The sequence below is a fragment of the Schistocerca americana genome, chromosome 5, assembly GCF_021461395.2.
Source record: "Schistocerca americana isolate TAMUIC-IGC-003095 chromosome 5, iqSchAmer2.1, whole genome shotgun sequence".
NCBI classification, from domain to species: Eukaryota; Metazoa; Arthropoda; class Insecta; order Orthoptera; family Acrididae; genus Schistocerca; species Schistocerca americana.
The window spans coordinates 613,623,224-613,745,119 of NC_060123.1; the positions used below are offsets into that span (position 1 = coordinate 613,623,224).

A 121,896-nucleotide genomic window follows, 5' to 3' on the forward strand; every position below is an offset into this window, starting at 1 on the left:
TTTGTGTAGCTTTGCGCATGAGATCTTTGCAATTTAAGTCAGAACTGAGCAGAAGTCGGAAAGAGCTATATCTGCCACCTCCTGCAACCTGTGTAGAAACAGAATGACCTGACTTAGTGCGACAGGTCCGTGTTTTGAGCATTTGGTGGAAATGGGAACATGTTGTCATAGCTCCGCCAACAGTGCACAACGTGTAATGTCAGCGCCAAACGAAGCCTGCTCCTGCAACATGAGGTAGTACAAAAAGGCAGTGTAGGAACTGGGAGGAGGACGAGGATTTTGCTACCGCATTGTGGTGCGTCCCCAAACTACATACAGGTACTGCAGTCCGTTGCAGATACCGTCCCTCAGGGCCCATTCATGTGTATCACCCCAACATGCTATCATCGTTATTATGTACCACCCAACAAAGAAAAATTACGACCTATAAAAATTTCACTAACTTCATCCGATAGGGAACTTGATAAGATTTTTACCACACCTCTCTCCTCCCAAACATCGAAAACAAATGCTGTCTGCATGCCGGTATCAAGCGCATGTGACGACCCTATTGAATATTCTGGTATTGATCCAATGTACAGATCAGTGTAAAGTTGCATCGCCTGTACTGTAGGAGGGTGACCATATCCGACAAACTATAAGTCGCAAGAGACACCCACTGTCACCATCTGTTATTGTTTGAAACCCTATGTAGACTGCCATACGTTTTTTTTTCCCCCGCCACAACTTTGAGATTTGTGTCAGGTTCTAAAATGACAGTAACACATTCCGATCCATTGCTTCTCACAGAAAACTAAACGTCGCATAGTGTAAATCATGTTGTTGCTGCTGCTAACGTAACACACCACACAGACACTGGATGATTTTAAATAAAAGACAATAGCAACATAAGGAAACGGGAAGAGTTTGGCAGGGTTGTGGAGCGTTTCCAAACTGCTGTCCAAAGGTGATGACAACCTCTATATTTAAACTCATCTGTCACAGTGGCGGAATAGCTGATGGCTCTGCATTCTATTTTTACTGATTCCTCATATTGCAGTCATGTACGCGATCACTGTTTCAGTGCTAGCCATCCCCAGAACGTGTTGCCCCTCCACCAAAACTCTTACTCCATCTCAAACAAGCGATGTCAGTCAATCATTATGTGGTAACCAACAGCGTACCAGTGGACAGATGAGATGGAAAAAGACACCATCGATGTACTGCAATAATAAGCATCACAGTTGATAGCGTGAACAATTTTAGCAATTTTACAGTAGTTTCAACAGTGATCAATGATGCAACAGCATGTTTCCCAATTTCATTGTCACCGCTAAACCACCCGTTCTGTACTTTGCGAGTATCGTTGTGAATGTAGATAGATGACTGTGCAGTACGTCCATTCATTGTTAATTGTCGAACATATACATCATGAATGTATACCAGACAGCGCTCTACATATTTCTATCACCTCGAGGATAGTGCATAATTTATGATCTATCTCTATATGCATGGGAGTCACAGGGCATTCTCGCAGTCATAGAATAAAATTAGAGACTGAAAGATCCCCTCACACTATCCTTGACCAACCTGGCCTGCAGCGCCGTTACCAATTTCATCTGCAGCTGACCAGAAGTAGACCGCTACACTCCGTGTCTTGTGAATGAATGGAGCTTACCGGGTTCTCGCCTGTCTCAGTGCACAATATTTCTCCAGATGCGCCCATGTCGAGGAGGTCAGCCCCCCTTATCGGTGTGTAGTAGTAGACTTGAAAGAGTTGTGATGTAATAGTAGACAGTTAAGAAGAACAAGAAATGGGTGACTTTCATGCATGATGGAGCTCCAGAAAGATAGATTTCGAAGAATTTTATGTAAATCACCTACGTTATCAATTTTGAAGCATTGTTCTGGTATGTGGGATAGGTACCAGGAGGGTACTGGTAAGAGAGAACATAAAAACACACACGCCTAAGGCTACACGGTTCCGCACTTAAAACAGGCTATAATGTTACATTGCTTCAATTAGTGACGTATCAGCCTTGTGGAATGCAGCGCTGTCAATATTCCATTGTAAGAAATATATTTCCATCGCATGACATACATCCTTCATGCAGGTCTCTCTATGATAAACTGTTGTAACAGACTGTAAAATGAAAAAAAAACTACTTCCTTAAAATATCGATTCAGTGTGATACGTGCACAGTGTAGCATTCCAGAGATGTATAGCGTCCACTGTTCACATCCGATCGTAGTTCAGAAATTATACTATGCCCACATCAGTCCTACATAAAATGATCGTTAGTAACAGAGCTATCTTATAAGGCAACAGATAGTGGATAGCAGCAGCGTTCGACATGTGAAATTACACACCATGACGCCACTAACTCTGTAAACACCGATCGCTAACTTAGAATCTTCTTAGTTATGAAACTGAAGTGTCGATTTTATACCCAAGATGTAACAATGGAATGGAGTACATTGGATAAATCTTTGTTCATTTTGAGGAATGTGCCGAAACATGGACATTTCATCACACTTGAGATGGAAGTCCTCTGATGACCGAGAGTTTTGCTGTTAACAATCGCAGTAGACAGTGCTCTAAGTCTCATACAGAACACGTGATTGTATACAAGTCAAAGCCAGGTTATGTCACGTGGCTGATGCATCCTGACAGAACAGTGGAAAAAATGTTCAAATGACCTGCAACATCATCTCCCTCCCTCTCTAGAATGCATCACTCTGCCATTAAATCGTACCTCATTACAGCTCCATCTGAATCGATCACACTGTCCACTCTCTGTTATCCTTCAATGCATATGCATGTAAGTTTAAATGCAGATGGTTCTATGTTTTCCTGAAACAGGTCAAATTCAGTAGTCAGCTTGTATCACTGTTACAGCAATAGACACACAGCAGGATGCTACCTCAACAGAAAAAAAAGTTACTCCTTCCCTGGTTCCCTTCGCTTCCATGTTGACGTTTTCTCAGATTCCTCATGCTGTCGCATACTTGTTCCCATGCACAAATTGATTTGCGTCAACAAGAAGACACGCAAGTACTTCCTCAATTTCCTCACATTTTGGTGTATATTCTCTCAATTTATACTTATTTTCTCTCATTTTTCGCAATACTGTCGATTTTATGTCAGTTCTATCCATGCAATCCTGACATGACCTCTCGTTCCATGTTCTAAACTTGTAGTACAGCTGCCAACACCTAGCGCAAATGCACTATTTTTGTGATCAGGAGGCACAGTACAGCACTGTAGTCGATTGCATACATTCGCATCCACCCACATATTCCACATTTGCAGTGCATTTGCTCTGTTTTCTGTATGCTTGTGGGTGTGCATGTGTCACAGACACCTCATAGTACCAGGTTCTCCCACTGATGGACCCAGCGTCGAACATAGAACATGTCTTCGGACGTAACACATGGTTGGTCCACCTGCAAGTGCTATCCCAAATGTTACATGTGACAGATCCACCTCTGAACATCGGTCTGGATATATAGTGCACGGCAGATCCACATTTGAATACTAACACGTATGTGGTAAATTGTGGATCTGCATCCTAACATGCTCTGTACATTGTGCATCTAGAGATGAGCGTAAAAAACAAATAAGGATGCAGGTTAGGACCGGACACAGTAACATCTTTCTACCCAGAGGAAATGAGCTCGCCTCTGTACAACAGTTCAGACAGTGACTTTGGTCCGCTGAGGGCGCTCTGCACACACATCGGTAGTGGATGACTTGTGACTGTCAGCTGCGGTGGATGACTGCCTGACCTTGTGGGAAATATGTAGTGCTGTGAGGAGTATATACATTGCATGGGCTTATGCTGTCTGTCATTGCGTTATATGTACGAGTGTCTGGCGGTCAACAGCTATATGCATGATGCAAAAGGGGCGATTTTGTATGGCGCAGGATACGAATTGTATGTTTACTACATCGATGTGGTACGTGGAGATCGGTTTCACGCTGAGATATACAAGCTTCCGTCCTCAGTGGAAGAACAGCGTAATTGAGCAAGACTCTTTCAGTATTTGACGATCTCTAGGCCACTTTTGCAGGGTTTAACTGTCAGTGCAATGTGGCAATCTGTACAAAATAATTTTGCCACTGAAAGTCTCGTCTGCAGAAAGCAAAAGGCGGACAGTGCTTCCACACCAGCAGCATTAGCAATTTGGTGAGTAAATTCAGAAAGAGCCGATCAGAATGCTCCATTCATTTGCAAGACATTCTTTGTGCTGGGACATAAGAGCTTCTACATAGCAGTGAGAATGTTTGCATTTCGGAGATGTTTGTTGAAAGCGGGACTTAACGATTTCCAGGATGGACGGGGCGCCACGTTAGGACCACCAGGAGGGATGCACTCGGCGTTATTCTGGGCTATTTTCGTAAATAGGTCCTTTTAGACAAGAATTTCCATGGAGACAAGCTGAGACATCGTGAAAGCGCCTACAAAAGCGACTGTTAACTGTTTCTATGGCACATTACGATTTCCGAGAGGTAGAGTTTGCTCTTATTTAGACAGACATGTGACAGCAGTATAACACTGGCAATCATTTAGCTGCATCTGCAGGGGTGAGCCGCTATACAAACATCTCAAGCTGGATCCACAGCTCTGAAAGCTACATGTCAGCCAGAGTAAATACGCGCACAGTTAGATGCATCCTGCATGTCCCATTAGGATCGCTAGGAACAATGCACCCTGTACTATTCTGGGATGCATTGCAATAGATTTCTATACCGTGTTCAGTGAGAGCAACGTTGCTGTTATTTACATAGCCATGCGGGATTAGCCGAGCAGTCTGAGGCGCTGCAGTCATAGACTGTGCGGCTAGTCTCGGCGGAGGTTCGAGTCCTCCCTCGGGCATGGGTGTGTGTGTTTGTCTTTAGGATAACTTAGGATAAGTTGTGTGTAAGCTTAGGGACTGACGACCTTAGCAGGTAAGTCCCATAAGATTTCACACACTTTTTTTGGTTATTTACATAGACATGTGACATCAGTATAACAGTGAGAACCTTCTATCTGCACCTACGATGGTGAGTCGCTCTGCAATTAATTGTTTGCTGCACTACTGGTAGAAAGGCATCGCACCAGCAATGGAACACACAAGCGCGTGGCCCAGAGGCGTTTCAAATAAGGGACTGGCGAGAACGTACCATCTGACATGCGTGCATTGGGACCTTTGTACGGAAGAGTTCGCTGATATGTTGCAGTTGACGATAGTTCGAAAGCGTTTTTTACATGGAATGAGTGTTTGTGAATTGCATAATTTGTGGCTGTTTACGTGCTGTGAGCATGTTTGCATAGCGTTACACATGCATTATTTTTTGACAATTTACGAGTTGCTTTCATATCTGTTGCATTATTTTGTGAACAGGAGCGCAGGTTGCGCAGTGCATAATTTCGGCAGTTGACGATTAGCAAGCGTGTTTGCAGCTCGTTTTACATGCATTAGTTCGACAATTTACGTTTGCGTGTCTGTACTGCATTATTCCGGTGATTTACGAGTAGTATGCAGGTCTGTAGGCTATGTAATGTAATCCCAAGCACTTCAGACTGAGTGTTTTGTATCATCGTAATAAATGAACCATGTGAAGTTCATCGCTAAATAAATTGTTCCAAAATAAATAAAGTACAGTCCTTCCTATCCAGCAGCCAGAACAGACAGCGTCCTTTTCCCACCATTTTCCCCCATACAGCCAGGGACGACAGCGCCCTCTATTCGCAATACTGTGCACTTGGTCAGTTGGACTCAAGAACTCATAGTGAACACACTGGATGGAGCTACTGCCTATGACAACTCAAATTGCTTAAATAAACACTGCCTGCAAAGTAAAGACCTATGTCCATCCTATCCAACAGCTGAGCACAGGCTGAGCCCTTGCCCTACCAACTCCTAGGAAGAGGTGGTGGTCAGATGGCTTAGGTCAGTGGAGGTAGTGTAAGTGGCTTTTATTACCGCTATTTTCTTGGGGTAGTGGAGGTAGTCCCAAGTGCCCTTTTTCCACTAAAATTTTAACTTCCCGCCATTTTCTGGGGCAAGGTAGGGGTTAGGTTAGTGGAAGTAGCCCCATTGACCTATTTTCCTGTCAAAATTTGAACTTCTCTCCATGGCGTCATTGCGACATTGCCGTAAGTATCGCCGCCATCTTGGATCCTCCATCTTGAATACATTTGGCAACAATGCAATGTGAGGTGTTAAGACCTTTGTCCCACTTACTCCCCTCCCCTCAGATATACTCATGTACCCTCATGATATGGCATTCCTTGTCCCTCATTTTAAACCTTCCATTCTCCCAAAGAAATCTTCAACATCACCCTAACTATATTCTGTCATACAGCTATCTATCGCACCTGCCAAGAATACCAAGGCATTAACAGTAGGAAAATCACCTGCTGATTTCACCTTCCTGACTTCCACCACACCATACACAGCGTGACAACTGTTGAACTGTATGAAATAAAATGGTCATAGCGTTTGAACGGTTTGCGTTCGGACATTCAAACCGGATGGTTGGCCACAGGGCATGATGGGAATCAGTATGCGTATGCTCATGATTTAGGGACGATGCCTACTTTAGTGTGGATAGGTTCTTCAATAAGCAGAATTGGAGCATTTGGGGGACTGAGAATCCGTATGTCGCGATCGAGAAGTTTCTTCACCCTCAACAGGTAACTGTGTGGTGTGCATTGTCCAGTCACGGAATAATCGTGTGATACTCCTTGATAGCATGGTACATGAAGGTTCTGGAAGATGATTTCAACATAATTATCCAAAGTCACCCTGATTTCGTCAATATGCAAGACGGAGGTCGACTCGATCGAAACAGGAAAGTGTTTGATGTCCTGGAGGAACACTTCGTGAACCATATACTGGCTCTGAGGTACCCAGTGGCCACTGGCATGGGCCTCGATTGGTAACCATATTCTTTGGATCTGAACACATGCGGCTACTTTTTGTGGAGCTGTATTATAAACAATGTGTACATCAATAACCACAAGACCATTGTTGAGCTGGAAACAGCCGTTCAGGAGGCCATCGACAGCATCGAAGTTCCGACAATTCAGCAGGTCGTGCAGAATTTCGCTATTCGTCTGCGCCAGATCATCGCCAATGATGGCAGCCATATCGAAAATGTCAGAACCGAAATCTGAATATCTGTAGTGACGTTTACATGTTGAATGAAGTGTGTGCACGCCGTATTTTGTGACTAATTTACGTTTTTTTCATGTGGTTCAATAATTGTCTTCATGTGCAACTATCTCATGCAGCTTACTAGAACCCTAATACACTTGGAAATAATTTGCTACAGCATGATACCCTGGAAACTCAAAGTTCAACAAAAACAACTAACTCCAACTACTGACATGCCATACCTTGGGATCGCACCGTTTCACTAAACCTCGCACCTACAAATGCCTTATCTGACTCATTCGTATCTCTGCCAATGCTGCTTGTACTTGTGCGTCTTACATATTTTAAAACTCACTGAAGTTCTTGTGTATGATGTTCAACACATTTCATTCTGCAACCGCCTACACTCGTCTACGTGAATATTTTACTAGCAAATTTTAAGTCCTCAAACTTCAGATGTTTCGTAGAGGCATCTTTATAAACACGTATGAACTGCGTCAGGAAATCCCCACCGTCCTCACATTTATCACCTACACTCGGCCACTACCTGGACGAACCTCTTTCTCTTAACCTTCATACACCCCAAACCTTCTCTGAAGGTGTTTATGGCCGCTAGCACTACCTGATCCAAGAAATCCGTACATAAATCTATCCGTCGAGTCAGCCATGTGCTAATATTCCGTCTTTCGTCTCTTCTCCAAGAATACAAACTTTGTCGCATTCCCTTTCACCTCCTACGTATAGCGGCCAAACACTCACAAAGAACTATAGTTTCCTTCCACCCACAAAATCGGCACAGTACTCCTGCCACCTGCATTACCGCGTTATTACTGAACACGGCCGTTGTCACTTGTCCTTGCTGCTCAGGCCATTGCCTTTGTGTCATACAGTTACAGTTTATGAGTAGTCCACTTCTGACCATATTTTATGTAGTACTGGTAGCTGTTTTTCTCAAACCTATACACCATATCTCCAGACTGTAGGACTACTTTCTAATCATGGAGACTTTTCCGCACCGTTTGTGCACCTGAGCATATCTCCTCCCTCTTACCGCTCTGTTAGCTGAATCACTACACAGGACCAGAAAGTAACAATGGTAATACAACTAAATATTTTTATGTTGAATTTTAAACGATTTTCCAATAACCCATATTTTCTATTTCTGAAGATGAGGTTAGATTTGCTTATTACTTCATGATAGTATATGTGATATTGAGAAATTACAGCTGCATGGGATATGAAATCTGTTTGTTGGATAGGGTAATTTCTTATCATGCCTCATGTAAATCTCTACAAATAACTACTGATTAAAAACAGAGCTACTGCAAGATACTATAATTATTGTGGATGCAACGCGCTGTACAAATACAAGAACATATCTTAAATGACTCTATTTATTTCATATTGGTTCTTGACTAGTTTTTCAGTTCAGTCGGCACCACTTTTCTTTTTACATTCATTCTTTGCAATTTGAGCTGCTCAGGTTCCATATTCGCGTCAAAGTTGTATATAACTTGATAACTTTTTGAAGCAGCCATTTGACTGGGTGTTGTGTGATGTCCTTAGGTTAGTTAGGTTTAAGTAGTTCTAAGTTATATGGGACTGATGACCATAGATGTTAAGTCCCATAGTGCTCAGAGCCATTTGAACCATTTTTTGAAGCAGTCTTTAGAATTGGTTTCACTCTGGCTTATGTTCGTGGACAGTTTTATTTCTTTCATTTGTATACACCATTGTATGGCATATGTATGGCATAGAAGGTGACGCATGTGTTGCATGTTCGTAATAAGTAAGACATTTAATTGGAGCAAACTGTATGCTGGTATATTTTGAGATTTTGAACTGTCCATAATTTTCTTCCATTTTGGCTGCTGAATCTTAGTAATCTGTTGACAGGGGTATCAAAACATACTTTACCTTTTGCTATTCTTTTAATTTTTCATATTTCTGAATAAAAATGTCATTGCTTTAATATGTTTCTTTATACTCTCTGCAAGATAACAAGTAAGATTCTTAAAATTCACTATATTGTCAGGTGATGTTAAGCAGCTGAGAAAGTTTGCAGCTTGGTACACTATGTGATCAAAAGTATCCGGACACCCCCACAAACATACGTTTTTCATATTAGGTGCAGTGTACTGCCACCTACTGCCAGGTACTCCGTATCAGCGACCACAGTAGTCATTAGACATCGTGAGAGAGCAGAATGGGGCGCTCCACGGAACTCACGGATTTCGAACGCGGTCAGGTGACTCGGTGTCACTTGTGTCATACGTCTGTATGCGAGATTTCCACACTCCTCAACGTCCCTAGGTCCACTGTTTCCGATGTGATAGTGAAGTGGACACGTACAGTACAAAAGCGTACAGGCCGACCTCGTCTATTGACATTTGAGGAGGGTAGTAATGTGTAATAGACCGACATCTATCCAGAACATCACACAGGAATTCCAAACTGCATCTGTATCCACTGCAAGTACTATGACAGTTAGGCGGGAGGTGAGAAAACCTCGATTTCTTGGTCGAGCGGCTTCTCATAAGTCACACATCACGCTGGTAAATACCAAACGACGTCTCGTTTGGTGTAATGAGCGTAAACATTGGGCGATTGAACAGTGCAAAAGAGTTGTGTGGAGTGACGAATCACGGTACACATTATTGCCATCCGATGGCAGGGTATGGGTATGACGAATGCCCGGTGAACGTCATCTATTAGCCTGTGTAATGCCAGCAGTAAAATTCGGAGGCGGTGATTTTCATGAAGGGAGCTTGCACCGCTTCTTGTTTTGCCTGGCACTGTCGCAGTACAGGCCTACACCGATGTTTTGAGCACCTTCTTGCTTCCCAGTGTTGAGGAGCAATTCTGGGATGGCGACTGGATCTTTCAACACGATCAAGCACCTGTTCATAATGCACGGCCTGTGGCGGAGTGTTTTTTTTATTTTTTTATTTTGATCATTGATCTTCTGACTGGTTTGATGCGGCCCGCCATAAAGTCCCTTCCTGTGCTAAAATCTTCGTCTCAGAGTAGCACTCGCAGCCTACGTCCTCTGTTATTTGCTGAATGTATTCCAATCTCTGTCTTGCTTTACAATTTTTGCCCTCTACAACTCCCTCTAGTACCATGGAAGTCATTCTCCCATGTCTTAACAGATGTCCTATCATCCTGTCCCTTCTCCTTATCAGTGTTTTCCACATATACTTTTCCTCTCCGATTCTGCATAGAACCTCCTCATTCTTTACCTTATTAGTCCACCTAATTTTCAACATTCGTCTGCAGCGCCACATCTCAAATGCTTCCATTCTCTTCTCTTCCGGTTTTCCTACAGTTCATGTTTCACTATCATACAGTGCTGTACTCCAGATGTACATAATCAGAAATTTCTTCCTCAAATTAAGGCCGATATTTGATATTAGTAGACGTCTCTTGGCCAGGAATGCCCTTTTTGCCATAGCTTTTGATGTCCTAATTGCTCCGTCCGTCATTGTTTATTTTACTGCCTAGGTAGCAAAATTCTTTAACTTCATCTATTTCGTGACCGTCAACACTGATGTTAAGTTTCTTGCTGTTGTCGTTTTTACTACTTCTCGTTACCTTCGTGTTTCTTCGATCTACTCTCCGTCCATACTGTGTTCTCATTAGACGGCTCATTCAGTTCAGCAGATTATGGAATTCTTCTTCACTTTCACTCAGGACAGCAATGTCATCAGCGGATCGTATCATTGATATTCTTTCACCTTGAATTGTAATTCCACTCCCGAACCTTTCTTTTATTTCTATCATTGCTTCCTCGATATACAGATTGAATAGTACGGGCGAAAGGCTACATCCTTGTCTTACACATTTCTTAATACGAGCACTTCGTTCTTGGTCGTCCACTCTTATTATTCCCCCTTGGTTGTTGTAGGTATTGTATATGACCCGTCTATCCCTATAGCTTACTCCTATTTTCCTCAGAATTTCGAACCTCTTGCACCATTTTTCATTGTCTAACGCTTTTTCCAGATCGACAAATCCTATGAACTTGTCTTGATTTTTCTTTAGTCTTGCTTCCGTTATTAACAGCAACGTCAGAATTGCCTCTCTCGTGTCTCTACTTTTCCTAAAGCCAAACTGATCGTCGTCTAGCGCATCCTCAATTTTCTTTTCCAGTCTTTCATACATTATTCTTGTATGCAACTTGGATGCATGAGCTGTTAAGCTGATTGTGTGATAATTCTCACACTTGTCAGCTCTTGCCGTCTTCGGAACTGTGTAGATGATGCTTTTCCGAAAGTCTGATGGTATGTCGCCAGAGCCACACATTCTACACGCCAACGTAAATAGTCGTTTTGTTGTCAGTTCCCTCAATGATTTTAGGAATTCTGATGGAATGTTATCTGTCCCTTCTTCCTTATTTGACCATAGGTCCTCCAAAGCTCTTTTAAATTCTGATTCTAATACTGGATCTCCTGTCTCTTCTAAATCAACTACTGTTCCTTCTTCTATCACATCAGACAAATCTTCGCCCTAAAAGAGACTTTCAATGTATTCTTTCCTCCTATCCGCTCTCTCCTCTACATTTAACAGTGGAATTCCCGTTGCACTCTTAATGTTACCACTCTTGCTTTTAATGTCACCGAAGGTTGTTTGGACTGTCCTATCTGCTGAGTCTCTCCTTACGACAAAAATTACTTTTTCGACGTCTTCACATTTTTCCTGCAACCATTTCGTCTTACCTTACCCACACTTCCTATTTATTTCATTCCTTGGCGACTTGTATTTCTGTATTCCTAAGTTTTCCGACGCATTTTTGTACTTCCTTCTTTCATCAGTCAACTGGTTTCCCATGGTTTCTTCGCAGCCACCTTATTTGTACCTATGTTTTCTTGCCAACTTCTGTGATGGCCCTTTTTAGAGATGTCCATTCCTCTTCAACTGTACTGCCTACTGCTCTATTCCTTATTGCTGTATCTATAGCCTTAGAGAACATAAAGCGTATCTCGTCATTCCTTAGTACCTTCGTATCCCACTTCTTTGCATATTGATTCTTCCTGACTAACGTCTTAAACTTCAGCCTACTCTTAACCACTACTATATTGTGATCTCAGTCTATATCTGCTCGTGGGTACTCCTTACAACCCAGAATCTGATTTCGGAATCTCTGTCTGGCCATGATGTAATCTAACTGAAATGTTCTCGTATCCGGGAGGACGACGGTTCAATCCCGCGTCCGGCTATTCTGATTTAGGTTTTCCGTGATTTCCCTAAATCGCTTCAGGCAAATGCCGGGATGGTTCCTTAGAAAGGGCACGGCCGATTTTCTTCCCCATCCTTTCCTAATCCGAGCTTGTGCTCTGTCTCTAATGACCTCATTGTCGACGGGACGTTAAACAGTAATCTCCTCCTCCTCTTCCCGTATCTCCCGGCCTTTTCCAAGTATACCTCCTCCTCTTGTGATTCTTGAACAGGGTATTCGCTATTACTAACTGAAACTTGTTATAGAACTCAATTAGTCTTTCTCCTCTCTCATTCATTGTCGCAAGTCTACATTCTCCTGCAACCTTTTATTCTACTCCTTCCCCTTCAGTTACATTCCAGTCCCCCATGTCTATTATATTTTCATCCCCCTTTACATACTGTATTGCCCTTTTAGTATCCTCATACACTTTCTCTATCTCTTCATCTTCAGCTTCCGACGTCGGCATGTATACCTGAGCTATCGTCGTCGGCGTCGCTTTACTGTGGATTCTGATAATAACAACCCTGTTACGGAACTGTTCACAGTAACGCACTCCCTACCCTACCTTTCTACTCGTAACGAATCCAACTTCTGTTATACGATTTTCTGCTGCTGTTGATATTACTCTATACTCATCTGACCAGAAATCCTTGTCTTCTTTCCACTTCACTTCACTGACCCCTATTATATCTAGACTGAGCCTTCGCATTGCCTTTTCCGATTTTCTAGTTTCCCTACCACGTTCAAGCTTCTGATATTCCACGCCCCGCCTCACTGAACATTATCCATCCGTTGATTATTCAATCTTTTTCTCATGGTAACCTCCCCCTTGGCAGTCCCCTCCCGGATATCCGAATGGAGGACTATTCTGGAATCTTTTACCAATGCAGAGATCGTCATGACACTACTTCAATTACAGGCCACATGTCCTGTGGATACACGTTACGTGCCTTTAATGCAGTGGTTTCCATTGCCTTATGCATCCTTATGCCGTTTATCAGTGTTGATTCTTCCGCCTTTAGGGCGGTTTCCCACCCCTAGGACAAGAGAGTGCCCTGAACCTCTATCCGCTCCTCCACCCTCTTTGACAAGGGGGTTGGCAGAATGAGGCTGACTTCTTATGCCAGCAGTCTTCGGCCGCCAACGCTGATTATTAATCAAAATTTAAGCAGCAGCTGGATTCGTAGTCGGGACCGAAGACGTTTTGATTATGAATCAAAGTCGCTACCCCTTTTTTTTAATAAAGAAAGAAAATTACCTCTCCCATTTCATTCCACTTCAGGCGTTGGCCCCTATCACTCATACTACCCCCAAAAACCTATCTAGCCTAAAAACAAAAACAAAGCTAGTGCCACCGCCACTTTCATCCTAAAGCTAACTAGGACGGCCGTTCGCCACCACTCCAGGTTCCGCCAACGAACAAAAATTAAATATGCCTTGAACTTTGTATAAAAAAAATAAAAGTAAAAGGAGAAAGGAAAGGATATAATACTTTATTATATTTCATTTGTTGTTCATTTTGTTCTTATTTTGTTCTTGTGTATTTATTTGGATTCGAACGCAGGTCTCTTGCCCACTTTTTTTTTTAATCTTTTTTTTATTTATATAGATATCAATGTGCGAACAGTCATAATTAATCAAGCCTGGAAAACTAAAACAGAATGAAGACGCCATCGAAGATATGAAACATAAATAACATGAAAAGGAAGCTACAACGTCATAGTGAGGCTTCCCAGGGACTGCGCCCACTGATAAAGGTTGTTCAACATATGCTCGTTTGCAGTTCGTTCTGACCTCATCTGCCACTGCCTGGAACATTCCAGTTGCACAGCGGGCTGTGAAAGGCACGCCATAGGTAGTTTGCGAAGCACTGTCGATATCTGGTATGCCCGGAAATAGCATGATGTCTTTCTTACAAATGGAGCCATAAGTCAAGGAAATTCTTGTGTCCATCACGACAGAGGTAATGGACTGCATGTCCACGTATCCAGGTGACAGAGTTGGTTCGAGTCTTGGGGTAAAATGTCTCATCCGGAAACAATAACGTGCGTGCAGATATATGCTCCAGCCTAACTCGCAAGAGATAAGCCAGCATCTGCCGCACTAGGTGCCAAACCGGTTCCGCCTCTCCACAGCTGAGGCGGTGCTCGTCAGAATCTACTTTATTACAACCCACACAATTGGGAGATTCTGCCATGTGGATATTGTAGAGACGTTCCTGCGTCACCAGCTTCCCATTAACGACTACGTACCATTGGGAAACAACATCGGAATCAAGCATGGCATCGTGTACAGTCTTCCACACCACGCGCCACCGTACGTCAGGATATTTTAGTTCGACCACATTTATGGGGCGGCGTTGCAGCATGTCATGATATAGGCGTCGAGTTGTGGCCATTTGTGGTGTCGTGAGCGCGACACTCCAATAACTTTGTTCTAAATAGAAACGTCCTATATAAAAGAGGGGCGCTGGGATGTCCTGTAGTGGCACCGGCGCTTTTAGTGAAGCAGGTCGTAGCGCCGTCAGAAGCAGACTCGTGAGGCTCGTAGGACAACGGCGCAGCAGACATACATGTGAGCTAACATAGAGGGCAATGGCCCTATCATGGACGTTAACTAGGCCGAGACCACTTTTTTCCTTGGGGAGGGTAAGAGATACGTATCTGATCTTCAGTAACATACCAGTGGTGACGAAGTATCCCAGCGCTGCCATAATGCTTCAAGCCAAGGGCTTCGGAATGGGTAGCGTTTGGGCGACATGCGGTATGCGGGACGCAAGGTATACATTGGCATAATACGCCCGCTGAACGATGTTGAGGGATCGCAAGCGCTGATTTGCAACACCGGCCCTAATTTGGTTAAGAAGGCGTCAATAATTGAGCATCGTCGCGCGTCGCATGTCGTTCATGAAATCTAAGCCCAAGCAGCGTACAGTATCACTGAAGCGTAAGGGGGCAATGTGTTCCTGCGGTAGCCCAATCCCGATGCTCAAGGCGACGGACTTGTCAACGTTGATTTGGCTACCAGAAGCTGTACCGTAGGTTGCAATCCAGTCCAAAGCCGCCGCCATGTCGTCAGCTCCACGTATGACGATCATCAAATCATCCGCATATGCGGTGCAACGATAGATGGAGCCGCAGAACTGTATTCCAGTGAGCCTGTCTCGGAGACCACACAACAAAGGTTCTAAGGCCAATGCAAATAACAATGTTGATAACGGACATCCCTGTCGTACTGATCGGCGGATCGGCATGGGCGCCGTCAGTCTTCCATTAACAAGAACTCGAGAAGTTGCACCATGTAGTAGGCGTGTCAACACTGTGATAAAGGGGTCGGGGTATTCCATGCGCCGTAGAACGGCCGTGAGGAAAGTGTGGCCCACACGGTCAAAAGCCTGGCTAAAGTCGATAAACGCGAGGGCTGCCGGCAAACGTCTCACCCGTGCAAGGGAGATGAGATCTCTGTAACGACATAACGCAGTTCTGATGTTGTTGGGTCCCCCCAAGGACGTCTGATCGCCGGACAAGACGTGCAATAGTGTGCCGCCAATACGTTCTGATAGCAGCCTCGAAAAGATCTTGAAGTCGCTGTTCAATATCGTTAAGGGACGATAGTCGCGGACATGATTCCGTCCGTTCGGCTTATGGATGGGGATAATCAGACCTTCCAAGAATTGTGCAGGCAATGTTATACCCTGGGACATCAATTCCTGGCAAATTTCAATCAAACACGGTAGCAACAGTTGTTTAAAGGCTCGATAGAACTCTAATGGTAATCCATCGATTCCTGGTGATTTATGGGGAGCACCTTTACCAATGGCGTCGAGCACTTCCTCTTCTGTCACTTCTCCCAGTAAAGTCGGTACCATGTCTGGTGGAACTGTACCGTGGACATGTGCTGAAACGGTGTCTACCGTCGCCATATCAGGGAGCACTGCTGAATAAAGTTGAGCCTAATGCCCATAGAAGGCTTCTGCTGTATCTGCTTGTTCTGCCACGTGTCGACCGTCGTCGGTTATCATGTCGGTTACCAGTGCCCTACGGTGCCTCCTGCGTTCTAGGAGCACGTGGTGCATAGATGGCCTTTCTGATTGTATCATGTCTGGAGCACGCGACCGTATAACAGCGCCCTGTAAATGATGGCGTGCTAAGGAGACGAGCTGCGCTTTCGCGCGATTGACTATGATCTGCCTGTCAGGTGAGGGCTCCATAGCAAGACATTCCCGTAGGACGGCGTAATAAAAGTTTTCCGTGCTCCTCCTCCATGCCGCTGATTCCCGGCCGTAGGACATGAAGGTGCGCCTAAGAGCAGGCTTCGCACATTCAATCCACCAACTGAGGGTCGATCGGTAACGACCACGACGCTGTAAGGACGCGTTCCACGACTTTTCGACAGCACCTTTACATGCCGGCTCGTCCAGATGGGCGACGTTCAGTTTCCAGGGGGGCCTACTGCGCTACACACGTGCAGGTTGGAGGGCAATGGTGCAAATATAGGCTGTGTGGTCGGTGAAAGCAGTGGGCCAGAGCTCTGCTCCTCTCGTCGCCGTCGAAAGGGTGCTTGTGACGTAAATCCTGTCTAACCGACTTGATGAATGGCTTGTATAATGGGTGTAACCAGGAGCTGGGCCATGGATGTGGCGCCACGTGTCAATCAGGTGGAGGTCACGCACTAGCATTTCCAATTCCGCACACGGGACGTGATGTGGCTTCTGATCAGACGGAGATAATGTACAGTTAAAATCTCCTCCGATCACCATATCGTCTATGCGGCCCATAAATAGACGTGTAATATCTTCCGAAAAAAAGCGAGCCCGATCTCTCCGTCTCCCTGATCCTGAAGGGGCATATACATTGATGAGTCGTACACCGTTGACAGTTACTGCCATGGCTCTTGCACTCGGTAAGTACAGTACGTCCGTAGCCGCCAAACCGTCCCGTAGCAGAACAGCCACACCACAATCGGTAGAAGAGGCGTGGGAGATGTGGGCGGTATATCCGTAGAAGTCGGGGAAACTAGCGACACATACTTCCTGTAAGAGGGCCACGTCGATGTCCGCCGCGTCAAGCATGCGTTGTAGCATTGTCAGTTTGTGTGATGCCCTTATCGCGTTGATATTGATTGTGGCAAGGCGCCGGCCGAAGTGGCCGTGCGGTTAAAGGCGCTGCAGTCTGGAACCGCAAGACCGCTACGGTCGCAGGTTTGAATCCTGCCTTGGGCATGGATGTTTGTGATGTCCTTAGGTTAGTTAGGTTTAACTAGTTCTAAGTTCTAGGGGACTAATGACCTCAGCAGTTGAGTCCCATAGTGCTCAGAGCCATTTGTGGCAAGGCGAAAGGTGTACTGCCTAGCCTCTTCACCTAGGGTAGACGCCATGGCAATCAAAGCTAACCGCAAGAGATGCCGGTCCCACCAAACCCGTTACAAATTATGAGTCTTTCACGCTAGGAGTGGCATCCCCAATGCCGCCCCCTCCCCTGTCACCCGTGCCCTCTTCAGGAAGTTCCTCAACATCGTCCGACCACAGTGGGTGCAACACGATGCTGTGTGGCTGATCGGCACCTAAATCTCTCTCACGTACGTCGTATTTGGTAGAGGTAGACGGAGCGCCATCCATCGACGCGACCTGTCGCGTTTGTGGTGCAAGAAGTAACTGGGCACTCGTAGTATGGGCAAGTGAACTGTCTAAACCACTTAGATCCTCAGCAGGCGCAGCATCCATGCTGTCAGATGAGATGTCACCTTCTTGACCGGGCGTGTGTAGGAGGCAATCGTCAGAAGGGGTCCGCCGACGTCGCTTGCGTCGTCGAGGCGAACGTTGCTTTCGAACGTGGACATCCGTATCCGAATGTGGGAGGCAATCCAGCGTCGTATCACCTTCCGCTAGGAGAGCCGCGGTCGGGACAATGTTCGCGTCCACATCCATCGCGTTCTGAATGTTATGTTGCGTCTTGAGTCCGTGGGACTGTTGCTGCTGTTGTTGCTGTGAAGGGGGCGACATATGGGTTGGCACCGAGGGTCCTTCCTCTTCCTCCCTTGGTACTTCTGACGTCGATGGATGTGTCTGATCGCCCGTTTCGTCCTCAACTATGGTGCGCATCGTCGTCTGAGCGTACGCGAGGGGCAGGATTGACGTCCCTGTCGGGGAAACGGAGTCTCCCACTGGTATCTGCGTAATTCTACGTTGTAAGCAGCTCGATCGAACATGGCCTTCCTGCCCACATCCGGAACAGGTACGCGGTTGACCGTCGTACATGATGATTGCACGACAGCTACCAATGTTCAAATAGGACGGCACATGCTTCTTGAGCTCAAGTTTAATTTGGCGCACACCATTGTAGACCTTATACGTCGAGAAAGTTTGCCACTTTTCTGCAACGTGGCTGATAACATTGCCATATGGTCGCAAGGCGTCCTTGACAACTTCCTTTGGGACCTCGAAGGGGAGCTCAAAAACCCTTACAGTCCTTAGACCCGTGCCTGCATGATCCACCGTCACTGCACCGATATGCCCGTCAGATTGTTTGAATCTGAGAGAGTTCGAGTATTTAGAAACCACTGTCGCGCAGACCTCTGCACTGGTCATTTTAACATAAACCACGCTCGCCGTTATAGAAAAATGTATTCCGACGACAGTCGCCGGATCTAAACGTAGATCGTCGCGTATGAACTGTTCTATTTCATAGGCTCGAGGACGCGCGTGATCTGGTTGAAAAGTAATTTTGATCGTATCGTGGCGCCATGTATGTGCCTGAACTTGGAACAAATACAACTCGCGCCGCGAGAAGGTAAACACAAGCAAGCGCTCACGGTCGCGCACGGCGGGGTGCAGCGGACGCCCTCGCCCCACCGCAGCCGAAAGCAGACTGACCCCTGGACGAATGGTTGCATGACAGTAATATCCCTGTAATTGACTGGACTGCACGGGGTCCTGACCTGAATCCTATAGAACACTTTTGAGATGTTTTGGAACGTCGATTTCGTGCCAGGCCTCACCGACCGACATCGATACCTCTCCTCAGTGCAGCACGTCGTGAAGAATGGGCTACCATTCCCGAAGAAACCTTCCAGAACCTGATTGAACGTATGCCTGCGAGAGTGGAAGCCGTTATCAAGGCTAAGGTTGGGCCAACACCATACTGAATTCCAGCATTACCGATGGAGGGCGCCACGAACTTGTAAGTAATTTATAGGCAGGTGTCCGGATACTTTTGATCACATAGTGTATGTCTTGAACTTATGAGTGACCTTCCTGTAGAGGTTGTGAGTTTTAGGGTGAAATCGCTGAGATGTGTGGATTTACTGATCTGTTTATCACCTACAGAAATAAAAGATTTGATAAACAACTTCCGTATTCTCTCTTGAAATTTTGCTGATTTACCTGATTTATCTTTATTTATAAAATAAACATAATTTTCTAAGACGAAACTATTAACTTATACTAATCCTCGCCGCACATGATCATAGCTGACTTCCATTTGTCAGCTATTGATCGTAGCGCCACGCCAACAGTCGGAAATGATATCTCATCTGTTCTGCATTTAATGTCAACCTTGTTGTCTTGCTAGGGTTATTTTAATTCTTCCACTACTGTACTTTCCTCAAAGTGAAAGCTTAGCAATCGCTATTCTGCATTCTGCACCTCTTTACAGATTTCCCCTTGCTTCTCCGTTTGCCATATGTCAAGCAGGCTATTCATTTCATTCAACTATTCTTATGTATCTCGCTTTCTTTCAGCGGGGACCTTAGCCTTACCATCTGTCCCCACGCAACCTCATCTGAAGTAGGATGTCTGCTACAGTTTCTGATCCGCTGAAATTAATGTTAGCTACAAGCTCTTGACCAAATCAGCACAAAATTTTATTTCATTATCTTACGTACTGTTGCAATGTTGGAGGCGCTATAAAACCCTTGAAAAAAATTAATTTGATGTTTAGTCTAGGTTTCAAAGAAAGATCAGTAGTATTGCAAGGCCCATTATGTCATAGTCAGAAAACAGTCTTCAGTTAATTCTGATCTCTTACCGTAACAAGACAGAATGAGTGTTTAATCATCTGTCATTTATTTTAAAGTTAATGTAAAATCCTACCCTTCATCCTGCTTGTGTAGGTTAATGCAAGATGCACTAGCCTGAAGTACACAAAGTTAATTCAGACCAAGGTAGAATCTGTGCCGTGCATGGCACACAGTGCAATTTTTACGTCACTTCTACTGTCATCTTGGCAAATGGTGGACTTCGTGCATTTCCGAGGCAAACTGTGTCATTTTGTCAATACTGTTTATTTATTGTAATTTCATCCCTTAGGGCACTGCTGGTAATTGTGCCTCTTGCCACTCTCCAGTAAAATGAATTGTATAAGTAGTAACAGATTTTTTAAAACAAATTATAAGACATAAAATTACAGTATATTTTAACACTGTAGGGAAGCAGCTTACTCACCCCATATAGAATTCATATGCTTTCCATTGTGTGCCAGCCTAGTCCGCTGTAACTAGCTATGACGTCACAAATGTTGCGCAATACCTTAGAAGTAAAGTAAATGATCTGAAAAGTTAATAGCATGTCAGGAGTGATGCTAAAATAATAATGTGTTAAGTTCCCAGTTTAGTAACTTTAATAGTTTTCGAAATTTGGGCGTTTTACATAAAAATCATTGACGCAACAGGAAGGAGCTAGAAACTTCAAAATTTATATTCGGATTCCTTTTTCATTGTAATTTAATGGAAACAGCATGCTGGATGTCACAAAGTAAAAATTTCGTTGAAATTCATGATTTTCTGTTTTTGTATCCTGAGAGTAAGGAAGCAAGATAGATTAAGTAAGTGATTAGATGAAGCTACGATGTTTAGATTTAGGTAGAATGGAGATACGCTATAATAACAAAGGTATGAGAAGTTTCCAAAAGGTAGCTATAAAACTATAGCTGTAGCGTCTCTGCAAAGGGCAAGTTCAGAGCGCATCTACTGCATGCAGTGCAACTACAATAATTCTCTCGCCAAAAGAAATTAGCCTAGCCGCATCAGAATTTTATTACAGATACTTACCGGTGTGCTGATAGCACAATTAAATTGGGAACTTCATTGGCCTTCGGCGAATGAAGCCGTTAATTATTTAGTAACTTGAAGTGGTGCTTTACAGGCAGAGCGGCTAGTCAGGAAGGCAAATGCTGTCGGCTGTGCCTTGGGCGGTGCGCAGCGCGGCTATATAAATAAGGGCGTTGCGAGCTAGAGCCAGGCCCCAGTTCTCTTCCAGGTTCCTATCAGAGCGCACTCAGTGTTGGAAGCCTCGTCGCATTGCAAGGAACAGCCTTGGATGCCATATTACGTAACTCGGTATGCACGTAACAATGAGTTCATATTTGGGTAAAGTGTTAATTGCGGAACGACTCCAGTGATTTATTCTCAGTTTGCGTGTGTTGTATTTTCACATGTCGCTGCAGGATAGACCTTCTATCATTACTAGCGTGGCGTTTGATGAGTGTTAACATAAAATTTTGGCGAGCATTCACTTTGAACATTTACATCGATAAAGATTATTGAACAGTTTCGTAATCTAGTGATAATACCATTTGCGCAATAGACTCTGAACAGCTCTGATAGTACAATAGCTGATAGTAGCAGTGCTTGGTAAAACATTTATCTGGAATTTTACGCTTTACCATTTTCAGAATGTAGTGAAAAATGTTATAGTAAACTGCATATACTATGAATCCCAGACATCCTACATCCTCAGAGTAACGAACTTCAGTGATCAATAATATTATTTCTCCATCAGCGTGGGCACAGTGAAATTTAATTACAGGCATTACGTTTTTGCTAATCACTTTCTGGTTGCCAACATTGTAGTTAGAGAGCTTGTGTTGAGAACGGCAACAAATAATACAAAGAAATTAAATTTTTCCACCCGCCGCCCCACAGCTGGTAAAACAGAAGTTCAGCACACATGGTACCGAGAACATCATAAATATTACTGCTTCTTGGAAGTATGAAAATACGAACTTCAGATCCTACACATTTTAGACAACAGTTAAGTTATTCAGATTATTTCATTTGTCTGAATGTCTATTTCATAAAATCACCTCAAAATGCTCTTTTACGAAAGCATAGGTCTCTGTCTTCCTGATGTACAATTTCTATACCATAGAGGCATCTCAGCGTCACTATTGTCATCTATGGGATAGGTACTCAACTGGGAGCCAGTTGTATAAAGTAACCATTAGATGGCCACTGTGGTTTCCCTTTTAGAAAATATTACGAAGAGCAGTTGCAGTAGCAATCACCATCTTACAGTTTAAGTGAAATACGTAGTAGTGTGTTTATTTATTAAAAATAAGTGCACAATATGTGCTAAAAGTTCAATATTGAATGTCAGTTGTCTGCATCTCACGCAATAGTAATTCAAAGAATAAAGCCGTTGTGTAAGGATTATCTACCACCTACAACGCTTAATTACATAGACAACACAGAACACAGTAATTACAATTTCAGGCACCAATACTGATCACTTTGCTCGTGAAGATCATTCTTCTTTGTTGTCCTCCTAGAAACGCCTTACAAACTGAAGATGGATTCCACTTTTAGCCATGAGGACTGGAGACCGTGGATGGTAATCCAGGTTTGCTACTGTCTTCTGCGTGGTTCGCACGCTATACTTAGAGAGGATGTTTGTGAGGCCCACTTTGGTTTGCAACAGGCCCATCCGCATACCTGAAACATGTATACAGATCAAATTGTAGAGCTGGGGGGAGTGATTTTAAATCAGCATAAATTGTGCCTCCTCATTAGAAAGAAACTGCTTTTCTGTATCGTCCTGTCGTCGAAAGTATCCAGACACCCCCAAAAACATACGATTTTCATATTAGGTGCATTGTGCTACCACCTACTGCTAGGTACTCCGTATCAGCGACCTCAGTAGTCATTAAACATCGTGAAAGAAATGAATAGGGCGCTCCACTGAACTCACTGACTTCGAACGTGGTCAAGTGATTGGGTGTCACTTGTGTCATAAGTCTGTACGCGAGACTTCCACACTCCTAAACATCCCTAGGTCCACTGTTTTCGATGTGATAGTGAAGTGGAAACATGAAGGGACAAGTACAGCACAAAAGCGTACAGGCCGACCTCGTCTGTTGACTGTCAGAGACCGCTGACAGTTGAAGAGGGTCGTAATGTGTAATAGGCAGACATCTGTCCAGACCATCACACAGGAATTCCAAACTGCATCAAGATCCACTGCAAGTACTATGAGAGTTAGGCGGCGGGTGAGAAAACTTCGATTTCATGGTCGAGCGGCTGCTTATAAGCCACACATCACGCTGGTAAATACCAAATGACGTCTCGCTTGGTGTAATGAGCGTAAACATTGGGCGATGGAACAGTGGAGAAGCGTTGTGTGGAGTGACGAATCACTGTGCACAGTGTGGCCCTCTGATGGCAGGGTGTGGGTATGGCGAATGCCCGGTAAACGTCATCGGTCAGCGTGTGTAGTGCCAGCAGTAAATTCGGAGGTGGTGGTGTTATGGTGTGGTCGTGTTTTTCATGGAGGGGGCTTGCACCCCTTATTGTTTTGCGTGGCACTATCACAGCACAGGCCTACATTGATGTTTTAAGCACCTTCTTGCTTCCCACTGTTTAAGAGCAATTCGGAGATGGCGACTGCATCTTTCAACACGATCGCGTACTTGTTCATAATTCAAGGCCTGTGGCGGAGTGGTTACACGACAATAACATCGCTGCAGTGGACTGGCCTGCACAGAGTCTTGACCTGAATTGTATAGAACTCCTTTGAGATATTCTGGTACGCCGATTTCGTGTCAGGCCTCACCGAGCGAAATCGATACTTTTCCTCAGCTCATTACTCCGTGAAGAATGGGCTGCAGTTCCCCAAGAAAACTTCCAGCACCTGTTTGAACGTACGTCTGCGAAAGTGGATGCTGTCATTAAAGGCTAAGGGTGGCCTAACACCATACTGAATGCCAGCATTACCGAGGGAGTGCACCACGAACTTGTACGTTATTTTCAGTCAGGTGTCCGGATACTTTAGATCACATAGTGTACGTTTCAGACAGGTAAAATGCGGCCATTTGTATACTTTGACACATAGATACTTTTACTCGATGAATTCCCTGGACTTGTTATAAACGTAAGCTCTAAACGTTACTGTTGTTTGTCCGCAAGGCATATCAGAATAAGTATCCACGGATAAGGTGTCATGTGCTGGTGCTATGTAGGCATATGCTAGGCTCCGTTTTCCTTCTTTTGCTCTCCCTCTCGTTTTTCCTTTTCTTTCTAACAACATTGGCGATATTTACTGAGATCACAGAAGCCAGAGGTATCAGTTTCCGATTTTAAAATGTTTCGAGTTTCAGTATGAAACCAAAATGTTAAATGTCACCTGCTTGCTTCATCTGAGGAACTCAAGGTGACAATCGCGGAAGTAACTGCGGGATAGGATATTATCATGACTTATACAGTAATATGCTCGTTCTGCAATGTGACTTTTGCATCAGAGATGGAGGTTTCTCAATCAGTTGAGAAACTATAATTGTGTTAATTGAGAACTGGTGCTGAAATGCGCCACCGAGAAACCCGGTATTGGTTTTTAGTGTTTACATGGAATGACTTCAACAGAACGCTGCGGTGGATCCTTTTTCAACTGGGCTACTGACCAGTGGAGGGTGAAGACCGGCTGGTTCCGAGCTCCCTCTTGGTGGCCCAGGCAGCCCAACACCCCCGGCCAGACCGGAAGCAAAGAGTCACACACCATGCCTGCCAAGACACTTCATCATGCACGAAGGTAGGTGTGTTCTGTAATGTTCGAGAGTTGTGTGTTTGCGAGTAGAGGAAGTATGTGTAAAATGTAAAAGAGGCTGCTTTATTCACAGCATCATAGCTTGGTAATTAACTTGCTATCGTTTAATTGTCAGGCGAGGTTATAATAGTAATTCGAAATGAAGTAGCAATGTTTCACGTAATTCAGAGTTGACACAGTAGGAAAGCAATGCTTTCTTTACCTCTAGTCTAGTGTAGCTCGTTCATACCTGCCAATCATTTAATTGATTCAACAGTGGGTTCTTGAAGAAACATTGTGTGTTGCATTAACTAACCGAAAGCCCATTTTTAGTACACAACTGACCCCAAAATGGCAACCAACCATAGGTAAACAAGCCATCCTTTTAATATATGTCCCAAGAAGGCTATGACCAGGGACGTAAAATAATAAAAACAATAGCCACAAATACTGAATTTGAATTTAGCGTTATTGACAAAATTCTCTACAAAACTTGTAAAAGCAAGCCAGATCACTATAGTACCCAGTGGACACTGTAGATAGACTGCAAAGGATATTTTGCAATTTACCTGTTACAGATAAAATTTCTAGTAGAATGAGCAAAATTTTAAAGGCAAAGGGTTTTTCTTTGTCTTTATATATCCCACAGACACTGGGTAGATGTTTCTTTAATTCAAAAGGGAAACAAAACGGCCTTAACGGAAAAGTGTGGTTTATAAGATCATCTACCAAGAGTGTTAGTCCTCCCGTATACTGGTCAGACTGGAAAGCCAATCCGTACGAGACTAAAAGTACAATATGGAAGCTAGAGATTAAAGAAGCCAGATTCATCCTTTGCCGAACACTGCTTAAACCAAAAATACAAGTATGTGATAGATGTAGAAGGAGATGTAGAGGGAAAGGGGTGAAGATTAAAAACATTATAAATTAAAAAAACAGATGTTTGTATTCCCACATTAACTATTAAATGCAGAAAATAATTTCAATTATGCAACCCTTTTAGACAATGTTACAAACTCTACGTGCGAGGAGAACCTGGGCGCCTCTTTTATAAAAGGATAATGACAATAAGTCTCATTTCTCTGCACGTACCTCCACTTCAGTGTATGTTTATACGTAATTATTGTAAAAGGTGTTCTAAGAATTGTTTTTGGATGCAAATGTAACTATGGCAAAATTGTCAACAGAGATGATTTTTATACTTTACGTCAACGATCGGTCGATTAAGAAGTTGACGTGTTTATCTGTGCTTGGTTACCTTCACTGTGAACCGAGGATGTAGAATAATAACAACGTTTATGAAACACGACAAAAAAGCGTTTCATGTAGTTAAATGTAGTCAAAATATTATAATTCTTTCAGAAGTTGTAAGGAAATCCATGTCTTCTATCACACCCAAAAAACTGATTTACATCCACATCTATAGACATGCTACACAAGCCGCCGTACGATGTATGGAGGAGGGTTCCACGTACCACTTACTAATCATTTCATTTCTTGTTCCATTCGCAAACAGAGCGAGGGAAAAGGACTGTCTAGGAAACTCCGCTCGAACCCCAATTTCTCGCATCTCATCTTCGTGGTCCTTACGCGAAATGTACGTTGGCGGCAATAGAATCGTTCTGCGATCGGTCTCAACGCCTACTAACTAAATTTCCCGAATGTCGCATCACGAAAAGTTCGTGGTCTACCCACCAGGACTCCCATTTGAGTTCTCGAAGCACCTCCGTAACACTTGCGTGCAGACCAAAGCTACCGTAACACATCTAACAGCGTACATCTCAATTGCTTCGACAACTTCCTTTCATCTGGCCTGGTAGGGGTCCACAACACTCGAACAGTACTGAAGAATGGGTCGCAGTAGCTTTCTATACGATGTCTCCTTTGTGGATGAGCTACACTTGCCCAAAATTCTCCCAATAAAACGAAGTGGAACCTTTGCCTTCCCTACTACCAACCTGACGTGCTCGTTCCATATCGCTCTGCAACGTTACGGCCACGTATTTAATCGATGTGACTATGTCAAGCAGCGCGCTACTAATGCTTCATTCGAACGTTAGAAGATTATTTTCCCTACGCATCCGAATTAACGTACATCCTTTTTTATGCATTTAGAGCAATGTTCTGTTCCTTGTACCAATTAGAAATTCTAAGTCATATTGTATGCTCCTACAGTCACTCAACGACTACACCATCTTGTACACCACTGCGTCATCAGCAAATAGCCGTAAATTGCCGCCCACCCAATCCGTCAGATCATTATTCATCTATACAGAGAATAAGAGCACTCCTATCACGCGTCCCTGGGGCATTCCTCACGCTGCCTTCAGGGACAACGAACTGGGTTCCATTATTAAAAACGTCTTTGAGCAATTCACGTGTCTGAGAACCTCAACTGTATGCTCCGACCTTCGTCTGCAGTGGGGCACCGTGTCAGATGCTGTCCGGAAATCTAGGAAAATAGTATCTGCCTGTTGCCATTCATCCATTGTTTGTAGGATATCATGCGAAAAAAAGGGCATGTGGATACCAGCAGGAGCGACGCTCTCTAAAACCACGCTGATTTGTGGCCACATGCTTTTCTGTGGCAAGGAAATTTGTTACGTACTAGCTCGTAACGTGTTCAAGAGTGTTGCAGCAAACCGATGTTAAGGTTATTGGTCTGACATTCTGCGGGTCCGGTCTTTTACCTTTCTTATACACAGAAGTTAGCTGCGTTTTTCTCCATTCGCTTTGGAATTTGCGCTGGGAGGGGGGCGGGGGGGGGGGGGGGGGGGGGAGAGAGATTCAAGATAGATGGAAGCTTAATAAGGCTCCAGACCGAACTGGGTATCCACCCGAACCTGACGACTTACTTGTTTCTAACACTTTCGGCTGCTTCCCTAAGCCACAGATACCTATGTCCTCTATGCGGGAGTTTGTAAGACAGTCAAAAGACGTTATGTTTATAGGATCCTCTTGCAGGAATGATTGCTTAAACGTGAAATTTAAAACTTCAGCTTCCTTTTTGCTGTTTTCTACACAACCAGACTTGTTGACGAGTGGGTGGACAGAAGCCATCGATCCGCTCAGTGATTTTACGCAGGACCGTAATTTTCTCGAGTTCTTGGCAAGATCGTTCGCTGAGGTATAATGATGGAAGGTGTATGCTTACAGCACTGATGTTGCTACGGGAGCACGAATTTCTATTAATTTTTTGCTGTCAACATCTGTGCGCACTTTTTTGAACCGAGAGTGCTACAATCTCTGTTTCTTCAGCATTTTCATTATCTGATTAAAACCACGGAGTCTCCTTTTCGTTCTTAATCGACACACGCCAACATCACCGATCGGTGTCATGCAGAATAGACTGAATTACGGCGCCTCGTATCACATAAATAACTCGTGTTCTCCAGATAAAATTTTTGCTTAAGAGTATTACGCAAAGGACAGATCATTTTGAATCATGGGTAATACCAGAAATTGTTTATTCATGGAAATAGAAAAGTTACGATACGATTCTCAACGCAAAATTTTTAGAGTATTTGATACCTTTGCAAATAGAAGAATAGTGACACAGAGAAGCAATTTTTAGATTGCAGTGTTTAGTGAAGTAAAAATAAAACAAAAAACAATGCTACCTCAGTATATCTGGTAGCACGTTTTAATCCGTAGTGATATAATGACAGTTCCGATTTCTGCCAGTGACGTTGGTGGTAGTTGAAATCTATCCCCCCCCCCCCCCCCAAACCCCTACCCGCCACCGCCCTTCCACCCAGGCTCGATCGTGTTGAATGATTCAGTCGCCGTCCCTGAATTGCTCTTCAACAGTAGGAAGCAATAAGGTGCTTAACATCAACGTAGGTCTGTACTCTGGTAATGCCATGCAAAAGACTCCTCCGTGAAAAACACGACCACACCATAACACCACCACCTCCGAATTTTTTGCTGTTGGCGCTACACACGCTGGCAGATAACGTTCACCGGGCATTCACCGTAGTCACACCCTGCTATCGGATGGCCATACTGTGTATACTCTGTAACAAAGTATGACTGAATAAATGTTCTCTCGCATGGAAACCATGCATTTGCAGACATAAGTTCATTGGTCCTTTTTTGTTCCATATCCTCTCGTCGATCAATCCCTTGAGTTTGTATACGGTGGAAAAAGTCGTCCTGTATGTTATATACTATCGCGAAGTTTCATAACGGTTGATACACTGGTGGATTGATCTTTTCTGGTTTTAGCATCTAGGCTGGTGTGTTCAATGTCTGGATCGGCAGTAAAAGCAAGAATATTAGCAACTGTACTACGTTCAAATGGTTCAAATGGCTCTAAGCACTATGGAACTTAACATTTGAGGTCACCAGTCCCCTAGAGCTTAGAACTACTTAAACCTAACTAACCTAAGGACATTACATACATCCATGCCCGAGGCAGGATTGGGACCTGCGACCGCAGCAGCGCGGTTCCGGACTGAAGCACCTAGAACCGCTCGGCCACTGCGGCCGGCTGCGTCCAGCTAAAAAGTGGGATGATTGGGTGGGGAAGCGGAGGACATTGCACTGGCTGTAAACTTTGAGCCTAGCTATGTCACCTGGCACTTTCATAAATGTATTGTCCAACTGACGTTATTATCTGTCTCATGTGCACTGTAGTCTGATCGAACTCTGGCCTCTAAACGTGTTATCTGTGTATTCCATCTTCTCTCAATATTACCTTATTTCTGTCAGAGGCATCTAAATATCGCGATATTAACATGAAATTGTTCATGATGTATATTAATGACCTTGCAGAAAATATTAACAATAACCTCAGCCTTTTCATATATGATGCAATTATCCATTATAGGGTACTCTCTGAAAAACTTGCACGAGTATTCAGTCAGATATTGGCAAGATTTTCAAGTGGTGCAATGACTGACTGGCAGCTTATTATTAATATAATTAAATGGATTTTAGAAAAGCTGAGTAGTCGCATACAAACAGGTTCTAGTTTTTTTTGTGCATATATACCAGTTGATATGTTTCTGGCTCTCCCCATCATCAGATTTCCTGGTGTAAACACTGCGACAAATAATTTGTAGTGTCGGCAGACTTGCCAACACTACGTACACTAATAGAAAGAGGCGGCCAAGATGCACGCGCTAACTCACGCAGGGTGGCGTGAGGTCTGAAACAGGATACGTAATGAATACTATAAAGAAAAGTACGTAGCTGCTGGAATACTTAACTTTAATCCATCATTTGTACATCGCTCTTGACGATACAAGTGAGACTCTCTCTAGATAAATGCAATGTAATGCTAATGGCGCCTTGCTAGGTCGTAGCCATTTACTTAGCTGAAGGCTATTCTAACTATCTGCTCAGCTAATGAGCGATGCTTCGTCCGTGTAGTCGCTAGCAAAGTCGTCCGTACAACTGGGGCGAGTGCTAGTCAGTCTCTCGAGACCTGCCGTGTGGTGGCGCTCGGTCTGCGATCACTGAGTGGCGACACGCGGGTCCGACATGTACTAATGGACCGCGGCCGATTTAAAGCTACCATCTAGCAAGTGTGGTGTCTGGCGGTGACACCACATAATTAGTTATACATTTTTTTAAAACACCAAATGTTAACAAGGAAGCGTAAAATCGAACAAAGTGTTAGGACCAATACATACCACTTCATACCAGAAATAACTTTGACAGTTTGTTCCTTAATCATAAATTCACGAACCAAAAGGTGTGACATATAATTTAAACCTGGAAAAAGGGAATGTTTGTCGTGAGAAGGACTACGGAGTACTGCTACTTCAGTGCGCTCGCAGTTGCTATGGAAACCACTCGGTGCAAGAGCGCACCACCTCACGGCAATGCGGCTGTGCAAATGCCGATATTTTTATCAAAAGTCAAAACAGTAACCAATAACAAGTAAAAGTATATCTTATGTGCCTGCACATTGGTAAACACACATTGCAGTAGTACAAAGTACATTACAAAATTGTAGAAGAAATGTTTTGTCTTGGAAAAGGATGACTTGTCCAAGATTACAAAAGGATTTGTCTAAATTGGAAAAGTAAATTACAAAATTGTACAAAAAAGTATTTTGTTTTAGATAGACATGACTTGTCAAAAATTACAAAAAGAAATGTTTAGATTTGTAGTTCCACTCTGCACTGTTCGTCAAACGTAAAAATGTGAAGACATTTGTCCCACCCTATAATTTATTATTACGGTTGTTCATATGCCAATATGTTTACTGCCCGTTAAAGCAGTAAAATAAAAACAACAAAAACACATGTAGTTTGTGTGCACGTAAAGAAAATAGTAAAGGGACGGTGGTTGCCTGCCACATTTAACCTCAGTAAAAGAAGCATCACTGTAATACCTGGGCACGAGATTGTACCTTTCAACAATTAAAAAATTATTTATCTTCAAAGAATAACGTTACAAAATTTCAGAAAATTTGTCTTGATTCACTAATCAGAATGGTACATAGGGAAGGGACTGTACATTTGAAGGTTCAATTTTTTTACTCTTTTTAAATATTTTTATTAAATTTTTACGTGGTATTTGCTAATCACTGTAGGGCGCAAAGAAAAGTAGTAAAGGGAGAAGTGGTTGTCTATATACTCTATTTCAGAAAAGTGGTTAGGAGGGTGATAATAGTTTTTACGTGCCTCTCACAACAAATCGTCAAAATGACTAAAAACCATTCCCCACCTCTACTGATTAGTTCTTTGATTGACAGTTCTGGAGCCACTTGACTGAATGCACGTATTTCAAATTCGCCGGCCGCAGTGGCCGAGCGGGTTCTAGGCGCTACAGTCTGGAACCGCGCGACCGCTACGGTCGCAGGTTCGAATCCAGGCTCGGGCATGGATGTGTGTGATGTCCTTAGGTTAGTTAGGTTTACGTAGTTCTAAGTTCTAGGAGACTGATGACCTCAGATGTTAAGTCCCATAGTACTCCGAGCCATTTCAAATTCCTCCAAGATGTCCCAATTGTTCCCCTTCCTCTCTGTGTGTAGGACTGTCATGCTACTTTCTAATTCTGGCTGAGTATGGCTTTTATCGTTCACATGGGGACGTAATGCGCTACTATCGCTGGCATACCTATGTTCTTTAAACCAGTATTTGAACTCTCGCCCTGTTTGTCCCACGTAAAAACATTCACATGATCCGCACTTTATTTTATGTACTCCAGTTTTACAAAACTTATTTTGCACGGATTCCAGACCGAGCCTCAACAGGTTCCCCAAATTGTTAACCGTTTGGAATCCTACCTGAACGTTAAGCTTTTTGAACAAGTTTGCAATCTTTTGTGAAAGTAGTCCTAAAAAAGTTAACGCTATGTGTTTTACTTCTTCTCTACGTTCCATTTTGCCTGCTGCAATCTTCGCAAAAACTTTTTCACCTAGTCTCCTAACATTAGCTTCATGTTACTCATTTGATAGACCGATCTGTACAATTGTCCCGATTTCCTTATTTATACCAAAAAACAACTAGTACCTGTTTCTTTGCGACTACCCAGCTTTTCTAAAATCCAGTTAATTATCCCACTTATTAAGTTTCAAGAACCAACTTTAAGTGATCAGTCTGGGAATACATTATAATCCCCTGAAAATTGCTCCTGTAAGATTCGTGTAGAATTAGACTAATTTACAGCACTCACAGAACGTTTAAGTAGTCATTCTTACCGCATTCTGTTCGTGGATGAAACAGGAAAAAACTTTGGAAACTGGTACAGAGTACCGTCTGCCATGCACTTCACAGAGGTTCACAGAGTATGGATGAAGATGTAAGGTAAGGGTAGCTCAGAAAACGGTGTATATAGCAACACAAGTCTTATTGAGACAGTCCACAAGTTTGGCTCCGGGCAGTGAATCACATCTTTTCTGTGACCATAGAGCGAGCGGCATTGCAGAACACAGCAGTACACGATCGGCCATACGAAAGTCGGTATAAGATGGTCATACTGGCAGCCTGTGCTACCATGAGGTGACAATGTAACTTAATGCAGGCATCAGACGACTAAGTACTCACCTATGCAAATGCGTGGTCCCTCCCCGAAAGGCAGGTACACATAGGGGTGGCGCTTAGCTTTGGCCTCTTCGGAGAACCTCTCAGGGTCGAAGCGGTCGGGGTCAGGGAAATGCGTGGGATCGTGGTGGAGGCCCAGCACAGACACCACTACTGGAGTTCCCTTCTCCAGAACGACGTCGCTGTCCGGAATCTTGTAGTCTTGGTTGCACTCTCTGTTCAGTACTGCTGCTGGTGGGTGTTTCCTGAGAGACTCTGGAACCGAAATGAAAAAAATATGAATATTGAAAGACAGAAATGCGCTGAACTGATTCGAGAAAGTGATCACGAACAGTATGAGGGCGGTAGGTACTCGAATCGGTTACTTACGAATCGAGTACCACCGGCCTATGCGGAGTTGAACATCTGACGGAGAACTAGCCGAGAGCTCAAGCCTTCAAAGTCAGTGTCGCGTTGGCGAGAGAGACTTATGAATTGCTTCCGATTGTTGCTGGCACTCATTGGCTATCATTATCATTAAGTTCGTAGGGTGTTCAATAAGTAGTGCAGCACCCTCTCTTTCTGAAATCAGGTTGGTTTTGTTCAGGATTCAAACTGTTCCCCACTCCTTTCGCTACGAAACCGTATTTTTCAACATGATCTCCGCATCTCCGTTCAATGCGCCGGCTTTACGCATCATCCACCTACTGCTTCACTGTGTGCGTCCTTCATTGGGAGTCAGAAGGTGCGAGATCCACCAGGAAGCAGAGTCATCCATTTTCATAGTACGTATTAACAATCAGAGCACAACAGTACAGAGACTGTGGCTGTAGATGATTTTTAAATAAAAATTACTTAGCTAACATATGATTAAAAAAACGTTGATGACTGTTAAAACATCAGACTGTCTTAAAGTTTCACTTACAGTGACAGCAATGAGATAAATAATACATAAGTTGGACCAGCTTCCAAGACCGGAACATAAGTGTACGAGAGGTACGGTTGCTGACCAATCATCGCGCTTCTGGTTTTTTTTTTTTTTTTACATCAGGTTTATTCTTATGATGAACGAAGTATAGTAATGTTTTAGGTACGCCCGTCAAAATGTAACTGAGAACACGACTACATACAACGATTTACAACGTTCTTCCGCTTTCCTGAAAAACGTAAATTTTCCAAAAGGTCGGTTTTTTGTAGTTGGTACTGTAATTGTAATCGATACGGGGTTTTAGCACTGAGCGCTGCGAATCTCTGGATAGAGGCAGAGTACAAATTACTGTAATTTTACGCAAAATTTCCGCAGCTTCTTTAGCTGAGCTCTTAGCTGGGTCGAACACAGTCTGAATCGTAACCAAATTCGGCAGCTGCTTTAGCTGACTTTCTCAGATGGGTCGAGCACAGTCTCAATCGTAACCACCACTTTCCTTAGATTAACTAAGCCGTAAATTCGAAAATCTCGACAGTTTATTGAAATCAGCTTCTATTGTTTCTCTTAATCCGTTTAATTTGGGGCCGGGATGCTTCCTCGAACAAGAACAAAGGTGAAACCCTTCCTCAAGAATTTCAATCGGAGTTAAAGTACAGTCTCCAAGGAATTCCATGTTCGCAGAATTTTAATTAGTGATATTTATTCCTTCCGTCTTCCGCCATCTAATAAGCGTGTGGGTGAACCCATTGACTCTCCTAACGTGAATGATGACAGTCCATGATGTGGAAGGTTCGCACAGCACGCCAATTGAAAATGAAGATAGATTTTCCTTACCAGATACAACCTTGTCGAGGTAAGTCATTTTGCCGATGACGTCGTAGGAAATTTCACCGCCGTTTTCCTCGAGCACGGCGTCAATTTCATCGTGAAGCTTGCTCTGTATGTCAGGGTTGAGCGCCAATTCGTGAAGCGTGAAGCTCGTCGCTGTTGAAGAAGTCTCGAAGCCTGCAGCGAAGAAGACGAACGCCTGCGCTGCCATGTCTTCCATCGACAACTCTATACAAAGATAAAAGAAAGTTAAAAGTCACAAAAGACTAAAACGTGAAATGTGAAAGGGAATATCATTGAATTATATAATACTTTCATTATCGAAGACTGTGTACCAAAACAAAAAGGAATGTTTTTGGAGTCTCAAATTGTAGCCTTCACCATATTTAGTTAACCAAATCAGACATGCTAGCGCTGCCAGCGAGGAAGTAAATGTATCAGTTGTTTCATTACTTCGCATTAGTCCCTTGAAACTTGCACAATTTCTTTAATATATGTGTTCAGCCATAAAGAATGGGGTAGTCATTTGGCATTGTTGGTAACAAGACACTAAGTAGTAGCTTCAGCTGTCTGATTGTAAAGGCTTTTCTTTCTCTGTATCTACATACGAGGGTCGTTCAATAAGCAATGGCCTACACTTTCTTAAAAAGCCATTAATATGCATACACAAACGTCCTTGTTGCTGCTTCACATTTGACGTCTGTGCGCTGTTGAAGTTCTGAACCATTCTGGCAGGTGGGTGAGCTGTATTGCAGCGTCAAAATGACGTCTAGATACGACTCACGTGACAAGCAGCGTGCCGTTATTGAATTCTTGTGAGCAGAAAAAGAAACCGTGCTGAACATCCAAAGACGTTTGTGCGCTGTGTATGGCGATGCTGCAGTTGATCGGAGTATAGCTGGGCGATGGCTAAAGAGCGTTGCAGAATCAAGAAATGCAGAAACAGAGCTCCAATATCAGCTGCGCTCGGGACGTCCTGTCACAGCCACTGCTCCAGACATGCTGAATCGTGCGGAAGCCATTATTCGCATCGACCGGCGAGTCACAATTCGACAATTGTCTCTACACTTTGAAGATCACGAGAATGTCAGTCAGGCAGTGAAAACACGGCTATGCCTACCGTACAAGATCTTTTACCAGCAGGGAATACATGCTCTTCCACAACGATGGCGTACTGCCATAGAACGTGATGGAGATTACGTAGAAAAATAGGACATGGACGAGATATGTTGATGTATATTCTCACCAAATTCTGACTCGTAATAATAAATATGTTCTGCGAAAGAAATGTGGGGCGTTAATTATTGAACGACCGTCGTACATAGTCTGTAAGCTTTGTATGGTATAGAGCAGAGGGTACTTTGTACCAATGCTTGTCTTTTCCTACCATGTTACACTCGCAAATTGAGCGGGGGAAGACAACTGTGTATGCCTCAGTACGAGGTCTCATTTTACTCATTTTTTCTTTGTGGGCCTTGTGCGAGTTTTATGATGGTGATACTATAATCATTCTGTAATCTATATGTATATGAAGGTGGTATCTGATCTTTCGTACATTTCCGAAAGAACAGATACCATCAGTGACCATGCAGCTTGTTAGAATGAAATTACAATGAAATGAATACCCCTAGCTGCATACAGGCGTTGACGTAAGTCAACGGGGACAGTTGAAAATGTGTGCACCAAGCGGGACTCGAACCCGGGATCTCCTGCTTACATGGCAGACATTATATCCATCTGAGCCACCGAGGACACAGAGGATAGTGCGACTGCAGGGACTTATCTCTGGCAAGCCTCCCGTGAGACCCACATTGCCAACTTATTTTCCCGCACTATATTCATAGTGCCCCTGCCCATTATACTCATTACTCGCGGCTTTTTGCCGATTCCCGTTAGATTTCGGGCACTGTTTGTGCATCCACACAGAAGATGATGGTCAAATGGCCGGTGAGCCTTAACTAGTTATATATATATATATGAAGATGGTATCTGTTCTTTCGGCCATGTCCGAAAGAACAGATACCATATCCATATAAGTATGTAGTTCTGGCAATACCGGCCATGACCTTCTTCTTCTGTGCGGATGTTCACATATTCCCCGAACTCTTAAGGGACTTGCTAAGAATGTCTTCAACGAGTAATGATTGTGTTTGGGTGGGACACTACGAATGTAGTGTGTGGACATACAAGGTGAGAATGTGGGTCTCGCGGGAGGCGTGCGCGAGATAGTCCCTGCAGTCGCACTATCCTCTGTGTGCTCGCTGACTCAGATGGATAGAGCGTCTACTTTGTAAGCAGGAGATCCCGGGTTCGAGTCCTCGTCGGGGCACACATTTTGTTCTGTTCCCATTGATATATATCAACGCCTGTCAGCAGCTGACGGTATTAATATAATTCTAATTGAGATACAAATATATTGGGGAGGTTGTAAGATGCGCGGAGCCATGAGAGAATTAACGACCCATTAACAACAGTTGAGCTGATATTCTGGGATGTCCGCTTATTGCTACAGGAGGGCTCCTACAAGTGTTAAACGGAACGGCAACGGCCTTGCCACCGTGGTAACACCGGTTCCCGTCAGATCACCGAAGTTAAACGCTGTCGGGCTGGGCCACCACTTGGATGGGTGACCATACGGTCTGGCAAGCGGGGTGCACTCAGCCTTTGTGAGGCAAACTGAGGAGCTACTTAATTGAGAAGTAGTGGCTCTAGTCTCGTAAACTGACATACGGCCGGGAGAGCGATGTGCTGACCACATACCCTTCCATATCCGCATCCTGTGACCCCTGTCGTCTGAGGATGACACGGTGGCCGGTCGGTACCGTTGGGTCGTCCAAGGCCTGATCGGACGGAGTTTAATTTTAGTTAAACTGAATGCTAAACTGGTTCCACATAGGGAGGGGTCAGTAGAAGGAAGTACTAACCCACAAGAAAGTATGTTGCTTTTCTGCATGTTATATGTCTTGTTACATTCAAAGTCAAGATCATAAATACAGTGAGACAAAGCACTTTATCTAGTAGGCTGTAATTTATAGTGGTACTCATTACTAGCATGTCCTGCATTCGAAACCACAACAGATAACGCAACGACCCTAATTCTTACTAAATTGTGGGGTTTAGAGTTATCTCTTTATTTCACTCAAGTTCTCATACAAACTACGGAATCACGACTCACAAACAATAGAAGACACAATCAGCAGTTATGTGATTCGTAGACACACAGAGAATATGATGAAGTTACTGTCATGTAACGAAGTCTTTGTACTGTCAGGCAGAGACCACCTGTCCGGATAGCCACGCACGTTATGGCGTTGATACCAGGATAGGAGGTGCGGCGGTCCCGGATCGTTTCTGCCTGGCGGATTAATGACGAGGGTCGGTGTGCTGGGGAGCCTGGATGTGGTTCTTTTTTGCGGTTTCCCAAATTCGTCTAGGTGAATAACGGGCTGGTACCCAATTCCTGCCTCAGTTGCACGGTTCGCAAACGTTTAAAAACCTTGCTCACTTTTATGTGAATATCACTACAAACAGACAGTTGAGGAGAAAATATTTCGTCTTGGAGGGCTAATGGTATGATGACAGGAAGGATATGTGGTAACCGCTCTAAATCCGTAAATGTATGTGCCGACCCTGCGCCGATCGGGACAAAGGCACAAAAGGAAGAAGGCCTTCAGAAAGAGAGGGCACTATGTGTGCAGGTAAACACTAACGAGAAAAAGAAGAAGAGGAACTTACTGTCGGTGGTGCCTACTCCTTTCTGCTGTCCATTCTCCACTGTCTCTCCTTTGTCAGGGTCGACGTATCCCTTGTTTTTGAGCTGAATGAGAAGGTCTATGAAGTCTTTCCTTCTAAAGTTGTTCTTCTCTCTGTAAGCGACAGTGTCTGCAACCATCTGCTGGAAATATTTGCTGACATCCGATCTTCCTCCTTTGATTCTAGAAAAGAAATATAACAGTTGTTTAAAAAAAAAATTAAAATGGCTGGGAGCACTATGGGACTTAACTTCTGAGGTCATCAGTCCCCTAGAACTTAGAACTAGTTAAACCTAACTAACCTGACACCACACACATCCATGCCCGAGGCAGGATTCGAACCTGCGACCGTAGCGGTCGCGCGGTTCCAGACTGTAGCGCCTAGAACCGCTCGGCCACACCGACCGGCTTAAAACAAAGATTCTATCAACAATTCCTCCTTTTCCACTGTGGAAGGAGATTACTTATCTAACATATCCCACATTTTATGTACAGTGGCCAATGTAAGAGACAAGTTACTTAGTTTGTGAAGATTAACAAGAAGCGAGAAAAGACTGTGAACCATTCCTAGTACAGTGGCAGGAAGCAGGAAGAACGATGTGTGCTGGCACATGACTGCTAGCAAGCCCATGTCCATTTGTTCCATAGTGTGGTGTCAAGAAAAGTCTAATCGGCAGATGGACGCAATCCAAGCAGATTCGTGTTGATAGTGTTCAGGTAATGCCGATAACTATAAACAAACGTCGGCTGTTGGAGATTTCATGGACGATTATGGTGAACTCATGTGGCAGTTTTGTTTCCTTTAGCGATCTCTTAATACATTACTGACCATGAAAAGTGCATCACCAGGGAGAATGGCAAACGTACTCAGAGGATGTATATGACTTTAGCGTGTGCATTCTATTGTGAAGGACGCAAAAGGAAAAGTAGGCTTTAAAAACCCACGGGCGACGAGACCAGTAGAGACATATAACTCCTACATCCGTTGAGCATTCTGCCCCAGATGAACGTGACTTCATACACGAAAATTATGTAAGGAGGAAGCCTCTACAGCCGTCCATAACAACGAAGGTGTTGCTAGTGAAGGATTTTCTACACAAACTGACCTCTCCATTATGTCCCATAAACGTTCGATAGCTGGCCATAACATTCGCTCGAACTGTCCAGGACGTTCTTCAAACCAATCTCCAACAGTTGTGTCCTGGTGGCATGGCACATTATCGTCCATCAAAATTTCTTCGTTGTTTGTTAACTCCGTGAAAGGCTGAAAATGGTCTCCAAGTAGCCGAACATAACCACTGTCAGTCAGTGATGGGATCAGTTGGAGCAGAGAACTCGGTCCATTCAATATAAACATAGTCCATATCATTACGAAGCCACCGCCAGCTTGCACAGTGCCTTATTGACAGCTTGGGACCATGGCTTTGTGTGGAGTGTGCCACACTTGAACCCTATCATCAGATTTTAACAACTAACATCGGGACTCATCTGTCCGGGCCACGGTTTGCCAGTCGTCTAGGGTCCAACCAATGTGGTCACGAGCCCAGGAGAGGAGCTGCAGGCGATGTCCTGCTGTTGGCAAAGACACTCGCGTCGGTTGTCTGCCGCCACTTTTCGCTTGACTGTCCTAACGGATACGTTCGTCGTACGTCCTACGTTGATTTCTGCGGTTATTTTATCCCGTCTTGTTTTTTTTCTGTTAGCACTACAACTCTACGCAAACGCCTCTGTTCTCGGTCGTTAAGTTAATGGCGTCAGCCATACCTTGTCCGTGGTGAGACAAAATCATCAGAACAGAAAAGCAATTACTGTAACACCAGGGTGGCTTGAGGGCCATGTTCTGATCATTCACCAGTTACGCCCCAAGACTGCAGCTGTTTGTTTCAACACAGTTTTAGCAGAACCACTGCCGAAGAACAGTTAGTGACTTGTAATCGGAAAGAACGAAATGAAAAAGGTAAATCGTCTTTGAGCACGGTAATTGCAACAACGTAGCACTCCGTCGTGCTGCACATCGGTCGATGCGAATTTGGCGATGCCCAAGAAGATGGATAAGAAAGTACGACACTTTCCAGTCACAGATGCCCATGGAGGTAATCAAAAATCAAATGTTCAAATGTATGTGAATCTTATGGTACTTAATTGCTAAGGTCATCAGTCCCTAAGCTTACACACTACTTAACCTAAATTATCCTAAGGACAAACACACAAACCCATGCCCGAGAGAGGACTCGAAACTCCGCCGGGATCAGCCGCACAGTCCATGACTGTAGCGCCCCAGACCGTTCGGCTAATCCCGCGCGGCGCCATGGAGGTAATCGCCAGAGATAACTTAACCTCTCGTTTCAAAGAAGTTAGCGCACCAAAGTGACCGACTACATATAGTTGAACAAAGATTTCAAGTGAGGAACCCCACTGAAAATCAATACGGTCATATTCTAAGAGCGCACGAAATGGCAAAATGAGTGAAAGTTGCTTGTTTCACTCTCCTGATATATTCAATGACTACATGATGTTAACCACAAAGTATAGAACAGTTGAGTTCATTGCTTTGTACAAACAAAGATTTGTAGGTTCTCACGTTCCACAGGCTGAGTTATCCCACAACACTTTTTGACTTCATAACTGTTGGTTTGGCTGTTTTTAGAATCTCAAACTGGCAGACTTGCTCTTGGCATCATTCTTGAATTTTTGGACCACTGTCATGAAAACACCCTGTAGGCAACGATACACAGTGAAGTAGTGCAAAGCCATAATAATTTACTTTTTCGAGCAAGTCCAGTATCCCCACGATTAGTGTATAGAAGCATTAATAGTCCATGAAGACGTCGTGGAATGGACGTAACTTCAAAATATTACTTTTGAGCCCCTGAGAAGTGAATTCGGCAGCAACACAATAGGGATGCGCTATGTTTATGATATGAAGGGTGTTGTCCATCACATCCAAGCTCTGAAAGAGGACGATTAGGATTTAATGTTCTATTGACAAACAAGACACTACAGACGAAACGAAAGCTTGAATTGGGAAGCGATTTCAGACGTGTCTTTCTAAAGGAATCTTTCTGACGTTTGCCCTAAGGGATATAGAGAAACTACAGAGAAGCTAAATCTGCGTAACTGGGTGAGGATTTGAACAGGTACCCTCTGGAGCATGGTACCAGACTCTTATCCATTGCGCCTTGAGGCTCCTCATATCAAAGTGATTCCTCTGGTGGAACGGAGCGTTGCAGGTCTCACCTTACATACTCCATTAATGTTGGGCTGACGAAGTTAAGAACGAAAGCGATGCCTGCTTGCCAAGAAGGCTCAAAAATCTTGCGTCCCCACTGCCGGAACTCGTGGTCTGGGTTCCGCTGGCAGTTGCACTCCTGACCGAAGGCGACGGAGGAGATGACGTCAGTGGTGAACCGTGCTATCAGCTCGCGCACCTCCACCGACTCCCCGCGGTCCACCATCTCCCCAATCACGTCCATCATCTCTTGCCCGCAGTCCTGGATCGTCTGTCACAAACACAGATACACTTCGTTGGTTGGTTGGTTGGTTTTGGGGAAGGAGACCAGACAGCGTGGTCATCGGTCTCATCGGATTAGGGAAGGATGGGGAAGGAAGTCGGCCGTGCCCTTTCAGAGGAACCATCCCGACAGTTGCCTGGAGTGATTTAGGGAAATCACGGAAAACCTAAATCAGGATGGCCAGACGCGGGATTGAACCGTCGTCCTCCCGAATGCGAGTCCAGTGTCGATCCACTGCGCCACCTCGCTCGGTCCATACACTTCGTCAGTGTCCATAATAGAGAAGAGTGTTTCAGCAAACTTGCATTTTTTTGTAACTGGATTAAAGTTTTTTTGTAAGAAATAACTTAATTCTTTATTCTTAACGGTACTAAATCAACAGTATTGATGTTTATTTCTCGTGTACCTCTGAAGAATGTTATAGGATCAGTACTGTTAACAATGTACAGACCGATCTTGCTAGGTGGGGACAAACTGCAGGACGCAATCTCTGCAGGTATAAGGGACAAAAAAAGTAATGTAGGTATAAGGCCAGAAATGCGTTCTGAGGGAGGTATATTCACTTGAACTGGAGAAGGGATTTCTGACAGTGACCGCGGTATCAGCACCAGGCACATGGCCCATCAGCTTAGGGTAAGTCAGACGACCATGTCGGACATATCCCATGATAACTGGCACTACCTGTACCACATGCGACACGCGCAGGTGGTACTACCAACAGCCTTGCCTCTGAAGCACGGTTCTGTCGTTGGTTCACTGCACAGGCCACCCATGGTTCTAGAACTTCAATCATCCATCTCTCCCAAACTGAGAATGTTTGGAGCATTGTAGGGAAGGCTCTCCAACCATCTCTGGGTTTCGACAGTCTAACGCGCCAATTGGACAAAATTTGACCCGATATCCATCAGGAGGACACCCAAAAACCCTGTAAGCCAGTGCCAAGCTGAACAGCTCCTTGCATAAGGGCCAGAGGCGGACCAGTGCGTTATTGACTTGCTCAGTGTGCCCTGTCTCTAGAATAAATCTTTCAATTTTTCTGAAATTATTTGTTTGTCTCTACATGGTCCGCCCCGATAGCCGAGTGGTCAGCACGGTGGTCTGTCACGGCAAGGGGCCCGGGTTCGATTCCCGGTTGGGTCGGAGATTTTCTCCGCTCAGGGACTGGGTGTTGCTTTGTCATCATCATCATTTCATCATCATCAGTGGAAGGCAACGGGAAACCACCACTGGAATTACTTCCCTAGACGATCATGTAGTGGACCTCTCTGACGAGGCTTCCCCCTTGACAACACCTGCCGTAAGGCAGAACACGAAGTTTGTCTCTACATGTGCATCACATCTACTAATTTCCATCCCATTTGGATAATTCCTTCATGGTGCGTCGTTTTTTGCCTCAAAGAGCACATATACATATATCCATGTGTATATTTATGCAGATACACATAAATACATACATGTAAATGCATTTATATGTGCATGTATATATGCACCTCCCAAAATAAAAGAAAGACGTGCTTGCAACTTAAGAGTTAAACTGCTAAGGAAACACAGAAATAGTTAAATAAGTAGCTTGCTGTCTGCTTGGTTTCTGGAGACAGTTACAGGCTTAAAGTGTAAATTCAGGCTGCCTGTGGCGCATTTGTTATTCATTTGTTTGTTTTGAAGAGCCAGCAACAGTTTGTTTCAGCCCAGTCAGGTTCCTACACTCGCCTGCTACATCAAGTTACGTATTTAGCTCTTTTTGTGTATTCTTAGTAGTGCTGGGATGGAAAGGACGCCCGCATGCTGTGTGTGGATGCAGGAGGAGCTGTCCATAGTGTGTAAACAGCTGAAGCAGCTTTTGGGTACGGTCAGGCATCTTCAGGCTGCTTCCTGAGATAAAGCAATGGCGGAGCATCTGGCATATGACATAGGACATTTCAGGTGTCTCTTGTTTAGCTCACAGGCTCTGCCACTGAGGCATCTCCAAGTGGACCCAACGGGGTGATCCGTCATCGCTGCAGGCTGAGTGGCGGGCTGTAATGCATTCACGTTGCTCCAGGTGGAGGGTCAGTATGGAGGCTGGCCATTTGGCCTCGCCCATTCACCCTGTGACTGGCTCCTTCAGGAGGGTCTGACCAGGCACACGGGGTGAAGCGTTTGCCAGTTATTGGGAGCTCCAATGTTGGTGTGTTATGAAGCCTCTTAAGTAAATAACATTCAAGACCAAAAAGAAAGCCAGAGTGCACTCGGTGTGTCTATTGTGAGGCATCATCTGAGTTGCATGCGAGGCCCTGCCTGCGGCTATCGAGAGTACAGGACGCTTATGTCAGCACCAGTGAGGTCTGTTGCTTGGGTTCTAAGGCCGTCCTCAGTTCATATGGGCAGCTGGCACAGGTGTTGAAGGCTGCTAACCTCACGCATGGTGTGCAAGCACCGTTGTTCTCAGAGTTGGTCGGGGTCTTTTGGTTTGGAACTGAGTGGAGGGTCCCAAAAAAGTCTTCGTTGACTCTGTAACGGTCTTGGCTGTAGATTTTCTGGACCTGCGTTATTGGGTGGAGAGCTTTAGGCTCCTCCTCATAGACCAGGGGTGTGCTACGTAGACGAAGCAGCTACTCGAGTAGCAGAGTACTTATGGAGTGCACATGTGGATTTTTTAGGCTCGGTCGTGATTTGAGGCACTTGGATGAATACTCGCCAGTGGACATTCACGTAACGAAATTTGACCAGGTTCACAGTAAGGACACGCAACTGTCAAAATTGTATCAGTAAATTGTCGAAGTATTCGTGGAAAGTACGCGAATTTACTGATTCCCACACTGTCGGACACTAATTATAATCGGGAATAAGAGTTGGCTGAAACCCAAGGTAGAAATCTCTCAAATTTCTAACGAGTCACGGAAGGTGTATCGCAAAGAGAGATTAGTTGGCATATTAGGATGAGTCTTCATTGCAGTGTACGAAAATATTGTGTCTAATGAGGTCGATTTTGAGTGTGACAATGGAGTTATTTGGATGCGTGTAACAGATCTAGGTTAAACCAAGTTAGATGTTGCATGTTTCTACCGGTCATACGATTACGCCGTAACAGTTTTGGAGTCATTCAAAGACTGTCTGTGCTCAGTATCGCGGAAATACTCAGATCATCCCATATTCGTCGGAGGTGTCTTTAACGCACCAAATATAGATTGGAGGGACAGGCATTCTTGTGAAATACTTTCGAACACCTTTTGCAAAAGCTGTCATCAGTAAACCAGTTAATAGCAAGTTCGACAGCTCACACGTAATGGAAACATTTTAGACCCTGTAGCTTCAAAAGGCCTGACCTTATCGACGGTGTCAGTATAGAGACAGGGATTAATGACCGTGATGTCATCATAGCGACCTTTTTTTTTTTGGTCATCAGTCTACTGACTGGTTTGATGCGGCCCGCCGCGAATTCCTTTACTGTGCTAACCTCTTCATCTCAGAGTAGCACTTGCAACCTACGTCCTCAATTATTTGCTTGACGTATTCCAATCTCTGTCTTACCCTACAGTTTTTGCCCTCTACAGCTCCCTCTAGTACCATAGAAGTCATTCCCTCATGTCTTAGCAGATGTCCTATCATCCTGTCCCTTCTCCTTATCAGTGTTTTCCACATATTCCTTTCCTCTCCGATTCTGCGTAGAACCTCCTTATTCCTTACCTTATCAGTCCACCTAATTTTCAACATTCGTCTATAGCACCACATCTCAAATGCTTCGATTCTCTTCTGTTCCGGTTTTCCCACAGTCCATGTTTCACTACCATACAATGCTCTACTCCAGACGTACATCCTCAGAAATTTCTTCCTCAAATTAAGGCCGGTATTTGATATTAGAAGACTTCTCTTGGCCAGAAATGCCTTTTTTGCCATAGCGAGTCTGCTTTTGATGTCCTCCTTGCTCCGTCCGTCATTGGTTATTTTACTGCCTAGGTAGCAGAATTCCTTAACTTCATTGACTTCGTGACCATCAATCCTGATGTTAAGTTTCTCGCTGTTCTCATTTCTACTACATCTCATTACCTTCGTCTTTCTCCGATTTACTCTCAAACCATACTGTGTACTCATTAGACTGTTCATTCAGTTCAGCAGATTATGGAATTCTACTTCACTTTCACTCAGGATAGCAATGGCATCAGCGAATCGTATCATTGATATCCTTTCACCTTGTATTTTAATTCCACTCCTGAACATTTCTTTTATTTCCATCATTGCTTCCTCGATGTACAGATTGAAGAATAGGGGCGAAAGGCTACAGCCTTGTCTTACACCCTTCTTAATACGAGCACTTCGTTCTTGATCGTCCACTCTTATTATTCCCTCTTGGTTGTTGTACATATTGTATATGACCCGTCTCTCCCTATAGCTTACCCCTACTTTTTTCAGAATCTCGAACAGCTTGCACCATTTTATATTGTCGAACGCTTTTTCCAGGTCGACAAATCCTATGAAAGTGTCTCGATTTTTCTTTAGCCTTACTTCCATTATTAGCCGTAACGTCAGAATTGCCTCTCTCGTCCCTTTACTTTTCCTAAAGCCAAACTGATCGTCACCTAGCGCATTCTCAATTTTCTTTTCGATTCTTCTGTATATTATTCTTGTAAGCAGCTTCGATGCATGAGCTGTTAAGCTGATTGTGCGATAATTCTCGCACTTGTCAGCTCTTGCCGTCTTCTGAATTGTGTGGATGATGCTTTTCCAAAAGTCAGATGGTATGTCGCCAGACTCATATATTCTACACACCAACGTGAATAGTCGTTTTGTTGCCACTTCCCCCAATGATTTTAGAAATTCTGATGGAATGTTATCTATCCCTTCTGCCTTATTTGACCGTAAGTCCTCCAAAGCTCTTTTAAATTCCGATTCTAATACTGGATCCCCTATCTCCTCTAAATCGATTCCTGTTTCTTCTTCTATCACATCAGACAAATCTTCACCCTCATAGAGGCTTTCAATGTATTCTTTTCACCTATCTGCTCTCTCCTCTGCATTTAACAGTGGGATTCCCGTTGCACTCTTAATGTTACCACCGTTGCTTTTAATGTCACCAAAGGTTGTTTTGACTTTCCTGTATGCTGAGTCTGTCCTTCCGACAATCATATCTTTTTCGATGTTTTCACATTTTTCCTGCAGCCATTTCATCTTAGCTTCCCTGCACTTCCTATTTATTTCATTTCTCAGCGACTTGTATATCTGTATTCCTGATTTTCCCGGAACATGTTTGTATTTCCTCCTTTCATCAATCAACTGAAGTATTTCTTCTGTTACCCATGGTTTCTTCGCAGCTACCTTCTTTGTACCTATGTTTTCCTTCCCAACTTCTGTGATGGCCCTTTTTAGAGATGTCCATTCCTCTTCAACTGTACTGCCTACTGCGCTATTCCTTATTGCTGTATCTATAGCGTTAGAGAAGTTCAAACGTATCTCGTCATTCCTTAGTACTTCCGTATCCCACTTCTTTGCGTATTGATTCTTCCTGACTAATGTCTTGAACTTCAGCCTACTCTTCATCACTACTACATTGTGATCTGAGTCTATATCTGCTCCTGGGTACGCCTTACAATCCAGTATCTGATTTCGGAATCTCTGTCTGACCATGATGTAATCTAATTGAAATCTTCCCGCATCTCCCGGCCTTTTCCAAGTATACCGCCTCCTCTTGTGATGTGTGACAATGATTACTAAAGTTAATAAATCAGTCAAGGTGGTTAAGAGAGTATTTTTGGTAGAAGGAGCTGATAGGCAGCTGATAGCATCAGTCTTAGACAATGAGTGGAGACCGTTTAGATCTGATATCATGAAAGAAGAGGAGGAATTATTGGCAAAGTTTAAACGGTTTTGCAAATCGCGCTCTGGAGATAAATGCCGAGCAAGTGGATTAAGGACGGAAAAATCCATCGTGGTTTAACAACAGGTTTGGAAAATGTTTAGGAACGAAGATCGTTGCACTCTCGGTTCGAAAGAGAATGGACGAATGACGACTGGCAATAGTTAATAGAGGTAAGCGTGGGTAAAAAGAGCTATGGACGAAGCATACGACAACGACCACCGTCATACACCAGCAAAGGATGTAGCCGAGAACCCAAGAAAACTCTGGTCCTAAGTAAAACGGCTAAGCTGATCGATGGCTTCTACCCAGTCAGCCATTGGTCAATCTGGTGTAACAGTAGAAGATAACAAAAAGAGAGAAATCGTTCATAAGAAGGATCGTACAAACATACCATCGTTTGATATTCGAACAGACTCTCGTGTGGAGGACACAGAAATAGGCATCTCTAGGGCAGAGAAACAACTGAAAGAGATGAAAACAAATACATGGCCCGGTGCGGATGGAATCCCAATTAGATTTTACAGAAATTACTCTGCAGCCTTGGCCCTTTACTTAGCATGCACGTATCGCGAATGTCTCGTCGAGCGCAAAGTCCGAAGCGAGTGGAAAAAATAATTAACATGAATGCAGATGCTAGCGAAGCCTACAGGTTTGATTGCTGTATTTGACCACAAACAGCACATTTGTAATGTCTCCAACATGTTGCACGTGTCAGTCGTGGCCTGAACAATGATCTGTGTAGTTGAGGGTGCATTATGTTGGAGCTAAGAGAATTCTAATCTGTCGTGCTTGCACGGTCGGTGCCCCCATAACGCAGGCGGCTGAAGTGTTTGGTATTTCAAGAGGCATCATATTGAAGATTTACATCGCATACAGGAAAAGGAAATACATCATCGGATAGATCACACTGTAGGTAAAGTGTGTTTAAGTGAACATGACGGAAGACCGTGAGAAGGATTTTCACGAAAAATAAGAAGACAACATCTCCAAAAGTAGCTACAAAATTGAATGGCGCAGTTGCAAACCCAATTAGCACAAAAATAAATAAATAAATAAAGAAAAATGCGGAAGGAGCTCCATAAGCATGGAATTTCTGTGCGAGGTGGAGTTCCAAAATCACTCTTCAGTGAAGCTAATGTGTGTGCTTATGTACGTGTGTGTGTGTGTGTTTGAAGTTCAAGGGCACTCAGTGGCGAGTTTATCAGCTTCCTTAAAATATTAAAAGAAACGAATGTGAGGAAAATATCTAAAACTGTAAACCGACAAAACGACACTCAATCACTCACTCCTACCTTATTCGTGTTGATCCACACAATCACTCTATCTCACATGCCGTAATATAGAGGAGAGAAGGTAAAAGGTGGTGTACCTCGGATGAAAACACGGATAAAACGAAATGGTTCAAATGGCTCTAAACACTATTGGACTTAACATCTGAGGTCATCAGTCCCCTAGACTTAGAACTACCTAAAACTAATTAAGGACATCACGCACATCCATGCCTGAGGCTTGATTCGAACCTGTGCCGTAGCAACAGCACGGTTCCGGACTGAAGCACCTAGGTAAAACGACAGAGCAGCTAAAATAGAGAACTGTGACTTGCTGACCACATACGAAAAACAATGGTGAGCCAGTTGTAAAATACCTTAAAGATGCTAAAACGGAAAGTAAAACAAAAAATACGAGAGAAGAGATAAAATAACAGCTTAGAGAAAAGTTACTACTTGACCACACTAAAACCTGGGTGAGCCATTCACCATTTTAACACTTTAAAAAAAGCTCGCTAAAAGTTTAGGAAACATAAAATCTCTGACCACATTCGTTTGACTGTCACTTAAAAGAGACGGCAGGTCTGTTGGCATATCTGCACCTCTCTTCTGGTCTGAAAATAAAACAGAGTCTTGTAAAAAGTGTCGTACAGTGATCTGAACGCCACAAGCACCATACATTGAAGGGTCCTCTCGCCACAGCAAGAAGCCACGCTTAGAGAGCTGTGTCCTATAGGAAGATGAGTGAGGAAAACCTCATCCCACCTGTGTGGCTGGAAGGAGGTATGCCGTGTCCACGTTGTGGGCTCTACCGGATGCAGCTTCTTGTCTCTCACTCCCAGTCACTCTTCCACACCCTCTTCCACACACTTGTACCTCAACAGCGAGGCAATAGCCCGTAACTAACTGAGTAGTGCATCTGTGGTCTAGGGGCCTACACAGCCATACTTTCCATTGCCAGGCATAAGTGGATGACATCCTGCTCCTGGCACTTTCACCTACAGAAATACAATACGCCATTGCATGGATCCGACAGTATGGAAGATCCTCTGGAAACATCCTCAATGTAGCCAAATCAGCGGTTATGAACTTTGGTAGTGGCCTCCAAGACAAAGGGGCACTGTCGTTCCTCACAATGGGCAAATTCCATTACCTGGGTATCACATTCAATGGAAATACCTATCGTATGGCGGCGTAGGCCAACCGCCGTTTGCTTCACATAATATGAGCCCACATACAACAGAATCGCCGCTGCAGCTTGAATAAAGTCTAGCCAGTGGCCTACAGCAACACCAGTGTTGTGCCCAAGCTAGAACCCGTTACCCAAACCTTCTCTTTGCCAATGGTCCTTGGGCGACAATTTCAGGTGGCCATTGGGTACTTAATATCAGCAGGAACCATCTTTAAGGTCCCTTATGACACTTTCACCCTCCCCACTTCAGCAGAAGGACTCGGTCTCGTCGATGCTAAAGCCAGGAGATCCGCTTTATAATTAACTACTACGATTAGGTGTTGCACATCTCCTCCACGTCACCCATACACAGCCACATACAAGATGCGCTTCCGAACACGAGCGCACCATGGGTGAAACAGTTTTGCAAATTGTTTTCGCAATGCATCCCCTCCCCTCCCTGCAATATGTTGGAGAGCCTCCACCCAGTTATTCATTGGACAAGAGCGTTGAAGAACATCCATGTACCTTTACTTCCAGCGGATGCACGAGCCCTGTGGTACCGCGTCGTGAACGGTAAAAACGTGACGAACCAGCGACTTCACTGTACTGGACTGACTGAATGACCGTCATGTATTCTGTGTCAGAGTGAGAATACTGATGAGCATCGTCTCATATGTTCGTCAATGCACGATATATGGCAACTCGTGCAGTGGATACTGGTGATGATGTGCACTCCAAGTTCGACTTTTGGTACCATGTTGTAGTCGCTCACACCGCTCTTGAGCTAACGCCATTTTACCGACTTCAGTTTGCTAATTACTTACACAACGTAATTTACGATCCTCCCCCTCCCCCCGCCCGCCACACAGTTGGAGTTATCCAACATTCAGCGTGCCTGAAAACTCATGACAACCTTTTCAAGAACGGTAACAGCCCAGTCCCGGGTGCGAGCCGCAGATACTCTCCAAGAAGTGTGCGCTACATCTCCCAAGTTATCTTCCTTTATCTTCGATAAGGATGGAAGCCGATGCAATGAATTACAATTTGTGGCACAGCCACGACTTGAACCCAGGTCTGCTGCTTGCTAGGCAGACCTTCGAGCGATTACACCACTGTAGCGTTGCGACTACCACAGCTAGATGGACTACCTAAGTCCAACGCCTTCCCTAACACAAACTTCGTTCAAACCTTCAATCCATTATATTGTTCTCACATCATCACCACTGCTGAGGTTCAGGACGCTATCTTGCTCTTGCGGTGGGAAACTGCCCCTAAAGGTGGAAGAATGAGGAAAGATCAACAACATGCAGGGGGCAATGGAAACCGTTGCATTAAAGACACATAATGTGTATCCACACATGTGGCCTGTAACTGAAAAACTGTCATGATGATCTCTCCATTGGCGAAAGATTTCAGACTACCCCCCCCCCCCCCCCCCAATATAGATCTCCGGGAGGGGACTGCCAAGGGGGACAAAGAGTAAAGTCAACGTTAATGTCAGAAATTTGAACGTGGTAGGAAAGCTAGAAAATCGGAAAAGGATAATGCTAAGGCTCAGTGTAGATATAGTGAGCGTCAGGGAAGTGAAATTGAAAGAAGACAAGCATTTCTGGTGAGATGACTATCTGGTAGTATAAACAGTATCAGAAAATGGGATTCGTGTGAATAGGGAGGTAGGGCAGAGATGAGTTACTGTGAGCAGTTCAGTGATAGGGTTGTTCTGATCAGAATCGACAGCAAACCAAAACCGACAACGATAGCTGAGGTATGTATGGCAATGTTACAAGCTGAAGATGAGGAGATAGCGAAAGTATGTAAGGATGCTGAAAATAGGTGATGCAGTACATAAAGGGAAATGAAAATCCAGTAGACATGGGCTATTCGAATGCAGCTGCAGTGGAAGGGGTAGAAGGAAGGGTTACTGGAGAATATGGGCTTGGTACTAGAAATGAGGGAGGAGAAAGACTAATTGAGTTCTGCAATAAATTTCAGCTAGTAATAACGAATACTCCTCTCAAGAATCACAAGAACAGGAGATACACGTGGAAAAGGTGAGGATATACAGGAAGATTTCAGCTACATTACATCATGGCCAGGCAGAGATTCTGAAATCAGGTACTGGATTGTAAGGCGTACCTTGAGCAGATATAGACTCAAATCACAATTTAGTAGTGATGGAGTACGCTGAAGTTTAAGAGATTAGTCAGCAAGAATCGTAAAAAAGTGGGATATGAAAGTACTAAGGAATGAAGAGATATGCTTGAAGTTTTCATAGGCTATAGATACTGCTGTAATGAACATCGCAGGGGGCCGTTTAAACGAAGAGGAACTGACATCTCTTAAAATGGCAGTCACAGGAGTTGGAAAGAAAAACATAGATACAAAGAAGGTAACTGCGAAGAATCTACATGTAACAGAAGAAATACTTCAGTTGATCGATGAAAGAAGAAAGGACAAAGGTGTTCAGGGAAATTTTGGAATTCAGAAATACAAGTCACCTAGAAATGAAATAAGTAGGAAGTGCAGGGAAGCTAAGGGGAAACGGCCGCATGAGAAACGTGAAGAAATCGAACAATAAATTATTGTCAGAAGGACTGACTCAGCATATAGAAAAGTGCAAAGAATCTTCGATGAAATTAAAAGCAACAGTGATAACACTATCATTGCAATGTGAATTCCACTGGTAAATGTAGAGGAGAGAACTGATTGTTGGAATGAGTAAATTGACGGCCTCTATTGGGAGAGGGGGGGGGGGGAGGGGGAATTGCCTGATGTGATGGAAGAGGTGGATGATCCAGTATTAGAATCAGCATTTAACGAAGTTTTGGAAGACTTATGATCGAATAAGCCAAAAGGGATCGATAATTTCCTCATCAGAAATTCTAAAATCATTGGCAGAAGTGGCAACAAAACGCCTATTCATGTTGGTGTGTAGAATGTATGAGTCTGACCATTGACTTTTGCAAAAATATCATCCACACACTCCCGAATAGTGTAAGAACCAGAAAGTGCGAGAATTATCGCACAATCAGCTTAACAGCTCATGCATCCAAGCTGCTGACAAGAATAGTACACAGAAGAATACAAAAGAAAACTTAGCGTGTGTTACATGACGGTCGGTTTGGCTTTAGGAATGCTAAAGGCACCTGGGAAGCCTTTCTGACGTTGTGGTTGATAATGGAAGCAAGACTAAAGAAAAATCAAGACACGTTCAATGGATCTGTCCACCAGGAGAAAGCGTTCGACAATGTAAAATGGTGCAAGATGTTCGCAGTTCTGAGAAAAATATGGGTAAGATGTAGGGTAAGATGGATAATATACAATATGTACAAGAGCCAAGAGATAACAATAAGAGTAGAATATCAAGGACGAAGTACACAGACTAAAAAGTGCGTAAGACAAGGATGTAGTCTTTCACCCCTGCTGTTCAGTCTATACACCGAAGCAGCAGTGAAGGAAATATAAGGAAGTTTCGAGAGTGGAATTAAAATTAAAGGTGAAACGATATCAGTGATAAGATTCGCTGATGACATTGTTATCGTAAATTAAAGTGAAGAAAAATTACTTGATCTGCTGAATGGAGTGACAGTCTAATGAATACATAATATGAATTTAGAATAAATCGGAGGAAGACGAAAGTAATGAGAAGTATCAGAAATGGGAACAGTGAGAAACATAACATCAGGAATCGTGATCACAAAGTAGGCGAAGTTAAGGAATTCTGTTACCTAGGCAGCAGAATAACCCACTACGGATGGAGCAAGAGGACATAAAAACCCAACTGGCAAAAATGGTAAGAAAAGTCTGCTTGTAACAAGCTAGACGTTAATATGAGGAAGAAATTCCTGAGACTGTATTTTGGAGCACATCATTCTATAGTAGTGAGACATGGACTGTGGGAAAACCGAAAAGAAATGAATGAAAGCATTTGAGATGTGGTGCTACAGAGGAATGTTGAAAATTAGGTAGACTGATAAGGTAGGAAAGAGGAGGTTCTACAGAGAATCGGCGAAGAAAGAAATAGATTGAAAACTTTGGCAAGAAGAAGGGACAGGATGGTAGGACATCCGTTAAGACATCACAGAATAACTTCGATGGTACTGGAGGGACCTGTAGACGGTAAAAACTGAAGGGGGAAACCGAGATTGGAATACATCTACCAAATAATTGAGGACATGCACTACAAGTGCTTCTCAGAGATGATAAGCTAGGCACAGGAGAGGAATTTGTGGCGGGCCACTTCAAACCCGTCAGAAGCTGTTCCATCCGTCCTTTCATTTCATCGAAATACCCTTGTGCCTTGGAACCCAGCAGAAAGACACCTTTTCCGCCAGCCTTTGTAGTTGGAGGAGGGGGTTTTGAATATTGTCGACTGTCTTATCCGCTTGGTACAAACATTGCAGAGGGTGAAGGGCACTGAGGAATTTAGCACTCTACACACATCTCATCTGCTCCAGCACCTGCAAGGTCGCGCATAATTCCACGCTGAAAACAGTGAAGGGTGCAGGAAGGCGGATCTTGAGGATACGCTCAGAGAAAGCTACAGAGCAAACAGTGGAGTTCCCTGTTTAGACCCATTCACAAATACAGCCACATAATTGTGGTGTTGATTTGAAATGTTATAAAAGAATGTATTAAAAACATAAGCAGTAGTACAACCTGTCCTGTACTGCAGTAAATCTAGAGTTACTCTATTGATGATTGTTAAAGTGACATTAATAGTTGTACGAGCAGCAGTACTTGCAGCAATCAACATTATCGAGCAGGACTGAAGAGTTATTCAAGTCTCTGATGGATATGTACTTTTGTAAAGGTTGATCATTGTACTTCAAGAGAACAGTTTATTTATTACTGTACCAAGTGACGCTTTAATAGTTATGACAGTTGTAAGTTATCAAGCCCTCCTGTGGCAAAGGACACTCTCAAATTGGGAAAAATCTTTTTATCACCCATGTAATAAAGTGAACTAATATTTCAAATGTTGCGTTTACAATGAACCCTCTCCCACAGCAGTCAAAGAACCCAGAGTTTTGCAGCTTCCTCGGATTCTAACAGAGCGTAATGGCGAGTAACGAGGAATTTATATGGCCGATGCACCATGAGAAGCTGCTGACAGATTCCAAGTAGCAGCTTATCAGCATCAGCATAGAGACTGGCTATGAGGCTAGTTCTGTAAGTGCCTGCACCCAGCCTCATCCCCTCATAGTGTATAGCATTAATGATCTTCAGGTAAGAAGGCCACTATGACCGACACATTGTGTCGGTCTTCCCAAGACCTGTGGCTAAGACACTTCAAGATATTCAGTGCCTTCTGGTCCTCGCCTTCAGGTCGTTGAGGTGTAGTAACCAGGACAGTTTAGAGTACAAAATGCGGCCCAGAAACATCAGAGAGTCCTTAAAAGGGTGAATTATGTTCCACATATGCATTTCACGTAAAATTAAAAAAAGACGACGAGAACGACTAAAATGAACACATACACTTCTCTGTAGAAAATATAAACCAAGTCTCTGCAGCCCATATCTCCAATCTCTTCACCAAGAGTGGCGACTGACGACTAGTAGAGGACCAGAAATCCCTCGTCCACAAATAAGCAGCATTGGGAGGGAATTCTTACTCTGGACGTTACACTGTTAACAGCTGTTGGAAAGAGGGTGACACTTAAAACAGTGCGTTGGGAAAACCAATTTCCTGCACAAAACTGACAGGATCTCACCAACGCTGTACCTAAGAAGTTGTCTTGGGGGGAAGCACTGATTAAAGAGGGAAATTGGCCACAAAAGCACCATTAGTGTAGCTACTGGAAATATTGCACCTCTTGGTAGTGTCACAGACTTCACTGACATCAAAAAGTACCACTAGACAATGCTGTGTACATAGGAAAGCCTGCTAGATTCCGCCCCTAGCTGGATCAGATTGTCGACCGTTGATTGAGATCTCCTGAATCCACAATGAGATTGCTAAGGGGTTGCCTGATCTCTAAAAGACGGTTGGCCATGTGCTCTAGCGTCTTTCCTACACAGCTCATTAAGGCGATGCTCTGGTAACTGCTGGTACACGTTTTTTTCTTTCTTGGTTTAAGGAGAGATAAAATTTCTTCTCGCAACGAGTCGGTAAATTGGCATGACAGACATGTGGAATGAAAGTATTATAAGAGAATTTCCTTTGACAACATCTGTAAGTGTTGCAGCACGGTATGTTAGATTTGGTGGTGACCAGGTGCTGTATCATAAGCGACAGTCAGTGCTGAATCTACCTTCCACATGGAAAATGCACAGTTGTAGGACTCTGAATTGGTGGACCAGAAGTCTAACTCGATCCTTTCAATGGTGGCACAGTAACAATGAGACACTGTATTCTAGTTGGTAGTGGCAGTAATCAGTGCAAAATGCTCGTCCACCATCTGCACAATGCCTCCAGCTTTTGTTTGGAGACACCTCTGTTCCTACAACTGGAAATACTCCTGATGGTTTCCCATACTATTTCAGAGCACGTGAGCTGTTTAGAAAGTCGATGAAAACCTCTCATACCCTTGTCTTGCTCTCGCTGATGATGCCTCGAGCCTTGGCCTTTGCTAATCGAAATGCTGCGAGGTTTTCTGCCATTGAGCGACACTTAAATAGCACAGAGTCACACGTGTGACGTGCATCACTGAAGGCACTCATAAGTTCATCAAGGGACAGGTTACCTCCTAAGATGACAAAGTACATCGGAATGGAGAAGTCATCAACACGGCAAATCAAATAGGTCATTTTATCCTCCCATTCCTGTATTTAGTCATGGCGTTCAAATATATCTAGCTGGCTGAACAATGTCCAGTTGACTCTGCTGCTCATGTATCATTGCTACATCCCTCCAGTGAGAACTCCATCCGGCAGATGAATCCAGAGTGGGAAGTGATCACTTCAATGAAGATCATCAGCAACTTCCCACTGAACAGAGTCCACGAGGACTGAAGAATAGCAAGATTGGTTGATGGCTGAGGATGACCCAGTAGCAGCATGGAAATGAGTGGGAGTGCCTTTGTGGAAGATGCATAGTTCGTGAGACGTCATCAGGCTCTCCAAAACCCAAACCTGAGAACGAGCAGAAGTCAAGGCCTACAGTAAATTATGGGCATTGAAGTCTCCCACTAGGAAAAATGGTCGGAGGAGTTTTTATATAAGATCTGTGAAAGCCTCAGTGTGTGTTGCATCTTGTGGAGATAAATACAGCAAACAAACAGTGATCTGACACACCAAAATTTCAACTGTAACTGCCTGCAGGCCAGCAGCCAAGAAAGGAAAAGGAGTGGTGCATGTTATTGACAAACATAGACCCCTGTCTAATTTACCAGTAAAGTCATTGTTGCCATGGTCCTGTAATACAGGGCATGATGCTTTAAAATGCGTTTCCTGTCAATAACCACATGGGAAATTCCTGTGACAGGAGTTTCAACAGAAGTGAGTTGACAAACGCAGTACTAGTGCTGACACTAACAACCTCCCCTTGCATTGGGTTTTCTGAAAAGGTTTCTTAAGAGCTGAAGCAAATGAGGTAGCGGACATGGGGGGCAGCAGGCCTAAGGCATCTTTTGGCCTCACCATATGCGATGGGCTATATAATTTTAAACTTTTGTACCTTCTTTTTCTCAAGATATATGCTGCAGTCCCTACTCCAGACAGGGTGATCCCAAAAGCAATTAACCATTTCAAAGGAGAAGAAACTCCTACTTCGTGGGTGGTTCTACCAAGTAGCTTCTCCCATTTGGTCCAGTGTAGTGTGCCCAAAGCGCTGGCATTTGAAACAGGGCACTGGCTTGGATAGATAAGGCCGCACATTTACATGAAGAAAATATGCCTTGACACACATTGGTAACTTCACACTACTGAAAGTGAGGCTGAAAAAGTGGATTTGATGAGATCACCATCTATCCTTTGTATGATATTCTGAATGTCACCAATACCTTCTTGGGCCTACTCAGCTTTTAATGTTTCTTTAGCAATGCTCATCAGATCCATACATGACAAAACAGTTTGCTGTATTTCAGAGTGGTGCATAGCTCGGTTTCAGTGGCATATTATACATGGCTTTTCGCGTTCTGCCTATTTTTCAGTTGTTGGAAACTAGAGGGTTCGACCAACAGTGTCCCATTATGGATCCAGTTGACAGATTTTAAAGTATCTGCCACGCTCTCTAAGCTGGTTTGAGTGAGAAGTTTCTCAAAGCTTCCTTCTCTTCGTTTAAGTATGAAAAACACATTCTGGGCCAAAGCATATGTTCTGCTACAAAAGACTGGCATACCCTGAAGAAATCTAGAATGTTGGGGCTCACCTCATAAGACCGCTGTAGAGACTGGGTGTTGATAGCTACAAGTGGCCCATCCGTTATGCTAGGGTGGTGGAGGAGAAAATTTCAAGGGTTTCACCTCGGTCACATGAGCATGACAGGGTCCTCTCACATGAAGTCCCCCTGGCCTGAAAAGCCTTATACAACTGAGGTGTGACAGTTCCTCAGTGGTTGCCCACTGACAACCATTCCACCTCAACAGCGTTGCATGTCATCAGCAGAGCGCAGCACACCTTGAGAGTGAGGGTTTTATAGAGGTTTTTACGACTCTCTTGCTGAGGTCGGTCAAGCCAAAATCCCCATTCCCCGTGGCACACAATGCACCATCATGGAGCCATAAGAAATTGGAATTTGTGGTGAGGACTATGGGCCCAAACTGCTGGGGGTCATCAGTCTCTAGGCTTACACACTAATTAAAGTAATTGTACCTAAGTTATACTAAGGACAATACACACATCCATGCCTGAGGACCATCATGGAGCCATAAGAAATTGGAATTTGTGGTTAGGGCTATGGGCCCAAACTGCTGGGGTCATCAGTCTCTAGGCTTACACACTAATTAAAGTAATTGAACCTAAGTTATACTAAGGACAATACACACATCCATGCCTGAGGGAGGATTCGAACCTCCTCTAACTTCTGGTCAAGTTTGTGTCCCATGTGTGGAACTTGGCGGGTGTTCAGCGATGATATGAGTAGCCATATCATCCTTCTCTATGGGCCCCATGGTTCCTCTGCAAGGTCGCATTACAGGCAAAGAATCTGCTTGCTTATGAGATCCAGCCCAAGGTACAATGCTTGTTCCCCAATGATGATGGCGGGTGTTCAGCGACGATTTGAGTAGCCATATCATCCTACTCTATGGGCCCATGGTTCCTCTGCAAGGTCGCATTACAGGCAAAGAATATGCTTGCTTATGAGATCCATCCCAAGGTACAATGCTTGTTCCCCAATGATGATGTTGTGCGAGATGATACTGCCCCATTCCCACAGCTTGTATAGTCCAGAACTGGTTTTGTGAGCAGGGGATGAATTTCACATCTCCCCTGGCCACCACAGTCTCCACATCTCAGTAGTACTGAGCCTTTGTTGACTGCTTTCGAGGGAAGAGAGCGTGATCATCATTACCTGAGCTTGCCAGGGTTTTGTAGGAATAATGGTATAATACTAATTTGTAGAAATAAGGCGAATGAAAGCTGTTTCGAATGCCAATGGTTTTCCTACACCTGTAATGTGTTGTGTAGACTCAACCAATGAGCGAGGTCTCTGAGCATGTGGAGACAGCGACATCGAAAGTGACACCACAGTATTCACTGGTTAGTTTGAAGCGAGTCGACACCTGTGGCTGCACAGAATCCCCATGGTACCATGGCAATAAAAGCAGCAGTACTAGGTCAGCCTCATTGTAAGGATGGCGATTATTGGCGACTGCCTTGTGCGACCTGTGATCCTACATCAACGCTTCACAGGCGAGGTGTACAGAATTCTGCACTTCCTGTGTATGATCCTGCAGGAGGATGTTCTTTTGGTGGTGTGAAGGGCAATGTTGCCACTACGTGATGGTACTCCACCCCACTGTCCTCTTTAGTGGCGGAGTTCAAACAGCTGTATAGACAAGAAATCCCCATTTATCTGGTATGTTCTTAGGGGTGCTTTCAATGACTGAAACCTACAGAGTCAAAGATCGTTTAAGATTTCCACTATACCCACGTAATCGTTTTTGCTTCCTAATTTCTCACGTATTGTTCGCTACACTTTGTGGCCTTTTAGCAGAATCACCCTGAATTTAGTCTTGGGCATGACGTTGGATGTTCCATGAGGCTATTTCCAAACGATGCTGTGGCCTGCAGGAAGATGGTAATGCTGTAAGACTGTAGCGAAATGCAGGAAGATCTGCAGAGGATCAAAGATTGGTGCAGAGACTGGAGATTGATACTGAATGTAAATAAATGTTGCGTATTGTGCAGAACTAAGTGAAGAGACCCATTGTGGTTCGACCTATAATGGAATGACCATAGAAAAGTCATTGTAGGATAGACTGGCACCAGGCCTGTGATTTACTGAGACTATCTTAATGAAACATAATTCAGCCATGAAAGCAGAGGTTACAAAACTATTGTTTGACCATTTCTTAGGTATTGTTGATAGATCTGGGCTGTTACCAAGTAGGATCATCAGAAGAGAGAGAGAGAGAAGATCCAAAGAAGAGCGGCACATTTCTCCAGGGGCTCGTTCAGTTGGGGTGTGTGCATGACAGATATGTGAGTAGCAGGATAATGTAAGTTCTGGCGCACCCTGTTCTTGCAAGGTACATACATTCAGGGACAAACTTGACTGGTTTATGACCATCTCATCTCCCCTTAATCCATTGTTCTTTTAACAAATTTATGACCACCTGTGGATAATCCATCCTTCTGAGAAGCCCCTCCCCTCCCCCTCCACATTTCCCACCTCTCTGGGAAATCCCCTCACATTACAAGCACACCTTTGATATTAAAATAATGACTAATGGTAAATTAATTAACCCTCCCCCTAAGGGAAATCCCCCATCCCTCACCCCTTCACCCTCTTTGAAACAAGCACACTTTCAGGCCTGAGTTAGTCGAATAGTCTCATTCTGCTCTATTAAGCTGACAGACTAATTAATTAAATCAATAACCTTTTGTGTGGGACAGTTTCCCTTTGTGGGTACCGCTCCCTTCTGGAAATACTGATTGATTGGCTATTTGGTGGGAAATCAATTGCAATACATGGAATACTGTCTAAACAATTTCTGGCAGACAAGGTGATGTGTGGATTATTATTTATTAAAATAATTTATTGGATACATAGTGAGGTAGAGAATATAGTTTATTTATTTAAAGAATTTTGTGGGAAATCATTTACAGTGTATAGAATATTGTTTAAAAAGCTTCTGGTAGACAAGGCAATAGATTATATATTGTTTATTTGAACAATATATAGGATACAAGGCAATGTATGAAGTATAATTTATATATTTAAAGAATTTGTCAAGAAATTGACTATACTATGGAATTCTATCCAAACAAATTGTGAGTGACAAGGCAGTGTGGAATATTTAAAAATATATTGCGCTTTTTAATCTAACTGCGCAAGGAATAGTGCCATGAAAGACTCACCACACATAATTACACTGTTACAATCGCACTAAGCAAATCTGGTGAAAAAAACCTCCTGATCATGTCACTGACTTTCAACACACCACACATGCCACTGGTCAGGGACTACCGAAGCTGCTGGACCACACTAATCTTCTGCTTATGAAGCATCAGGTAGTGGCATTCCTTTGAAATTTGATACCAGCTTCATTTCCTTCCCCTCTCCCTCTCCATTTCAAGTGGTTATGTCCTGTTTGTGTGAACCAATGTATGCAAACACACAAAAACCAAGATGTCCTCCACAACCCTTCTCCCATCCCCCTCCCCTGTCCCCTTCGCCACCTATGGAGACCTGGCACTGGTAATCGGTATATACTCATATCACTCATCCAATTACACACAATCTCTCTAGATGCTTGCATGTTAAGGAGTTTAGCACTATTTTTGGTATATAGCACATGTGAGCCTGATACATTTGAGAGAATTGTGGGGATATAACAGACTATTAAGAAGAAGAAGAAACATTTGAATTATGCATGATGGGACTCCAGATGGAATGATTTTGAAACAATTGTGTAGATAACTTGTGCCAACAAATCTGTAGAATTTTTGTAGTGTTTGGATTCAATATCAAGAAGCTACTGGGAAGAGAGAAATGATCACAGAACATAAACATAAATGCATAGGAGCATCGTTTAACATGTAAAATTACATGCCATGCTACTCTAATTCCATAAACAGAATACGATCTCTTCAACACCAACAACATCTGTCAAGCAAATGTGTACACAGAGATTGCAGTAGCTCACAAACTCCTGTCACTAACTTAGAATCCCTGCAGTCATGAAACTGAACACTCGATTTATATCCATGATGTGGCAGAGAAATGGAGTAATTCATGTACATCTTCATTAATCTAGAGGAGGATGTTGAAATAGGGTTTCCATCGATGGACATGATTCATCACACATGTGTTGGAAGTCCTCAGCTGTCTGTGGTATGAAGAGGTTTGCTGTGAATGACGGCAGGTAGATAGCTCTTTAAGTCACATGTAGAACATGGTATTGTATTTGAGCCAAATGCAAGTTATATCTCACAACTAATGCATCCCGAGAGAACAATGGAAAAAGGTAGAGAAATGCGTGATAAATGACCTGCAGAAAAATCTCCCTCTCTCCAGAATTCATCGTCAGCCTATCATTAAATCTACCTCATTACAATCCCTCTCAACGGATCACACTATCTACTTTCTATCATCCTTTTATGCAAACCCACCTCAGTTTAGAGCTAGATCATTCTCTTTTCCTTGAAAACATCAAAGACAGTAGTCAACTTGTGCATATCCCTGTTACCTCAAAAGACATAGAGCATAATTTTGTTAAAAAAACAAGCCATACAGAAACTGATTGTGAGGTTTTTGTTAGCTGACACAGAATAGCTGTGATTGGTGGAGAGTACAGAGAAACACATTACAAATATCGTTACTTAGAATCGAAACACCTAAACAGTCTCTGCACGGGGTCAAACATTAATCCTTTCAGTAGATGTATATCACAGTCCCCCACCAGGTAATACAAGGCTCTTTAGCTAAGGTCACGTTATAAATATCTATATGCTGGTTGCCAATAACATTGGGATCACACCTGGCCTTGTGATCCGACATACATAAATTTATTACTCAACATTTCGTGGTCATCCACGTCAAACAATCTATTCCAGCCATCTTATCGCTTTCTACGAAAAATAACTGTTTCTCTGGTTCCCAGTGCTTCCATATAAACTTTTTCTCTTATTCCTCACTGAGCGAGGTGGCGCAGTGGTTAGCACACTGGACTCGCATTCGGGAGGACGACGGTTCAATCCCGTCTCCGGCCATCCTGATTTAGGTTTTCCGTGATTTTCCTAAATCGCTTCAGGCAAATGCCGGGATGGTTCCTTTGAAAGGGCATGGCCGATGTCCTTCCCCATCCTTCCCTCACCTGAGCTTGCACTCCGTCTCTAATGACCTCGTTGTCGATGGGACGTTAAACACTAATATCCTCCTCCTCCTCCTCCTCCTCCTCTTGTTCCTCCTGCTGCCACATTCCTGTTCCCAAATACAACAATTTTCCAGCATCAAGCAGACATGTAAGTACTCCCTCACTCTCCCTGAATTTCCCCACAGCCGGCCAATGTGGCCGAGAGGTTCTAGGCGCTTCAGTCTGGAACTGCGCACATCGCTATGGTCGCAGATTCGAATCCTGCCTCGGGCCTGGATGTGTGTGATGTCCTTAGGTTAGTTAGGTTTAAGTATTTCTAAGTTCCAGGGGACTGATGAGCTCCGATGTTAAGTCCCATAGTGCTCATAGCCATTTGAACCATTTCCCCGCATTTTGGCGTATTTTCCCTCAATTCATGCGTATTTTCCGACAATTTTCGTAATTTTACCGATTTTGTGTCACTTCTGCTCATGTGTTCATGACATAACTTTTCCCCACGTATTCTAAAACTACTTGTAAATGTAGTACGGTTGTCAACACCTAGTGCAACTAAGGTATTTGATATCAAAGGTATGCTTCTAGTGTCGAGGGATTTGCGAGAGGGTTGGGGAGGTGGAGGGAGAGGGGAAGCGGTGGAGGGGGTTTCTCAGAATGATGGATGATAACCAGTGGTCATAAATCAATTAACAGAACAATAGGTTAAGGGGTGGGTGAGGGGTCATAAATCAATCGAGGTTGCTCCTGAAAGTATGTAACCTGCACTAGTCAACTGCGCCAGAATATATACTTTGTGTCACTGAGAGCATCGATGTTCATATTAAGAGGTACCAGTACAGTACACTGCAAGAAGAGACGGCCGTCATACCTCCTCCCACATACGTCTCATGAAATGACCATAGGGAGAGAAATCGGAGCTCATAAGAAAGTTTATAGTGAGCGATTCTTGACCCGCACTATTTGTGAATGCAAAAGAGAAAGGGAATAATGACAGGGGTACAAATGGTACTCTCCACCACACAATGTAAGCCGGCTTGATGAGTATGGATGTACAAGTGACAATAGAGCTGAAATCCTACTTCGGATACTCATTCTCCAACATGCTATAAAAACAATATGTACATTACTTTTCTTGTGCTGAACCTAAAGCTAGTACAAGCATATAACCCAGTTAAAATGTTGCAAAGAGTTGCATGCAAAGGAAGTGACTCTCCATATTCTGTACTAAATTGTCTGCACACTAAATTGCCCTTCAGCCTAAACATACAGTATATACATAATATTCTGGGAGGCCATCACGTCGTTATTATGACGGGTAGATGGCGTAGTGTTTTGAGCCGGTATCCTGGACTCCAGTTCAGTCCTCATCTCATATCCGTTTCGATTGACTGTTAAGACTTTTTGAGTCTCGTACATGCATAGAATGGGAAAATTACACACTATATGGCAACCTAACTGTGAGGGGACAGAGGGTGAATTTCTGTCGTAATACTACATAGACTTCCAACGTGTACTGAAACGTTACTGTATACTTTTATCCGTTGAATGGTGGCTGATCAGCTCCATGTCATCTAATAGCATCACAGAAAATGGGGATCTAGGCTCAAACGCAGACATTGTGAAATATGTATATGTAAGGGGAAGACCCAAGATAACTAAACGGTATTATTATTAAATAACGATGTCTTAATCCTTTCAGACCCATTGGCTTCCATTGTGTACATTAATGTTTAATGTGTCACCGCTGAAAAAGAAGTACTTTCCCCCAATGGAATCCTGAAGCACACATTTGTGAATATTCAGCCCTCTCATTATGGTAAAGCGCTGCCAGCTGTTGGGCATTACTATGAAAATATTAACATGTCAAAGTAGCAATGTGCACCAGCTCGTCACCACTGGAATACACAGATGTGGTTGGTTCGATGTATTCCACTGTTGTTGTTATTTTGCATGGTAACTACTGAATGATCTTTTTTTTACTACAACAGAGAATCTTTCATAATTAGTTATTTTAGTCCATAAAATGAAGCCAAGTCTACAAAGTATGTTTTGAAAATGGGTACATATTTTTGTAAAACTTTTCCTTCTAAAACCATTAAAAAATCGCCTAAGAGCATTACCACGTAAAGAAAAATTTTCCTTCCTTCAAAAACAATTCAGGTCTGAAAGGGTTAAAGGAGCGATGATCGATTCTGAACCTATAGGCTCCAACAATATTCAAACAGATTTTGCGCTTTGCCAGCATTCCCCACACAAGGAAAAATTCTCAAGCTTTCAAGAAACAGTTTTTGCATCAAGGATTCTTGATCTATAACAGAAAAGGGCTATCCACGGGTCGCACAACAGCTCACCTTAAACATGCCCTTCAGTTTGCCGGATGTGAACGTAGGGCTCAATTTGATTCTCAGCTGGCGCCACTTCTTTCCTGCCAGGAAAAATAGATGTTTGTTGAGAGGTTCTTCATCGTCGATGAACAGTCCCCTGTCGTGGAACGTCCCAAAATCCTTGATAAGGACGTGGCGAATGAGTTCAGGGTCACGGATAAGCAGCAGTGGTCGATGGAATCCGTAAAACCCGACGTACCTCTCTTCTGAAACGAAAACAGAGTACAGTTACGAATTAAATTAACGACAGATATCACCTCTGGGTAGTAACACATACATCCTACCACAATTATTGTCGTATTGACCCTCAGTCTTAAGTAGATCCACAGCTAAGACGGCATGACGAGTGCGTGACACATCTAAATGCAGACGTGCTCTGTGACGAGAGTCCCAGTAAACTTGGCCAGACTATGTTTGGCATGGGTTCGGCGACCCTGGTATCCCGTCAATGGTGGATTATCAGCTCTGCTTCATCTGTTAGGTGGGCAGGTAACGGGAATCTTGGCTTCATCTACTTCTTCATCTACATGAATACTCTGCAAATCATATTTAAGTGCCTGGCAGGTGGTTCATCGAACCACCTTCACAATTCTCTGTTATTCCAATCTCGTACAGCGCGCGGAAAGAATGAACACCTATATCTTTCCGTACGAGCTCTGATTTCCCTTATTTTATAGTGGTGATCGTTCCTCCCTATGTAGGCCGGTGTCAAAAAACTATTTTCGCATTCGGAGGAGAAAGTTGGTGATTGGAATTTCGTGAGAAGGTTCCGTCGCAACGAAAACAGCCTTTCTTTTATTGATGTCCAGCCCAAATCGTGTATCATTTCTTTGACACTTTCTCCCATATTTCATGTTAATACAAAACGTGCTGCCTTTCTTTGAACTTATTCGATGTACTCCGACAGTCCTATCTGGTAAGAACCCCACACCGAGCAGCAGTATTCTAAAAGAGGACGGACGAGCTTAGTGTAGGCAGTCTCCTTAGTAGGTCTGTTACATTGTCAGTGTCCAGCCAATAAAACGCAGTCTTTCTGTAGCCTTCCCCACAACATTTTCTATGTGTTCCTTCCAATTTAAGTTGTTCGTAATTGTAATACCTCGGTATTTAGTCGACTTTTAGATTAGACTGATTTATCGTGTAACCGAAGTTTAACGAGTTCCTTTTAGCACTCATGTGGATGACCTCACACTTTTCGTTATTTAGGGTCAACTGCCACTTTTCGCACCATTCAGATACCTTTTCTAAATCGATACAGCGTCAGCACTGGAAATCTTTACAAAGGTAGAAAAAAACCTCAATGAGTGCTAAATGGCATAGGAGCGTGCGACTGCTGAGGACAAACAGTTGTCATGGAATTCCCTTCGGCCAGTAACCTGATTTCTGTTCTAAGAAGCTTACTGTGGTAGTTGGGTGCGCAGTAAGTACTATAACTTCCTCTAAAAAGCCTGTTACAGGTTCGGGTGGCTTGTTGGACAGTGCAACAAATGTAATCTCGTGGGCTGTTTGCCGCCAGAAAAATTTTCGTATAATTCAGAAAACAATGATAATGGAAAGTCGCCTGTCGAAATGTGTTATACGTTGTGAAACGAGAGCAAAAAAAAAAATCTATAAAAATTTCGTATCTGTATACATAAATAACATTCAGTACAGCACGAACTGCGAATTCCATGTGGCGATTGTCCTTATAAAGCTAAATGCTTGGAAAATTTCTCTATCGTGATGAAGTTGTTCAGTACACTGAATTACAACAAAGTAGACCCGCCGTGCTAGAACATAATTGATCTTGATGCAGGTGGCGGAAATAGGAATGGTAGTCGGCGAGTATCAGTGACGAAAAAAAAAAAAAAGTATGAATAAAGGTAGTCAGTGAGCAGCATGAAACTCTTGTACGTGTGTTAAAGTTAAGTATAACGGCACTCTAAGGATTTATTACGGCAGATACCATCCACCTCTTAATACGGACCTACGTTTCCGTCTCGTTACGATATTTTAAATGCCAAATCTTAGTACAGCAACTGTGGCGTCTAACGATCAAGCTACATGTGATTAATTTAGCAGGGTGCTCCAGAAACAGTGAAGTGTTGTTAATCTTCTGCACAATATCTTAACTACACAGGTAAAGTCAGTAGTTACCCACCTACTCGAAGGAGACAAATATCTAAGGTCCTGAAAAATACTGCAGCATATTACTTTTTTCGAGCTAGAAAGGCCATCAAAGCTCTGCAGCGCAATTTATTTCAAAGATACGGTCACAAAATGCATGTAAGAAGTTTCTGTATCCACACAAGCAAATGGCGAAAGCAATGCCACATGCTCCTCTAAGTAAAACTGCGAATGGAAAATCAGTTCGTGAAAAGTCACAGTACAGCGTTCCAGAGTCAGTAGACACGACTGGCAAAGTCGAGGGACTCAGGGTGATGTGGAAGGAGAAATTTACTAAGTTTTCGGAATTAAGAACTGGATGGGTTCCGACAGGAATTGAAATTTGCCCGAACACCTCTTTTTTCTCATCATTCTATGAAAGTGAGTTCGCCATGCTGCGATGTCCTCCATCTCAACCTGAAATGTTCTGTATTTAATTTTTTTTAATAGGAAGCTATCATTTTCGTTTTTCTTCTAGACAGAATTGAGCTACGTTAATTATTGACACTTATTTATCTGAGCAAACTCTTCGATAACGTATATTTGCATGATGACCAACCATTTCAGAAGCTAAGAATATGCAGAGTTATTAACAGAGTATGACTGTACAATGCCGTGTCACGTGCGTTGGTCGTGTACTGTGGAGTACTGTCAAACACCTTCTTTCCGGTCTGCACTAAACAAAGCTTGGTCTTGCCTTCTGCCGTCGACTACTGTAAAGCGAGGTTATTACTAACTTGACATGTAGCTAATCTAAAGTAAACCTGATAAAGAGATGAAGTGAGTAAACAAGCAGACACAGATAAAACGGCAGCGAGACTGTTGCTGCGCTAAGCGTGGCGGGTACCCAAGGGGCCCAAGGGGGGGGGGGGGACTGGGAAGACGCCCTCCAGGCCTTCGCCATGGGGAAAAACCGTGCACTTACTTCTATGCTCTGTGATCACAGGTCACCGAGGAGGCGGCGTGTGATGCCGTCCATCTCTGTCAGCAGCAGGCGGTCCCCTGGGCCGTGCTGTTGCTGTTGGTGAATACGCGGGGACCGCGAGGTGAGCCAGCAGTCACGTGGCCAACAACAAGGGGTTTGTAACGTCACCGCGGGCGATTTTCCCCAGGAGAGTGGACGTTGCAATTCAGTGTGAGGTTGGGGGCGGGGAGAAGACTCAAAGGCCGCAGGTTGCTTTATAGATGCTACGCAAGTGTGCGTACTAATAAAGGGTGTGGAACAGGCAGCAGCACCACATGAAAAAGTGAAACGAAACGAGACGAGGAGGTTCGTCTAAACACCCCCTCTGTACACATACAATACATTAGGCACCGACGGTGGAAACTATAGACCTACCAGCTACTTTTAAAAGTTATAACTTCAAAATGGCTTGAGGTGAGCGACAGGGTGACAGTCGAAAAAACTGGAAGTTTTTTTATTGCGGTATCAGAAGGTATATAGATTGAAGAATTAGTCCCCAAAATATTATGCGCGAACTTTAAAAAGTTACGATTCTGTGAGCGTTTGAAGCCCAGAATTCACTGCAGGCCTCAGCAAAAGAGGTCCGGTTCCATGCGTACACTTCCTATTTATACCGATTTGAGTAAACCTCATTGGCTGGAGCGTTGTTTGTGCGGTTTTACTCGAAATGTGAACGAAACTTTCAATAGTCTTATTTGGAGATGCGCTCCAAAAATAACATGAAGCCGAAGCGAAATAGTCAACGTCGCTTCAAATTTGGCCGCATGTCTATTCAGTGTAGATCCTTCTGCATTAATGCACGTGGTAAATGCCATTCAAACCAAAACTGGCGACGGAATTCGCCGATTCTGTGAAGACAGAGACGCCAGCGGCGATGCACTCAGCGACGAAGAGGGCTTTGAGGTCGTAAGTGAGGGCTTATTAGGTCAAAGTAGGAGAAAGCGGCCGTCCACTAGCCAGGGCGATAGTTATTACTGACGAGGAATCGATGCTATCCCTTAAGTTCCAAGCTTTCTCCCTTTTTTGTATGATAAATATTTGTCAAACTTTAAAGGCGGTTTTCTCAAGCGGCCATCCACTAGCTGCAGCGATCGTTATTACTGACCAGGAATTGATGATATCCCTTAAGTTTTAAGATTTGTCCGTATTTTATATGATAAATACTTGTCAAACTTTAAACACGGGTTTCTAAAAACTACACCCACGCTACAATTTTCGTCCGGCTTTAATAATTTTTCGACTCCTTTGAAGCAAATCCTCTTCACTCCACCGTAGCCGTTTTTTTGTAAATTGATGTTTAGTATTTTATTCGGCCAAAAAAGAGGGGTCAGTAGTGGGACGAACCTAGCTGCAGTACGATGCATTCGAAAATGTTGTGTCACGATTTCATGGCATGATCTAACTGAAATGTTCCATTCTTCTGCGGTCTCTCGGACAGTCAGTCTTCCACTGGAACGCACGACTTCGTGAAGTTCCTGACTTGAGCGTCGTCAGTAGACGTCGAAGGGCGTTCTGAACGAGGATCATTTTTAACTTTGACCCCCCTTATGAACCATCTCTAACACCGGGTACTCATCACTGTAGGCTTCCTGCATCATTTGGCGAGTATCTGTAAAGGTTTTCCGAGTTGCACGCAACATTTAATGCAGACGCGGTGCTGCTCTATCTCTGACATGTCGAAGTTCCCAAACTATGCGACACATACAACAAAGAAACAAACGGTAGTTCCAGATTAAAGACAGGCGTGTGTAGGTATGTCAGCCGCATTTCTCTCCAATACACCACTGGCGCGAAATTACAAATTTTCCGGAATTTTTTAATTGTTCGGCGCTGACAACCGCAAATTCCGCATTGCCCACATCCCAATCGCGTGCTACAGAAAGAGGAGCCAGCTTCATCAGGTTAAGACAGCCACCTCTCCTACACCATACCGCTAATCAGTGCGATGATCAATTCCGTCCGCTGGACTGGACAACGAGCACCACAAACCGTCATTGTTCCATTTGAAAATGGTTACCAGCTTCTCGTGCCGCTCTCTGCTGTATAAACAAAATTTCATAACCGTCCAAAGTCAAAAAAGTTAGGGTGGCACACAGAAACACTACGCTTCAGGTATCCACCGGAAAGAACGGAACAACGGAACTTACTGTGAAGTGTTACACACGTCGGTGAGACCCCATCCAGCTCGCTGATGGCTCCACATCTTGCTAAGCCGCCTCTTTCTGCCTACTGTGTATGCGTTGGCTACACCGCCGTAGTCGCCTTGGAAAGAGCACAATGAACAAGGCGGTGCCCATACACAGTAACTTGCCAACTCTTCCACAACCTTTTGCAGAGGCCAACAGCTTCATTAGTGACTGACTGCCGACTTCCGAAATCCGTCCGTGAGGTTTCAGTATTCACCACCTGCATGCCATAAGCATTTGCAGTCGACTTTGGCGAGTTCCAGGTAGCTCCACGAAATTATCTAACAATGAGCCCTTCCAGCCAGTCAGAGTCAGCAACAGAATTCACGCGTTTCTTCCTACACGCTAACTGCACTCGCTGCGAGGTGCTGCTACCTGCCATGTCTTCCAGAAGGGTTTCCGCAACAGTTTCTGGTGATGACCAGACAACTGGACCATTCGCCCTTGAGCCAGCCGCCTCGGCCTCCACAGCAGCACACTGAAGAGAGACCAGTCCGTCTGAGGCTACCGACCGCCTCAGACACCAGTCTGTGGCGTCCACAGCAGCAGCAGAACGAACACGCAGTTGCGGACAGGAAGTGGAACGTTGGAAACGCACAGAGCACGTCTACATCATCACATATTATGTCCCAGATTCTCTTAACAAATAATGAATATAATTATAGTCTGTTTATCACTGACAAAAATTTTAATTTCTTACTTGGCAGCTGATTGTATATGTTCTGCATGGTCTGAGCAATACATTCGTGGCCGAAAAAGTTTCTCCAGAAGTTTCCAAACGGAACTGTAGGTTCTGCGTACGGCACCCCCTTGTTCTTCCAGTACCTGTAGCTACTGGAGAACCAGAGGTAGAGGGCGAGCACGGCCGCCGACAAGACGACGACCAACTCGGCGATCCACGAGTCCAGGAGCAGCGCCATCTGGAGCCTGGAAAAAAAGTACAAAGCGGGGAACGGCGTCAACGTCCATTGGACTTACAGTAAGCTACGCACGACGTGGAAACTTATAATGGTGTGGGTGAGAATGGAGTGCACGAATGATGCTCTGCTGGAGATGGGTGAAGGTGCAGAAGGTAGCCAAATGTTGTGAAATGCCTTTATTTTTAACCCTAAGGAGACGTATTGCAGTGGCCCAGAGGCGACGGACGTTGAATGTGACACCTGGGCACGCCGGTCTGAGCACTCCACTATAAGCACTTCTCGAAGAGGCAGACCCGTAGCGAGGGGCTTTGGCCGTCGCCACATTCCGGGCGGCCGGCTGTTTCCGAGTCAGCATTGCCTGGCAGCGTTTGGAGTGAGGTGGCCGTGGCGGAGCAGGCGGGTGACCGGCCCAGAGGGAGCGGCAGTCACTTCGGGGCGACGAACCCAGAACCGACGGCTGTGGCGCTGCGTCCCATGGCGTCGGACCCCAGCGGCTCACCGCCGCGAGGTCCTCGCTTTGTACCGTGACGCTACGGCATGATCCTTGGAGGGGGGTCTCGTGGAGACGACGAAGGACTGAAGGCGGTCTGGTGGCTGGGACTGTCAGACAGCTGTCTCTGACACGCAGCCTGTCTGAGTCAGCAGAGTGGCGGGCGGCGTCATGAGACAAGCCCACACACCCGGCAGGTGTCAGTCCGTACTCCAGTAGTGCCTTGCCGGTAACCCAGTCCGCCGGCTAGGGGGTGTATATGTACGGTCAGTGCTTAATTTATAAAATTTTAGGTCTTTCAGTCCATATGTGTTGCGCTCGTTGACATACCAAGACAAAACAACGATGCCCCTTCGGAATTCACCCAATCCACCTTCTGTCAGGGAGCACAATTACATTTCTTTGCCATTTATGGGCAATTTTAGTTATGAACTGGCAAAACTTTTCCGGGGAGTGGGCTCTCGTATAGTATTTTCCGCGGCTACCAATCTCCAGTTTATGTACATACATAATGAATCACCTAAAAAGAACAACCTTTTGGCTTCGGGGGTATATCTGCTGGAGTGTAGCGATTGTAATGCAGGATATGTTGGACAAACAGGCAGGACCTTCAAAATTAGATTGCAAGAACATCTTCTTAATAGATGGGGACAGGTAAAACAGAGCTCTGCCTTTGCCCAACACCTTAAAGCCACAGTCTTCCGCAAGTACAAAATCTTAAGATTTTGCATTTTGCGCAAAAGGGTAAGAAGTTAAACGTTTTGGAAGAAATTGAAATAGTTAGGCATATGGAAGACAAATATTTGTCTCTCCTTAACGGCCAAATAATTGGCGCCGATCAGGCCTTTTTAGAAGTTATGAAATAGGTGTTATTAATGTAATCCTGGAGCTCTCGTAGTCCTGCCTACTGCCTAAATATGAGCCCTGTTCCTCTCTGGTCTTAGAAAATCCATTAGGTTTTTTTTTTTTTTTTTTACTCAAGTAGGATACTTGCGAGTTTGTCGCTTTAAATGACGAGGTTACACATTTCAATGTAGCTATAAAAAAAAGGGGGGCGCAAGTTTACCCGCATAACGTCCGTCTTCCACGTTGGTGTGTATTTTTTAGGCCTAATAATTTTACTTGTATTTTATAAAAGAAAGTTTTCTTGCTAGATGCTCTAGCTCCGAATGACGCAGTTTTATTTGAAATTACGGTACTGTGTTTTTAATGTTCTCGTTCTAGTGGTATATGATACGAAAAATCTGTTTATGTACTGCATCTGTGTGTTGTATTATACACCCTGTTTTCTAATTTTGAATTTACCGTCTTCATTATATTTTAATTCGCCAAAATTTTAGGATAAGTTAAGCACAATTATAGCCACTAGTAATTCCATCTGATCAATGTCTTATGTGAATTACATTTATAAACTTATAGTGGGTTTGTATATCCAGTTTACGATCTCTGATTTTTAATCACTGCTGCGTCGCAGCGCCACCTCCTGAGGTGATTCTGTCTTAGAGGCTTCAGTACTGGCACACGACGCTGGGGCGCATTATGCTTACTACCTGAGCCCCCTTCTTACTGTTACTCGCTCCTGTGAACGGGAACGCGTTATGCGGATCTTGGTGCCTCTCGCGTCCATCTAGAAAAGGTAATGATTTTACTATTTTATATTTATAGTTTTTACCGAGTTTAACGAAGGCAATGTTGGCCTGATATATTCGACGATGCCCTTTGGCTACACTGACTAAATGATTCTTAAGAAATACCAAATTAAGATATTTGCTCTTTCAATAGGTGATCTGTTTATATTTTCACTAGGTGATCTGTTTATACATGCTTATAGGTTATCCAAGTCTGCACAACGCGATCGCGATTGTTAAATAGATGTATTTCTTCTCTGTCTTCTATTTAGATAACCTGAAGATGCCTAAATAAGGCGAAATGCGTCGTTGAAAAATAAAAAAACTAAAATTGCAAACAAGACTGTTTTTAACCAATAAAATTATAGGTGCAAGAACGCACCCCTTCGAGCACCCAACACCGCACGTCCTTCCTTCCCTCCCTCCACCCAACCGCCTCGCCCCTTTCCGTACCCGACGCCACCCCGACCCCGCCAGCCTCTGCCACATGCAGGTCTTAAAAATCACAGGTGTCGAGTGTCGAAATTATTTTTACTAACCAATGTTCTGAAAGTGAAGTTTTTAAAGAACTATCTCATTTAATCAAACCATCAAAACGACAAGATGTAATATAAACAAGATTTCGTCAAAGCAAATTATACAGATGCTTATGTTCAAACACTCGTTAAGTAATTTATTACATCTACATTTACATCTACATATCTATATCTGCACAGCCACTCCGCAAGCCACAGCACGGTGCGTGGCGGAGGGTACCCTGTATCACTACTAGTTATTTGCTATCCTGTTCCACTCGAAAATAGAGCGAGGGAAAAACGACCATCTATATGTTTCTGTATCACCCCTAATTTCTCGCATCTTATCTTGGTGATTCTTACGCGGAATCTATGTTGGCGTCAGTAGAATCGTTCGGCAATCAGCTTCAATTGCCGCTTCTCAAAATTTCCTCAATAGTGTTTCTCAAAATAACTCAGCCTTCCCTCCAGGGATACCCATTTGAGTTCCTGGAGCAACACTTACGTGTTGTTCGAACCTACCGGTGACAAATGTAGCGAACCTCTTCAATGTTTTACTTCAATCCGACCTGGCGCGGCTCCCAAACACTCCAGCAATCCTCAAGTACAGGTCGCACCACTATCCTGTATGCAGTCTCCTTTACAGATGGATCACAATTTTCCACAGTTCTCCCAATAAACCGAAGTTGACGGTTCGCCCTCCCTACCAAAGTTCTCACATGCTCGTTGCACCTCACATCGCTTTGCAACGTTACGCCCAGATATTTAAAACATATGTCTGTTTCAAGCAGGACACTAGTACTACTGTATCTGGACATTACAGGTGTGACCTTTCTATTCATCCGCACCAACTTACATGTTTCCACATTTAGGGCCAGCTGCCATTCATCCCACCAACTGAAAATTTTGTCTAAATCGTCTTGTATCTTCCTACAGTCACTAAACTTCGACACCTTACCGTACACCACGGCATCATCAGCAAACAACCGTAGCTCATTGATACACTTGGCACGAGACGTCGCCATGCTACTAGATCGCTGATGTTGCTGGCAATCATAAACAAAACACTGTTGACAAGAAGGCTACCGATTTGGACCAATCACAACTTTGGAACGAAGCTCAACTTAAGTTGGGTGCAGAATCCCACACACACCCACACACCCACACACACACACACACACACACACACACACACACACACACACACACACGGTCGGACACTATCATGCCTCTTCTCATCACACCGACGTTCATCTTCCTTTGTCACGTTCTTGGCCGAGCGGTTCTAGGCGCTGCAGTCTGGAACCGCGAGACCGCTACAGTCGCAGGTTCGAATCCTGCCTCGGGCATGGATGTGTGTGATGTCCTTAGGTTAGTTAGGTTTAAGTAGTTCTAAGTTCTAGGGGACTGATGACCTCAGAAGTTGAGTCCCATAGTTCTCAGAGCCATTTGAGCCTTTGTCACGTTCAGGTACAGTGGTAAATTATAGTTACACTGTGGTTTAATACAAGTGTTCTATTTTCAAATTACCAGAGCCAACTTGTTCCAGTGATTTCAAAAAACAATTCTTTGGGAGGTATGTTACGGCAAAAATTAACCCCCTGTATGCGGCCGAAGGAGGCCTTTTAACGTGGAAGACGAGTACTATCTCATACATTAGCCCTTTGGAAACTTCCCGAAGGCTCTTCATCTCCCACAGAGCTGGGTCGCTATTGAGCAAGATGTCGGTCTGACAAAACGCTACATTGCTTGACTGAAACCCGCGCCCAGAGTATGCCCGTTCTGTCACCCCATCAACGCTCAAAAATATTTAATCCTCGTTTCAGCTCTGTTTGTAGACAATTTTAGACAAGCTTTATACCTGGTGATAAGCTCACCATAAAGCTGAATCACCTGAATCTATGTGTGTGTTAGTACGAGCCGGAAAATAAACAGCAGTCAATTGCTTGGCTGTTCTGACATGAACCGACCCTGACAAAAGTGCTCCCTTATCAAGACTTCTATCAAAATGACTACCTCTGTTCCTTTGATTACACTAATCATGGCTTGACCGTTCCCTTAGACAGTCAAACGATAGTTAGCGCAAAATGGTATTTCCATACTATAATATAGACGATGCCTACCATAAATAAATACACATGCTCTAACGGGTATAAGTAAAGACATTTTTACATGTTGTACACTGATACATACGCACACAATATGTTGTTTATGTTTCTCTGCGTCAAACATTCGTCCCACAAGCACATTACAAAATTTACGATCTGACGCTTTCTGCACCGCGTAACTGCACCACCAAGTGGACTGCTCCTGTCAGTATAGACCAACCGTTTTGCGTCAACACGTCCACATTGTAACATCTGACCTGCTGCCCAGAGGAAAATAAGCATTAGTGGCTTATTGATGCCACACCTACTCGGAGATACTAGCCTACCTAAAAACATACAACTTGTAATAGCTATAATTTTTAGTCTGCAAATGATGTAAATATTGATGTAATGTTGTTTGCTACACAGTCCTCAGTCACCAATAGAAATGTCTGCACTTATACCTGTTACACCCCATATGTAATAACTACAGCGGAAATTTATATAAAAATTTAAATGTGGTTAGTTCAAGACATTAAAGCTCTTAAAGTTCTGCACCAATTGCTTCGAAATTATGACGCAACAGTGCATTCGAATTCAGGTATATTTTATACGTCTACTTTTAATATATATCTATTGTGAATAGATACGTAATATATACTCTTCAAAATAATAAGAGAAAAACGTCTACAAACTTGTGATATGTTAAATCTATTTTGACGTAGGGGTTACTTGTGGTCTTACTTCATGGTGTGAGATCTTCGCTTTCACTGTAGACAACAATTAAAATCATTCGCCATGTATTCGCTGTGTTATGCACTACAGTGTTAGGTGACTCCTCAGAAGAAAGTGAGTACTGGTGCACCAGTGTTTTCTAATGAGGTACACAGATGGTAGATGTCACTTGTGGACGTTGTATTTAAACGGGCGCATAGACTGTGGCATTTGAATTAAGTACATGTTGCAAGGGCGGTCTGTTTGAAGCAAAATGGATGAAATTTCTGTAATGTTGCTATAGATGCCAATGCCTCTCAGTGTGTCATCCATAGGTTGTGGACATGGTATAGGGAGAAAGGTCAATGCACAAGGCTATTTGGGTAAGTTTACACACCCGGAAACTTCTCCATTAGGCGTCAAACGTTGTCATCCACAAATTTATTTGCATAGGGACAACATGGAACTCAAGAATCTTGCAAATCAGTGTGTCGAGTATACCAAATTTCGGGCATTGCCTCTCACCACGTACGAGGCAGTGGTCGATGGCTTCACTTAGCTACCAAGAGCAGCGGCGTTTGTGTAGAGTTGTCAGTGCCAACAGACAAGCACAGAAATGACCGCAGAAATAAATGGGCGACATACGAGGTACGTATCCGTTACGACAGTGTGGCGAAATTTGGCGTTAATGGGCTATGACAGCAGACCACGGACGCGAGTACTTTTGCTTACAGTATGAAAGCGCCTGCAGCGCCTCTCCTTGGTTCGTGACCAAATCAGTGGAACCCTAGACGACTGGAAAACAGTGGCTTGGGGAGATGCGTCAGAATTTCAGTTGGTAAGAGCTGATGATAAGGATCGAGTGTGGTGCAGATCCCACGAAGCCTTGGACACAAGTTATCAACAACGCACTGCGCAAGCTTGTGGTAGCTCTGTATGTGTGTGGGCGATGTTTACATGGAATGAATTACGTCCTCTGGTCCAACTGTACCGATCATTGATTGGAAATGGTTATGTTAGTCTATTTGGAGACCATTTTCAGCCATTCATGGACTTTGTGTTCCCAAACAACGATGGAATTTTTGTGGATGACTACGCCCGTGTCTCCAGTCCACAGTTGTTCGCGTTTTGTTTGAAGAACATTCTTGGACAATTTGAGCGAATGATTTTGCCACCCTGATCGCTCTACATGAATCCCATCGAACGCTTATGGCACGTAATCGAGAGATCAGCTGGTGCACAAAATCCTGCGCCAGAAACACTTTCGCAATTAATAGACGGCCATAGAAGCCGTATGGCTCAGTATTTTTCTATCAGATCTCCAACAACTTGGTGAGTCAATTCCACCTCCTACTGCTGCACAAAATCGGTCAAAAGGCAGTCCGACACGATATTAGGAGCTACCCTACGACTTTTGGCACCTCGGTCTATAATCCCTGTAGTCATCCGTGGTTTTTTACGTAGTTCTTTCATGTCCTTTCTGATTAATTTATATGGAAAGAGTTTTCAAATAATGACATGAGTTTACTATGGAATGAATTAAATTTTATGTTAGCATTTGGTTCATTATACATTTTATCCTAGAACGTCTCTTGTAAACTATTCTTAAATGCATTTGTCCTGGCTTTTCAGTTATTCGAACTGGTTTCCACTGACACGATTAAATACTGTGAGGCATTGTCTTATTTATCCTAAGCATCTGAGCGTCATGATAGGAGAGAGCATTTGTTACTCAGTACACACTAACTTTCTTTCTCTGACCTTCACCAAAGTAGACATTATCAGTTAGGGTCCTACTGTCTTTACCCATAATCACCTTCCGCCTCGACGTCGACGACTTTCAAAAACGATAGTTCCAATGGCTCTAAGCACTATTGGACTTAACATCTGAGGCCATCAGTGCCCTCGACTTAGAACTGCTTAAATCTAACTAACCTAAGGACATCACACACATCCATGGCCGAGACAGGATTCGAACCTGCGAACGCAGCAGCAGCAACGCGAATCCGGACTGAAGCGCCTAGACCCGCTCGGCCACAATGGCCGACATGACGAATTTACTTGTAACGAGAACATAGAATGAAAAGTAGCACCACTGATGTTAAATACTGACATGCTAGATGTACCGCACAGGGTACTTGTAGCCAAACGCGCACCGACCTGTAACGGGCAAGCAGCGTCTGGTAGCTGGGCCGGCGGTGTCGGCTGCACTTTCCGGGGTCTGAACTGCGCCGCAGTTGCCGAGAGGAGACTGTCCTGCCGTCACCTGGATGCCGCGTTTAAATCTAGGAGGACGCGGCGTGCATCGTGACGCGTCAGACGCCGTCTGCGATAACGGTGGCGGATCCACCTCAAGGCCAGAGTCCGTTTCCCAGTCACCCACACGGGAAGACACTACGATGCACGCATTCGATTATACTGCGCTCTGCACGTACCTGAAATATCGGTATGAGGCTGATTTTCTTTCATTTACACAGACCACACTTCGTTGGCATTTGTAACAAATATAGCGAACAGGGCCAACTCTTCCCTGCTATAAGCTCAGTAACAAACTTGACTACGCGGTGTCAGGCAGCCGTTCTCATGACGTCACAATCGTACCGTTGCGCGGATACGTATGGACATTTCGGCGTGTTGAGCTTATTTTAAGTCTGAAACTTGTGTCGGAGGTTTAGTAGCCTGCGATGGTGTCTCCAGCATTAGTAAATTAAAGTTTAAGCGGAGAAACGTGCCTTGTTTTAGCTGACTTTTTGGGGTGAGTCATCGATCTTCTGTATGGGTTAATACGCCCCCCACGAATTCCTCTCCTGTGCCAATCTCTTAATCTCAAATTAGCAGTTGCACATAACGTTCTCAGTTATTTCTTGGATTTATTCCAATCTGTACCCTCTTCTACATTATTTCCCCTCTACAACTCCGTCAAGTATCATTGAACTGTTTGTGTGAAATCTTATGGGACTTAACTGCTAAGGTTATTAGTCCCGAAGCTTACACACTACTTAACCTAAATTATCCTAAGGACGTCACACACACCCATGCCCGAGGGAGGACTCGAACCTCCGCCGGGACCAGCCGCACAGTCCATGACTGCAGCGCCTTAGACCTATCATGGAACTAATTCCCCGATTTCTAAACACATCTCATATCAGCCTGTCCCTTTTTTCGTCTCACTGTTCCTCAGATATTCCTCCTCTCGCCAATCCTGCGGACAACCTCATCATTTCTTACCTATCCAGTCTATTTAATTTTCAACATCCTCCTACAGCATCAGAGACGTGTGTTGCGTTGTCGACCAGCCGGGCACCGGGTGAATGATGATTATTCCGAGGTGACACCAAAGTCTACGGCCTTTTTGCCTCACACAGGGGCATGTCAAACAGCATTTTGAAGAAATATAATGTGAAGTATCTTTTTCGATCACCAACCACGATCAGGGTGCTTTTAGGTTTCGTAGAGGATGATCGTGGATTGAGTGAGGCGGGTGTTTACCGTATTACTTGCAGTTATGGCATACATAGGCTAGACTATCAGTGCTGTGGAGGACCGGCGTATTGAGCATAAGTGCCTCACACGCTTACAACAACAGAGCAACTCCGCCATTGCACAACATTTTCTTGTCACGGTCCCGTCATCCTATGGAATGTAACAACACGGAGATTATGGCACGCACTTCCAGCTATTCGGACGGTGTTATTAAGGAATCTGCTGAAATTAAAATAGCAAGTAACCTTATAAATACCGATGGTGGGTTTTGTTATATTCTACTTGGAATTGTGCTCTCCTATGTCAAAAAACAGAGGGACACATTTTGTGCTACCACACCAGTCGATTATTAATTTCATTATCGATAACTTCTGAGGCCAGTCATCTTTGGTTTGTGATGGCGCTAGTGTTTACAGTAGTTTGTGTGTGTGTTTTTTTATCTTTACTCGAGGTTATGAACTCCCTTGCTCAGTACTTACTGTTTTTTACGTTTACTCGAGGTTGTAAACTCCCTTGCACAGTACTTACTTTCTACAGTATTGCCTTGAAAGTGGACGGGTTTCCTCCCGTCGAAATATCGGCTGTTATCGATGATTTCGTCTGGCTGCATTCCTCTAAGTTATTTAAACATTGTCTATGGCGTGAGAAACTCAGGACTACACCACCGTCTTATTACCTTTCTAATCTAAGGCCTTCGTTCTTTGTCTTCCGTGGTTACCAGATAATACGGTAACGGCACTGGTGTCTCGCTAGTTGCAGCACGAACCACTTGTAGCGGTCGATACGTGGATTCTGATGTCCAAGGCTACGAATTAGCGCACTCTCCAAAATTTGTGCAGTGTGCTGAAATTCTTTAGCTTGCTCCTGAACCCCGTGGACCACTTCCTGTCATTGTGCTTCCGGTTTTATCAGAAGGGGCGGACGTGCAGGGGGATGTGACAGATCTTTCTCAACGCCTTCTTCTGCTGCTGTAGCAATCATTAGAGACATATCTGCACTTGTAGGCTGCGTTCCATGGATGTTTGTTGTTGAGTAGCTCACTGAGGATGACACCAAGATACTTAGCTGTACTCGTCCAATGTACTGTTGTGCCAAAGAGGGTGATGTCCGTTGTGGTTTGTGGAAGTCTTTTCTAGAGTAGCAGAGCATGACTCTTACAAGGGAAATTCCCCATCACACACCCCTCAGATTTACTGTTAAAATGGTCCATTGGATAGCGCGTCACTCATCCGCGTATAAATTAAGAGCGTCGATAAGAGATTCCTATCACAAGACACTCATACATACTGTCCCTAATGCCGTGTATGACTCATCAGACATGTTGTCCGGAGGAGGATCCGGTTCACTTATCGCCTTGTCATCAAACGTTTGCAGTTCTCATTCGAAAGCCACTTTATAACGTGCTACTTGCGTAGAACAGATACGAGGTACCTCACACCTCGCTGTTACAAACGGACGTTACACCTTAACACAGACACAAATTTGAATACAGAGAGGAAAAAACAATTGGCGCTACGGGAATCCGAACACGCCTCTCCCCCCTTGCAGTCTCATATCGTGACTACGTGATCACGACGTCATGTTTTTTTCAGCATAGTGATATACTTCTTTTGCTTAAACTGTTCACTGTTTCTATTTAGCTTTTTTTTCACCGTTCTGTATACCTTTCTCCTGTTTTCGCGCTTGATCTGTGTTCAGTTTTTGACGGGCTGTCTGCAGAGCCCTCTTACTGCCAAATCTGAGGTGGGTGCGATCGGGAGTTTCGCTTATTAGCTGCGTAGAAGCCAATGCGCCATGTGCTGTCCACTTCTAGAAATCACTGCGGGCTTCTTGGGGGCGTCTCTAAATCGCTTCGTAGTGGCTGAAGACTACAAAGTTTTTTTAAACATACTTTACATTTTCTACGTGACGTAAACTGTTTGAGTAATGACCCGCGTGGAAATAGGGAATTTGCAGGAAAATACCAGACACGGTGGTACATTGGGACACTAAATCACAATTTTAATTATTTAACGGGCAGTGATGTTGCCGCGTAAGTGTGCATATTAAATAGACACAATTTACAGTAGACACCTGCAAAGAATGCCTGCGAGAGCTGAGGGGGAGAGCGGATAAGCAGCACTTTGCCTCACTCTAGACGCTGGTCTGATTGCAGTCGAACCCACTTCCTGATTCAAGGCACGTGACGTGGCTGTGAGATCCGGCACAGCAATTTCTCTGACCGTACCTGTCCTATCGGGCGCTAGTCACTGGAGCTGCTGAGATCCTGCAGGGCATTGAAAATGGCTCTCTTGAACTCATCGATTACATAATCCCATGACAGTCGTCGCACCTAGAGCAGCACTAGGAGAAATTACACAGAACATTAGACACCAGTCTACCACGGGAAGACATCCTGACGCTGTCGAATTACGACACGCCTGGCACACGTTTATGCTTCTTACGCGAGGCATGACACGATTTTCTCTCGAACGACCAACATTCAGGTGCCATTTCTGGATGACAAACCCACCGTGGAAACTCTCCTTATATGCAGGATGTAGATGGTGTTACTCATACCTGCAGTAGCGCTGGAAATCCGCGTATCCCAGCACCCCAGTATGATGTTTGTAACACGCTGGATGCCTTCGTGGTGCCCCAATTTCAATTACCAGCAGTACTAATTCAGCTTTGAATAAGCACATCCCAGAATGCCGAAGGAGGATCAATGCGAGGGAAATAAATTTAATTTAAAAATGGACAGAAGAGAATTACTAGCGGTTAACATTCCGCCGACGACGTCGTTATGACACACTCCGCACAAACTCCTATGGAACGACGATGGCGAAGTATATTCGCTGTGTCCTTATCAAAGAAACCAATCCAGAATTTGACTTCAGTAGTTTACAGAAAACTACGGAAGATGTAAACCAGACTAGTCTGCAAAGGTTCAAATGGCTCTAAGGACTATGGGACTTAACATCAGAGGTCATCAGTCCCCTAGACTTAGAACTACTTAAACCTAAGCTAAGGACATCACACTCATCCATTCCCGAGACAAGATGCAAACCTGCAACAGTAGCAGCAGCTTGGTTCCGGACTGAAGTGCCTGGAACCGCTCGGCCACAGCGGCCGGCAGTCTGCTAAGGATTTGAACGTATTTCCTCCGGAAAGCAAGAGAAAGATTCAATCATTGTTCCAAAAAATGAAAAGACGATTGGAGACGGGGCTGTGTGTCACACCGTGCTGAATGTCAAGCAAAATCTACCAAAGAACTGTCATGAGGCCATGATGTGTAACTTTATTTTTCAGTAGTTATTCTGCTACTTAAAGTTAAGGAAACAGAAAGGCTAGTAATTAATTACGTCGTTAGCGTTACAAGTGTGCCTTGTAGTTGGAAATATTTTAAGACACTTGTTGAGAGATACGAGTTTCGTCGTTCCAGTATAGTGACCGTCATCACAAACCAAGTTAAACTGTACGAAGTCAGTTTTTGTGGCAAGACTGATATGGGAACAATGGTAGCAAATGCTTACAATTCACAGAAATATTCCACAACAGACACAATTTTTGTAAGCAATGGCTTACGTGTGGTAGAACATACACTCCTGGAAATGGAAGAAAGAACACGTTGGCATCGGTGTGTCAGACCCACCATACTTGCTCCGGACACTGCGAGAGGGCTGTACAAGCAATGATCACACGCACGGCACAGCGGACACACCAGGAACCGCGGTGTTGGCCGTCGAATGGCGCTAGCTGCGCAGCATTTGTGCACCGCCGCCGTCAGTGTCAGCCAGTTTGCCGTGGCATACGGAGCTCCATCGCAGTCATTAACACTGGTAGCATGCCGCGACAGCGTGGACGTGAACCGTATGTGCAGTTGACGGACTTTGAGCGAGGGCGTATAGTGGGCATGCGGGAGGCCGGGTGGACGTACCGCCGAATTGCTCAACACGTGGGGCGTGATGTCTCCACAGTACATCGATGTTGTCGCCAGTGGTCGGCGGAAGGTGCACGTGCCCGTCGACCTGGGACCGGACCGCAGCGACGCACGGATGCACGCCAAGACCGTAGGATCCTACGCAGTGCCGTAGGGGACCGCACCGCCACTTCCCAGCAAATTAGGGACACTGTTGCTCCTGGGGTATCGGCGAGGACCATTCGCAACCGTCTCCATGAAGCTGGGCTACGGTCCCGCACACCGTTAGGCCGTCTTCCGCTCACGCCCCAACATTGTGCAGCCCGCCTCCAGTGGTGTCGCGACAGGCGTGAATGGAGGGACGAATGGAGACGTGTCGTCTTCAGCGATGAGAGTCGCTTCTGCCTTGGTGCCAATGATGGTCGTATGCGTGTTTGGCGCCGTGCAGGTGAGCGCCACAATCAGGACTGCATACGACCGAGGCACACAGGGTCAACACCCGGCATCATGGTGTGGGGAGAGATCTCCTACACTGGCCGTACACCACTGGTGATCGTCGAGGGGACACTGAATAGTGCACGGTACATCCAAACCGTCATCGAACCCATCGTTCTACCATTCCTAGACCGGCAAGGGAACTTGCTGTTCAAACAGGACAATGCACGTCCGCATGTATCCCGTGCCACCCAACGTGCTCTAGAAGGTGTAAGTCAACTACCCTGGCCAGCAAGATCTCCGGATCTGTCCCCCATGTTTGGGACTGGATGAAGCGTCGTCTCACGCGGTCTGCACGTCCAGCACGAACGCTGGTCCAACTGAGGCGCCAGGTGGAAATGGCATGGCAAGCCGTTCCACAGGACTACATCCAGCATCTCTACGATCGTCTCCATGGGAGAATAGCAGCCTGCATTGCTGCGAAAGGTGGATATACACTGTACTAGTGCCGACATTGTGCATGCTCTGTTGCCTGTGTCTATGTGCCTGTGGTTCTGTCAGTGTGATCATGTGATGTATCTGACCCCAGGAATGTGTCAATAAAGTTTCCCCTTCCTGGGACAATGAATTCACGGTGTTCTTATTTCAATTTCCAGGAATGTATTTTCAGTTCATATTCTGAGAATAAAGTAACATACAATTTCGTTCGAAATAATCGAAAGGAAGAAGACACTTTGTGTCCCATAGTCCACAATAACAGTAGAGGCGAAAAATTTAGTACAGAATCTCATAGAAAATTTATAATTTTGTATGTGAAACGAAGTCATGGTAATGATGCCAGCGTTTGTTTACTGATGCAGTATCTCTTACAGCCCCCTTTCATACAATGGCCTAAACGTTTTTCGTGAATACCATAACAACAGCATGATTCGTGATGTATCTTCGAGTGCTTGCTGTGGGCTTCTGTTAGTGAGCCAGTTCTCCTAGGCGTTAAGGGAATGAGATGAGGAGGCGCTAGTGAACCAATCCGAAAACTTCAATCTCTCGTCAGCGTTCTTTAACTGACTGGGGTCTTATTCCCTATGAATTACTATTTCTATTAACAAGTAGCTTCGCCACAGGTGTACCCTTTTCTTTACACCGAGATAGAAATGGAACCCTTTAGACCAAAATGAGTCTTCATAGCTTTTCCCCTACAACCAAACGGCGTACACTCTATTTTAAGACTTTTCAACTTCTGCATTCGTCTTTTCCGACTGTGGACTGGTCTCCACAGTCTAATGGTGAATCCATATTTCACCTACAGAGTAAAGTCCCATTACAACATCAAGAGTCCGACATTTGCACTAACGTATTCAGATTCAGTTTTGAAATGCCCATCTTTCGGCGCTCTTGATCTGATGCATGGAAACAAATTATGGCTATCAGTAATACACTCAGATTCTTCACACGCAGTACGCAGTTTATGAGAAACGCAAATGAAACATTAGATACATCGCATACCGGGTTTCATAGCCTTAACACCCACTTCGTCTCGATGTGGGGAAAGGTGTTTCGATTGTGAAGCGTTCCCCACATTGCTTCCTTCTTTGGTTACATCCGACATGTCACGACTATTGCCCTAGACGATAGCGATGATGATGATGATGATCATGATATGGTGGTGAGGTCGCACGACAGCAAAGTATTTAGCATCCGTGGACTGACTACTCTACATAATCTGATTCGACATCATGTTCGTCGTCGCTGGGTGTGTCTCTTTTCTCTCAAGACCAAGGATGGCAATGTTGTGGTGGCACAGAAAGACACATTACATGCTTTACATCAATTCTGTGTGGCCTGTATGAGGTACTCATTCATGTCACTATGTCATACGATTTGTTTGTTCGAGCTCTGGTTCCTAGACATGCACTTACTTATAATCCTGCGAGTTTAGATGCGCGACGTCTATAACCCTGTTGTCAGATCGCCTTTTGGTAAGTCGCTAGGATTGGATGGTCTGCCTAGGAAGATTTATGTACGTTTTTGTCGTTTGTTGGGTACTACTTTCACATTGTTTTTGATCGAATTGTTGAGAGAGGGATTAGTGCCCATCTCGTTTGAAGTTAGCAAAGTCGTGTTAATTCCTAGGAGTTCTCCTCAGGCAGGAATTGATAAATTTCACCTGATCACTTAGATTTTAGTTATTAGTCGGTGGCGAGGGCGGTGAATAGCCGGTTGTCTGGGTTGCTGGAGAAAGTTGTTGCAGGCCATCAAAGATGTATTCCTGGTCGTACAGTTCTGACTGGAGTAGCTGAAATTTTAGGTGTCATACTTGTGGCCACTGTTACTTCTGTACCTAATGCTCTGTCTTTTGGATTTTGATAAGGCGTTTGACGAGATCAGCCATGGCTTCCTTCTGCAGGTACTGGAGGCCGATGGGTTTACAACCGACGTGCACAGCGTCTTGTCCAAGCTTCTGTAGCTGTCAATGGCCAACTGATACCCTCAATTAATATCGGTAGGGATTTTCCTTATGGAAGCACGTTTCCACTGTCGTTGTTTGTTATATCACTTGTGCTCCTTTTTCCAAGGATCGTCGCTCCGTTACGAGTATGGAATTTCTTGGGCATGACGATCCCGATGCATATACGTGGAGGATCTGGTTGAGTTACTCTGTTCTCCTGCTGAAAATTCGTTGGTCTGGGCTATGTTGGATGCCATTTCCCTTGTATCTAGCATCCGAATCAATGAAGGCAAGTGCTGGATGATGAAATTATGGGGTTTTGAGAATGCTGTCATTTCGAGGGCGACAGTAATCGATCTTCGAGAGCCATAATTGAGCAGTCTCTACTCCAAATGCCTACACTTAACTGGAAGATGTAAGGTGCTATCTTGGAAATTGAACGGGGTTCCCTTAATCTGCTTCAGAAAATTCGGATCCTCGTTACCAACAGTTTCGGCAAAGCATATCACATCGCTCAGATCTCTCTGCTTCACACAATGATGGCTAGGAAACTAAAGTAACTGTCTAGTCGTTATTTATGGAAGCATCACATCTTTCCATTGCGATATGAGGTGGCTGGGCGTGCCCATTTCCTCGTGGATTCGGACTTACCGTTATTGAATGAAAAGCGTCTGTGTTATTTGTTTGGCCCACAGTGCTGACTATCCCTCAAGCAATTCGCACGTTCAAAACTATTTTATTTTACTGTCTGAGGCCGGGCGATCTTTAAGTGCCTGTCGATGTTGGTCGATTGAATTTCCAGTTAAAACATGCTTATGAATTTTATGTTACTGTCAGATATTAGGGGGCTGATACCCTACAGGGGCAGCATCTCACCACCTCATTTTTGTCAATGCGTCAGGAAGGGATTAACTATACGGCGCCTGTTGAAAAGGCATCACAGCAAAGTTCTTGGAAGACGCTGTGGTTTCATCTTAACCTTTCTGTTGTACCGACGGTGGTGGCGTGTTCTGGTATTAGGTGGTACATAACCTGTCACCCATCAATGAGCGCCTATTTCGTACGTTGAAACGTCCCCTTAGAACAATTATACACGACTGTCCTTAAACTGATACACAATATTTTTTAGCGCAACGCAATCTGAGTTTCAAAAATCCCTACAAAATAATGGCCCTGACTAACATTAACCTATAAGTTTCACAAATCACTTACCTCACAAAAATCTTTGCTACTCAAGCTACTGCAATACAGCGAGCGCCACTACTGCCAGCTAAATAAAAGTTTCAAAGTACTGAAGGCACTAACTACTGATAGGCATAGTTAGCAAATGAAAGATTTTGATAGAGAACAACCAATGTATTTACCTCAATAGTCATAATATATATAGCAGTTCATGACAAATTTCAAAACTCCTCCATCTCTCTCCCCACATCCACCACTACTGGCGGCTCACCTCCAACTGCGCAACGCTACGCGCTGTTCACAGCCAGCTGCCGCTGCCCAACACTATAATGGCAGACAACAATGCAAACTAGACACAGACTGCACACAGCACAGCCAGTGATTTTTATACCGAGCGCTACGTAACGTTGCCAATAAGAAAACATAAACAGCCTACTTACATAGCCCCCATGCTCCCCACAAAAAATTTTACAAATTTTTTTGGGCAGTGGCCAATAATGATTTGATAAAATTTTTCATAATTACAGTAAGAAAGATATCAAATGCACACACTTCCTGATACAGTGTTGGTCAAAAGCTAAAATTTTATCATAGTCTGTAAAGACAGTCCTGATTCATCACAGTAAAATTACAGTGTTTTTCTTTTTTTGTTAAAGTCTGAACAGCAAAAGAAAATGCACACGGAAGTAGTGGATTTCCATGCAGTCTTGAAGAAGTAGTGTTGTCCTTCCAACGGAAAGACAGTGCTGACTCTTGACATGCTGACAGGTAATGGGCCACAACAGAGCAAACCCACCGCAGAGTCAGTCGATGTTTTGAAGAATATTGGTAGGTAGGTCATCACAGAGCAGACCACTGTAGTCCTGGTAGAGATTGTGGTATTGGTGGGCCACCAGAGGTGCAGACCCACTGCAGTCCTTGTAGAAATGATGGTACTGGTGAGTCAGCAAATGTGTAGACCCACTGTAGTCCTTGTAGAAATGGCCAGCAGCCATCTGTTGTGACTGCGCAGGTGCACAATCACCATTGAAGAGTCTTGCGGATAATATAGCAAGTCCATAAACCACCACTTGTGCACTCACAAAGTTTTTGGAATTGTCCTTAGAACCAGCAATGCTGTTATCCAGTCCCTTGCTGAATTATTAACACACGTGCAAACACTAACAGTCCCTACTTCTCACATATTGTCCATATACTATGACAAACAGAAACGTGTGCAGTGAAATGGAACTTACAAGTTAATAATATGATGAACTGGTGTCAATTACAATTTTATAACATAGAATACAATTACAAAGGTACAAAATACATCATTAAAGAACATAACAATACAGAGAACATTTGTAGTACAGGCTTTACAAAAGAATCGAAATAACATATACGTCATTGTTACAGGAATTATGACATGAGTACATACATAAAAGATCAGAATAACTTTCAAAACATCAACTTCACACATGAGCATTAAAACAAAACAGAATAAATAATGTCTAAACATCTTTACAAAGTAAATAACATATTATTAGAAAAATTCTACAACATAACTCTTATTAGCTAAACACATAAAGACAGGAAAAACGCAAATATACAAGAGTACACAAACACATAGGGGGATAACACAATGGAAAGGACAGGGTTTGTTTTACTGCAGTATTTTGCATGGAGATCTCCCTTTGTTCATCATTATTCCCAAAAGTACTATCTAAGCCTGCTTTCTGTATACTGTTCACATCCTCGTTCAAAATAGTTTTTCTCCACTGTACACTACTTTTTTTTTATATCTTCTCAATGCATGTCTTCCAATTCATCTCAACTCGTTCTCTTATATAGCCTACCCCCTTTTTAAGCTAACTTAAATCTACTGAGCTCAGATGCTAAACTAAGGGACGAGGCAATGCAGCAGCGCAAAACAATTAACGCAAACAGCAATGAAAAAAATGCAGATTTGCGAAGCAAGCATCATTATAGAAATTAGCAAAGCAATTGCAATATTACAACTAATATAAGGCAATGTGCAGCAAACAATAAAAATAAATCATTAGTAAAACTGGCTTCACAGAGTAATACAAAGTCAAATTCAGTAACATTATGCCTGGCAAGCAGCAGCAGTAAATGCTATAACGTATACCTAAGCAAGACAAAGCTCAAGCAGAAAAAATTGTACACTAAAAATGGCCATGTCTAATACCTATGTCAATTCTTAACACTATAGTGATGCATCACGAGAACTTACACTAGCAGATAAGTTACCAAATCGTAAAGAAATTGTTTATGCAATTCCCGTGAAGGGAAATGTCTATTTATGTGCCCTCGTTTTCTTGGAAGTAGATCATAAATTTCTTATTGACTGGATCTGTAGGCATAAAATAACTACACTCCTGGAAATGGAAAAAAGAACACATTGACACCGGTGTGTCAGACCCACCATACTTGCTCCGGACACTGCGAGAGGGCTGTACAAGCAATGATCACACGCACGGCACAGCGGACACACCAGGAACCGCGGTGTTGGCCGTCGAATGGCGCTAGCTGCGCAGCATTTGTGCACCGCCGCCGTCAGTGTCAGCCAGTTTGCCGTGGTATACGGAGCTCCATCGCAGTCTTTAACACTGGTAGCATGCCGCGACAGCGTGGACGTGAACCGTATGTGCAGTTGACGGACTTTGAGCGAGGGCGTATAGTGGGCATGCGGGAGGCCGGGTGGACGTACCGCCGAATTGCTCAACACGTGGGGCGTGAGGTCTCCACAGTACATCGATGTTGTCGCCAGTGGTCGGCGGAAGGTGCACGTGCCCGTCGACCTGGGACCGGACCGCAGCGACGCACGGATGCACGCCAAGACCGTAGGATCCTACGCAGTGCCGTAGGGGACCGCACCGCCACTTCCCAGCAAATTAGGGACACTGTTGCTCCTGGGGTATCGGCGAGGACCATTCGCAACCGTCTCCATGAAGCTGGGCTACGATCCCGCACACCGTTAGGCCGTCTTCCGCTCACGCCTCAACATCGTGCGGCCCGCCTCCAGTGGTGTCGCGACAGGCGTGAATGGAGGGACGAATGGAGACGTGTCGTCTTCAGCGATGAGAGTCGCTTCTGCCTTGGTGCCAATGATGGTCGTATGCGTGTTTGGCGCCGTGCAGGTGAGCGCCACAATCAGGACTGCATACGACCGAGGCACACAGGGCCAACACCCGGCATCATGGTGTGGGGAGCGATCTCCTACACTGGCCGTACACCACTGGTGATCGTCGAGGGGACACTGAATAGTGCACGGTACATCCAAACCGTCATCGAACCCATCGTTCTACCATTCCTAGACCGGCAAGGGAACTTGCTGTTCCAACAGGACAATGCACGTCCGCATGTATCCCGTGCCACCCAACGTGCTCTAGAAGGTGTAAGTCAACTACCCTGGCCAGCAAGATCTCCGGATCTGTCCCCCATTGAGCATGTTTGGGACTGGATGAAGCGTCGTCTCACGCGGTCTGCACGTCCAGCACGAACGCTGGTCCAACTGAGGCGCCAGGTGGAAATGGCATGGCAAGCCGTTCCACAGGACTACATCCAGCATCTCTACGATCGTCTCCATGGGAGAATAGCAGCCTGCATTGCTGCGAAAGGTGGATATACACTGTACTAGTGCCGACATTGTGCATGCTCTGTTGCCTGTGTCTGTGTGCCTGTGGTTCTGTCAGTGTGATCATGTGATGTATCTGACCCCAGGATTGTGTCAATAAAGTTTCCCCTTCCTGGGACAATGAATTCACGGTGTTCTTATTTCAATTTCCAGGAGTGTATATTAGTACATATATTAAATTTTATTTTAACCAATGCTGCAGTGCAGCTAGAAACTAGATATTAAAGAAAATGAGCAAATATGTACAAAGGAAGGCATGAAACATCATTCATTAGCCATATGGCATTTCATAAGGCAGTAAAAATTCTCTCAATTCTCGAGAAAGACGCTTGTCATAATCAGGGGTGCAGATGTAAGTATCTTTCCAAGTAATGAGCGTGTCGTATTTGCGGTGCTTTCTACAAGGAATGTCAATAGCGAGGATAATGGCCTCCCTTTTTTTTCTTTTCTACCTGTGCCTCTGAAAGGGGCACACGCTAATGGCTTTTTTTTTTCAGGCGACTGTCGCCCTGCTGGGTGCCCACGACGCATTACGTGCAGGTGGTCACTTAACTTTCTTACCGAAATATTTACGACACCAGTTTCCGCTACAGTGACAGTCTCATATAAAAATATTTCACAGGTCAAGAATTTGCGTTACAAATCCTGTAAATATAACAGAGTCCAAAAAATTTTTGCCGGCATTTTGATACATTCACGCATTTACACACATTTCATAACTCTTAAAGTACGATTCTTGGTTTCGAACATCCTTTTTCACAAGTCAGAGTCCCTAACCACTGTTCATTACTCCTTACCTTATTACACACATATATATTCGTCGACACATCAATCTTGCGACGACACTTCAATATTTCATCATAATAAATACATAGCATAATCAAATAACTCATATAGCATCAGCTTATTGATCATAAACATACCGCAACAGCATAATACACATCATCATCGTGATAATAACATCATAACACCTCAGTCAACTCTCAAAATCGTCGTAGCTTCCTCCAATAATTTCAAAACCTAAAAAAAATTCTCTACTCATGTCAAAAGTGTCAGCTGCCTCAAACGTACATTAAAAATCGTAATCCCTTTACCAAATACATCATTCGAAGCTCTCATAGTATCTCAATGGTTCTGAAAAAATATGAACAGTTCACAAAGTACAGACAAAATACAGTTTCATAAGTGTGAAGTTATCCAACTGTGTAATTACGTAAACACCTGTCACTGATGTAGTAAAAGAAGTTTCTTTCTCTGTTAAATGATCAGATAGCTGTGTAATTCTGTGTTAGAGAAATATGGTACCGACGTGTAAAGTTGTATAAGCAAATACCATATTAGCTAGGGCTCCTTGTGCTTGCCAAACACATGGTACACAAAGTAAGCATGTACCCCCCTGAGGATTAATGTTATTATACCCTCAGGTGTTACAGATTACAACAATGGAATGAAATGTATTACGGAAAACCTTTGTATTATTGTACTTCAAATATCTTTAAAAATAAATGATTTAAGTACAAAATTAATCACTCAAGTACATGTCCTGTAGCGCTAAATGTGCGTCTTGCTGTGTGATAATCTATGTTGAAGTGTTGTAGTTATTGTCCTCCGAAAGCTAAGTTCTGCAGAAGCCAATGTACTTACCTCATCATAAACAAAAGTGAAATGCTTTGCGTATAGATATCTTAGTTATTACGCTTATTGTTGTGATGAAGAAATTACTGTGCTGTAACATATTGTTGTGCTACGGAAAAGGCTGTCTCATTGTAGCTATACCGCAAAAGTTACTACTAAAACATGTTTTACTTTCCAGAATAACACAGAAAACTGTGCAGATATAAAACAGATACACCGCAAAAGCAACCTTGTAAATTGTCACTCATTAGTAGCGTCGTGATAAAATCGTGTAGCTGTCACATAAACTAACCACTGTCTCATCTGGTATCTCACAGAAAGTACTTTAAATCCAGAATGTATTTTCAAGTAAACCAAAATGTTGCATTAGATTCTCATTAGCAGTACATGTTCTAAGTATGTAAGCCTTATAGTCGTTACGTAATTGAGCAACTAACAAGCAAGAATGTACACACACAATAACACTGTGTCATCTGTTCACAATAACAATGCATTCATAATTTCTGTTTAAATAAGTTCTCTTGGTTCTTGATTGGATATTTAACTTCAAACATTGTTACATGTTAACAGTTTCTTAAGTCTGACAAAGCATACTAGAAATGTGAAGTGAAAAGTTTTATGGCAAAGACAAAGTTAAAAAGCAGATTATCTCTCAATAAATGGTTTTACATGTGAAATCTGGTGTAAACCTTTACTCATCCTAGTACTCACAGTTTGATTTGAATGCAATTATCATGTTGTATACGTCGGTAAGGAATGCTAAAATTTTTCTCAAGGTTAGCGTGTATGCTATTTTTTTTTCCTGAGCCAGCCGGCGCAGGTGGCTGCCTGCGATGCGAGTCATTGTCTGTCTCTTTGTTGGCGCGCCGTTATTGGGATTAGGAGACCTAACTTCTACAAATTCACGTTGTCGAAAGTGCCCTGCTCTGTTTGAATCCCGCCAGTTCTGATGAAATTCAGGTCTGTCGTTATGATTATCTCGTCGGTCGTCATGTCGGTAGATTCCATAGTTTCTTTCTTGTCGGTCACTTGGTGGAGAATTTCTCCCTGAATCGTAACTGCGCGCTGGACCGTTGCGTCTAAAGTTATTCTGTCTCCCTTGATAATAATTATTTTGGTTCCCAAATGGTCTGTTTCTCTGATTGTCTCTGTGATAGTCACTACCGCGGAGAGGTGATCTTTCCCTGTAATTGTTACGACTCTGCCAACGGTTGTCATACGGGTGGTGTCTGTTTCGGTCACGATTTACGTTGAAAGAATAGCCTTGTCGTATATTATTTCTGTCATCGCGGAATTGTGATGGATGTGATCTGTAATTGTTGTGCTCCTGTTTCCGCGTTCCCCGATTGTCAGTGTCAATTTCCAGTTCTTGTAACAGTCCCTGAAAAGCCTCAATGTCTTCTTTGCAACGTCCTGCTAAAATAATATGTCGTAAATGTTCAGGTAATTTGATTAAGCAAACGCGGATGAGTTCTGAGGGGCTGTATGGGTTTGCCAGGTACTGATTCTTGTGCAACATGTCTTCAAAATATTTCACAAGACTGGAAAATTCAGATTGTTCGAAATGTTTCATCATTATGATGGTATGTTTTACTCGGTCTTGTGTAGCTTGAGACCAATATGCTGAGAGGAAGGCATGATAAAAATCTCCTTCATTGTGGCAATCGTGAATGACTGATCGCATTCTTACAGCTGGTTCATTCTCCAAGTAGCCACACATAAATTCTATCCTGTGCTCTAATGACCAGTTGGGAGGAAAACAATGAGAGAATTGATGGAGCCATGCTTGTGGATGAATGTCGTTGCCAGAATTCTTAAATGTTTTGAATTTATGTGTAGTAATGAAAAGCTTATAGTCAAAGTCATCATGTCGGCGAGTCGCATATCAGTCATTGTTATGTCGTGTCGGCGGTTCCATCTCAAAATTCGGTGCACCTTGCCAATTTCTTTCATAATTTCCGAAGTGCCCTGTGTTATTATTTTGTGGCTTTTCCGTATTTCTAAGTTCCTCTTCCTGTGTTGGAGCGCGAGTGTCCTCTGAAATATGAAATTTTTGTATTACTTGTGCCAGCTGATCATGTACTTCCTGGATTTCTCTTTTGTATTGCGTATTAATTTGATTCTGATTTTGTTTGAATTTCTTAATTTGTTCATACTCTTCTGTGTCAGTGATGGCTACAGGTCTTGTGTCATTCAGGTCATCATCTACCTTTGCAGATAAGTTAGTGAACTGATCCGAAAGTTCGGCTACTTTCTCCGATAGTGTACTTATTTCCTCAGTGTGTTTTTCTGAACCAAGTTTGAGAGTGTCCATTTGTGTTGAAATCGTATCTACTGTGTCCTTTAAGTTTTCTTGAGTTTTTGCAAGTTGCGTAACCGAATCGGTAGATGCAACTGAGTCAATTTTAGCTTGCAAGGTGTTGTGATTTTCATGAACAATAGTTTGCAGTTCTTTTATGGCTGCTTCATGATTCTGTAATGCATTTTCATGACGCGAAAAAATAGGTTGGAAATGCTCATAAATTTGTGTTTTTACGTCATTACAGACTTTTTGACATTTCGATTCGATGTTATGTAACTCAGTAGTTAAATCTTCACGTGTTTGTTCAAGCGTGGTGTGAAGATTTTGTTCCATTGCGTCTAACTGTTGCTGTGTTTGTCTCTGGTGTTGTTCCATTGTGTCTAACTTTTGAAGCTTTTGCTGTGTTTGTCTCTGATTTTGTTCCATTGTGTCTAACTATTGAAGCTTTTGCTGTGTTTGTCCCATTTGTTGTATTAATTGTAATAACAATGCATTGGTGTCTGAAACATGTTCCTCAGTGCTTTTCGGCGGTGAATTTGCACCGGCAACATTCACATTTTGACAAGCGGAAAATGTGTCTTGACTCATTTGAGAAAACGGTGAGAACCCAAAACCTGAGTCTACAGTATTTGCTATATTGTGTTCTGTCATTCCCGATTCCTGAGGCGAGCTGTTGCCGACCGATCGATCGATAATGCTTCCCTGTTCACTACTTGTTTCACTGTCTACACCATTATTTGACGCCCGCTCCATTTCCCTATGCACAGTTACCAAATTACTACTTTGAACATTAGTAAATTCATTACTCGGCGGCGCTGATAAGCTACGCTCGTCGTCACTATTATTTCTCAGTTTACTTTGGAGCCTAGTATTACGTTTTTCACACGCCATTATTGCCACAATATTTCACACGATAACACAGAAAAGCACAATTTGAAGAGCAAAAATAAGAGAACACATTAACATAGCACTAAAAAAATATCTAGTTAATTGCACGCGCTGCTGAGAAATACCTGGTGTAAAACTGCATGCATGTTTTACTGTACCACAATGAAAGACTGCAACTACAATGGAGATTCTCTCTACAATTACGCGCTAGCAATAAACAAAAGCTACACTAATTACACAAACTACAAGAAAAAATCAGAAGATTCCAGTGAGATATCCTCCCCTTTGAACAATTTATACACGACTGTGCTTAAACTGATACACAATATTTTTTAGCGCAACGCAATCTGAGTTCCAAAAATCCCTACAAAAGAATGGCCCTGACTAACATTAACCTATAAGTTTCACAAATCACTTACCTCACAAAAATCTTCGCTACTCAAGCTACTGCAATACAGCGAGCGCCACTACAGCCAGCTGCCGCTGCCCAACACTACAATGGCAGACAACAATGCAAACTAGACACAGACTGCACACAGCACAGCCAGTGATTTTTATACCGAGCGCTACGTAACGTTGCCAATAAGAAAACATAAACAGCCTACTTACAACGTGTCTTAGTGTCACGGATTAATGCAGTAGCTGTCGCGCCGTATACACGCTACAACATAGATTTGCCTGACATGGTCAGGAAGTGAAATGTCACTGGCTTAAAAAGCAATTAGCGTATCTGACTCGATCTGATGAGACTGCCATTTCGACTGATATCCTGCTGTGTCCGGACTCTTCCGAGGGCAAATTCAAATACGACTGCATCGCTGTTGGGCCACTACGTTCATTACATTTTGAATGATGGGGGCGACATGGACCCACTTGCCCCCCAGCAATATGTGGCCACTGCGTTTTGGAAGTGTTTGTTCCTGCCGCAGCGTCGCGACTTATTCACCAGCATGCTGAACCTCATGCTTCGTCGTCACGGTATCGGTTGAGGTAACCGGCCCTCGTAGCATTCTAATCGTGGCACCTTTTGAGGTATATTTTTTCACAGTTTATCTCATTTTTGTGGCAAAGTTGATCTTTTCAAAAAATGTAGTAGCTGGCAACGTCCGAAAAGGGAAAAAGTATTTTTCTTATTTTGGTAAGTGTAAGTGGTGGTACCATGTAAGAATAACTCCAGTTTTTGTTTTATTCCTTTTTGAGTAGCAAGTTTAACTTGCAATTTTAGAGAATTAGTTGGAAGGGAAGGGTCAGCGCGACAGAAGCTCATATGGGGGATCCACGTACTGTTGTTGGTAGAGCCAGGGACTTTTTTTTTTTTAAGAAAACGTGCTAAAGCGTCTGGATACGAGCCGAAGGGCTGTAGGATCGAATCCCAGCGCGATTTCTTTTTTTTAACTCTGCCTTGTAACCTAGCATTCACCTCTCAAGACGTGGAGATCGCACGAAACGAAACGTAAAACGCTGCAGGGGACGCAGCTTTGCCTCCAATTCTGCCAGAGATACTTTACTGAGTGGTTCTGAGTAACCCAAGTTTCATACAAATGGAATATACAGGGTGTTTCACAATTCATGTTACATACTTCTAGATGTCGTAGACAGGATTTACCACATCCAGCCGGCCGCGGTGGTCTCGCGGTTGTAAGCGCGCAGTCCGGAACCGCGTGACTGCTACAATCGCAAATGGCTCTGAGCACTATGGGACTCAACTGCTGTGGTCATCAGTCCCCTAGAACTTAGAACTACTTAAACCTAACTAACCTAAGGACATCACACACATCCATGCCAGAGGCAGGATTCGAACCTGCGACCGTAGCAGTCGCACGGTTCCGGACTGCGCGCCTAGAACCGCGAGACCACCACGGCCGGCGCTACGGTCGCAGGTTCGAATCCTGCCTCGGGCATGGATGTGTGTGATGTCCTTAGGTTAGTTAGGTTTAAGTAGTTCTAAGTTCTAGGGGACTGATGACCACAGCAGTTGAGTCCCATAGTGCTCAGAGCCATTTGAACCATTTTTTTGAACCACATCCATTTTTACATAGGAATCCACGTCCAGAAACGTCATACAACGACGGTACGGAACATCAAAGCTATAGACGGTGTCACCTGTAAATGTATGTATATACAGGGTCATTCCGCGATGGTGTTACAAGCTTTCTAGGATGATGGAGAATTACACATGTATCAATCTGAGGTAAGGGACCATCTACCGGAAACGAACGAGTTGAAAGTTACAAACGAAAACCGTTCTGATTTCTCTGACAGTGTACTACGTGTACCGGCACTGTTGTTGCTAAAATTGTAGGGTACACCTTTCAGATGTGTTAGTATGGACCAAAACAAGGAACAAGGAAAAAGTATCCAGTAAACATGGGCTCTAAAATGCGTATCTTAACAGCTATGAGCACCTGTTCATCTTCGGCACTGTGAAACACATCTCCCCTACTGAATAAGTGCTCGTATCTTTTAAGGAATGCATTTTATATCCCATTTTACTGTACATTTTCTCTTGTCTTGGTCCATACTACCACCTCTGAATGTTGCCTACCCTACAATCTTAGCAACAACAGTACCAGCTCATGTATTTCAGTGTCGGAGGTATCAGGACGGTTTTGCTTATAACTTTCAACTCGTTCATTACCCGCACACTTCTCCGTATATGTATATCCAGGGTGATTCCGTGATGATGTTATAAGCTTTCTAGGATTATATATATATATATATATATATATATATATATATATATATATATATATATATATATATATACAGGGCTATTACAAATGATTGAAGCGATTTCATAAATTCACTGTAGCTCCATTCATTGACATATGGTCACGACACACTACAGGTACGTAGAAAAACTCATAAAGTTTTGTTCGGCTGAAGCCGCACTTCAGGTTTCTGCCGCCAGAGCGCTCGAGAGCGCAGTGAGACGAAATGGCGACAGGAGCCGAGAAAGCGTATGTCGTGCTTGAAATGCACTCACATCAGTCAGTCATAACAGTGCAACGACACTTCAGGACGAAGTTCAACAAAGATCCACCAACTGCTAACTCCATTCGGCGATGGTATGCGCAGTTTAAAGCTTCTGGACGCCTTTGTAAGGGGAAATCAACGGGTCGGCCTGCAGTGAGCGGCGAGTGTGGGAGGAACTTGATTATCGGCTTTATGTCTTTCGAATCACTAAAGGGGCACACATCGAACATTTGTGAATGCCTAAAAAAACTTTTTGAGTTTTTGTATGTGTGTGGAAAGCATTGTGAATATATCTCAAATAATAAAGTTATTGTAGAGATGTGAAATCGCTTCAATCATTTGTAATAATCCTGTTTATATATATATATATATATATATATATATATATATATAATCTACTAAGTCTCTTCTCTACAACCTCCAGTACTGTGTAACATGAAGTGTGAAGCACCCTGCAGATCAAATGTCGCTGTAAGTACGCAAAAATTTAATTTCGGAGGCCACTATGTTGTTGTGTTCAATTAAAAATTGTCTACCGACATTCTTACGCTTGCATTTAATTCTTACATTTATCAGGCAGAACATTACTGCCACTTAACTAATAACCGGTATGTCCACTTTTGGCACCGGGCACAGTTGCGACGCGTCGTGGTATGAAGCAATGAGGTCTTGGTAGGTCGCTGGAGGGACTAGGCACAATACCTGCTCACATGAGTCACCTAATTCCCGTAAATTCCGATGATGGGGAGGATGAGCTCCGACGCCACGTTCACAGCCCAGATGTATTTGGCTGGGTTCAGATCTAACGATTTGGGGTCAGGACCCCAACTGGAACTCACCACTGTGTTCCTCGAACCACTCCATTACACTCCTGGCCTTATGACATGGCGCATTATCTTGTTGAAAAATGCCACTGCCGTCGGGAAACATGATCGTGATGAATGGGTGCGAGTGGTGTGCAACCAGTGTATGATACTCCTTTGCCCTCACTGAGACTTGCACGAACTCCACTGGACTTATGAATTTCCTCTTGAATGTTCCCCAGAGAATAATGGAACTACCGATAGTTTACCTTCCCCTGGAAGACGACGGATTCGCGGCGTCCCATCGATATGATGAGGAATTCTGCTTCATCAGACCATGCAACATTCTCCCACTCCGCCAACGTCCATTGTCGATGGTCACGTGTCCATTTCAGTCGTTGTTGCCGATCTCACGGTGTTAACATTGGCACATGCATGGGTCGTCGGCTGCTCAGGCCAATCGTTGGGAATGTTCGGTGCACTGTGTGTTCAGACACACTTGTACACTGTCTAGCATTAAAATCTGATTTAGTTCCACCACAGTTCGCCGCCTCTCCTGTTTTACCAGTCTGTCCAGCCTACGACGTTCGATATCTGTACTGAGCGATGACTGTCCAATCCCACGACGTCTGGTCGTGATTTCACTTTGGTTTCACCACGTGTTGAAGACGCTCACCACAGCACTGCTCGAACACCCGACAAGTGGTACAGTTACCGAAATGTTCGTGCCAAACCTCCAGCTCATCAAAATCTTCCCGCCGTCATACTCAAAAGATAGATTGCGTATTGCGCACATTCCCCATTCTACACACGGACAGCTCACTCGCTGATACTACATGCACGGTGCACTTCTCTAACTAACAGTCGTTCCTCACCAGGTGAGGCTCCTATTGCCTGGACGGGTTTATATCGATAGTAGATCGCTGATCAAAATCTCCTTGCTCATCAGTGTATATCGTTTAATATGTGTCTAGCAGAACCTGTGGAGCCTCCACGAAGATTGCGTTCACCACTCGAACAACAAGCAATCGGGCGTCCCCTGGAAACGACCTAGTCGGCCAATCCTGCAAACACCGGAGCACCAAAACCAAAGATGACAAAACTCTCCGAAGAGACTCAAAAAAGGCCTTTATCAAGACCATCACTAGTGACAACTTCCTGCAATATTGAAGGCTTATCTGTAAATAAAGAAATTTTATTATCTGACATGTGCAAACGAAACAACTGTGACGTTTTAGTGTTACAAGAAACACACAGAGCACCAACTAGCCATAGACCAAAAATACAGGGCATGAAATTAGTTCTCGAGAGACCACACGAAAGGTACGGAAGTGCTATATTTGTGAAACCGAACTTAGACGTACGCTCCTGTGCTCTGACCTGCGAAAAAAATATAGAAATTTTAACCATTGAGCTACATTCATGTACTGTAACATCCGTGTACAAACCACCCAGTGCGAGGTTTAAATTTACGGAGCCTGGAAATTTCCATTCAAAAAACATTAAAGTTGTACTAGGAGATTTTAACTGTCACGGTCTCGCATGGGGTTATAAAGAGACAAATGACGATGGCGAAATGCTGGAGACGTGGGCAGACCAGGCTAAACTGAAATTGATACATGACCCAAAGTTGCCTGCATCATTTAACAGCGGAAGATGGAAACGAGGATTTAATCCAGATAACATCTTTGTCTCCGAAAAGGTATCCCTGCAAACTGTAAAGCAAATCGAGGACCCAATTCCAAGATCGCAACACAGAGCAATAACTTGCTGCATTACTGCAGTAATCAAATCATATGTAATGCCCTTTAAGAGACGCTTCAATTTCAAAAAAGCTCATTGGGAACTTTTTACAGAGGACCTTGATAAGGAGATCTTGGAAATTAAACCAGAAATACAATCATATGAAACTTTCATAGACCTCGTCAAGAAAATCTCTCGACGGCGCATACCTAGAGGGTGCCGCACCCAGTATATCGCTGGACTAAATGGTAGCAGCAAGGAAGCTCTGAAAAAGTATGAAGAACTATACAATAAGGACCCCTTCTCAGAGGAAACGATCCAGGCAGGTGAGGCACTGATGTCTGGTATCTCCGAAGCGAGAAAGGAAAAGTGGTGCAACCTCCTACAAGAGACGGACATGAAGCACAGCAGTAGGAAGGCATGGAAACTGGTCAAAAGTCTCAACAACGACCCAACAGAACCACAACCAAATTACAGTGAAGTTACACCCGATCAGATAGCTCACCAACTACTCATGAACGGAAAAACTAAAAGGAAGATCAGGAATGGCAAAATTAAAAGAAAATTTAACGAGGAGATTAGCTTCCTAGCTCGCCCGTTCTTCATTCAGGAGCTACAAGATGCCATCAATGATTTGAAAAACAATAAGGCCGCTGGCCTCGACGATCTGAGATCTGAGCAAATTAAACATTTTGGACCGGGAGTACAAGCATGGATCCTAGAGCTAATGAATAACTGTATTACAACAATGCAAATTCCTAAACTGTGGAGGAAAGCTCGGGTTATTGCATTACTAAAACCAGGGAAAGACCCAGCTGAAGCTAAAAATTTCCGGCCTGTATCACTGCTTTGTCATTTATTTAAAGTGCTGGAGCGAATGGTCCTCAAACGCATAGCTGATTATGTGGACAAAGCCCTCATTAAAGAACAAGCTGGATTCCGACCAGGAAAATCATGCTGTGGCCAAATTCTTAATCTCACACAGTACATCGAAGACGGCTATCAGAGAGGAGAAGTAACTGGGGTCGCATTCCTGGATCTCAGTGCTGCATATGACACAGTTAACCATAAGGTGCTTACCCAGAAAGTGTATAATGTCACTAAGGACTACACCCTTTCTATGTTCGTGCAATGTCTGCTACAAAACAGACGCTACTATGTAACCTTACAATCAAAAAACAGCCGTTGGAGGACACAGAAAAATGGACTTGCACAGGGTAGTGTCTTGGCTCCAATATTATTTAACATCTACACCAATGATCTTCCCATCAGCCGCCGGACACGAATGTTCATATATGCTGATGATGCAGCAGTGGCCACACAGGATAAAACCTTTGAACAAGTGGAGGAGAATCTCACAGGAGCCTTAACAGAACTTGCTACCTATTACGACGGCAATAATCTCAAACCAAACCCTAGTAAATCTCAAGTAGCCGCCTTCCATCTTAGGAACAAACAAGCCAAACGGAAACTCCGAGTCATGTGGCAAGGGGAAGAGCTGAAACATACAAACAGCCCAAAATACCTGGGAGTAACATTGGACAGAGCACTTACTTTTAAGCAGCACTGTCACAACACTAAAAAAAAGGTCTGTGCCAGGAACAACATACTGCGGAAGCTAACAGGTTCATCGTGGGGAGCTCAACCACATGTTTTGCGCACCACGGGTCTGGTGCTGAGTATCTCAGCAGCGGAATATGCGGCGCCAGTTTGGAGGAACTCTGCTCACACTAAGCAAGTTGACGTCGCCGTAAACGAAACTGTACGTATTGCCACAGGATGCCTCAAACCAACTCCCACAGACATCATCTACCCCATCATAGGCATAGCACCACCCACTATCCGCAGACAAGTAGCCGCCGAGATCGAAAGATCAAAACAAAAGAATGATCCTCGACACCCGTTGCATATGCACCGAAAACAACGTGTCCGGCTGAAATCCCGCAGGAGTTTCATTGAAACTACTGAAGAGCTCGTCACCAAACCCGCCGCAAGGCGGCTATCTCTTTGGGAAGAAATGGTGCCACACTCCACAATGGATCTACTTGAGGAGGGATCTGCAGGATTTCAACTACCTTTTACAACTTGGAGGTCATTAAACCGGCTGCGCACTGGAGTAACTGGGTGCAAATCAAACCTATTTAAATGGGGTTACAGTGATGGCGACAGGTGTGAATGCGGAGCAATACAGGACTTGGACCACCTACTGATCTGCCCAGATATGTCTATGACATGCACTAAAGATGATATTTTGAAAGTCAATGACAAAGCAATCTACGTTGCTAATTTCTGGGAAGGGAAGATATAATTGGTGCATCCGGACACGGAAGAAGAAGAAGCAGAACCTGTAAAATTTATTTCTTCAATTAACATTTTAGTGAATGTTGCTAATGCTGGTATTCGCCATTGTCGTAGAATTCAATATGTGTCTCGCCGACCTAGCAGATCCTGTAAAATTTATTTCTTCAATTAACTTTTTTGTAAATGTTGCTAATGCTGGTATTCGCCATTGTCGTAGAAATCATATGTTGTCCACAAGACGAATCCTTTATTAAAGTCCATTAGTTTGGTTGAAGAACTGTCTAGTTTATTATATTTTTGTGGGAGAATCGGATATTTGGGATTTTCCGTCTCGACAGACGCTCTGTGTTCTTAAATCAACGCCACAAGCTGCAACACAAACAGCCTGTACGTTAGAAAGGTTTTTTCTTACAATGGTATTTTTCTTCGGTGACATATCACTGCGTTTCTTGATATCATCGCTATTGAGTATTGCCGCCTTCCGCAATCTTTCGTAACGAAAGTGTATGTAGATGCTAACGATTCACCAACATCGTCTGCATGATGCTTTAAGTATTTACAAACATTGTGGATTAGAGATTCGCTCTGTCGCCGAAATTTGGTCGCCGTTTTCAGCCGCATTCTCCCTGATATGAAAATGCGTTCTGTAGGAGTTGTTTGTAAACCCCACCCACACTGTACAAGGGAAATCTCTCTTTTTTCCTGCCTTTTCATTTTAAACTTAAGCGAACACTTCCACTCACTAAAGAAATCGCAGAGATCATACCACAAAATAAAATTCTTTATTTCGGGTCAAACTGCTGAAACTACACCTGCCTAATATCCTGCACGGCCCCCGCGAGCGCGCAGAAGTCTGCAGCGCGACGTGCCATGGACTCGACTAATGTCTCAAGTAGTACTGCAGGGAACTGACACCATGAATCCTGCAGGGCTGTCCATGAATCCCTAAGAGTACGGCTGGGTTGAGATCTCTTCTCAATAGAGAATTTCGCTGCACAGTGCAGACGAAGTGTAACATCCTTGCTGCACAGAATTTAACAGATGACGGACCCTAGTTCTCCGAATGCAGCCTTGAAAAAAAATAAATGAATCAAATAAAATAAGTGCAGCCACCGGCTTTCACACACTCTGAACGAAATATTATTAGTCACAAATCGAGAACGATTAAAGCAATGCTCGGATGGAAGGTACCGTTGTTTTTCTCGTATAGCTCTCCATATGTTTCACATGTCGCCTTAGCCCCCCCCCCCCCCCCCCCCACTTTACAATGAAAATTACTAGCTGCATCCGAGATGGCGGATTCCATAATGGCCGCCATGCTGGTAACATACCCTCACAGACTAATGTTCATGTCTGGAGAGTTTGGTGGACAGCGGAAGTGTTTAAAATCAGAAGCATGTTCCTGGAGCCACGCCGTAGCAGTTCTGGAAGTCTGGGGTGTCGCATTGTCCCTGTGCTACACATGCCTTCCATGACGAAATAGGTAACTTCGTAGCGGATCTGCCGCCTCTATATCAACACACCGCCGACGGCGTAATGCTGTGCAGTAAGTCTGGGACAGTCATGTTCACCGCCAATGTGCATGAATGTTACGAGGATTTTATCGACTATGTGAATTTTACCAACTGTGTGCTTTTTACCAACTGGATTTTTATCAACATACACTAAAGAGCCAAGGAAACAGGTACACCTGCCAAACACCGTGTGGGGCTCCCACGAGCTCGCAAAAGCGCCGCAACACGACGTGGCATGGGTGCTACACTCCGTCTGCACCGCGCAGCGAAATTCCACCACGCAGCTGAGTCCACGGCCACCGTTTCCCATGCAGCACCGCGTGGACGTGGAGGTGCGTGGTGAGCTTTTGTCCTATATTGTGTAAGATACAACTGTGATTACTCCTTGAAATTATAATTCACGAAATTTAGAAATGAAAAATTATAACATTTTAGAGAATGAATAACACCTACTTGTAAACACTTTTATTGTTCCGAGATGATTGCTTTCAACAGTCTTATGCTGCCACCATCTGATCTAAACGGAAAACATAAAAATAATAAGGGGGGGGGAGGGAGAGTACAATTAGTTTCATCAATTATATAAAATATGAAATTCGACATAACGTCGAACATACAATAAAACTGGCATGTTATCTTAGATGCACTCAAAGCATGAAAGACACTCCACACACATCATGTCCTGATAACAATCCCGTTGATAAAATGCACACAGCTCATAAAATGCACACAGTCGATAAACTGCACAGAGATGATAAAATTCTCTCACGATCAATGAGTATCGGAAGTGAACTTTCGCAAGCTTGCCGCACAGCACTATGCTGACAGTGGAGTATGAAAACGCACCAATTTGCAGAAGTAAAAAGAGATACCCAGATCAACTTCTTAATGACCAGTTAAAGTCAGCAGATCAGAATTTTCTTAGCGTTTTGGTGATGTATTATAAGTTGAGTTAAGGCTCTGGAGGTGATTGTAGTTTACTACACTCCTGGAAATTGAAATAAGAACACCGTGAATTCATTGTCCCAGGAAGGGGAAACTTTATTGACACATTCCTGGGGTCAGATACATCACATGATCACACTGACAGAACCACAGGCACATAGACACAGGCAAAGAGCATGCACAATGTCGGCACTAGTACAGTGTATATCCACCTTTCGCAGCAATGCAGGCTGCTATTCTCCCATGGAGACGATCGTAGAGATGCTGGATGTAGTCCTGTGGAACGGCTTGCCATGCCATTTCCACCTGGCGCCTCAGTTGGACCAGCGTTCGTGCTGGACGTGCAGACCGCGTGAGACGACGCTTCATCCAGTCCCAAACATGCTCAATGGGGGACAGATCCGGAGATCTTGCTGGCCAGGGTAGTTGACTTACACCTTCTAGAGCACGTTGGGTGGCACGGGATACATGCGGACGTGCATTGTCCTGTTGGAACAGCAAGTTCCCTTGCCGGTCTAGGAATGGTAGAACGATGGGTTCGATGACGGTTTGGATGTACCGTGCACTATTCAGTGTCCCCTCGACGATCACCAGTGGTGTACGGCCAGTGTAGGAGATCGCTCCCCACACCATGATGCCGGGTGTTGGCCCTGTGTGCCTCGGTCGTATGCAGTCCTGATTGTGGCGCTCACCTGCACGGCGCCAAACACGCATACGACCATCATTGGCACCAAGGCAGAAGCGACTCTCATCGCTGAAGACGACACGTCTCCATTCGTCCCTCCATTCACGCCTGTCGCGACACCACTGGAGGCGGGCTGCACGATGTTGGGGCGTGAGCGGAAGACGGCCTAACGGTGTGCGGGACCGTAGCCCAGCTTCATGGAGACGGTTGCGAATGGTCCTCGCCGATACCCCAGGAGCAACAGTGTCCCTAATTTGCTGGGAAGTGGCGGTGCGGTCCCCTACGGCACTGCTTAGGATCCTACGGTCTTGGCGTGCATCCGTGCGTCGCTGCGGTCCGGTCCCAGGTCGACGGGCACGTGCACCTTCCGCCGACCACTGGCGACAACATCGATATACTGTGGAGACCTCACGCCCCACGTGTTGAGCAATTCGGCGGTACGTCCACCCGGCCTCCCGCATGCCCACTATACGCCCTCGCTCAAAGTCCGTCAACTGCACATACGGTTCACGTTCACGCTGTCGCGGCATGCTACCAGTGTTAAAGACTGCGATGGAGCTCCGTATGCCACGGCAAACTGGCTGACACTGACGGCGGCGGTGCACAAATGCTGCGCAGCTAGCGCCATTCGACGGCCAACACCGCGGTTCCTGGTGTGTCCGCTGTGCCGTGCGTGTGATCATTGCTTGTACAGCCCTCTCGCAGTGTCCGGAGCAAGTATGGTGGGTCTGACACACCGGTGTCAATGTGTTCTTTTTTCCATTTCCAGGAGTGTATATTGGCTGTTTCATAAATAAAGTGTCTATGTACAGACATGTAAGCGCTTATAGTGGAACAGCCTGTAGGTAACATGCCATTACCCCCAAACCTTATTGGTAACCTATCACACATACAATCGTCACCCTGTATGACGAACGTACACTTTGCTTCCAACACTTACGGGTATCTCATGTGGCAGACATTTAGTATTTCATCGTCTAGCGCATTAATTTGAAGCTTGGTCACCATACGCCACCAATGACTGCATATATAACAGATTCTATCTCATCCCTTAGCCATAATACCAAATATCGACCTCGGACACAGCACAGCCACTCGATTTTCGTCATTGCTGTTTCCTTAAATGCTCTCGTTTACAGTAATTCTTGACGCACAGCATGGATAGCAGACATCCTCTTCGCGCTCGATGATCCATTAACGTACGCACTATTATGACCCATTCATAGCTTCAATTTTATTGCACCAGTCTAAATTACTTTTATAGTATATATCATTTCAGTTGACTCTGTAACAGACACCTAGCACACAGCAAGGCTTTGCACCTGAATCAGATGATGTTTGAAGTTAGAGCCGACCCGCGTGATGTTTGCCTACGCCCCCCCCCCATTCCCCCTTTTCATGGGTGATGTACTTCGCTGGACCCCTCCAAGTCGGGCCGATTTACCATCAGCGTTCGAATCAGTCCGTTTTCTTTCTACGTCACGTATGTTCGTAAATTAAAGGTAAGAGTTTTTAAAATTTTTGATTGTTACTGTTGTTCTCTCAGTGTCAATAAACACACAGCACGTATTTGCTACAGATGTTACGTGGAGCATAAGCCAATGCTAATTTTATATTCATGGTCAGATGGCATTCCTAATTGTGATACCAGGAACTTTGATAAATCCACCTTTATTTGTCGAGTACTGCTATTCATTGCTTGTAGCCACAGGATGTGATCATTTAGCCTGTGCTACACACGCCACCTGTCGTGCGTAATTGCCGTGCGGTTTGAGGCACGATGTCACGGATTGCGCGGCCCCTCCCGCCGGAAGTTCGAGTCCTCCCTCGGGCACGGGTGTGTGTTTTGCTATTAGGATAAGTCAGTTAAAGTAGTGTGTAAGTGTAGGGACGGATGAACTCAGCAGTTTGGTCCCTTAGAAATTCACACACACACACACACACACACACACACACACACACACACACACGCACGCACACGCACGCAACCCAACGGCTAAATAGGATCAGCCGCCTCTATGTCAACATCACACCAGCGCCGTAGTGCTGTGCCGCAAGCCTGGGAGAATCATATTCACCACCAACGTGCATGGATACTACGAGGATTTCATGGACTGTGTCCAGTTTATCAACTGTGTGCTTTTGACCAACTGGATTTTTAGCGATATATGTACACGTGTAGAATTGCCTATTCTGCTCTGCTTTCATGCGCTGTGGCGGTGAAGACCATACAGACCGCGACAGATGAGAAAGAGTCTTTCCGAACGATGAAGCTGGCAGAGGATCTTCACTGAAGAGCCAATGAAATTGGATACCTGGCTAATATCATGCAGGGACCCCGCGAGCACGCAGAAAAGTCGCAACACGATGTGACGTGGACTTGGCTAATGTCTCAAGTAGTACTGAAAGGAAATGACACCATGAATTCTGCAGGGCTGTCCACAAATCCGTAAGAGTACGAGGGAATGGAGATCTCTTCTGAACAGTACGTTGCAAGGCATCCCCGATAAGCTCAATAATGCTAATGTCTGGGGTGTTTGGTGGCCCGTGGAAGTGTTTAAAACTCGGAAGAGTTTTCCTGGAGCCCCCCTGTAGTTACTGTGGTCGTGTGGGGTGTCGCATTGTCCTGCTGGAATTTCCCAAGTCCGTCGGAACGCACAATGTACATGAATCGATGCTGGTGGTCCGACAGGATGCATACGCACGTGTCACCTGTCAGAGTCGTATCTAGACGTATCAGGGGTCCTATGTCGATCCCACTGTACAAGCCCCACACCACTATAGAGTGTCTACCAGCTTGTACAATCATCTCCTAATATGCAGGGTCCATGGATTCATGAGATTGTCTACACACCCGTACACGTCCATCCGCTCCATATAATTTGAAATGAGACTCCTCCAACTAGGCAACAGTCCAATGTGTTGACGGGTGAGGCGTAAAGCTTTCTGTGGTGCAGTCATCAAGGGTACAGGAGTGAGCCTTCGGCGCCGAAAGCCCATGTCGATGACGTTTCGTGGAATGGTTCGCACGCTGACACTTGTTCATGGCCAGCATTGAAATCCCCTGAAAATTGCGAAAGGGTTGCATTTCTGTCACAACGAACGATTCTCCTCAGTCGTGGTTGGTCCTGTTCTCGCAGCATCTTTCTCTGGCAGTAGTGACGTCGGAGATTTAATGTTTTACCGGATTCCTGATATTCACGGTACACTCGTGAAATGACCGTGTGGGAAAATTCCCACTTCATCGCTACCTCGGAGTAGATGTGTTTCATCGCACGTGCGCCGACTATAACATCACCTTCAAACTCACTTAAGTCTTAATAACCTGTCATTGTAGCAGCAGTAACCGATCTAACAATTCCGTCAGACACTTGTCTTATACAGGCGTTGCCGACGCAGCGCAGTATTCTGCCTGTTTACATCTCTCTGTATTTGAACACGCATGCCTATACCAGTTTCCTTGGCGCGTAAGTGTATATTTCTCTTTGCGTGCAAAAATAAACAAATAGCGACAGTACCCCAGAGGGGCGGCTACAGACAGAGTCTGACTATTAGTGAGTGGCTGATTTTAGGCTGGGCAACCTATTGCCAATGTCTAACGGAAGGGGATACCACTACATTAATTTCCCAAGCAGTTCAAGGTATACCCCTCCATGTAAACGAGTCCGCAGTCAAACCCTCGTCTCACTCGGATCTCCGGGAAGGGAACACACTGACACAAAACATACATGAAAGGAAGGAGGAGAGAATGAAGGAAGGAAAGAAACGGATGGAACGTGGATTGCCCTCACTCTGCTACAAGCAGGAAAACTGAAAAATGCAATCCAGAAGATGAAAAGGGACAGATTAGATGCGTTTGGTATGTGTGAAGTAAGATTGTGAAATAACGGAGAGGTATAAAGTGGAGGTCATAAGCCTTTCTACTCAGGGGAAACCAAAAATTGAAAACAAAGTAGGAATACTGCTGTGAAAGGAAATAAAAAAAGGTAATAAAGTTGCAGTGTATTGATGGAAGATTGAAGATGATAGTACTGCATGGTAGTTCGAAAGATGTATTAATACAGGTATACATGCAGACCATCCGGCATAGAGATGAGGAAGTGGAATAATATTATGAGAAGACTGAAGAACTTATTGAGAAAGACAGTATAAATGCCTGAATTATTGTTATGGGTGACTAGAGTGCAGTGATGGGCGAAGGAAGAGGCGAAGACAAGGTGGGAAAATTTGGATCATGGGTAAGAAGTAAGAGAGGGGAATGGCTAATTAGCTTCTTCAAAGAAAATTCGCTAGTATTGTATGACATATTATTTGAAAATGACAAAAGCACACGTTATACATGGATCTCAAATCTGAAATGAGAAATGTATTAAGCGGATTATATCCTGATAATACAAGAAAGGTCCAGGAACTATCTGAAGAATAAAAAACGCTTACCCATGAGCAGATATAAATTCAGGCTTCAATCTCGTAATGTTAACAATACAAGTGAAGTTGAAGAAAATGTGGCGATGTGAAGCAAAAGGAAGATTAAACTTGCAGATACTCAAAGAGGTAAGTAACGCTTCAGAACGGGAAGAAAGGTATACGAAAAAATGGAAAAGAGGTATACATGAACAATGAGTAGATGACAAATGGATAAAAATGAGAGAAGGACTCACGGACTCTGCCAAGGAAGCACTAGGAATTAAAGTGTTCAAAAGACTCAGGAAAGAATGGATAATCGAAAACATGTTGAAAAAGATGGAAGAAAGGATAAACTAGAAAAATGTGGAAAATGAAGAGGGCAAAAGAGGAACAAGGAAATTAATAACGAATTACGAAGAGAAACTGAAAAAGCAAGGGAAAGACGGGTGAAAGAGAATTGCGCGAAAATAGAGAAAATGGAGAGAGAGGGAAAGTGTGAAATGATGTACAGATTGGCTAGGGAGATAATTTTTAAAGGAAAAGAAGGAAGACTAACATGAAAATAAAAAACATGGTTGGAACATTAGCTGAAGGTCCACAGGATGTTTTGAGCAGATGGCAAGAATATGTAGAATGGCTGTGTGAGATGAATCATATACCCAGTGGAATCAGCTTAAAGTGGAAGAACAGGTACCAGAAGATGGAAAGCAGTACTGTATCTTGGAACAAGAAGTTGGAAAAGTGCTGCATGAGTTGAAGAATCAGAAGGAATGTGAAATCGACAACTTGTCAGCAGAAATGCTGAAGAGGTTGGGAAACAGCTGAGGGAAGGAAACAGTATACCTCTGTAATGGGACATGCGAACGCTTGTTTCAGTTCATAGTGCTGTGGAATGTGGAAAAAACCGCTAATTGGCATTCTTAAGAAGAAGAACAAAACCAAAAATGCAACAGGAGCGTAATATGTAAGAAATTGCCCACGCAACCTGCCACTGACGATGCCTTGCAGAAAATAAAGGCGAAACGCGTATGGCACTAAAATTGTGTTTTATTCAGTTGCTGTCAGACGGTCCATAAGTAGAAATTATCAATATACCGTAATATTACACGCAACTGAGGAAGGCAGGACTAAAAAAGTTGAAGATGTAAAGACAGCGGTTTCCAGTTAAGCAAAGCCTGGGATCCAGCTTGGAGTATGATCCAAACATAACGACAGTCTACACCGAAATCCGCTCCTGTCGGGACACCTGAAGAAGAAGAAGAAGAAGAAGCATTGTCACAACGACAGCAAAGTTCCGCAAGCGGCCGTAGCCGCGGAAGGACTGCGGCCCATGATGTGTCGCGGGTCGCCGCGCTTCCCCCGCCACCCAGCGCCGCCCTTCCCCATCACCGGCCGCTGACCGCTCGGAAGTGCCCAGACGGAGATTACGGGAGAGGGGTGAAGATTATTAAAGTCGACATCCATCAGAGATCAATCAGACACCAAGAACGCCTGAAGATGGCAAGAAGTCGGCTTGCCGAAATATCGCGCCTTTTGGACGACGCTACCCGGCTGAATACCCGAGAAATTTTCAAGATTTCTGTACGGCGGGATAACCTTATATCACACATTCCTGGATCTCTAATTGCCGTGCGGAGTGACCGCGCGGTTTGAGGCGCCTTATCACTAACTGCGCGGGGCCTCCCGCGGGAGGTTCGAGTCCTCCCTCGGGCATGCGTGTGTGTGTTGTTCGTGGCATAAGTCAAGTAGTATATAAGTGTAGAGACCAATGACCTCAGCAGTTTAGTCCCTTAGGAATCCACACACATTTGAACGTTTGAACGTCTCTGTCCTTGCTTTCAAAAAATGGCTCTGAGCACTATCTTAGGTCATAAGTCCCCTAGAACTTAGAACTACTTAAACCTAACTAGCCTAAGGACATCACACACACCCATGCCCGAGGCAGGATTCGAACCTGCGACCGTAGCAGCCCCGCGGTTCCGGACTGCAGCGCCAGAACCGCACGGCCACCGCGGCCGGCGTGTCCTTGCCTTCCCTTTTCGTTTCACACGATAACTTACTGAAGTGACAGTAGCCATGGGATAGCTATGTTCACATGTTCAGATGGTGGTAGTATCGCGTACACGAGGAATGAAGGGGCAGTGCATTGGCTGAGCTGTCATTTGTACCCAGGTCATTCATGTGGAAAGATGTGCGACGTGGTTATGGCCGCACGACGGGAACTAGCAGGCTGTGAACGCGGAATGGTACTTGGAACTAGAAGCATGGCACATTCCATCACGGAAGTCGTTAGCGAATTCAGCATTCCGAGGTCCTCGGTGTCAAGAGTGTGCCAACAATACCAAATTTCAGTCATTACCTGTAACCATGTACAAGGCAGTGGCCAAGATCGGCGGCGTTTGTGTTCATATGTCAGTGCTAACAGACAAGCAACACTACCTCTGCTTGAAACAACCGCAGAAATAAATGTGGGACAAACGATGAACGTATCCGTTAGGACAGTGCAGAAAATTTGGCGTTAATGGCATGTGGCACCAAACGACAGAGGCGAATGCCTTTGCTAACAGCACATCACCTGCAGCGCCTTTTTTGGGCTCGTAACCAAATCAGTTGAACCTTAGACGACAGGAAAACAGTGGTCTGGCGAGACAAGTCCCGGTTTCAGTTGGTAAGCGCTGATGTTAGGCTTCGGGTGTGGTGCAGACCCTACGAAGCCATGGCCCAGAGTCGTCAACAAGACACTGTGCAGGCTGGTGGCGGCTCCTTAATGGTGTGGACTATGTTTACATGGAATGGACTGGGTCTTCTGGTCCAACTATACCGATCATTGGTGGTAAATAGTTATGTTCGTCTACTTCGAGACCATTCACACCAGTTCATGGACTTCTTGTTCCCAAACAACGATCGAACTTTTATGGATGACTATGTGCCCACTCACTCCATGAACCATGGACCTTGCCATTGGTGGGGAGGCTTGCGTGCCTCAGCGATACAAATAGCCGTAGGGTAGATGCAACCACAAAGGAGGGGTATCTGTTGAGAGGCAAGACAAACGTGTGGTTCCTGAAGAGGGGCAGCAGCCTTTTCAGTAGTTGCAGGGACAGCAGTCTGGGTGATTGACCGATCTGTCCTTGTAACACTAACAAAAACGGCCTTGCTCTGCTGGTACTACAAACGGCTGAAAGCAATGGGAAACTACAGCCGTAATTTTTTCCGGGGGCATGCACCTTTACTGTACGGTTAAATGATGATGGCGTCCTCTTGGGTGAAATATTACGGAGGTAAAATAGTCCCCCATTCGGATCTCTGGGCGGGGACTACTCAAGAGAACGTCATTATCATGTGGAAGAAAACTGGCATTCTACGGATCGGAGTTTGGAATGTCAGATCCCTTAATCGGGCAGGTAGGTTAGAAAATTTACAAAGGGAAATGGATAGGTTAAAGTTAGATATAGTGGGAATTAGTGACGTTCAGTGGCAGGAGGAACAAGACTTTTGGTCAGGTGAATACAGGGTTATAAATACAAAATCAAATAGGGGTAATGCAGGAGTAGGTTTAATAATGAATAAAAAAGTAGGAATGCGGGTAAGCTACTACAAACAGCATAGTGAACGCATTATTGTGGCCAAGACAGACACGAAGGCCACGCCTACTACAGTAGTACAAGTTTATATGCCAACTAGCTCTGCAGATGACGAAGAAATTGGTTAAATGTATGATGAGATAAAAGAAATTATTCAGATAGTGAAGGGAGATAAAAATTTAATGGTCATGGGTGACTGTAATTGGATAGTAGGAAAAGGAAGAGAAGGAAACGTACTAGGTGAAAATGGATTGGGGCTAAGAAATGAAAGAGGAAGCCGCCTGGTAGAATTTTGCATAGAGCATAACTTAATCATAGCTAACACTTGGTTCAAGAATCATAAAAGAAGGTTGTATACATGGAAGAACCCTGGACATACTAGAAGGTATCACATAGATTATATAATGGTAAGACAGAGACTTAGGAACCGGGTTTTAAATTGTAAGACATTTTCAGGGGCAGATGTGGACTCTGACCACAATTTATTGGTTATGAACTGTAGATTAAAACTGAAGAAACTGCAAAAAAAGTGGGAATTTAAGGAGATGGGACCTGGATAAACTCACTAAACCAGAGGTTATACAGAGTTTCAGGGAGAGCATAAGGGAACAATTGACAGGAATGGGGGAAAAATACAGTGGAAGAAGAATGGGTAGCTTTGAGGGATGAAGTAATGAAGGCAGCAGAGGATCAAGTAGGTAAAAAGACGAGGGCTAGTAGAAATCCTTGGGTAACAGAAGAACTATTGAATTTAATTGATGAAAGGAGGAAATATAAAAGTGCAATAAATAAAGCAGGCAAAAAGGAATACAAACGTCTCAAAAATGAGATCGACAGGAAGTGCAAAATGGCTAAGCAGGCATGGCTAGAGGACAAATGTAAGGATGTAGAGGCTTATCTCACTAGGGGTAAGATAGATACAGCCTACAGGAAAATTAAAGAGACCTTTGGAGAAAAGAGAGCCACTTGTATGAATATCAAGAGCTCAGATGGAAACCCAGTTCTAAGCAAAGAAGGGAAAGCAGAAAGGTGGAAAGGGTATATAGAGGGTCCAAACAAAGGCGATGTACTTAAGGAGAATATTATGGAAATGGAAATGTCCTCAGACTTCAAGAAGAATATAATAATCCCAATCCCAAAGAAAGCAGGCGTTGACAGATGTTAAAATTACCGAACTATCAGTTTGATAAGTCACGGGTGCAAAATACTAACCCAATTCTTTACAGACGAATGGAAAAACTGGTAGAAGCCAACCTCGGGGAAGATCAGTTTGCATTACGTAGTAATATTGGAACACGTGAAGCAATACCGACCCTACGACTTATCTTAGAAGATAGATTAAGGAGAGGAAAACCTAAGTTTCTAGCATTTGTTGACTTAGAGAAAGCTTTTGACAATGTTGACTGGAATATTCTCTTTCAAATTCTGAAGGTGTCAGGGGTAAAATACAGGGAGCGAAAGGCAATTTACAATTTGTACAGAAACCAGATGGCAGTTATAACAGTCGAGGGACATGAAAGGGAAGCAGTGGTTGGGAAGGGAGTGAGACAGCGTTGTAGCCTCTCCCCGATGTTATTCAATCTGTATATTGAGCAAGCAGTAAAGGAAACAAAAGTAAAATTCGGAGTAGGTATTAACATCCATGGAGAAGAAACAAAAACTTTGAGGTTCGCCGATGACATTGTAATTCTGTCAGAAACAGCAAAGGACTTGGGAGAGCAGTTGAACGGAATGGACAGTGTCTTGAAAGGAGGATATAAGATGAATATCAACAAAAGCAAAACGAGGATAATGGAATGTAGTCGAATTAAGTCGGGTGTTGCTGAGAGAATTAGATTAGCAAATGAGACACTTAAAGTAGTAAAGGAGTTTTGCTATTTGGGGAGCACAATAACTGATGACGGTCGAAGTAGAGAGGATATAAAATGTAGACTGGCAATGGCAAGGAAAACGTTTCTGATAAAGAGAAATTTGTTAACATCGAATATAGATTTAAGTGTCAGGAAGGCGTTTTTGAAAGTATTTGTATGGAAGTGAAACATGGACGATACATAGTTTAGACAAGAAGAGAATAGAAGCTTTCCAAATGTGGTGCTACAGAAGAATGTTGAAGATTAGATGGGTGGATCAGATAACTAATGAGGAGGTACTGAATAGAATTGGGAAGGAGTTTGTGGCACAACTTGACTACACGAAGGGATCGGTTGGTAGGACATAATCTGAGGCATCAAGAGATCACCAATTTAGTATTGGAGGGCTGCGTGAAGGGTAAAAATCGTAGAGGGAGACCAAGAGATGAATACACTAAGCTGATTCTGAAGGATGTAGGTTGTAGTAGGTGCTGGCATATGAAGAAGCTTGCACAGGATAGAGTAGCATGGAGAGCTGCATCAAACTAGTCTGTGGACTGAAGACCGCAACAACAACAACATGTCATTTACTATACAGATTTGTATATACTGTATATACTGTTGCTCGTGACTGACATGGGGAACATTCTCGACAATTCTAGGGAATGATTTTGCCATGCAGATCGCCCGACATGAATCCCATCGAAAGTTTACGGTAGATATCGGAGTGGTCAATTGGTGTACAAAATCCAGCACCAGTAACACTTTCGCTATTATGGATGGCTATAGTAGCTGCATGGCTCAGTATTTCTTTAGCAGATTTCAGCGAATTTTTGAGTCCATGATACGTTGTGTTGCTACACTATCCCTGGCAAAAGGAGATCTGACACGATATTAGGAAGTATCCCACGGCTTGTGCCACCTCAGTGTATAATCCCTGTAGTGATCCGTGGGTTTTTGAATGGGTGTTTCATGTTCCTTTTAATTAACTTAAAAGGTTTTTTAAAATAATGCTATGAATTTACCATGAAATAAACTAAATTTTATGATAGCATTTGGTTCATTATACATTTTATCCTAGAACATCTCTTGTAAACTATTCTTAAGTGAGTTTGTCCTGGCCTTATGAATTATTCCAACTGAGGTGGTGGTAAGTTCCTTGAACCAAACTGCTAAGGTCATTGGTCCCTAGGCTCACACACCACATAATCTAACTTAAACTAACTTATGCTAAGGACACCTATGCCCGAGGAAAGGTTCGAACCTTCGACGGGGGGAGCCGCGAGAACCGTGGCAAGGCTCCTCAAACTGCGCGGCTTCCCCTCGCGGCTGTTCCATCTGATTCCCACTGAGGAGTATATACAGGGTGAGTCACCTAACGTTACCGCTGGATATATTTCGTAAACCACATCAAATACTGACGAACCGATTCCACAGACCGATCGTGAGGAGAGGGGCTAGTGTAATTGTTTAATACAAACCACACAAAAATGCACGGAAGTATGTTTTTTAACACAAACCTACGTTTTTTTAAATGGAACCCCGTTAGTTTTGTTAGCACATCTGAACATATAAACAAATACGTAATCAGTGCCGTTTGTTGCATTGTAAAATGTTAATTACATCCGGAGAAATTGTAACCTAAAGTTGACGCTTGAGTACCACTCCTCCGCTGTTCGATCGTGTGTATCGGAGAGCAATGCAACATACATCGTGTTTCTACAGAATGATCTGCCAACGTTGCTCGAAAATGTCCCACTGGAAACGCGTCGACGTATGTGGTATCAGCATGATGGTGCACCTGCGCATTCCGCAATTAACACTAGGCTGACCCTTGACAGGATGTTCGACGGGCGTTTCATAGGACGTGGAGGACGCATAAATTGGCCAGCCTGTTCTCCTGATCTTACACCTCTGGACTTCTTTCTGTGGGGTACGTTAAAGGAGAATGTGTACCGTGATGTGCCTACAACCCCAGAGGATATGAAACAACGTATTGTGGCAGCCTGCGGTGACATTACACTAGATGTACTGCGGCGTGTACGACATTCATTACGCTAGAGATTGCAATTGTGTGCAGCAAATGATGGCCACCACATGGAACATCTATTGGCCTGATATGTCGGGACACTCTCTATTCCACTCCGTAATTGAAAACGGAAACCACGTGTGTACGTGTACCTCACCCCTCATGGTAATGTACATGTGAGTCAGTGAAAAAGACCAATAAAAAGGTGTTAGCATGTGGACGTAATGTGCTGTTCCAGTCTCTTCTGTACCTAAGGTCCATCGCCGTTCCCTTTGGATCCCTACGTAATTCGGTGCTCTCCGATACACACGATCGAACAGCGGAGGAGTGGTACTCAAGCGTCAACTTTAGGTTGCAATATCTCCGGATGTAATTAACATTTTACAATGCAACAAACGGCACTGATTACGTATTTGTTTATATGTTCAGATGTGCCAACAAAACTAACGGGGTTCCATTTAAAAAAACGTAGGTTTTTGTTAAAAAAACATACTTCCGTGCATTTTTTATGGTTCGTATTAACCAATTACACTAGCCCCTCTCCTCACGTTCGGTCTGTGGAATCGGTTCGTCAGTATTTGATGTGGTTTACGAAATATATTCAGCGGTAACGTTAGGTGACTCACCCTGTATATTGTAAGGTACTATCTTATTTATACTAACTAACTGTGACTCATGATCAGAGACAGCATTCGTTACTAGGTACACAATTATTTTCTTGCTCTGACCTTCACCAAAGTAAACATTATCAATTAAGAGTCCTTCTGTCCTAACCCACAGTCACCTTCCGCCTCGACGTTGAGGACTTCACTTGTAAGGAGAACATAGAGTCAAAGTGGCAGTATTGGTGTTAAATACTGACATGCTATATGTACCGTACAGGATGCTGTAGCCAAACCCACACCGACCTGTAACGGGCAAGCAGCGTCTTGTAGCTGGGTCGGTGGAGGTGGCTGCACTGCGCCACAGCTGCCTAGAGGGGACTCTGTAGCAGTCGCCTGGCAACCGCGTTTAAAACCGCGAGGACGCGGCGTGCGTGGTGACGCGTCACGCCCCGGTCGCGATAAAGGCGGCGGACCACATTAAGGCCAGACAGCGTACGTGGGCCAGTCACCCGCACAGGAAGACACTACGGGACACACATTCTCTTACTATGCTGCGTACATACCTGAAATATCGGTGTGAGGCTGATTTTCTTTCATTTACATATACAACAGTTTGTTGGCGTTTGTAGTAAATATAATGAACAGCGCCAACTCTTCCCTGCTATAAGCCCAGTAAGA

At 44.0% G+C, this 121,896-nt stretch overlaps 1 protein-coding gene across 2 annotated transcripts; it reads right to left on the reverse strand.

Moving 5' to 3' along the window:
* Positions 1 to 22,665: 22,665 nt before the first annotated feature.
* LOC124615976 (cytochrome P450 6k1-like) lies at positions 22,666 to 121,604 on the reverse strand. Of its 2 annotated transcripts, none has more exons than XM_047144177.1 (8): positions 121,522 to 121,604; positions 72,214 to 72,440; positions 66,186 to 66,424; positions 41,864 to 42,126; positions 38,610 to 38,809; positions 34,881 to 35,102; positions 33,143 to 33,394; positions 22,666 to 23,056 (listed from the first exon to the last, which is right to left on the reverse strand). In XM_047144177.1, the coding sequence occupies exons 2-8, from the start codon at positions 72,431 to 72,433 to the stop codon at positions 22,890 to 22,892; spliced, it is 1,563 nt and encodes a 520-aa protein (XP_047000133.1). In that variant the 5' UTR covers positions 72,434 to 72,440; positions 121,522 to 121,604; the 3' UTR covers positions 22,666 to 22,889. The 2 variants fall into 2 exon arrangements, with proteins under 2 accessions (XP_047000133.1, XP_047000134.1); XM_047144178.1 differs by lacking the exon at positions 121,522 to 121,604 and adding an exon at positions 80,028 to 80,104.
* Positions 121,605 to 121,896: the final 292 nt, after the last annotated feature.

Coding starts and splice junctions, on each gene's coding strand:
- LOC124615976 (XM_047144177.1), bottom strand. CDS start 72,433: ATGGCGCTGCTCCTGGACTCGTGGATCGCCGAGTTGGTCGTCGTCTTG. Junction 66,425..72,213: donor CATATACAATCAGCTGCCAA/GTAAGAAATTAA, acceptor TTTTCGTTTCAG/AAGAGAGGTACGTCGGGTTT. Junction 42,127..66,185: donor AACTGAAGGGCATGTTTAAG/GTGAGCTGTTGT, acceptor TGTTTGTGACAG/ACGATCCAGGACTGCGGGCA.